General features: G+C 42.4%; 1 protein-coding gene across 1 annotated transcript; it reads right to left on the bottom strand.

The window, feature by feature from the left end:
• Positions 1-71,380: 71,380 nt before the first annotated feature.
• On the bottom strand, positions 71,381-117,068 carry RHCG (Rh family C glycoprotein). The gene is made up of 10 exons (XM_075273286.1): positions 116,838-117,068; positions 103,940-104,126; positions 86,356-86,506; positions 82,528-82,675; positions 81,101-81,267; positions 77,177-77,314; positions 75,397-75,533; positions 74,664-74,788; positions 72,909-72,982; positions 71,381-71,503 (listed from the first exon to the last, which is right to left on the bottom strand). The coding sequence occupies exons 1-10, from the start codon at positions 117,022-117,024 to the stop codon at positions 71,414-71,416; spliced, it is 1,404 nt and encodes a 467-aa protein (XP_075129387.1). The 5' UTR covers positions 117,025-117,068; the 3' UTR covers positions 71,381-71,413.
• Positions 117,069-144,179: the final 27,111 nt, after the last annotated feature.

Raw genomic sequence — 144,179 nt, 5'->3', positions numbered from 1 at the left:
CTCAGATTTTCAGATTTCTTTTACCATATTCAGCATGTAGTACTCACTTGATACATATTTATTAAAGTTTTATAGAAAATGTATATTTTACATTTTTGAAAATATAGTTTACAGCATGAACATTGTAGATGTTTAGTGATATATCGCCCCCCTTCAAAAAAGTGATGCATTACACAAAGCTACAATACTGATATGATATACTAATATACTACTAATACTTTTATGGACCGCAGATTTAATCATACTGTCTTACATATTGGAGACTAGACACTGGCGTATGCTCTATGCCAAATACATCACATCCTTTAATGCGCCGTATTCACATAACAGTTATTTTGACCGTCCATTGTCCGTTTTCATACATTGTGTGCAGAATTATTAGGCAAATTAGTATTTTTATCGCATCATCCTTTTTATACATGTTATCCTACTCCAAGCTGTATAGGATTGAAAGTCAACTACCAATTAAGTAAATCAGGTGATTTGCATCTCTGTAATGAGGAGGGGTGTGGTCTAATGACATCAACACCCCATATAAGGTGTGCTTAATTATTAGGCAACTTCCTTTCCTTTGGCAAAATGGGTCAGAAGAGAGATTTGACGGACTCTGAAAAGTCAAACATTGTGAGATGTCTTGCAGAGGGATGCAGCAGTCTTGAAATTGCAAAACTTTTGAAACATGATCATCGAACAATCAAGTGTTTCATGGCAAATAGCCAACAGGGTTGCAAGAAGTGTGTTGTTAAAAAAAAGGCACACAGGGGTCACACGGTGGCTCAGTGGTTAGCACTGCAGCCTTGCAGCGCTGGTGTCCTGGTGTTCAAATCCCGCCAAGGGCAAAAAGCCATCTGCCAGGAGTTTGCATGCTCTCCCCGTGTTTGCATGGATTTCCATCCCATATTCCAAAAAAGACATACTGATAGGGGAAAAATGTACATTGTGAGCTCTATGTGGGGCTCACAATCTACATTAAAAAAAAAAAAAGGCCCAAAATAACTGTCCATGAATTGAGGTAAGTCAAGCATCAAGATGCCATTTGCCACCAGTTTTGCCATATTTAAGAGCTGCAACGTTACTGGAGTATCAAAAAGCACAAGGTGTGCCAAGAAATATCTTAAGACTGATTTTTCTAAGATTTTATGGACTGATGAAATGAGAGCGATTCTTAATGGGCCAGATGGATGGGCCCGAAGCTGGATCAGTAAAGGGCAGAGAGATCCGCTCCGACTCAGACGCCAGCAAGGTGGAGGTGGGGTACTGGTATGGGCTGGTATCATCAAAGATGAACTTCTGGGACCTTTTCGGGTTGAGGATGGAGTGAAGCTCAACTCCCAGACCTACTGCCAGTTTCTGGAAGACGCCTTCTCCAAGCAGTGGTACAGGAAGAAGTTGGTATCGTTCAAGAAAAACATGATTTTCATGCAGGACAATGCTCCATCACATGCATCCAAATACTCCACAGCGTGGCTGGCCAGCAAAGGTCTAAAAGAAGAAAAGATAATGACATGGCCCCCTTGTTCTCCTGATCTGAACCCCATAGAGAACCTGTGGTCCCTCATAAAATGTGAGATCTACAGGGAGGGAAATCAGTGTCTGGGAGGCTGTGGTGGCGGCTGCACGCAATGGTGATCGTAAACAGATCAAGCAACTGACAGAATCTGTGGATGGAAGGCTTTTGAGTGTCATCGTAAAGAAAGGTGGCTATATTGGTCACTGATTTTTTTCGTTTGTTTATGAATGTCAGAAATGTTTATTTCTAAATTCTGTATTGTTATATTGGTTTACCTGGTGAAAATAAACAAGTGAGATGGGGAGAGATTTGGTTTTTATTAAGTTGCCTAATAATTCTGCATAGTAATAGTTACCTGCAGAAACAGTTATCCTTCTAAGATAGTCAAATCTAAAAATACCCCACTCCAACTTCCAAAAATATTAAGCTTTGATATTTATGAGTCTTTTGGGTTGATTGAGAACATAGTTCTTGAACAATAATAAAAAGAAAGCTCTCAAATACAACTTGCCTAATAATTCTGCACACATTGTAGATCCTTTCATACACTGGATCGTGAAAATGGATGTCCTTCAGGAACAAGATGGCTGTGAAAAATGGATGTTTTTCATAGCCATTTGACACCTTGTTAGTGTGAATGTAACCTTACCCTATAGTCACATAAATGACAGAATTCTAAAGTTTATTGATTTGAATAAACTATTCAGAAGGTTGATATTTTGACAGTCGGTCAAATGTATGAAGGATCTATGAAAATAGGCAAAATGGCCGTGAAAAATGTTTTCTTTGAACAATGTTTATGTGAATATAGTCATGGTTATTTTAAGGGGGTTGTCCAGGCAAAAATGGACAACTCTTACAATGTTTAAATAAGCTGGAGGTCGTGAAATTAAAAAAAAAAAAAAAGTATACTCACCTGTACCTGTTTCTCTGGTGTACTCCCGCACCTCCTGGTTCATCGGCTTCAGCACAACTCCAGAAGACATCTGCTGGAGCAGATGAACTGGGAGGCACAGGAGGACACCGGAGCATGGGGGGATAGGTGAGTATACTTTTTTTCCCACATTCCCCAGCTTATTTAAACATTAAAAGGGTTGTCCATTTTTACCTGGACAACCTCTTTAACCCCTTCCCAACATCCGCCGTAATAGTACGGCCGGCTGTATGGTGCGCACACAGAAACTGTGTGTGCATCATGCCCTGTGGGTGTTAGCCGTAACATACGGCTGGCACTGCCCTATAACATCCACGGTTGGAACCAGGTCAGATCGTGGGTGTTAACCCCTGAGATGTTATGTTTGACCCCTGGCATGTCAGGGGTTTCGGTATGTTATGCATCCGATCGGCACCCCCCGCAAAGGTCCGGAGGGTGCCGATGTTGCTAATGGGCAGCCCGGGGTCTGATCAGTGACCCCAGGTCTGCCCCATGTCGTCCCCTCCACGTACCTGGTTGATCCTGCCAGGAATGGAGGCTGTCAGCTTGTGTGTCTGCACGAGCTGAGAGCTTCCCGTACACTGCAATACACGTGTATTGCAGCATACATGTAGATAAGCAGTGATCAGCAGATCACTGCTTCAATCCCCCATGGGGACAGAAAAAAAAAAGATAAAAAAGTTTAAATAAGTTTAAAATAAATTAAAAATAAATAAAGCCCCAAAAATCCCTTTTTTCCCATATAAAATGTTTTATTATGTAAAATAAAATAAAATAGAACCTATTGAACAATTGCTAATATTTTGCAAGTGATTCCCAGTTGCATGTAACATGCATTGACTCATTGGCTGAAAACGTTGCTTGCAGTTGTGAACAATCATGTTTTTCATCATGCACTAGGTGAAGGCTACACAGGATGGGTCTGCTGTGGGATGTCCAGCTGAAATAAGTCATCAACATCAGATCTTGGGTGTATGACACCTTGCACCCCAACCATACAGCTGGACCAGTGGACCAGTGGAACTGGAATGAACACAGAGAACAGAGTCGTACTTTTTACATGGTCACTACAGAAAGAACAGAGCTGTACTGCCTCCAGAATTGTCCATGTGTGGGGTGCCAGGTCACTTATCTGATATTGATGACCTAAGGATGTCATCTATCTCTCTAACTTGGAAAACCCGTTCAAGGATGAGTTGGCAAAGTAAAGGAAGAATAAAGTATGATTATTGATCCTAATAGCAATTGTGTGTAGTAGATAAAGGTCATATATGACTTGGGAGTAATATTAGAGATATTTACTCAATACAAACATAAACTATTGCACAGTGGCAAGTGAAACCTTAAAAAGATTTATATTATTCCATTGTCCCATGAAACCCCATTAATGGTAAAGGAACCTTCTAAAATCGGGTTTCTCAATTTTTATTTTCTCCAGAGGCCCTACTATTCAGAAATGTTGACAACTGAGCCTCATAATAAACCAAAATGAAAAATATCAATCAATTTGTCTTCTATAACCATGTACCAAAGATAATGTTCCAAAAAGAATCAGTTATGTTGCCAAATCAGCATATAACTAGAGATGAGCGAGTACTGTTCGGATCAGCCGATCCGAACAGCACGCACGCATTGAAATGAATGGACGTAGCCGGCATGCGGGGGGGTTAAGCGGCCGGCCGGCGTCAAAGTGCCAGGTGCTTCCATTCATTTCAATGCGTGCGTGCTGTTCGGATCGGCTGATCCGAACAGTACTCGCTCTTCTCTACATATAACCATTGTGCTTCCCCAGCTGTGCCTCACCAAAGATAGGGACCATCTCACAGATTGAGATGCAATGATCTAAATTATTCTACAATCAAAAGGATAAATTATATGGTCTGGACTTTTACCAAGAAATATATGCTTTCTTCTGTAGGTGCTGCTTTGGCACAGTTAGAATGTTTCCTCCTTCCCCCACCATTCCTGAGTAATCGGTGTTGTTAGTTCTAGCACTCAATATGCTATTTAGGCTTTCTACAGTCAGGTTGGTGGTTCTGGGCTGGAGTAGACAGTCAAAAAAAAAATTCCAACTGAGCCGAAATCAGTGAAACGGCATATAAAGGGTCAGATTTATTAAACTGTCTAAAAAAAAAACTGTCTTAGTTGACCATGTAAAAAATTCCAAAAATGCGCAAAAGTGTATATCAATTATATAGATCAGTAAAACAACCATTGAAACGTAGACTTATTTTTGGATGACTTGAAGGGCAGATGTCAATAACGTTTCTTAATTTTTCAGGTTTGCATGAAGGACATTTTGTTTCTCAGATGCTCAGCGATATACGAGGTAAGTATTTATAGCTTTCTTAACCGTCTCAATTTGACTACACAAATGTTACTAGCAAAGCCGCAAATAAAATGTACAAAATGTGCAATGATTTTTAATGTGACAGCTTCTGTATTTTTGGGTTAACAGACACCATTGACATTTCTGCCATTCACTGCTAGTCATGAAATCTCACTTGAGGACAAGTCCTCTGTGTCTTTATATTAGAAATGATAAAATGGGGTTTGATGTAGTTCTTCCATATTTCATGTCTGAACGACTCATAAAATTGAAATGATAGCACTGGGATAACCCTGGCTTTCTGAATCTGTATTCGTAAGCTTTAGGTAGGTGTCTTTATTCTGCCTTAATTGACATTAAACAGATGAAGTCTATAATTCTGCCTCTCTCTAAAGAAAGAAGAAACAATTCTTCATCCCTTTTGTGATTTTTCCCCTCCTTTTTTGAATAGACAAATCTGTGCAGACCCGCGGCCTCCTGATCCGTCATCTTTCAAGGCGGAATGTGACAATGGTCAGCTGAAACAAGAGGTGTTAGCACATTACGAACAGCATCTGCCTGTGTGTAGCTTCTGCCTCCTGCAGCGTTTTATGTTAATTTGTTGGGAAGCCGACTTGCTAAGCATACAGATTAAAGCCTACTTCAGACAAAATTGAGAGTTGTTGTCTGGATCGAGGACAATGGATGGTCCCTTCCCAAACTTTATAAGAATGAGGCTGCCATTTCATTGTGTCTGTCTGACACAAAGGACAAAAGGATGACTAGTCTCAGTAAAGTCGTATCCACATAGCATTCCAGCCAAGTTTAGGAGTAGAGACTAACATAGTGAAATGAATAAAGCATTGGAAAACGATTAATTTTCACTAAATTCTGATATTGTGTCATACCATGCCTGATGAAGAGTCTTAGGTCGTCTCGAAGGCTTTCTATTTTTCATCATCTTATTATTTAGACATTAAAAGTTATTAACTTACAAAGACTCAATTTTTAAATACTAAAAACATCCAAAATGATAGAACTTCTTATAGTTATAAAGGTTAAATATACAATAAATATCTGGATACTTGTTACAGTCATATAATGGAGATGTGGATATTCTAAGTCATATGTTAGAATGAGGTGTGAAATCCAAGGAACCCTATATTATTTAGCCTTGCACCCTACACAGAGGTGTGGACTTCAGGAAGAAGTGCAGAAAGATCACCAGATTTTAGATCCCAGAATAGTTACAGATTGTCAGCGGTAGCACAAATGGATTAGTCGTGTATTTAAGAATGAAGCCAAGGGTAAGAGTGGTCGGGATGCAACAAGCTAAGAGGGCACGATCGGGGCACAGTGAGAAACGGAACGCAGAATCAGAGCAGTAAGTATCACTATAGGCACCAAGCAAACACTCCAAAAGGCAAGGGAGGAGCTACATCCAAGAACTATGCCGAGGTAAAGAAAAACTGAAGATAAACAGAAAGAAAATAGCAGCGCATTGCTCCTTGTGTGTTACCGTTTTGGTACAAAAATCGTATAAACGGTTGTTTGCCTTTTGGGGCTGTGAACTGGTCACAACCAACACAGATGCCTGATGGAATATGCTGGAGCTGGGGCCACACGGTAGCTCAGTGGTTAGCACTGCAGCCTTGCAGCGCTGGGGTCCTGGTGTTCAAATCCCACCAAGGGCATAAAACCATCTGCAAGGAGTTTGTATGTTCTCCCCGTGTTTGCATAGATTTCCATCCCATATCCCCCCAAAAAAAAGACATACTGATAGGGAAAAATGTACATTGTGGGCTCTATGTGGGGCTCATAATCTACATTTAAAAAAAAAAAAAAAAAAAAAAAAAAAAAAGAATATGCTGGAGCTGGAGATTAGCAACTGGAACGTCCTCACCAAGACGTCATGAGATAAAATTTAGAGATAAGCGAACACTATTCGAAACTGCCGTTTCGAATAGCACGGTCTCATAGTAATGAATGGACATAGCCGCTTCCATTTATTTCTATGGGAGCGTGCTATTAGAAACGGCTGTTTCGAATAGTGTTCGCTCATCTCTAGATTCTATCTATTGACGTCTTGGTGACGATGATTCAGGTGCTAATCTTCAGCTCCAGCATATTCTATAAGGCATCTGTGGTGGTTGTGACGGCTGTTTTGAATAGTGTTCGCTCATCTCTAGTAGAATCCAATTGCAGGACCAATCCAAGATATGGACGTCTAAAGTTCAGTGGTTAACTGCAGAAGTTTGATGTGTAAAATCTTCTTTTATTGAAGTTAAACAAACACATAAGTAAACAAGAGGGTCAATAAGGAATAAGGGTTTAGGTCAGAATCACAAGGAACAAAACCTACTAGGACAAGAGTGTTTAGGAGCATGGATCATGCCAGACCACGGCAGAGAATAAAAGCCATTGCTAGAGCAGGTGGCAGGTTGTTGGTGTAGTCTTGGTTCCCAGTACAGACCCTCCTCCAGAACCCGGTGAGAAAACAGTCTTTGCAAAATTCTAAAATGTGACATGAAATATTGAACATGTAAGGTAATACACAAAGTCACTATGATTCTACTCTTTGGTGCTTGCCACCATTATTATCATGTATGGGTCTAAGATATAGAAAGCCCGGGATGCTTCTCCATGAAACCAGAGTAATATGAATGTACAGTACAGGGCCATACACATCTGTGGATGCCATAAAACAATTCCATACAACTAGGAATTGAAACTTGTATGACACAGTAATATGGAGCTATGGATGAGAGACTGAAGGGTTAAGGGACTCAATTCTGCAGCATGAGTATAAATAAAGAAATCTTGGCATAGGGATGGTCTTCAACAACTATTTTCATTTGTGATAATTGTTCCCATCACAATTGAAATACTGTGTATATTATAATGTTATTTGTGAGCTAGAACGCTCACTTACGATAAGTTTATGAGAGATTGGAAATTGAAACGAAAGGTTAATCTTATGAGAATTCCAGAAGAATTTTTCTTAGCAAATTCAATTTTAATCATCATTACCTGATGGCTTAGCATAGGAGCCAGTCAATGATATAATGATGGGAAATAATGTATTTGAAGTAGCTAGGAAGAGATCCGGAAATTATGGTCACCTAGGTCTTCTGCTCTTAAAACATACAGAATTCATTCATGCCATGTTAATTCAAAAATACTCATCCCCATTGATCTAAGGATAACAGTATCTTTCCAGCTGCCTTCCTTTGGGACACATGGAGTATAAGTCATTATTCAGCCATTCATAACTTTACACTGCGGAAGTTTTTTTTTCTTCTTAGATTTGATAGATGGATAACAATGTGACTTGTTCTCCCTGCTTTTACCACTTGATCTGCCGAAACAGAATAACCTAAGCGTCATCATCAGACGTCAATGGCGTGCATGTCAAAGTCACCTTTGTTTTTTAATAAAGCGCTAACATTAGTCTGTCTATGAGTCCCTATTCACATGAACGATGGTAACGGCTGTCACATTGGTTGCATTAAAGTCAATTTTAATAGACCGTAAAAAAAAAAAAAAAAAAAAAAAAAAAGGACATATCCTATTTATTCCTATTTTCACAGACGGCTCAATAGATTCAAGTCTATGAGGAATCCGTGAATACGGGTGCTCCTTGGATGTCGTGAAAAATGCCCCGTTTTCACAACTGTCTGAATGGAGTCTAAGGGGGCATTCACACTACCGTTGGATGTCCATTCTGATAGTGTCCATTAAAAAAAAAAAAAAAAAAAAACAGACGCATACCATAATGGATAAATAACGGACACTAGCTGATGTTCATGTGTCCGTTTTTTTTAACTGATTCATTTAACGGATCAGTTAATAAAAACTTACACATTAGCATCAGGTGGCGTCCGTTTTTTGTGTTTTTTTTGTTCCTGCTTTCTGAGCATGCTCAGAAAAAACCCAGACAGTAATATTGGCAGTATAATAGACACCTGTCTATTACACATAGACATTAATATTAAAAACTAACGGACACTTGCCGTCCATCATAAGCCTGGAAATGTGATGGTTTGGTGTAGACAGACACTAACGAACAACAGATCAAATCCATTGAAATCAATAGGATTTCTAATGGATTTATGACGGTTCTGACAGTGTCCGTTGTTAAAATCTTGTAATGGACACCGGCAGTGGATACTGATGGGCACCAGCAATAGTTTTAATGCCCCCTATGGCCTCATTCATACGTTTTTGGTTTTTCTGTTTTTTTTCTATAGCTATACAGATACATTAGATTTATGAAATGTAGACTCTCTCATCTCACTCTCTCTCCACATATACATATATCCTACTATTTGTATAAATGGTGGAGGAATTGCTTTCTTGGATAACAAAAAATCCCACACGTGAATGCTCACAATACACAAATACAGCATCATTTTACCTTTTTTATTTTTATTAATTTTCTTTCCAAAAATCTATGAAGTCATGATAATAAAGAAAATCAGAGACAACGCTATTGATTTACAAACAAATATTACACATTTTACAGTCAAAGAAAAGGAATGAAACATAAATATGAGATATTGTGTAATTTATACTGTGTTTACTGAGATTTTATATGCAGAACAGAGCCCTGACAATAGGAATATTCATGACTTGAAGCTTTCTATTTAATACCCTACACCTATGTTATTATACACCTGTTCTTAAATGCCTTTTCACATGAGTGCCTTTGTACTATAGCAAATGGATACACAATAACATCTGTGGAATATATAGAATTGTAACCATAATACTCTACTTTATCTTTGCTGCATTGGGCGTGATCATAATTATACCTACAAATCCTGACATTGTAGATTTGGAGTAGAGTTCATGTTTATACATAGTTGTCATGTCTGAATAGGTTGAAGCAAATTCAATGTAACAACCAGCAACTTGTACTGTATCTTGTTGCTGTTGTTTACTGGACTAGAAAGTGACATGACAAGTTAATAGAAGGACAGCCATTGCAGGGTGGGACGTTCCGAGTCTTCTTAAGTGTCACCTAAGTAAGTGTGATCGTTATAAGACGTGAAGGGAAATTGAAGAGAACATGGCATGGGTGGGAATAACACAATGGGGCAGAGAAATAAACAGGAAGAGTGTTTTATTTAGTCAATTACTACCTACAATAACCTAAGTATTACTATCTAATCCATCTATAAATAACTGTATAGAATATTCTTTCTTCAGATTTCCCATCTTTCTTGTGAACCGTCACTACCTAAGTACGCAGACATGTAGTAGATCTTGGTCACCTATGATTCACAGGGCACTGATCACACAATATCTCATCCTGGTAACAGCACAGTTGTTAGGGAAACAATTCCCCAGTAGCTGCTGAACCCAGGAGGAAGGAGCACAAGAGACAGTGAGCCCTGGTCTGAAATCCCCCACTGTCCCTTCCTGCTTGCCGGTCCTATCCTAAGTGATAGGCGACAACTTGGAGACGATCCCTTCCTATATACGTGACACAAAAAATGCATACAAGACAAACAACAACAAAGGGAGGTCAGCAAGCCAAGGGTTCGGTAACAGTCAAGCAGTGCAGTGTCAAAATCGATATCCAGAAGAGTAGTCAATAGGGAAAGCCAGAGGTCAAAAATCAGAATACAAGAATAAACAGCAAGAGAAAAAGCCAGCATGCACAAAGCAATAGCAAGCATCAATGTGAATGTGAGCCAAGAATAAATAGGGAGGAAGAAGCCGTCCAGGAGTTGATAGGAAGGCAGGCTGTCAATAACAGGACAAAATAAAACTTAACTCTTAGAGAAGCAGAGGGAAATGAAGGTGAAGGAGACGGGTGTGGTGGAAAATCAATTAACAAGGTGAAGGAATAGGACAGTGTTCAGACAATGCAACCAAAAACACTAAGCAAATTATGAAACTGCACACGCCTCCTGCACCGCAGCATGCGAGCAGAGGGTGGAGCAGAGACCAGAACAGCCAGGGATGTTACAACAGTGATGTAGTCATTATATACGTAACTACCTCTATATCTATACACATTCATTCTTCCATTTTGTATAGATTCTGGATTGTGGGATGCAGTCATATACAGTAGGATGCAAAGATGCTACTATCAGGCTGTAGCCACACACAATGAACATGTCACTGAATTTACCATAGGGAAATTCAGCAGCACATTCTTCTGAAAGCCACTGTGACTGTGAAATCCGTTTTTTTTTTTTTGTTGTTTTTTTTTTGCAGTGGTTCATGTGTAGGACTCACTGCAGATCTTTCACAGTGAAAGACGCAGTAGTAATTGAGATGCTGTGGATTTTAGTTGCAGCTTGTAGATAAACTTATTGGCTATGCTGCTAAAATATATAGCAGCAGGCAGGGGTGTATCTTGAGGATGTGCAGAGGGTGCATTCCTACCCAGGGCCAGGAGCCTTAGGGGGGCCCATAAACACTGGTATCAGTATTAAGGTTGCAGCTTCCATCTGGCCCATAAGCCAAGGAAACCCACAGATTACCCTAGCCACACTAATGATGATTATTTCCAAGGTCATAGCTATAGGGGATGCAGCAGTAGACGCTCTACTGGCCCTGAACCCTGAAGGGCCCCAAAGATCCCTCTGCCATATAAAATATACCACTATTATAAATGGCCCAATGTAGGAATGGGGCCCCATTACACATTTTACACTAGAACCCAGGAGCTTCAGGTTACACCTTTGCTACTGAAACTGTATTCCTTTCAAGTATATGAGGTACCGCTGCAGCACCCGTCTCTATTAAGAGGGGGTAATGGGCCCCAGACAAAAGATTGCACCGGGGCCCACAAGACTTTAGTTACGCCACTGGCCATAGGTTAGTTGCTTGTGGGTTCACCTTTGTGTCCCGTGTAAGATAATAGGTCAGTTAAAGCTTTTATATTTGGCCCCTAAAGCTTCCGGTAACCAATTGGTAATAATATCATATAATACAGAAAAATAACTCAACATTTAATGATTTACATGTTCTCTTGCTAAAAGATTTATTTTATGTATTTTGTTTTATGCTTTCCATAATGTTCAGGTGGAAAACAAGAGGCAATTGAAACAGTTCACAATTGCTGAGACATACTTCTAACCTAAAGCTATTGTATAACATAACTTCAGTACAACACGCTGCTGTAATTTGATTTTCTCATGGATAGCTGTGGCAGGAGAGATTAGCTAATTACAATCTAGTAAGGAATAGCTTTGAATACAGCAAGTCCCCGCTTTCCGCTGTTTCACTTAACTGGAGCCAGCCTCAGGAGCTTATTTAAGACTTTTTATTAGTGACCTTTCTTTAGAATAGGTCATTAATATAAAATCATGGAGAGAGGGCGACACCGGTCTCTGTACTGGTCACTTGTTCTATAAGCGATGTCTGGAGCCAAAAACAGATGGCTCCATATACTGTGCAGTAACCAGGCCTGCAATAGCACAGCCCTGCCACTGCACAGTGCACAGCATTGTCTGCTTCCGGCTCAGTACTCTGTGTGGAATAATATTTGCTGCGATCATGGTTTTCAGTGATTTCAGGTACTGTAGGTGTGATACTAGAGGATATACACTCACCAGCCACTTTATTAGGTACACCTGTCCAACTGCTCGTTAACACTTAATTTCTAATCAGCCAATCACATGGCGGCAACTCAGTGCATTTAGGCATGTAGACATGGTCAAGACAATCTCCTGCAGTTCAAACCGAGCATCAGTATGGGGAAGAAAGGTGATTTGAGTGCCTTTGAACGTGGCATGGTTGTTGGTGCCAGAAGGGCTGGTCTGAGTATTTCAGAAACTGCTGATCTACTGGGATTTTCACGCACAACCATCTCTAGGGTTTACAGAGAATGGTCCGAAAAAGAAAAAACATCCAGTGAGCGGCAGTTCTGTGGGCGGAAATGCGTTGTTGATGCCAGAGGTCAGAGGAGAATGGCCAGACTGGTTCGAGCTGATAGAAAGGTAACAGTGACTCAAATAGCCACCCGTTACAACCAAGGTAGCCAGAAGAGCATCTCTGAACGCACAGTACATCCAACTTTGAGGCAGATGGGCTACAGCAGCAGAAGACCACACCGGGTGCCACTCCTTTCAGCTAAGAACAGGAAACTGAGGCTACAATTTGCACAAGCTCATCGAAATTGGACAATTGAAGATTGGAAAAACGTTGCCTGGTCTGATGAGTCTCGATTTCTGCTGCGACATTCGGATGGTAGGGTCAGAATTTGGCGTCAACAACATGAAAGCATGGATCCATCCTGCCTTGTATCAACGGTTCAGGCTGGTGGTGGTGGTGTCATGGTGTGGGGAATATTTTCTTGGCACTCTTTGGGCCCCTTGGTACCAATTGAGCATCGTTGCAACGCCAAAGCCTACCTGAGTATTGTTGCTGACCATGTCCATCCCTTTATGACCACAATGTACCCAACATCTGATGGCTACTTTCAGCAGGATAATGCAATGCCATGTCATAAAGCTGGAATCATCTCAGACTGGTTTCTTGAACATGACAATGAGTTCACTGTACTCCAATGGCCTCCACAGTCACCAGATCTCAATCCAATAGAGGAGCATCTTTGGGATGTGGTGGAACGGGAGATTCGCATCATGGATGTGCAGCCGACAAATCTGCGACTGCAACTGTGTGATGCCATCATGTCAATATGGACCAAAATCTCTGAGGAATGCTTCCAGCACCTTGTTGAATCTATGCCACGAAGAATTGAGGCAGTTCTGAAGGCAAAAGGGGGTCCAACCCGTTACTAGCATGGTGTACCTAATAAAGTGGCCGGTGAGTGTATACTGTTGAGTCCGATACCATGTCTTATATCATGGACACCTATTGCAACATCCTACTGGAATGCTGCAAAATGTTAATTTTATATATTTCATGTTTGAATAGAAGTTTGTACTGTTTTATATATGTAAGGTTGGATTCACACCTGCGCTCGATGCCCATTTGGGCATTCCGTCCATCATTCTGCTTCAAAAATGTGGAGAGAAAAGTTCTGCAAGCAGGGCTTTTCTCTCCACATTTTTGAAGCAGAAACCGGGCGGATACCTGGCAGACCCCATTATAGCATATGGAGCCCATGGGTTTTTTTGGGTCCTCAAGTGGACCCGAAGAATGGAAACCCGAACACAGGTGTTAACCTAGCGTAACATATATTTATGCTGTTCACTGTGAATGGGAGAGAGTTTGGTACATTGTGGGGAGAAATTTCTAAAAATTAAGAGGAAAAGAGGAGTGTTCTGTGAGTTTAGGAAGATCTGGAGGCTCAGCCTTGCTTGATCTGGAGGCATCTTAGCACTAGGCCACAGCTCTAGTCAGGAAGAGAAGGGCTATCTACTTAGCTGATGCAGAAGAAGAGTGCTATTTTGAGGATAGGAAGGGCATACAGGTAATACCCCGGTGGTACTGTAAATGACAGAAAAGAGAAGAGTGCCAGCTAGTAAAAACAGAGGCTACCTTAGAAAGAAAGCCCAGGCTGCATTTGAGAGTTCAATTTACCAAATCACCCTGAACTCCAAGAACTGTACCTCCATTTGTGGAAGATGTGTTACTGCATTTCGTGTCTCCTGTAACCTTGAGTCTGAGTCTTATTCCTGCACCAACATTATGGGCATTCCAACTACCATCAGACTCATGGTGCATGAACACAACTAGAACATGCCTGTGGGAAATGGTAGACTAACTCCACCATCAGGTGCACAGCAGGACCCGTTTCTACACCAGCCCAAGAGGGGAACAAGAGGAATTCTGTTGAGTGTTATAGCCACTGTGTCGAGTCCAGGCATAAATACCACTTCTCCTAGATTCTTTCAATGGACATTATGGGAATCAAGGATGCAAGGATAGCAATCACATATATGGGAGATCTAGTCTATAGTGTAGAAAATTAGACTGTGTAGTGAAAAGCAGACGGATATGGTAGGATAAAGCAGAGGGGTAGGATCTTCTGACCGTACTATGCAGACCAGCGGACCGAAAATTGGCATTCTAGGGCTCCTTCAGGAATTAGACAGCTGACAATATATTTGCATAATCTTGAAAAAAAAACACAGACCTACTGCGAAGCAATAAAACAAAGTCACAATTCCCGTAAGGAAGTTAATAAATCAAGCTGAATAATTGAAAAATCTATAGAGGAGAGAAACATTAGACTCGGGCCTTCCCTCTCCCTCTCACACGGCGTGAGAATGGCTGAACTGCTCTTTCATTTCAGTCACCTCTGATCCATGACATAGCCGGCTCGCAGCTGATGGCCAGCAGAATGCAGCTCACTGAGTCACACCAGACAAGAGGAAGCTGAGAGATTTCCAGAAGAATTTGGGTTAGCTCTTATGTGCCAATCAGACCTAGAAAATAACAAACCTCCCAAAACAAGATGTCTGCTGTGAATCCACAGATCTCTTCACACTCCAGTACTGTGACAAACTAAAGCCCTGCATGCAATCTGAAGCTTTAATACCTTGCTTAGCAACATGACAAGCCTCAGGACTACCATGAAAAAGAGGCTTTATGCTGGCCTGTGAATAATTCTTCGCTTGTGGCTGCAAATGGCCCCTCCTTCCAGATTAATGCTTGTCAGTGCAAGAATACTCGGCTGATAAGATCACGCATAATCTCATATTCTCTAAAATACCTTTCAACAACTTCACTAGTAGACTCGAGTTTCAGGCAAAGTTTAGAGGAGAATGTTATCATCTTTAAGATTAATGTTCAGAATTTCTTCTAAAATATTTACACATAAATTGTTGATTTTTTTTTTACTTCTTTCAAGATGTTAAAATTTAGTGATGATCAAACTGCTTAGGAAAGAACTGGAATAACCCAAAATTTTCAAACCTTTCAGCTTCCAACGAAACTTATGGTTCAAATGAAGAGGCAAAAACAATACGAGGAGGAAGCTGAGACAGGAGGATCACATAACCTGTAAACCAAGAAAACTTTCCAATAATTCCTTGCATAAATTTCTCAGCCAATCATAAGGAATAGAGATGAGCGAGTAGTATTCGATCGAATACGACTATTCAATCGAATACTCGTATCGGTCGAATACCACGTGGGAAAATTCCATTGAATTCAATGCAAAAACCTCCTCGTGTTCCTCGTCCTGCTACTTCCGGAACTTAGAGGATCCAATGTGTCGGACTTTGGTTTCCATGGAAACCAGAACAACATACCTGTTTTTTCCCATAGACTATAATGTTGTTCGATATTCGATCGAATACTACTCGCTCGTCTCTAATAAGAAACTGTCGGTGCAGAGGCCACTGATGATGTCATAGGCATTATATAAAAGAATAACCAGAATAGTTTTAGCCACAATGGGGGTTTTGAGCATGAACAACCTGTTTAAGCATTTCCATCGGATATGGGTCCAGACTTAGACTAGGCCACTCCAAAATCTTCACTTTGTTTGTTTTAGCCATTCAGAGATGGTCTTGCTGCAGTACATTTGAAGTTAAGGTCACAAACCAATGGCTGAACATTCTCCTTCAGGATTGTGTTATTTTTACCATTGATGTAATGGGATGAACATCCCAAAAAGTTCAACCTTTGTCTAGTTGGTCCAGAGAACATTTTCTCAAAATTTTGAGAGATGTTTTTTTGGCAAATGTGAGACAGGCCTTTTGTTTGTGCAAAAACAAAAGAAATCTGTAAGGGGCAAGTACTTTTTCACAGCACTGAATGCTTTAAACCATCAGATTGGAACAAAACTATTCAGGGGTTGTCTTCTAGCTTTTCAACTGCTTTCCAACTGGGGCAAAGTTTGTATTACTGTGCATTCAGGGGTGAGATACATAGGTGACATGGGAGCAGCAATTTTAGTCACTTTTGCTACTCCCCATGGCCCCTGCACACAGTATAATGTCTCATAGTAGCCCCTCCACACAGTATAATTTCATATAGCGGACCCTCCATACAGCATTATGTTTCATAGTGGCCCTTCCACACATTATAATGTTCCATAGCAGCCTCCATACAGTTTAATGTCTCACAATGACCCCTCCACACAGTATTATGTACTATAGTGGCCCCTCCACATAGTATTATGCCCCATAGTTCCAAATTAGAAAATCCAGCATCAATTCCATATATAAAACTTAGCTTTATAAAATACTTTAGAACATTGTACATTCCATATAAAATCCAATATCAATAATCCATGGTGGCAGAGACAGAAAAAAAGAAAGCGTCTGGCTGATGCGTTTCGAAGCGTTAATCCAGCCCCTTACTTATGCCCCATAGTGGCTCCAACGGTGTTCGTTGGAAATATTTTAAAAAATTGTGCTTTAGCAGAATCTTAAATTTTTTTTAGGTAAACCATCCACAAACTTTTATTATACTCTGGGGTCTTTTCAGACTCCAAAGTCTAATGATTGAAGGCACACGGAAGGTAACAAACATAAAAATCAGTGATACTCACCTCTCCTGCACTACAACACAACTGCTGTTTTCGGCCTTCTTCAATGACATCTTAGACACAGGTTATGCTAGCGTCATTAGGTGTTGTGATGCTGGCCTAACGTACATGATGTCTGTGACGTCACCACGGAGGCTGAAGACAGCATGGAGTCACATTGGAAAAATAAGTAACAGTGGTTTTTATGTTCTCTCACTACCCCTGAGTCTCCAATCATTATAGTCAGGGGTCTCTTCAGATAATAATAGCAGTATTTGCTGGGATTCACTCAACAAATACTGTTGCTGTGGGCCTATGGCCTTACTTACCAATCACATTCCTGCTTAAGGCCATCTCCCCTTTTTTCCCTCTAGGGGCCCCCAGTGATATATTATGAGATGGACCTGGCCCACTGGAGGGCAGAAGGGGAAGCAAAGGTGGCCTTGAGCAGGAACGGTGATCGGTAAGTAAATAGGGCTTCAGCAAGTAACACCCTATTTAAAAAATGAAAAAAAAAAAAGCAGAAGGTTACGGTATGGATGCTATGGCGGTATTTACGCAACTTAAAAGCCATAGGTTTATGAAAAAGAAGGAAGAAGCAGATATCGCTAATATCAAATGATGACATTTTCAAGCACCTAGCTCCAATCTGCGGCAAAAGGTGTTCAGAAGTATAGCGATCCATCCTGTGCTGCAAGAGAAGTTGGAAATCACATCCCCAGCCTGGGGTAGCAAAAAGTCTTGACAGAAATGATCATAAGGGGTTTTCACAACATTGGGCTACAAACCACGTCCTGCCACAGGTGTTCCATTGACCTCATACCTCTGCTTTCAACGTCTATCATGGTGCACACCATGGTGGCTATTGAGGTTTGAATGGAGGTCTATCTTCTTCAGCAATGAGTCCTGCTTTTCTCATGAATGCAATGATCGCTGGAGATTGGACTCAAGACCACAAGCACAACACCATGAAGAGGCTTTCACAAAAAAACATCACAATGGCCCCACCTCTGAAATTATGATGTTGGGTGGTATAATATGGCCCGATCCATATAGTCTTCATTTCAGATACACTAACAGCTCGGCATTACATTGACTTGACTCATGGAACCACTGGTAGGGCCATTTCTCCAAAGTGATCCAGGAGCTGTTTTTCAACAGGAAAACGTGTTTTCCTACTAGATGTTGCAATGTCAATGTGGAGGAGTGTGGTATGATTTATATATGATGTAATTTGAGAAGATTCCTCGGAGTGACAGTGAGATACCTGCCTATTCCACCTACCCACAACTTGTCCAGTGTCGGTGTGGGTACACTAAAGACTGTCAATCATCCTATATGGGCGGAGTAATCAGGACTCTCATTGTCTGTCCTAGGAGTCCTCTGATCATTTGCTCACCTTTTTGCTCAGAAATCCTGCTTCAAATCATGTATGGTAAAACATCATCAAACTCAGCTTCATTCTCTCTCTATAATCCCCCTTCTCAGATAGGGCAGCATACATCACCTGACATGTTCAACGTAAATGAAGACTTATAAGTGAATATTTACTGTGTTTTGCTATTTTAGGAGTAAATGAACTCTCTTCTATATTCACTCATGTTGCCAGCTGTAACATCTAGTAAGAAAATGTTTGTGCATTACTTAATAGAATGGAAAGAAATTTGAGATATACAGTAGTCGCTGCTTAGTAATAACAAATTCGGAAATATATTTTATCACTTCCTTAGCCTCGATACAATGCCACTTAACATTTTGTCGTCTCCAGACTGGGAGTGAAGACAATTCAAACTCTATGAAAAGAAAAACAATGTGCAAAAACAAAGAATCAAAGAGACCCGAGAAAACAAAACTAGTCTAGATTTCCATAAACACAGTCTGTATACTTCCTATGTATGACGGTGACAGTGATGGAGTCGCAGTTTACTCAGCGGAGCATATTTTCGTATCATTAGAATTTTTTTACTTTTTGATCTGTCAGATGTCCTAGATGATAAGACACATGAAATGTTGTTTGACCAGAAAGCATAAAATAAAAGCACACAACTGATTCCTGTACATGTGTTCAGAAATACGAGATTACAGTACACGGCTTTGTTTGTGCTGCATTCATTGCTGCAGCTTCACCTTAATTGAAACCTCTCTATGTATAAAATACAAGTGACACCTGACAGTCACAGACGTTCTTTGTTTCCATCTCTTTTAGTGCTTCTGTAGGGACATGAACATTCATAGAAGATGGAATGCTAATGAATATTGCATTAAACTATTTCCAATCAGGAGAAAATGGCTGAAATGTAAGCTCAAGGCCACACATAGCTGTTTTCCTCCGATGTGTGAAAAACATCACTATAAAAAGCAGGTGGTTGTTGACACAACCCACCTGCGGATTTTTCTACAGGCCCTCACAGCTTTCAGTCTATGAAATGCTACACTAAGGCTGTGGCCCCATGGGCTGGAAACGCTGTGATTTGCCCGTAGCAGAAACGCTGCGGGAAAAATCGTGGCATTATAGAGTACATGCAAAGTAGATCCCATGCCCATTCTGTGGTTAAAACCGCAGTGCGGACACACTGTGATTTCCAAAGCCGACATGGTTTTGGAAATCGCAGCATGTCAATTATATCTATGGAAATGCCAGCGGCTTTCCCTTAGGCATAATAGTAACAAAGTCTGCGGAGGAAAACTCTGCCCACCGGGTCTCTGTCTTATTCCCCGGGTCTCCCCTATTCCCTGCATATCCGACTTTGTGTCTGGCCAACAAAAAAACAAATTCCCCACAGAGAGGCTGCAAACGTGCACCAGCGACTTGCTTTTAAAACTGATCCCCATGGTGCTGTACATTATTATATTACTTCTATAGTGCTGTACATTATTAATTTACTTCTATGGTGCTGTATATTGTTATATTACTTCCATGGTGCTGTATATTATATTACTTCTATGGTGCTGTATATTATTATATTACTTCTATGGTGCTGTATATTATTATATTACTTCTATAGTGCTGTACATTATTAATTTACTTCTATGGTGCTGTATATTATATTACTTCCATGGTGCTGTATATTATTATATTAATTTCATGGTTCTGTACATTATTATGTTACTTCCATGGTGCTGTATATTATTATATTACTTCCATGGTGCTGTATATTATTATATTACTTCTATGGTGCTGTACATTATTATATTACTTCTATGGTGCTGTACATTATTATATTACTTCTATGGAGCTGTACATTATTATATTACTTCTATGGTGCTGTATTTTATTATATTACTTCCATGGTGCTGTATATTATTATATTAATTTCATGGTTCTGTACATTATTATGTTACTTCCATGGTGCTGTATATTATTATATTACTTCTATGGTGCTGTACATTATTATATTACTTCTATGGTGCTGTACATTATTATATTACTTCTATGGAGCTGTACATTATTATGTTACTTCTATGGTGCTGTACATTATTATATTCTATGGTGCTGTACATTATTATATTACTTCTATGGTGCTGTACATTTAAGAGTTGACATATAATACACAAAATACACAAAACATGTACAATACTAACAGTGACCACTGCAACAGTGGAATAGAGGGCCTTGTCCACAAGGGGTAGAGACAGTATGTGAAGGAAGAAGCTATTCAGATTGTGGTGTAGAAATGGGTGAACCTCTTAACATTTGTTTCACTCTCATATGGCTTATGACCAAGATTTGTTTTGGGTCGAACAAGTTTGGTACAAACCACAGTTATGTCAAAGTGAAAGTGACATGTACTGTATGTCTATGGAAAAAATGGATGGTAGCAGTGGATACAACTCCAACTTTAACCATACTTTGCACTGACACTCGCTTTTAGGGATTTTAACATTTAACCCCTTCCCGCCGATGGCATTTTTTGATTTTCGTTTTTCGTTTTTGACTCCCCTCCTTCTAAACCCCATAACTTTTTTATTTCTCCGCTCTGAGCCATATGAGGTCTTAATTTTTGCGGGACAAATTTTTCTTCATGATGCTACCATTAATTATTCTATATAATGTACTGGGAAGCAGGAAAAAAAATCAGAATGGGGTGGATTTGAAGAAAAAATGCATTTCTGCGACTTTCTTACGGGCTTTGGTTTTACGGCGTTCACTGTGCAGCCAAAATGACATGTCCCCTATATTCTGTGTTTCGGTACGATTCCAGGGATACGAAATTTATATGGTTTTATTTACATTTTGACCCCTAAAAAAAATTCCAAAACTGTGTTAAAAAATTTTTTTTCTAAAAGTCGCCATATTCCGACGGCCGTAACTTTTTTATACGTAAGTGTACGGGGATACATAGGGCGTTTTTTTTTTTTGCGGGGCCGGGTGTACTTTTTAGTTCTACAATTTTAGGGAAATGTTATTGCTTTGATCACTTTTTATTCAAATTTTTATCAGACTCAAAACAGTGAAAAAACGGCGGTTTGGCACTTTCGACTATTTTTCCCGCTACGGCGTTTACCGAACAGGAAAAATATTTTTATAGATTTCAACCACTTTTGGCCAACAGGCCAACTACCACATAAAAGACAACAAAATTATAAAAAATATATAAATTTATTAGAAAGATACATAAATAAATCATAAATAAATTTTGAGGTAATAAATGCAACCAACATTAGATGCAATGACACACATAGTAATAGGCTTCTGTGAGGCAATATGTTTTCACATTTCAGTCAATACAATATTCAATGAAAAAGTTTTTTAGCTCCATGAAAATGGGTATCATTCCCTATATGTAAATGTTTGAAGGTTATAGAACATTAGTGACTCTTACTAGAGAAACAGTGCATTTACACTTGATATTGTAGACATAAAAGAAGCATGTAAGCTGCAATGAACATTACCTGTATGTGTATCATGCATCAGAACGCGCCCCGACGCGCGTTTCACCACGCAAGTGGCTTCGTCAGGGGCGATTTCGGACGCGGGGATACCTAACATGTATATGTTTCACAGTTTTTAACTACTTTTATATGTGTTCTAGGGAAAGGGGGGTGATTCGAACTTTTAATACTTTTTATATTTTTTTATATTTTTTTTTTACTTTTTTTTTTTGCATTTATTAGACCCCCTAGGGGTGTTTAACCCCAGGGGGTCTGATCGCTAATGCATTGCAATACATTGCAAAAAATCATCCTTTCTTTTGCAGGCTGCATAGACCAGCCTGCAAAAGAGAGGATTTGCAGACAAGCCTGGGAGCCTTTTACAGGCTCCCGGCTGTCATGGCAACGGGACGTCGGCCCTGGAGCATGCTCCAGGAGCCGGCGATCCTGGGCAAAATGGCGGCGCCCATGCGCCGCCGGGAAAATGGCGCCTCCGGCGCCTTTGATCGCGGCGCCGGAGGGGTTAATGCCTCCGATCGGTCCAGGGACCAATTGGAGGCATTAGAGCCGGTTGTCTACTGCTTAAAGCAGTAGACACCCAGCGGCTATGGCGGTACTATTACGCATGTCGGGAAGGGGTTAAAATACCCCAAAAATTACTCTTTTATTACAGAAAGGTGCTTTTTTTAGACACAAAACTAATGGTTTTAAAAATGACCCTCTTTTGATAGCTTGCAATTGCTACAGGCTTATTTGGGAGATAAACTTGTGTCTGAGAGCCTAATTGAAAAGCGATGAAGAATTGCCATTTAAGTTAAAAAACAAAAGCACCAAAAATTCTCAGTGTGGAATAGTGGAATGTGATGAACCCAGGACGTATGATGTATCTATCTGAGTGGTGGCAGTGGTGGTAGGAAGCTGTGGCAACTTTTGTGGCAGGGCCTAATATGATGGACCAGGCTGAAGGACATGTCTACCTGAGTGGTGGCAATGGTGGTAGCTGTTTAGGACCAGCAGCCAGCATCAGCATCAGTACAGTAACAATGGCAGCTTTCCTGTCACTCATCAAAAAGAAAAGGAAGGAAAGGAAGTTTTGGGCTAGGTTAAATATCTCTTTCAGAGATGCCACATGCCTACTAGAGAATGGTATCTTTGCCAGTGAAGATAAAGAAGAAGAAATGGTAGACAGTACAGAAAGACAGCATGGTAAATTACATGTTGAGAAGCAACATACAGAACCCTCACTGCTTTCAAAAATGTCTTTATTCTCAGAAAGTACAACAACCCTGCGGCTACTGGAAGGTCTATCAAGGCTAGAAGTAGAGTTGCTATTTCCATCTACATTCTTATTGTTAGTAGTAGTACTGGTACAACTGTTTCCTCCTGTCCCCTGCCAATATTTTTTCCAGTCCTTTTTTTTGCACAATACTTACTAATTCTGACACTATGTATTATGTTTTTAACAAAATAAATTCAAGAAAAATTGCAAAGATTGGCACAGGTTAGACTGTATATTGGGTGAACAACACACTAAAAATGCTTAAATAATGGAGATTTTCTGTACATTAGTGGAGGCTGCACTACTTTAGAGATGTAAACTCTTGTCCTTATCAAAACATTTTTAAACATATTTAACTAATGTGTATATAGTACAACAAACAGACAAAATTAGATTATTACTAATGAAAGGGTTAACTGTTCTACCTGTGTAAGCAGCAGTACAGATTTCTCCTCACTATGTCTATGAAATTCTCCTATGTTTATTGAATTCTAGCACTAATATGTCTGCATGCATAATTACTTGATCCTCTAAGTTCTCTTAGTTCGTTAAAGGGATCCTATCATTAGAATCCCATTTTTTCTAACTAACATGTAGGAATAGCTTTAAGAAAGGCTATTCTTCTCCTACCTTTAGATGGCTTCTCTGCGCCGCTGTTCGGTAGATATTCAGTTTTCCGTTTTTATGCAAATGAGTTCTCTCGCAACACTGGGGGCGGGTCTCAGTGCTCAAACAGCACTGGGGGCGTTCCCACTGCTGCGAGAGAACGCTCCAGTGCCGCCTCCATCTTCTTCAGGAAGTGCTAGTGCTTCAGCAGCTTTGTTAACACAATACTCATTGCAATGCTACAACCACAAGTCTACTTATAAAACCATAATTAACATCTTCATTGATAAATCAATATTTAAGTTCAACCCCAGGGTCACTCACTTTTGAACAGGACTTACAGGAACCTTACCCCTTTTTTAGGCTAGTGGACGTCGAATTTGCCATAATTGTTAGTGAAAAATTTAAGACAATCCCTCCCTGTTATTTAAATAATTCATAAAATGTACATTAAGGTTTTGACATTGTATCTACTGTTTAGGAACTGATGCCATTTTAGATTATTGACCCATAAGCAATGTGACAGTGGCAAATACATTGGGAAGCTAGCAGCATTTTATAGCATTCCAACAATATTCATTGTTGGAATTCATAGACTTTTGTGAATATGTCATGATTTTCAGAAGCAAATGCTTGTGGCAGACCTGGACTTCTGCTATAGTAACCCCCTTTACTATGGCCCTTCTCACCCCACCCCTCGACTCATTCTTTGGGGCCCATTCAATTCACCAGGACGATTTGGATTACTTTTAATAAGTTGTTTACCCTCTCAAAACTCCTCCATGACTTCCTTATTATACCACCCTCTTCTTCCGGAGAGGATGACAGCTCCTATAGTCTGAAAATGGTCTAGGACGGGACTTTTAAGATTGGCAGACATGGTCGACCGCTCAACCCTGGAACCCAGGCCCTTTGACTACATCACATCTACTTTATATCTCTCAGGAACAGAATGGCTCCACTACTAGCAAATAGTCCACTTTGTTTTCATTACTGCAGCCACTCCGGGTTCTACGTTGCAGGGGCTCCCTCACCTGCCTTGGATCGAGTGGGACAGTCACATATTCCGGGTGCTGTCCCGCTGTTCTGAGTGGCAGGCAGTGATTTCAATTCTATCTGTGTCTTTAGGATACAGATCGAGGTTGAATACAATAGTGGTAGAAAAATGTCAATCTTCAAGTAAAATTCCGCTTTGACCAGGAATGTATCCAAGATAACGTCTAAGTATATAAAATGTAACTTTTATTGATCTTCATAATAAAAAAGTTACAACGTAACTGTGAAGCTCGATGTCATGGTAATGCTACGCGTTTCGGTACATGCTCGTACCTTCCTTATGGCAAATTTTATATACTTGGATGTTATCTTGGATCCTTTCCTGGTCAGAGCGGAATCTTACTTGAAGATTGACATTTTTGTACTGGTTGGAGTCCACACAGTGTTCCTTGTCTCCCAGGATTAAGGACTTAATGCAATTTATATGGTGAGCGAAATTTACCCTTTTTTTGAACAATAGTGGTAGCTCTGTGCTCCATTATCCAGCTTTCAGCTGATAACATCTGTGACAGGAAAAGACAATGAGTGCCGAGCCACAGATATCACTACAGTTGGAGCCATCAGACCGGTGGGACTATGGTTAGGTGAGTATTCATTGTTTGTTTTTTGTGTGGTGGTGGTTGAGGGAAAAGGGGGCCTTTTGAAGGGGCCAGTTATGAAAAAATGTAATTATGAGTGGCTCACATACAATATGTCAACAGGACCACCTAATATATTATATATTTGTCTGTGCTTATCTCCATATTTGGATGTTTAATAAAAAATTTGCCTTAAATATTCCAAGTATCAAGAGGTGTGATGTTGCTGTTAGTCTGTTGCAATAACAGCAATTAAAAGCAAGTACATAAGGTTTCCCCGCAGTCCTCCATTATGATGCCATGTACTTGCTTAGTTGTCTAAGTCCTGCCTATTTGTCTAAGTCCTACCGCTTCATAGTGAAAAAACAAGGTGAGAAAAGCCCTCGAACAATTATCATTTGTGAAATTATCATAGAAGCTTTCAGAAGCATGTACAAAACTTCATCTGCTGGGAATGGAATCATTTTCCCTACATGATTTTGGTAGAAAAACCCCTTAAAAATAGATATCCATTAGCCATCAAAAAATTTTCATCACTAAAGACAAAAATACGTGAAAAATGTTTCATTACAATTAGGTCTAAATCCATAGGCTGATTTCTATAGATGACAGTGATAAATTCACTTTGCAATATTACATCCATGCATACCGGCATTAAAGAATATTCCAGAAGTGACACGTGGAAGCTCGGACAACGTTTTTTAGAGCTCTAGTAAAGCCAAGTTTTCCAAGGCTCCTGTTTGATTTAAGGGTCTTTATTGCCCTCTACTGGTTTAGTCTGTACACATCAACATTAGACACTACTACAATATAAGAGTGGATTTCATCAAGCTTTTACCATTGTAATTGTTAATTGGTTATTTTATAATGAAAAAAAAAATAGAAAGTCCACACCTTCTGTATATTTTAATACCGTGTGAAGTTATTGGAAAACATGATAGAGAATTTGAAGAGTTACAGATTCATCAACCACAGATTTAATAGAGCTGACCAAATGGCATCATAATGGAGGACTGCGGGGAAACCTTATGTATAAACTATGTAGCTCCAATGAGTTAAATAACATGTATTCCAAGCAAGATAACCTTCCAGTGAATATACCTAGAATAGATAAAGATAGGCTATAGATTGTAGAATGTGTAAAAGAAATAAAAGCTTTGAGTGCTATTGATCTAAGAACGTCTGTGATGTTTATTTACTCAAGGGGAATTGTCTTACTGAAGTTCCCGGCCTAGTTCATCATTCCTTCAACTTTTCTATAAATGCGGGAAGGTGCTAGGACAAGTAGGACTAATTTTAATTGGGTCTTCTGAAGCTCGGAATAGCCTTTCTTTGCCTGTCACTCACTCCAGAAGACATAAGCTCTTGTCTCAATCAATAGCCGCAGTATATCCCCCTTTAATCCTGTGGTCTTTTTGTTCGGTTTAAATAAAGGGCTGTCTACCACATTTTCTCATCCCTCTTGTCACCAGCCCTTTCCCCATCCTACTGTGACCTCTGATGACCCAACTGGTGGGTTTGAAATGTAAAGAATTTCCGAGCAGAGTTCTAGCCTACAGACATAATTAAAGGGTACTCCCTGCCCACGCTCCATGTTATATACGGCCAACATCTTCAATAAACTTAATAGCAACACAATTTAAGGTGAAAGGGATAATACAAAACATCAGTAATGTCTGTAGTTCAGCCCTTTCTCTTTATTGGTCTCAAACCAATTGAGTACATTATATAGAGAGTGACAAAAGAGAAGGACTTCAGCAGTCTTTGATCATGTGGAGGGAGTGTATAGTCAGCAGATGAAGCTGCTATATAAAATGACTTGAATGGGAACAGATTTGTACAATTTGTACAAATTGTGAGAGTTGAGATCACATCCATTACACGTCAGAGTCCACCCACCTGTGGTAGCCAATAGTCATTCACTATTGCAATTAAAGCCTAAGTTTTACCTGTAAGAGTGTCCTATGAGTACTGCAGTTGGGTGGATCTTTGGATACATATTGTGGACTTTGTTGGACAACATAAAACAAGTTAAAGCTCACCGGACAAAAAATTAGTCACCCCTAAAGAAATCCTGAAAATTGTTTAATATTGTGTAACTCTGCCTCTGGCCTTGATAACTGAGTGGATTCAGTTAGTGAGTCCACAACATTTTTGCTAGTACGTTACATCCAGTTTAATCCACTCGCTGAGAAGTTGACCGCACAAATCCACCAAATCACAGACCCACCTCCGACTTGAACCTGACCTTGCACACATTGAGGATGAAATCCTTCATTTGGCCTTCGGTGCACTTGACGACTTGCATCATTGAAATAAAGGCAAAAACGGGATTGGTCAGACCACATTACAGTTCGCCAGTCAGCTACTGTCCACGTTTGGTGATTTCTAGCCCATTGACGATGTGCAGGTTTATGTGCCTGTGTGAGCAATGGCCTCTTGCGAAGTCAACGACTCTAATTGTTCACTGCATGCAGTTTCGATCACAATGTTCGCTCACTAGCAGGTTGCGAAGGACTTTAATTGATTGAATGCAGCAATTTCTTTCAGATTTGGAAGTGATTTTGATCCACAAGCTGTGAAACTAATCTCCGGGCCCTCTCAGTTAGGATCCTTTTCCGACCACAATTCTGATGTTGTGTTTCGTGACCATATGTATTACACCACTGCTTGTAGGGGATAATCGTACACATCAGGGAGAGTGTGTGCCTACATAGGCAGTACAGAGACTTACAAGTCATTCCTGCTCCGCTAGGGATTCTGGGTAAAAAATATGCAAATCTATTCTCCAGGATGTAATTAGGAGAACAGTGCACTCTGTACGCTGCCCTCTAGAGGGCAGCATCCTTAACATCATATCATGATGCGGATTTAACCCCTTAAGGACCCGGCCATTTTTTGGTTTTGCATTTTCGTTTTTCCCTCCTCACATTTCAAGAGCCATAACTTTTTCATTTTTCAGTTCACAGAGTCACATGATGGCTTATTGTTTGCGGGACAAATTGTACTTTGTAATGGCATCATTCAATATGCTGTGCAATGTACTGGGAAGCTGGAAAAAAATTCAGAATGAGGTGCAATTGGAGAAAAAATGCATTTGCGCCATTTTCTTATGGGTTTAATTTTTACAGCGTTCACTGTTTGGTACAAATGACATGTTACCTGTGTTCTACGTGTCAGTACGAACGCGGTGATACCAAATTTATATAGTATTTGAAATGTTTTGATACTTTTAAAAAAATGATAAACTTTGCAAAATAGAAAAAAAAATTTGTGTCATCATGTTCTAACACCTGTAACTTTTTCATATTTCCATGTATGGAGCTGGTTGTGGTGTCTTTTTATGCGGGACAAGATGACGTTTCTATTGATACCATTTGGGGAAAGATCTGGTGGTTTGATCACTTTTTATTCAATTTTTTATAGGAGGCAAAGTGTTGAAAAAAACGCTTTTTGGCGGTTTTTATTTTTTTTGCCGCTACGCCGTTCGCAGTACGGGATAAATGTTTTAATATTCTAATAGTTCGGGCATCTTGGAGCGTGGGGATACCTAATATGTTTATGTTTAATGTTCTTTAATTACTTTTATAGCTGATCTAGGGAAAGGGGGGTGATTTGAACTTTTATATTTTTTTTATTTTTTTAATACTTTTAAAAACTTTTTTTTTTCTTCTGTTACATTTATGATCAGACCCCTTAGGTACCTTGAAACCTAGGGGGTCTGATCGCTCATACTATTCACTGCAATACTACAGTACTGCAGTGAATAGCAGAATCGCAGCACTTCTATTAGACGATGCCTCTGGCATCGTCTAATAGATCTCGGGCAGAGACAAGCCTGGAAGCCTTCAATAGGCTTCCGGCTGTCATAGCAACCGATCACCGCCCTCATGTGACGTTCAGGAGGGCGGCGATCGGCGAAACATGGCGGCGCCCATGCCGCCGGCGCCGTTTACACACTGCGGTCACATTTGACCGCAGTGTGTAAAGGGTTAACAGCAGCGATCGGCTCGGGCACCGACCGCTGCTGTTATTGGCAGGTCCTGGCTGTATGATACAGCCGGCATCTGCCGTGTATGGAGTGAGCTCAGCGTGTGAGCTCGCTCCATACATCCCCATGAGACCCATGACGTACAGTTACGTCAAGGGTCGCTAAGGGGTTAATGGCCAAATTAGTATTTCTATTTCAAAAGGAACAGATTCCCAGCTATGGACAGCGCTGTTTCGGCCTATTGGGCCTTCTCAGCATAGCATAGGGATACTGATTTGGCAGAGTGAGAAACTATAGACCAGGGTCAGGGGATAATCGTACACATCAGGAAGAGTGTGTGCCTACATAGGCAGTACGGAGACATACAAGTCATTCCTGCTCCGCTAGGGATTCTGGGATTCTGTCCATAGCTGCTTGTAGACACTGTGAACAGTCCACTGCAAAACACCAACAAATCCAGCAACCTCACTCACTGTATGGCGATGGGCACAGCCCAACACAAGTGCCCCTTTTTGCCACTTTATCACATCCTTACATTTACCCATGTTTTTGTACAATTACTGCTTGAAACAAACTGTCTAACTGATCGCTATTGCCTTATGATCACGTTGCGGCATTGCGCGCGCTGTTGAACACGTGACTTGACCGCTGCCCCATCTGTACAAGCTTAACCATTCATCTGTGCTCGCGCATTAGGGTGACTAATTTTTTGTCTGGTGAGGTTAACTTTGTTGGACAACATAAAAAAGTTAAAGAGGGGGCTGTCAGCAGGAGATTTGTTACAAACCTTAGCTTAGTACCTTGTACAGGGGATTCTGCAGTGTTGAAATATTTCTTTGGCATTTAGCTTTGGCGCCCCATTTCCATTTAAATCAACATTTTATTCCTATGCAAATGAGGAAAAGTGCTTTGCCTAGGAATCAAAAGCTGAGACAAAGGTCCAGGTAAACTAAGATACTTTCCCAAAGCACTTTCTCCTCATTTGCATATGAATACAAGTTCGATTTACATATAAATGGATCTCCAAAGCTACAAGGTACTGAAATTAGGTTTATAACAAATTTACTGCTGACAGACTCTCTTTAAGTTATAAATTGAAATAATGGGTCTAAATATTGCAATTTCATATTTGTGGTGGCATACCTGCTGCTTTTTTAATTTGCTCTCAGAATGTCCCACTAATGTGTCCAGTGTTGATGGTCACACATGCTCAGTAGCCGAGTCAGAAAGCCTGAATACGATTGGTGAAATGATTCCTGCTATACTTGTTCACCAATAGGAATTGGTGTACTAGAACTTATTTTTTTTCATCACAACTGGACACAGTCGAACATTTAGAGAGAAAATCAATAGACCACCAGGGGGGCACCAAAACAAATATAGCAATAGCCAGTCACAGGATACTTACGTTTAAGGATTCCAATTAAAATATATTGGAGGAAATTTACTTAGACAATTATTTCATTCACCAGTCTTAAATTAGCATATTTTAGCATAAGATAAGTCCAATTTATTAAGAGGTGCACATCTCTTTAAATATTTGGTCCATTTTTGCCTGTTCATGCACCAGAAATGGAAACAAATGTAGATTTGTACAATAATTTGTGCCAGTTTGTATGGTAAATCTGACATTGGAGGCCCCTTTTTTCTGCTAAACCAACCCACTTGTCTCACCACTATTACAAAGTAACAAGATAAATAAGGCTAAGACCCCACATAGTGGGCCGCAGCAAAAAAAAAAAAAAAAAAAAGCACTGCAATGTGGTTTTTCCATCAGCGCTTTTCACTTTCCGCTTCCATATTCTATAGGGAAACAGCTGGCATTTCCGTAGGCATAATTGACATGCTGCAATATCCAAAAGTGCAACGTTTTTGGAAATCATAGCGTCTCCGCTGCACGTATTTTTCCTCAATGTGTGGATGGGATTCCCTTCAGCCAAAAAGAATAACAAATTATCACACAAATGTGGTGAACATTTCAATGCCGGAATTGTGGTTCGAATTCAATAATGTTTTTCTTTGTCCGCAAACTAGATATATTAATATTTTATATTATGTAAGAGGGTTGAAAATGAGTCCACGACCTCTTACAAATGAAAGAGCTTTGGGTGTGATTTATTGAAACCAGCGTGAGGTAAGACTGGTAATAATTTTGATGCATCTTGTGTGGTTTGAGCATCAGAAGCCAAAATCTACAGCAGCTGGACTTTAGTTAGAATCTTGTGCAACTTGTAATAAATGAGTTGGGCCTTCGAGGCCATGTCCCCACTCCACACACTCCTTATATGAGTTTGGCTAATACTGTGTCCTCATACCCACATGGGCATTACTGAGAACAAGAAATTTACCTCTTCCCCATGGGTCAGTCTGAGCCTGGAGATTAAGTCTGTCACTTTAGAGAGTTGGCATAGTGTTGTACTTTTTATATGAATAAGGTAATTGGCTTTGTGTTAGAGGATCTATCAAATTAATATGTGTGCACAGGAGGCCTGCTAAATAGGATAATCTGCCTGAGGGTCAGTGCACATGGAGTTTTTGGGCGCTGATTTTGACGCTGAATCCACCTCAAAATCATCCTCCAAAAAAAGCCTTGAATTACTTTAAAAAAAATAAAAATAAAGCTAAACTCTGCTATATTGTAAGTGTGCTTTGACTTCTGTGTCAAAGTTTTCGGATTCGGCAATCGAATAAATTTTGCGATCGGAATTCCAATCCCAATTTTTTCCAGCGGGATTGAGGTCAGAGGTTATTTCCCACAATGCTTGGTTACTGGCCAATCATTGTGGGAAAAGCTATGGTATCAGATGAGCAAGTACTACTCGAAACTCCCGTTTCGAATAGCACGCACCCATAGGAATGAATGGAAGCAGCCGGCATGCAAACTTTGCCAGCGTCCGACCGCTTAACCCCCTGCGTGTCGGCTGCGTCCATTCATTCCTATGGATTTACCGCAGCCTGCCACTCTTCTGCTTCTTCCCTGTTTAACCGTATACTCAACTCTGCTACATCTGAGATGTAGCAGAGCCGAGTATATGGCACAGCAGGGAGGAATTGACAAATATATGGTAAAACAGTGACGAAGCAGGGATTGAAACACTTTTTGGACTCCATGCTGTGTAGTGAATAGGATCGATTATTTAAAAAAATCCCATTGACTTGCATTGGGATCGGAATTGGGATCAGGATCAGGTTTGAATGGAAAATAATCGGAAAACGGATTTTAAAAATGATCCTGAAATTTCAAGATTGGCTCAACCCTACTGAAGATGTGTTTGGATACTGTAGGGATGAGTCTGAGTGAAAGGAAAGAGGAGTAAAGTAGTCTAGTAACTGAAGAAGGAAACATATTTCTTGAACAAAATATATTACAAAGTTTCTTATATCCCCCTGCGCTATTAATTTGTGAAAAAAGGTTTGTAATTAAAGGTTCAATTTAACCCCTTAACGACCAATGATGTACTATTACTTCATGGGCGCTAGGTACTTCGCGCACCATGAAGTAATACTACGTCATGGAGCGCTCACCCACTCATTAGCTGAGCGGGCAGAATCAGAAGCGGGTGAGAGCTGTTACCGACAGCTCTCACCCATTTTCATGACCACCACAAACAAAGAGTTCCGCGATCTTCCCCCCCCCCATCCACACATCCACACATGAAATAAAAAAAAAAATGGAAAAAAATAGTGTTTTAAAACAATTATTAAAGTTATAAAGCCCCCAAAATTCCCTTCTTTTTTTAATAAAAAATTAATTATATTAAAAAAACCTAAAAATTAATAAAAACAATGCATATTTGGTATCGCTGCGTGAGTAACAATCTGTACAATAAAAAAACAATATTTCATGTACACGGTGAATGACGGAAAAAGTTACGGAAAAAACCCGGCGGAAGTAGCGATTTTTCGCCATCTCACCTTACAAAATATGCTATAAAAAGTGATCAAAAAGTCATATGTACCCCACAATAGTACCAATAAAAAGCATAAGTTGTCCCGCAAAAAATAAGACCTCAACCAATGCTGTCAACTAAAAAATAAAAATATTACACCTCTCAGAAGATGGCGAAGCAAATAACATTGATTTATGTTCCCAAATGTGTTTTTGTTCTGTAGAACTAGTAACATAAAAAAATCATATAAATGAGGTATCGCTGTAATCGTACCGATCCGCAGAATAAAGGTCACATGCTACTGATACTGTATGCTGCATGGCGAAAAATTTAAAAGGTAAAACACAATGCCAGAATTGATTTTCTTTTTTAATCCAGCAAAAAAGACTTCATAAAATGTATTCAATAAGTTGTAGGCACCCAAAAATGGTGTCAATACAAAATGCATCTCATCCCGCAAACAACAAGCCCTTATATGGCCACGTCACCAGAAGAATAAAGAAAATATAGCACCTAGCAATGTGAAGACAAAAAAAAAACAAAACGCCAAATTATTAGAACACAACTGGCTGCGTCAGGTAGAGAATATATAAGCTGTGCGAGCGGATATCAGGGGACTCCCCAGATTTACAGCTTATGAGCGAAAAGACACGAGAAGTGACCCCCAAAGTGACCCCAGAGTGACTCCCCCAATCATAGGAGTTACTGGGACATAGTAGGGAATTTGGTGTTTGCAATGTTCTCCGCACCGCTTATTTAATCCCTCTTCACCATCCGCTGTGCAGTCACGTCTGGGATACTAATACTCAATACACCTACTGATAAATTCTTTGAGGGGTGCAGTTTTCAAAATGGGGTCACTCCTTTGGGGAATCCACTTTTCTGATACCTTACAGGCTCTACAAATATGACATGGCGTCCAGATACCAAACATCTGAATCTGTACTCCAAAAGCCGCATCGTGCCCCTTCTGTGCCCTGCTATGTGCCCAAACTGTACTTTATGCCACATGTATGACACTGGCGTACCCAGGATAAAGGACGTAATGTTTATATGTGAGTATAAACTGATATTAGGGCATATGCATGACACTGGTGTACCCCGAATAATGTACGTAATGTCATATGTGGGTATAAACTGATATTAGGGCACAGCCGGACACAGAAGGGAAGAAGAGTTATTTGGTTTGTGGAGCACAGACTTAGATGGTTTGGTTTTTGGATACCATGACACTTTTGCAGAAACCCTAAAAATGCCCTTACAAAATGGGGTCACTTCTTGGGGAATTCCAGTTTACTGGCACCTCCAGGGCTCTGAAAAAACAACATGGCGCCCAGAAAGTCCCTCTAACTCTGTACCCCAAAAGCTAAAAAGCGCAATGCTCCTTCCCTTCTGAGCCCTGCTGTGTGCCCAAGCAGCAATTTTTACTCACATATATAATTTTTTGCCCCTCAGGATGGCCCCTTAATAGTTTTAGGAGTGCAGGTCTCTGACAACACAAAGTGGGTGCAACGTATTGGGCACTGAAATGGCATATTTCTTTAAAAATTTAAATTTTCAATTTTTGGGAAGCATTTTTAGTCTCAAAATCATAATACCCCTTGATACATTCCTTGACGGGTGTAGTTTCTAAAATGGCATCACTTTTGAGGGGTTTCTATTGTATTTATACTTTAAGGGCTCAGCAAATGCGACATGGCACCAGAAAACTATTCCAGCAATATCTGCCCTCCAAAAGCCAAATAGCCCTCTTTCCATTCTGAGCCCCACCATGTACCCATATAGCAGATTATGACTACATGTAAAGTGTTGCCGTGTTCAGGAGAAATTGTGTAACAAACTATGAGGAGCTTTTAATTCTTTAACGACTTGCAAAAATTTTAAATATGGCGCTAAATGGACAATTTATTGGAAAAAAAGTAATTTTTCATTATTACGTCCCAATGTTAATAAAATCTGTGAAACAGCTGTGAGGTCAAAATGCTCACTCTAAACCTAGATAAAATCTATGAGGGGTGTAGTTTCCAAAATGGGGTCACTTTTAGGCGGTTTCCATGGTATTGGTACTCTAGGGGCTCTGCAAATTCAAAATGGCACCTGAAAAATCCACCCTCCAAAAGCCAAATGGCGCTCTTTCCATTCTCAGCCCCGCCATGTTCCCATACAGCAGATTATGGCCACATATGGGGTATTGCCGTGTTCAGGAGAAATTGTGTAACAAACTGTGGGGGGCTTTTACTCCTTTAACCCCTTGTGAAAATGAAAACTTTGGAGATAAAGTGATATTTTAGTCATTTTTCATTTACACATTCCAATGTTAGTAAAATCTGTGAAACAGCTGTAGGGTCAAAAAGGTCACTATACCTTGATGAATTCTGTGAGGGGTGTAGTTTCTAAAATGGGGTCACTTTTGGGGGGTTTCCATTGTTTTGGTACTCTAAGGGCACTGCAAATGAGACATGGCGCATTAAAACTATTCCAGTAAACTCTGCTGTTCAAACACCCAGTGTCGCTCTTTCCGTTCCATGAGCTGCCGTGTGCCCAAATATCAGTTTACACCCACATGTGGGGTATTTCTGTGCACGGGAGAAATTGAACGATAAAATGCCAGATGCATTTTCTACTTTAACACTTTGCGAATGTGTTAATTTTAGGTCTAAATGAATGTATTAGTGAAAAAAAGTTAAATATCTAAATTTCACCTCACAAACATCCCAAATGCTGTTTTGCATTATTTGAGGGGTGCAGTTTTGAAAATGGGGTGATTTATGGGGGTTTCTATTATATAAGCCTTTACAATTCCTTTCAGAACTGAAGCAGTCTCTAAAAAATTAGTTTGGGGAATTTTCTTGGAAAATTGCTGTTACACTTGTAAGCCTTGTAACATTCAAAATAATTTAAAAGACAATCAAAAGATGATGCCGATATAAAGCAGAGATATGGGAGATAATATTTATTCATGTATTTGTGTGGTATAACTATCTGCCTGAAAAGCAGAGAATTTCACATTCTGAAAATTGCAATTTTTTCCAAATTTCCATCAAATTTTCTATTTTTTTTATAAACAAATACAAAAATATTGATTAGTGTTTGCCACTAACATGAAATATAATGTGTTATGAGAAAACAATCTCAAAATCACTTGTGTAAGTTAAAGCGTCTCAAAGTTATTGTCATTTAAAGTGACACGTCAGTTTTGAAAAAAGAGGCCTGATCCTTAATGCACTTTTGGGATGTGTCTCTAAGGGGTTAAAGGAGACATATTGTAGTTATTACGTTTAATATGTGTCAGAAAAAGAAATTAATACTCCTTCTGTTATAAAACAGGGTGGACAGCATAACTTTTCTAGGCTGTTACAAGTGAGGGAGGAAGCTGAAAAAAGAGATTGAGCATGACGGAAAGTGTTTGCTGTTGTTCTATCTCTCCATAAAGCCAGGAAAGATAGCGGCAGGGATTCCTCTTTAGTGCTGTGCAAAATTTTAAAGAAAATTATACATCCTCTATTCACAGAAAAGGGGATACATTTCTGATGGTTTGGGCTCCGACAGCTGAGACCCCCACTGATACTGAGATCCCATTCAGAATGTAGTGGTAGATTGAAAATGCGTGGCAAGTGCTATACTTTGACTATTTCTGGCACTCCCATTGAAATGAATGCATCAATGCACCTATTCTGCAGATATAAGTGCTAGTTTCACCATAAACTGTGCTGCCACCTTTTACGCATTTTAACATTTAAAATACTTTTAGAATTAGCCTGCTTTGGGTGAAAGTGCTTGCTTATACACACACACACAGTTATATTGCAAAAAGCAATGGCTTTATATAATAACATGTGCAAAAAGAGAAAAACATGGCCTGCACATCCCAACGTTATACATTGATCTAGTGCTTCTCAGCAAATTTTACAATACCGAACATGCGGTTCTTAGTATACATATTGATCAAGGTGCATAAGCCCACTAGCCACTTCACGACGACCTCTTTATAGTGGGTCTCTACTCTACTGGGCGCGGCGCTGCACAGCGACCGCCACAACCGCAACACAGCGCCCACAGGGTGAGCAACCCAGTGGTCCGGCAACACCCCTGCCACCAGACCAAGCCCCCAGGCTTTGGTCTGCGCCGCCTCATGGGCACAGCGGCACAGAAGCAGCAGACATCACGCAGCACCGCACCGTGTGAACAGATCTGAAGAATTCACCTTACCATATTTATTTATGTCCCCAAATGTGTTTTTGTTCTGTATAGCTAGTAACTAGAGATGAGCGAACAGTGTTCTATCGAACACATGTTCGATCGGATATCAGGGTGTTCGCCATGTTCGAATCGAATCGAACACCACGTGGTAAAGTGCGCCAAAATTCGATTCCCCTCCCACCTTCCCTGGCGCCTTTTTTGCACCAATAACAGCGCAGGGGAGGTGGGACAGGAACTACGACACCGGGGGCATTGAAAAAAATTGGAAAAAGTCATTGGCTGCCGAAATCAGGTGACCTCCATTTTAGACGAATAGTGGATTTCAAATCCGGGTCATATGAGAATGTGAACTTTGTGACTATGAGACAGGGATAGCTGTACAGGCAGGGATAGCTAGGGATAACCTTTATTTAGGGGGGAATGTTATTAAAAATAACTTTTTGGGGCTCTATCGGGTGTGTAATTGTGATTTTTGTGAGATAAACTTTTTCCCATAGGGATGCATTGGCCAGCGCTGATTGGCCGAATTCCGTACTCTGGCCAATCAGTGCTGGCCAATGCATTCTATTAGCTTGATGAAGCAGAGTGTGCACAAGGGTTCAAGCGCACCCTCGGCTCTGATGTAGCAGAGCCGAGGCTGCACAAGGGTTCAAGCGCACCCTCGGCTCTGATGTAGGAGAGCCGAGGGTGCACTTGAACCCTTGTGCACCCTCAGCTCTGCTACATCAGAGCCGAGGGTGCGCTTGAACCCTTGTGCACACTCTGCTTCATCAAGCTAATAGAATGCATTGGCCAGCGCTGATTGGCCAATGTATTCTATTAGCCTGATGAAGTAGAGCTGAATGTGTGTGCTAAGCACACACATTCAGCTCTACTTCATCGGGCTAATAGAATGCATTGGCCAATCAGCGCTGGCCAATGCATTCTATTAGCGTGAACTGAGTTTGCACAGGGGTTCTAGTGCACCCTCGGCTCTGCTACATCAGATTGCTACATCTGATGTAGCAGTGCCGAGTGTGCATCAGATGTGTAGTTGAGCAAAACTGACTCAGCACTGCTAAGTCTGCATTCGCATAGGAATGCATTGGCCAGCCTTCGGCCAATCAGCGCTGGCTCTGCCGGAGGAGGCGGAGTCTAAGGTCGGACCTGAATGGAGACTGGTGTGGAGCGATCTTAGACTCCGCCTCCTCCAGCAGAGCCAGCGCTGATTGGCCGAATTCCGTACTCTGGCCAATCAGCACTGGCTAATGCATTGTATTGGCGTGATGAAGCAGTGCTGAATGTGTGTGCTTAGCACACACATTCAGCTCTACTTCATCGGGCTAATAGAATGCATTGGCCAGCGCTGATTGGCCAGAGTACGGAATTCGGCCAATCAGCGCTGGCTCTGCTGGAGGAGGCGGAGTCTAAGATCGCTCCACACCAGTCTCCATTCAGGTCCGACCTTAGACTCCGCCTCCTCCAGCAGAGCCAGCGCTGATTGGTTGAATTCCGTACTCTGGCCAATCAGCACTGGCTAATGCATTGTATTTGCGTGATGAAGCAGTGCTGAATGTGTGTGCTTAGCACACACATTCAGCTCTACTTCATCGGGCTAATAGAATGCATTGGCCAGCGCTGATTGGCCGAATTCCGTACTCTGGCCAATCAGCACTGGCTAATGCATTGTATTGGCGTGATGAAGCAGTGCTGAATGAGTGTGCTTAGCACACACATTCAGCTCTACTTCATCGGGCTAATAGAATGCATTGGCCAATCAGCGCTGGCCAATGCATTCTATTAGCGTGAACTGAGTTTGCACAGGGGTTCTAGTGCACCCTCGGCTCTGCTACATCAGATTGCTACATCTGATGTAGCAGTGCCGAGTGTGCATCAGATGTGTAGTTGAGCAAAACTGACTCAGCACTGCTAAGTCTGCATTCGCATAGGAATGCATTGGCCAGCCTTCGGCCAATCAGCGCTGGCTCTGCCGGAGGAGGCGGAGTCTAAGGTCGGATCTGAATGGAGACTGGTGTGGAGCTATCTTAGACTCCGCCTCCTCCAGCAGAGCCAGCGCTGATTGGTCGAGTTCCGTACTCTGGCCAATCAGCACTGGCCAATGCATTTCTATGGGGAAAAGTTAGCTTGCGAAAATCGCAAACTGACAGGGATTTCCATGAAATAAAGTGACTTTTATGCCCCCAGACATGCTTCCCCTGCTGTCCCAGTGTCATTCCAGGGTGTTGGTATCATTTCCTGGGGTGTCATAGTGGACTTGGTGACCCTCCAGACACGAATTTGGGTTTCCCCCTTAACGAGTTTATGTTCCCCATAGACTATAATGGGGTTCGAAACCCATTCGAACACTCGAATAGTGAGCGGCTGTTCGAATCGAATTTCGAACCTCGAACATTTTAGTGTTCGCTCATCTCTACTAGTAACACATAAAAAAATAATATAAATGAGGTATCGCCGTAATCATACCGACCCGCAGAATAAAGGTCACATGTTACTGATACTGTATGCTGCATGGCGAAAAATGTAAAAAGTAAAACACAATGCCAGAATTGATTTTCTTTTTTAATCTAGCAAAAAAGACTTAATAAAATGTATTCAATAAGTTGTAGGCACCCAATTAGAATGACCAAAATTATTTATATTTGCCAAATGCCAGAAGAACGAGAGAGAATTTTTTTAAGGCATTTTATTACTTTTTGAGTAAAAGTCAAAAGTTTACATACATTTCATTAGTATTTGGTACTATTCCCCTTCAACTGTATGACTTGGGTCAAAAGTTTAGGATATCCTTCCACAAGCTTCTCACAATAGTTGGCAAGAATTTGGGCCCATTCCTCCAGACAGAACTGGTGTAACTAAGCCATGTTTGTAGGCCTGCCTCTTCTGCTTTGCCCATAAATTTTCAATAGAATTGATATTTTATGGATAGTCACAGATCATAGAGAGTACCAACAGACAGTAAAAGTAATGGGCAATGCAAAATCTAGCACTGCACTACAAAAACACAATTATCAAAATGAGATTATTCGCAATGAAAGGGTGAACTGTCTTGTGTACCTACACCTCTGCCTGTCTGTCTAAAATTGATTAATTTGATTAAATCTTAGTAAACTTTGCTCTAGTCTTTTTATTCTGTAGTTTTATTGTATTCAAGGAAATTAAAACAATATGGGGGTGAAATTTAGATTTTTTTCTATAATACAGTGTTGGCCAAAAGTATTGGCACCCCTGCAATTCTGTCAGATAATACTCATTTTCTTCCAGAATATGATTGCAATCACAAATTCTTTGGTATTATTATCTTCATTTCATTTGCCTTCAATGGAAAAACCACAAAAAGAATTGTCAAAAAGCCAAATTGGATATAATTCCACAGCAAACATAAATTGACGAGAGATTTCAACGGATGGTGCGTTGGTGCGGATGGTGGATAAAGAACCTCGACTAACATCCAAACAAGTTCAAGCTGCCCTGCAGTCCAAGGGTACAACAGTGTCAACCCGTACTATCTGTCGGCGTCTGAATGAAAAGGGACTGTATGGTAGGAGACCCAGGAAGACCCCACTTACCCAAAGACATAAAAAAGCCAGGCTGGAGTTTGCCAAAACCTACCTGAGAAAGCCAAAAACGTTTTGGAAGAATGTTCTCTGGTCAGATGAGACAAAAGTAGAGCTTTTTGGGAAAAGGCATCAACATAGAGTTTACAGGAAATAAAAAGAGGCCTTCAAAGAAAAGAACACGGTCCCTACAGCCAAACATGGTGGAGGTTCCCTGATGTTTTGGGGTTGCTTTGCTGCCTCTGGCACTGGACTGCTTGACCGTGTGCATGGCATTATGAAGTCTGAAAACTACCAACACATTTTGCAGCATAATGTAGGGCCCAGTGTGAGAAAGCTGGGTCTCCCTCAGAGGTCATGGGTCTTCCAGCAGGACAATGACCAAAAACACACTTCAAAAAGCACTAGAAAATGGTTTGAGAGAAAGCACTGGAGACTTCTAAAGTGGCCAGCAATGAGTCCAGACCTGAATCCCATAGAACACCTGTGGAGAGATCTCTTGATGGCAGTTTGGAGAAGGCCCCCTTCACATCTCAGGAACCTGGAGCAGTTTGCCAAAGAAGAATGGTCTAAAATTCCAGCAGAGCATTGTAAGAAACTCATTGGTTACTGGAAGCGGTTGTTCGCAGTTATTTTGTCTAAAGGTTGTGCTACCAAGTATTAGGCTGAGGGTGCCAATACTTTTGTCTGGCCCATTTTTGGAGTTTTGTGTAAAATGATCAATGATTTGACTTTTTTTTTCATTCTCTTTTGTGTTTTTTCATTGCAAGCAAAATAAATGAAGATATTACCAAAGAGTTTGTGCTTGCAATCATTTTCTGGAAGACAACGAGTATTATCTGACAGAATTGCAGGGGGGCCAATACTTTTGGCCATCATTGTACATTCATTTATCCCTAAAATTAACACAAACGGTTAAAGGAGAAAATGCACATCACAGTTTGTTATAAAATTTCTCCAGCGCACAGAAATATCTCACATGTGGGTGTAAATTGATGTTTTGGCACACGGCAGTGCACAGAGAGGAAGGAGCAACACTGAATGTTTGAAAAGCAGATTTTGGTGCCATGTCTCAATTGCAGAGCCCCTAGAGCAGGGGTCTCAAACTCAACTCAGCATGTGGGCCGCAGAGCAAGATCCCAGCCAGTCGGCGGGCCGCACCGCGGCAAATTTAGCTCCACCCACTTTTATGTTGACTCCGCCCATTCATTTTTCATGTGCCCCCACACTGTATAATCCTCCTACAGTCACCCGTAAACTATATGTCCCCCCTCCATCTTTCCCCCAGTTACATATACACCCTTCATCTGCCCCCAGATTCATGTCCCCCCATCTCTGCCCCCAGATTCATGTCCCTCCATCTCTGCCCCCAGATTCATGTCCCTCCATCTCTGCCCCCAGATTCATGTCCCTCCATCTCTGCCCCCAGATTCATGTCCCCCCATCTCTGCCCCCAGATTCATGTCCCTCCATCTCTGCCCCCAGATTCATGTCCCCCCATCTCTGCCCCCAGATTCATGTCCCTCCATCTCTGCCCCCAAATTCATGTCCCCACATCTCTGCCCCCAGATTCATGTCCCCCCATCTCTGCCCCAGATTCATGTCCCCCATCTCTGCCCCCAGATTCATGTCCCCATCTCTGCCCCAGATTCATGTCCCCACATCTCTGCCCCAGATTCATGTCCCCCCTCCATTTCTACCCCCAGATTCATGTCCCCCCATCTCTGCCCCCAGAATCATGTCCCCCCCATCTCTGCCCCCAGAATCATGTCCCCCATCTCTGCCCCCAGATTCATGTCACCCCATCTCTGTCCCCAGATTCATGTCCCCCATCTCTGTCCCCAGATTCATGTCCCCCATCTCTGCCCCCAGATTCATGTCCCCCCCATCTCTGTCCCCAGATTCATGTCCCCCATCTTTGCCCTCAGATTCATGTCCCCCCCATCTCTGCCCCCAGATTCATGTCCCCCATCTCTGCCCTCAGATTCATGTCCCCCCATCTCTGCCCCCAGATTCATGTCCCCCATCTTGCTGACACACAGTCTGAACCTCCTATCATGCTCACACACAGCCTGCATCCCCTCCTATCATACTCAAACACTGCTTGCATCCACGTCCCACCCCTTGCTTACACTTGCTGTCTCCTCCCTCCATCTTACCTTCCAGTCTCCATTCACTGCAGCCTCCTCTTCCTGTGTAACTCGGCACTGTACTGAGTAGCTCCGCCCACACCAGAGTCCGATCACATGGTCCCGACGTCATCACAGGTCCTTCACTCCACTCGGATCTTCCCTGCTGCAAAGGCAGCGCAGCTTCTCAGCGGCTAAAGCCATCGGAAATATGTATTTTCCGATGGCTTTAGGCGACCCCTGTGCTTTGGTCGTTCGACCCCCGCCGGGGTCGCGACCCACAGGTTGAGAACCGCTGACGTAGGACCTGTCCTAAACTGTATTATGCGTCGTAGGATGCTTCTGCGGGCCGCACAAAACTGTTTGCCGGGCCGCGAGTTTGAGACCCCTGCCCTAGAGTATCAATACAAATGAAACCCCCAAAACTGACCCCATTTTGTAAACTACACCCCTGACAGAATTTATTAAGGGGTATAGTGAGCATTTTGACCCCAGAGCCTTTTCACAGATTTTATTAACATTGGGATGTTTAAATGAAAAATTACTAAAATGTCATTTTATCCCAAAAGTTTTCCTTTTCACAAGGGGTTAAAATATGAGAAAACAATTTCACTTGGGAATTTTTCCTATAACTCCTTTTCCCGTATATGGGAACTGTGGTCTAAATCTAAATATGTTACCTGACATGGGACACCTCCTTGCTCCTATCTAACTATTAATATTACTCATACTGTCAATGTCACGAAGACTTTATGGTTATATACTATTATGCTTTGTTTGACCAGTACCTACCCATTGTTTACCTTTATGTTTTATTTTGACTGTTTACAAAGCTTTTCTATATGCATCTGAACAATCTTTTTATAATGAGCGTATACTATTATTGTGACTCGGATGTACGTTTCTGCATTCATTTACATGCACTGTTTTGTTTGAAAATTCTTAATAAAAATTACTGAAACAAAACAAGGGGTTAAAATGTAAAAATCCCCCCACATTGTGTTACACAATTTCTCCTGAACACAGTAATGTTCCATATGTGGTCATAATCTGCTGTATGGGTATGTGCTCCAAAAAACTAAACTGTTCTCCTTCCATTTTGTGCCCAACTGTGCCCAAACAGCAGTTTATACCACATATGACATTAAGCATGTTGTCCTGGGTACACTAGTGTCATACATGTGGGCATACACTGCAGTTTGGACACACAGCAGGGTGCAGAAGGGAAAGAGCGCTATGTGACTTTTGAATTGTATATGTAGATGTTTGGTATCTGGTTGCCATGTCATGTTTGCAAAGCCTCTAAAGTACCAGTAAAGTGGAAACCCCAAAAGGAGTGACCCCATTTTGAGAACTGCACCCCTTAAAGAATTTATCAGGGGGTGTAGTGAGCATTAGTGTCCCAGGAGTGAATGCACAGCAGATGGTGAATATGTAAGCTGTGCGGAGTACAATGGGAACACCAAATTCCCCACTATATCCTCAGTAGCTCCTATGAATGGAGGGAGGTCACTTTGGGGGCCACTTCTGGTGTCTTTTCCCTTGTGAGCTGTAAATCTGTGGTGTCCACTGATATACGCTTGCACAAATTGTATGTTCCCTTCCTGCTGCAGCCAGTTTTGTTCTAATGATTTGGCTATTTGGTTTTTTTTTTTGTCTTCACCTTTTACAAGCTATATTTTTTTTATTTTTCTGCAGATGTAGCTATATGAGGACTTGTTTTTTTGCATGCATTTTGTAATGACAACATTTCTGGATGCCTAGAATAAATGTTATTAATAGAGATGAGCGAACAGTAAAATGTTCGATATTCGATATTCATTTCGAGTAGCCGCTCAATATTCGTCTACTCGAATCAAATATCAAATCCTATTATAGTCTATGGGGGGAAAATGCTCATTTCAGGGGTAGGCGACATTCGATCAAATTACACTTACCAAGTCCATGAGTGAGGGTCGGGCAGGATCCTCCTAGAAGTCTTCTCCGTGCAGTATCCCTGCGGCATCTTCTGGCTCTGAATTCACTCTGCCAGGCATCAGGCCTAGGCAGAGCCGACTGCGCATGCCCGCACTACAAGAAAATGGCCGCTTACAGTCAAAGCGGCCATTTTCTTGTAGCGTGGGCATGCGCAGTCGGCTCTGCCCAGGCCCGATGCCTGCCAGAGTGAATTCAGAGCCAGAAGACGCCGCGGGGAAGCTGCACAGAGAAGACTTCTAAAGGTAGGAGAAGAACCTAGCATTCGGCCAATCAATGCTGGTTCTGCATCGAACTTTTCCATTCGAATAGCGAGTAGTACTTGATTGAGTACGAGTATTTCGAATACCGTAATATTCGATCGAATACCTACTCGATTGACTACTACTCGCTCATCTCTAGATTCTACTTCCTGGTGCCGCACTGAGTGGCTGCCTCGATACAGAGCTCCAAGCTGGGAGCAACCTTTATCTTTCCTTTTTCACTCTTTTTGTCTGTATCTTCAAGAATCCTCTAACTAAGCAAACTAGCACTATGAATCAGCAACTATAAATCGAATGGAAGACCCTGTGGAGTTTCTATTGATAAAGCATGGACAATGACTCAAGATCTGGAGTTTTCCTGTGTGCACATGTGCCTGTTACCATCCCCCCACGAGCTAAGAACCACATGGTCACCATGACCATGTGAAGATGCCTACAGCTGACTGGTATTTCTTTCTTTTACTGTAGACACATGGGACTCTGTTACAACCTGGGAACCTACCATCACCCACCTACCCCATGTGTTTATGGAAGCTTGTCAAGAGAGCAGCACCCTGTCTACTTGGATGGCTTCTCTGGGCAGTAGAACACAGTGGTAAGAAGAAAGGAGGAGGAGGGCTGTGATGAAGGACATTTGGGGCATTTTTTTGTGGTTAATGGACAATAGTGCTGATGCAAGATACCGAACTATCAGCTGTGAGCATGAGATCTCACCACCTACCAAAGGAACTGCCACATGTTATCATGCTAGCTGCATATGTCCCCCACCTCTGCAAAAAAAAACCATTTTTTTGCCTGTTATATCTACATGCTGTGACCCCCCTCCTCATGTCCTCCAACCACATTTGGCTGTATTACTAACATCACTTCACACAGAGAACTAAATGATCCTGCAGTGTGTCTGTGTTTCTTTCATTTTAGTTGCTATGATTCCTAGGATTTCTCTATCTGCCATGAGCTTGTATGTGTTTCTTTCTTGTGCCTGCCTAGAGTGTGGCTGCATGTGTTTACAGCTGCTGAAACTAAACTGATCTTTCTCTATCCCGTCCTTTTTTGTTCACTTTTTTCTATTACTATAAGGAGTATTAGTATAAGAACTTACCATGGGCTGGAATTTGATGCAGAAACTCTTATAAAGAAATCCTTTTTGAGCCTTTTTGTCTGAAGCATGCCTCCACACAGACAAGGAAGACTGGTTTACACTAAGGAGACACTATTACACCTTAGAAGCATGCTGCAGGGCAAGCTGGACAAGCATACTCTTACCATCCCCCACAAACTAATAAGGAGACTTAGAAAACGCAGAAAACGCGGAAAACGAGCCGGCATACTGAGACGCGAAGGAAGAAAACGCAAAAAGCATGTGATCCCGTCCATCATTATGGGGAATGTGAGATCAATTGTGAATAAGATGGATGAACTGACAGCACTGACCAGACATCAACAGGAGTTTCGTGAGTGCAGTATGATGCTGTTTACAGAGACTTGGCTTACTGAAATCACTCCGGACATACTTGCCTCCCTGGAGGGCTTCAAACTTCTTCGGGCGGACAGAACACTGGAGAGCGGTAAGCGAATAGGCGGAGGAATTGCAATATTTGTCAATGAGAGATGGTGTAATCCAGGACATATTGTGGTTAAGAAACAATTGTGTGGAAAGGATATTGAACTGCTAGCCGTGGGCATGAGACCTTTTTACCTGCCAAGGGAACTATCACATGTTATTGTACTAGCTGCCTATGTCCCCCCCTCTGCTAAAGCTGACGCTGCCTGTGAAGTCCTCCATGCTGTTGTGAGTGAGCTGCAATCATCTCACCCCCATGCCCTGCTCCTAGTGTCTGGAGACTTCAACCATGTCTCAGCATCCACTCTACCAGGCTTCACACAGTATGTAACCTGCCATACAAGAGACAACAAGACGCTGGACTTGCTCTTTGCCAATGTAAGGGATGCATATAACTCATCTGCCCTACCACCCCTAGGCAGATCAGATCACAACCTGGTACATCTGCGACCCACATACATTCCACTGGTGCGCAGAGAACCGGCGGTTACCCGTACCGTGAAGATTTGGTCAGAGGGAAGTGTCGAGTCTCTAAGGGACTGCTTTGATATAACTTTATGGGAAGTGTTTCAAGACTCATTTCCAGAGGACATTGAGGGACTCACACATTGCATAACGGACTACATTAATTTCTGTGTGGACAGCACGGTACCAACTAGGAAGGTGAGGTGTTTCTCCAATAACAAACCATGGATTAACTCTGAGATTAAAACTCTCCTCAAGCAAAAAAAGAGAATTTTTAGGTCTGGGGACAAAGATGGCCTGGGGGCGGTTCAGAAACAGCTAAGACAATTGATCAGGGAAGGGAAAGCCAACTACAGACGGAAGATGGAGCTACAGATGGGGGAGGGTAGAATCTCTGAGGTGTGGGACAGCCTTAAGGCAATTTCAGGACACAAGGAAAAGACAAGGCACCGAACAGTAGGGGACAGGAAGTGGCTTAACGAGCTTAATCTATTCTTCAATAGATTCGACTCCAAGCAAATGCTCCCCCCACCAGCATGTCAGCTAACCGCCCTCCCCTCACACACCAAGACCCAACCCCCACCGACCTGCGGTCAACTGCAATCTGACTATCTGATCCTGCAGGAGTCTCAGGTGTGTAAGGAAATGAAGAACATTAGAGCGAACAAAGCGGGGGGACCTGATGGTATAAGCGCAAGAGTTCTTAAAATGTGCAGTGACCAGCTGTGTGGTATTATAACGCACATGTACAATATGAGCCTGAAGCTGGGGGTGGTACCTCAACTGTGGAAAACATCTTGCGTGGTACCAGTCCCAAAGAAACCCAACCCGATGGGCTACAATGACTACCGACCTGTAGCACTGACATCACACCTAATGAAGGTCCTAGAGAGACTGGTCCTGACACACCTACGCCCCCTAGTGAGCTCCGCTCTGGACCCCCTCCAGTTTGCCTACCGGCCAGGCATTGGGGTAGATGACGCCATCATCCACCTTCTTCACAGAGCTCTCTCTCACCTGGAGAAACCCGGGAACACTGTGAGAATAATGTTCTTTGATTTCTCCAGTGCGTTCAACACCTTTCAGCCAGGGCTACTGAGGGAGAAGCTGAACCTTGGTGGTGTGGACCATCACCTGTCCAACTGGATCCTAGACTACCTGACAAACCGCCCTCAGTATGTGAGAGCCCAGGACTGTGTGTCTGACACTGTGATCTGTAGTACGGGGGCACCACAAGGTACAGTTCTTGCCCCATTCCTCTTCACACTGTACACTGCTGACTTCAGGCACAACTCATCCAGCTGTTACTTACAGAAGTACTCCGATGACTCTGCTATAGTCGGCCTTATCACTGATGGCGATGATAGGGAATACAGAGACTTAAACCGGGATTTTGTTGAATGGTGCCAGCAGAACCAGCTCAGGATTAATGCTGGGAAGACCAAGGAGATGGTGGTGGACTTTAGTAAACGGAGAGGTGCTCCGACCCCGGTGGAGATCCAAGGAACATGTATTGAGATAGTCAGGACCTATAAGTACCTGGGCATGCTCCTCAATAATAAACTAGACTGGGCTGATCACCTGGAGGCGCTGCACAGAAAGGGCCACAGCAGACTCTACCTGCTCAGGAGGCTGAGGGCCTTCGGAGTCCAGGGGACACTTCTTAGGGCCTTCTTCAACTCTGTGGTTGCCTCAGCCATCTTTTTCGGTGTGGCCTGCTGGGGAAGCAGTATATCAACCAGGGACAGAAATAGACTTGACAGGCTGATCAGGAGGGCCAGCTCTGTCCTGGGGAGCCCCTTGGACCCAGTACAGGTGGTGGGTGACAGAAGGATACTGTCTGTGGTGACCTCCATGCGGGGGAACAAATCCCACCCCATGTATGGGACCCTGATGGGACTTGGCAGCACTGTAAGCGACCGTCTGCTTCACCCCAAGTGTGAGAAGGAGCGCTATCGCAGGTCCTTCCTTCCAACCGCGACCAGGCTGTATAATCTACATCAGACCAAACGAAGAGCTCTCCGCACAGAGAACTAATGATTATGAGGATGATCATGAGGTCTTCCTCTTTCTCTTCTGTTTTTCCTTAGCTGCCATGGACTCCTAGTATATCTTCTCTTCTCAGCTTATCTGTGTCTACGTCTGTAACATATTACTCTGTATTATCCTGTATCTGTATTACTATGCTGCTGTAACACGCTGAAATTTCCCCAAGGTGGGACTATTAAAGGATTATCTTATCTTATCTTATCTTATCTTATATACTACTGGACCATCTATGAAAGTGTATCACTGAAATTTCCCCATTGTGGGACTATTAAAGGATTATCTTATCTTATTAACTCTATCTTGGTGGATTCAAAAACCACCAGCAATTATGGTATTGCTTTTTACCTTTAAAAAAAATTTCCGCGCAGGGTATAGTATAAATAACATTTAACTTTTATTCTGTGGGTTGGTATGATTATGATGATACGTCATTGATTTAGATTTTTTATGTATTACTAGTTCTGCAGAACAAAAAAACATTCTGAGATATGTAACATTTTTTTTTTCAGTTGACAGAGTTGGTTGAGGACTTATTTTTTGCAGGATGTTCTGTACCATATATACTCGAGTATAAGCCGACCCAAATATAAGCCAACCCCCCTAATTTTACCACAAAAAACTGGGAAAACTTATTGACTCGAGTATAAGCCGAGGGGGGGAAATGCAGCAGCTACTGGAAAATTTCAAAAATTTAAATGATCGGAGTTTTTGGGTGCTGTAGATGTTGTATGCTGAGGAAGGGGAGGGGTGTTTTGGTTGTCTGTCTGCCCCTTCCCTGAGCTTGAGGACTGTTTTTTCTTCCCTCACTTGGAATTCAGTCTGGCTGACTATAGGGTATCTGCAGTGTTCCTATTAACCCCTTCCCAACGGAACAGGAGCACTGCAGATACCCTATATTCAGTAGACCGGGCACTTTCAGACACAGGGATTCCCAATGTGTTTGTGTTTCACAGTAATTTTCTACTTTTATATGTATTCCAGGGAAAATGAGTGATTTAGAACTTTTATTTTTTTTCAAATCTTTTTTTTTTTTTTTTTTTTTTGCACTATTTTATGGGAGATTCTATACATTAATATTGTGGCTGGTCATAGACCCCCCCTCCTAAAAAAAAAAAAAAAATAAAAAAAAAAAAAAAAATTCTTCTCGAGTATAAGCCGAGGGGGGCTTTTTCAGCACAAAAACTGGGCTGAAAAATTCGGCTTATACTCGAGTATATACGGTACTTTTTATTGGTATTGTTTTGGGGTACATGTGACTTTTTGATCAATTTTTATAGCATTTTTTTTAAGGCGAGATGGCAAAAAACTATTACTTATTTGTGTGATTTATTTATTTATTCCTATACTTCACTTCACTTTTTTTTTTTTCAACTTTTTTTAAATACTTTTTATTGCTATCCCACTAAGGTACCTGAACCAGCGATCTACTCGATCACTGGTTTAACATAAGTGTATTGCAGTCTATAGAGGAAGTCAGCCTATGTAGAGCTGATGCTGAAGATACTTTCGGTTTCATTTAGAAACCCTACGATACCATGGTCGCTATTGACAGTGGGATTTTAAGGGTTAATCAGTGAGGATCGGCGTTATCACCATCCCGACTGTTGCAACAGGAGCCTGGCTGTCAGATATAGCTGGGCTCCCACAGTGATATCACAGGTTCTGCTTCTACACCCGCTTGATCACCATCACGTACATGCATGTGGGAATAAGGTAACTAACCACAGTCTCTGATGTACATGCATGTGAAATAGGGATTAAAGTAATTTATTTCCAGCATAAATACATATGAATAAATATATCAATGGACAGTACAAAGATCTTTCCAATGGTCTCTGTACACCTGTAACCATGACAAGGGACATCCTCTATGTCTAGATCAGTGATTCCTAAACTTTCTGAAGGCAAGACAACCCCCTATTTAGCAGCATTTGAAAATGAAATGCCCCTACCTGTGTCCTGCCTCTTATTCTATTGTATCTTTATCATATTCTTCCCCCAGGAAGTTTGGGGTCCCATACCGGCAAAGTCTGTGAGACTCACTCCTCCCCAATGTATCTTACAGTTTCCTTCCCTGTGTACCCCACACAACATATATAATGTTCACCAGTGCTCCCCATACCGTATAATGCCCCACATGGTATAAAATGATCCACACAGTATAATGATCCACAGTATAAAATGCTCCAAAGAGCCCCTCACAGTATAAAATACTCCAAATTGCTCCTCCCCCACAATAAAATGCACCACAGTATCTCTATACCATACAATGGTCCACGGTGGCCCCACACAGTATAGTTCTCCATAATATCTACCACAGTATTATGCTCCAAAGAAGTCCCATACAGTATAAGGGTGCATTCACACTGAGTAAACGCTAGCTTATTTTGTAGAGTAAAATTACACTTGTAAATTTTGCTATCCCATTGACTTCAATGACATTTTACAGGCGTATTTTTACAGGCGTATTTTTTACAGGCGTATTTTTTACAGGCGTATTTTTACACTTGTAAAAAAATATCATTGAAGTCAATGGGATAGCTAAATTTACAAGTGTAATTTTACTCTACAAAATAAGCTAGCGTTTACTCAGTGTGAATGCACCCTAAGGGTGCATTCAGACTACGTAACGCCGGGCGTGTATGAGAGCCGTACACGCCGGCATTACGGCAGACTGCCGAACACTTCCCATTCACTTCAATGGGAGCGCTCGTAAACGCCGCTGTTACGAGCGCTCCCATTGAAGTGAATGGGAAGTGTTCGGCAGTCTGCCGTAATGCCGGCGTGTACGGCTCTCATACACGCCCGGCGTTACGTAGTCTGAATGCACCCTAATAATGCTCCAGAATAGCCCCATACTGTATAATGCGCCACAGTAGCTGCACACAGTATAAAATGCTCAATATAAAAGAGCCTCACGTAGTATAATGCTCTACAGTGGCCTCATATCCCCTAGAGCAGTGATGGCGAACCTTTTAGAGTCCGAGTGCCCAAATTGTAATCCAAAACCAACTGAATTATTGCAAAGTGCCAACATGGCAATTTAAGCTTAATACTGTGTGGGTCCACAATTGTGGATAGTTACGGACCTGCAAAATAAAATTGTGTAAATGGTGCTTTACAGAGCTTTCAATGATACAAACAACTTCGTACTGAAATGTAAAGGTCTCGGCATTTGGTAATTTTGAACAATTAATGTTCACTATTTACATCGCACAGGATCTGTTTTATAGTGACTGTGCAATGTTATTACAGCCTGTACTAATATCACATCTGCTATAAAATAGATATCATGTGATATAAATAGTGAAAGAGACCCCACATAGTATTATATGCTCCACAGTGGCCCCCACTCAGTATTATATGCTCAACAGTGGCCTCCACACAGTATTATATGCTCCATAGTAGACCACCCACATTGTATTATATGCTCCACAGTGTGCTCCCACACAGTATTATATGCTCCCAAGTAGACCCCCCCCCCACAGAATTATATGCTCCACAATAGGCACCTGCACAGTATTATATACTCCATAGTAGGCCCTTACGCAGTATTATATTCTACTTACCCAGTATGCAGTCCCACAAAGAGCGCCCTCCTTCTTCTTCTGACTGCAGACGCTGATGACTTACGTTATCATGCCTGTGTTGGGGCAGAGGTCACACTCCGAAGTCAGTGAAAACCCGCAGTCTCATGGACCCTTGGCCTACACTGATAGCTTTCAGCTGTATGCTCTGGGCCCACCACTGAAGGCTTTGTATTTGTCTGTTACCAATTGGGCTGCTGAACATCATCAGTAGCCATATCTGGACAGTAGCGCTGCACAGCATAATTACTACTGATCGTTTGGAACCTTCCGGGAGTCTTCACATAATTCCCCCAGGGAACCCCTGGTCTAGAGGAAAAGAGATTTTCGATGGGGCTTCTTTACAGTAAGAGTGTGATAACTATGGAACTCACTGCCACATGTTGTGGTGATATATCATAACTTATACATGTTCAAGAGGAGCCTGGATGTCTTTCTTGAAAGTAAGAATATCACAAGTTATAGAAACTAAAATTTGGGGGTGGGGGGGATAAGATTTTGATCCAGGAACTAAGTCCTTATGCCATATTTGGAGTTAGGAAGTGAATTACCGTTCATGGGGCAATTCACTTCAGCCTCACTGTGTATTTTTGATGAACTAGGTAGATTTATAGGTTGTGCTAGATGGACTGTCTTTAATCACCCTTATCAACTATATTTCTATATCACCATGTTACTATGATTTGCCCATTTATAACTCACTATGATGCAGTGAGTTCCATAGACACAGTCATGTCAGTCCGTGAAATACTACCTGCATACAGACCATGTTTCCCAGCCCGGACACAGGTGTATACTTGAAGCTCTCATATCACCAGGTGGATATACAGGTAGTATACACTTTCAACAGCAGATGGCACCCTGCTACATAAATGACAACTCTTTGCAGAATCATTTTTTTCAGAAACCTATCATTGGCAAACAAAATTGCAGCACAACTAGATATCAGTTTCCTCATGAGGCAGATGTTAGGCAAATGTTATAAAGTCCTGTCTGTTTACTGTTTATTATTAGAGATGAGCGAACACTAAAATGTTCGAGGTTCGAAATTCGAATCAAACAGCCGCTCACTGTTCGTGTGTTCGAACGGGTTTCGAACCCCATTATAGTCTATGGGGAACATATACTCGTTAAGGGGGAAACCCAAATCCGTGTCTGGAGGGTCACCAAGTCCACTATGACACCACAGGAAATGATGCCAACACCTCTGGAATGACACTGGGACAGCAGGGGAAGCATGTCTGGGGGCATCTAACACACCAAAGACCCTCTATTACCCCAACATCACAGCCTAACAACTACACACTTTACACACTCAATACCACCTCTCTGACAGTAGGAAAACACCTTGAAACATGTGTATTTGGCACTTGCAGTGAGGAGAGCTTGTCACCAGCAGTGAATTTGGCCCTTGTAGTAAGTTGAGGTTGGCACCAACATTTGTTTTGAAAATCAGGGTGGATTGAGCCTCTAACCAGCAGAGTTTGGGCAAATTCATGGTGGAGGGAGCCTCTAAAAACCCCAGTTTGGACCAATTCATGGTGGAGGGAGCCTCTAAAAACCCCAGTTTGGACCAATTCATGGTGGAGGGAGCCTCTAAAAACCCCAGTTTGGACCAATTCATGGTGGAGGGAGCCTCTAAACAGCCCAGTTTGGACCAATTCATGGTGGAGGGAGCCTCTAAACAGCCCAGTTTGGGCAAATTCATGGTGGAGGGAGCCTCTAACCAGCCCAGTTTGGACCAATTCATGGTGGAGGGAGCCTCTAAAAACCCCAGTTTGGACCAATTCATGGTGGAGGGAGCCTCTAAAAACCCCAGTTTGGACCAATTCATGGTGGAGGGAGCCTCTAAAAACCCCAGTTTGGACCAATTCATGCTGGAGGGAGCCTCTAAACAGCCCAGTTTGGGCAAATTCATGGTGGAGGGAGCCTCTAAAAACCCCAGTTTGGACCAATTCATGGTGGAGGGAGCCTCTAAAAACCCCAATTTGGACCAATTCATGGTGGAGGGAGCCTCTAAACAGCCCAGTTTGGGCAAATTCATGGTGGAGGGAGCCTCTAAAAACCCCAGTTTGGACCAATTCATGGTGGAGGGAGCCTCTAAAAACCCCAGTTTGGACCAATTCATGGTGGAGGGAGCCTCTAAAAAACCCAGTTTGGACCAAGTCATGGTGGAGGGAGCCTCTAAACAGCCCAGTTTGGGCAAATTCATGGTGGAGGGAGCCTCTAAAAACCCCAGTTTGGACCAATTCATGGCGGAGGGAGCCTCTAAAAACCCCAGTTTGGACCAATTCATGGTGGAGGGAGCCTCTAAAAACCCCAGTTTGGACCAATTCATGGTGGAGGGAGCCTCTAAAAAACCCAGTTTGGACCAATTCATGGTGGAGGGAGCCTCTAACCAGCCCAGTTTGGACCAATTCATGGTGGAGGGAGCCTCTAAAAACCCCAGTTTGGACCAATTCATGGTGGAGGGAGCCTCTAAACAGCCCAGTTTGGACCAATTCATGGTGGAGGGAGCCTCTAAAAACCCCAATTTGGACCAATTCATGGTGGAGGGAGCCTCTAACCAGCCCAGTTTGGACCAATTCATGGTGGAGGGAGCCTCTAACCAGCCCAGTTTGGGCAAATTCATGGTGGAGGGAGCCTCTAAAAACCCCAATTTGGACCAATTCATGGTGGAGGGAGCCTCTAAACAGCCCAGTTTGGGCAAATTCATGGTGGAGGGAGCCTCTAAAAACCCCAGTTTGGACCAATTCATGGTGGAGGGAGCCTCTAAAAAACCCAGTTTGGACCAATTCATGGTGGAGGGAGCCTCTAACCAGCCCAGTTTGGACCAATTCATGGTGGAGGGAGCCTCTAAAAACCCCAGTTTGGACCAATTCATGGTGGAGGGAGCCTCTAAACAGCCCAGTTTGGACCAATTCATGGTGGAGGGAGCCTCTAAAAACCCCAATTTGGACCAATTCATGGTGGAGGGAGCCTCTAACCAGCCCAGTTTGGACCAATTCATGGTGGAGGGAGCCTCTAACCAGCCCAGTTTGGACCAATTCATGGTGGAGGGAGCCTCTAAAAACCCCAGTTTGGACCAATTCATGGTGGAGGGAGCCTCTAAACAGCCCAGTTTGGACCAATTCATGGTGGAGGGAGCCTCTAAAAACCCCAATTTGGACCAATTCATGGTGGAGGGAGCCTCTAACCAGCCCAGTTTGGACCAATTCATGGTGGAGGGAGCCTCTAACCAGCCCAGTTTGGGCAAATTCATGGTGGAGGGAGCCTCTAAAAACCCCAATTTGGACCAATTCATGGTGGAGGGAGCCTCTAAACAGCCCAGTTTTGGCAAATTCATGGTGGAGGGAGCCTCTAAAAACCCCAGTTTGGACCAATTCATGGTGGAGGGAGCCTCTAACCAGCCCAGTTTGGGCAAATTCATGGTGGAGGGAGCCTCTAACCAGCAGAGTTGTGGGAAAGCAGGGTGGAGGGAGCCTCTAACCAGCAGAGTTGGTGGAAATCAGGGTGGAGGGAGCCTCTAACCAGCAGAGTTGGGGGAAATCATGTTGGAGGGAGCCTAGTATTAGCAGAATTGTGCAACGCTTATGGTGGATGAGTATGAGGATGCGGAGGAATTGGAGAGGTTGAGTACAGACATGGAGTTTCATGTTGGGGTGCTTTACACAGGTGGGCACAAAAATGAAGGCTCTATCCAGTGGTGGTTCATTTTTATCAAAGTGAGCCGGTCGGCACTCTCAGCTGACAGACGGGTGCGCTTGTCAGTGATGATGCCACCGGCTGCACTGAACACCCTCTCAGATAGGACGCTGGCGGCAGGACAGGACAGCACCTCCAAGGCATATAGGGCAAGTTCAAGCCACAGGTCCAACTTCGACACCCAATACGTGTAGGGCGCAGAGGGGTCGGAGAGGACAGGGCTGTGGTCGGAAAGGTATTCCCGCAACATGCGCCTATACTTCTCACGCCTGGTGACACTAGGACCCTCTGTGGCGGCACTTTGGCGAGGGGGTGCCATCAAGGTGTCCCAGACCTTAGACAGTGTGCCCCTCGTTTGTGTGGACCGGTGAGAACTTGGTCGCCTACTGGAGGAACTGTCCTCCCTGCCGCCAACGTCACATGCTGGAAACATCTCCATCATATTCTGCACCAATTGCCTGTGGCAAGCATTGATGCGATTGGCCCTCCCCTCTACCGGAATAAAAGACGAGATGTTGTTTTTATACCGGGGGTCAAGGATAGCAAAGATCCAGTACTGGTTGTCCTCCATGATTTTGACAATACGCTTGTCGGTTGTAAAGCACCCCAACATGAACTCAGCCATGTCTGCCACAGTGTTAGTTGGCATGACTCCTCTGGCCCCACCGGAAAGTTCAATCTCCATTTCCTCCTCATCCTCCATGTCTACCCATCCGCGCTGCAACAATGGGACGATTCGAAGTTGCCCGGAAGCCTCCTGTATCACCATCACATCATCGGACAACTCTTCTTCCTCCTCCTCCTCCTCCTCCTCCATTAAACGCGATGAAGCGGACAGATGTGTGGACCTACTCTCCAGCTGTGACGGATCGGATGCTATCCCTAACTCCTCTGTGTGATCTGAGTTATCCCTGATGTCAATCAGGGATTCTCTCAGAACACACAAGAGCGGGATTGTAAGGCTCACCATCGCATCCTCAGAGCTCACCCTCCTTGTGGACTCCTCAAACACCCGTAGGATGTCACAAAGGTCTCTCATCCATGGCCACTCATGGATGAGAAACTGAGGCAGCTGACTTTGTGGCACCCTAGGGTTTTGTAGCTGGTATTCCATCAAAGGTCTCTGCTGCTCAACCACTCTATTCAACATCTGAAACGTTGAGTTCCAGCGTGTGGGGACGTCGCACAAAAGCCGGTGTTGTGGCACATGCAGGCGTTGCTGGAGAGATTTTAAGCTAGCAGCGGCTACTGTCGACTTGCGAAAGTGGGCGCACATGCGCCGCACTTTCACCAGTAGCTCTGGAACATTGGGGTAGCTCTTTAGGAAACGTTGCACCACTAGGTTGAAGACGTGGGCCAGGCATGGAACATGTTGGAGTCCGGCAAGCTCCAGAGCTGCTACCAGGTTCCGGCCGTTATCACAAACGACCATGCCTGGGCCCAGGTGCAGCGGCTCAAACCATATTGCCGTCTCATCGAGGAGGGCATCCCTCACCTCGGAGGCAGTGTGCTGTCTGTCCCCCAAGCTGATCAGCTTCAGCACAGCCTGCTGACGTCTACCAACGCCAGTGCTGCAACGTTTCCAACTCGTAGCTGGGGTCAATCTAACAGCGGAGGAGGAGGCGGTGGCGGAGGAGGAGGCGGTGGCGGAGGAGGAGGCGGTAGAGGAGGAGGAGGAGGGGGGTGTTCTTCTCGTGTCCCTGCCAGGAATGTTAGGCGGGGAGACGAGGTACACCGGGCCAGTTTGGGAAGCAGTCCCAGCCTCAACTACATTCACCCAGTGTGCCGTCAGTGAAATGTAGCGTCCCTGTCCGCATGCACTTGTCCACGCGTCGGTGGTCAAGTGGACCTTTGTGCAAAGCGCGGAACTAAGGGCCCGCCTGATGTTGAGTGACACGTGCTGGTGCAAGGCGGGGACGGCACACCGGGAGAAGTAGTGACGGCTAGGGACGGCATAGCGAGGTGCCGCAGTTGCCATCAGGTCCAGGAAGGCGGGAGTTTCAACAAGCCGGAACGCCAACATCTCCTGGGCCAGCAGTTTAGCGATGTTGGCGTTCAAGGCTTGCGCGTGTGGGTGGTTAGCAGTGTATTTCTGCCGCCGCTCCAATGTCTGAGAGATGGTGGGTTGTTGTAAAGAAGCGCCTGATGGTGCCTTTGATGGTGCAGGAGAAGGAGATAAGACAGGAACAGGGGAGGATGAGGGAGAAGTCAACAAAGTGGCGGAGGCAGATGAAGTGGTGTCCTGGCTCGTCCTCTGGAGTGCATCGCCAGCACAGTCAGCAGTGGCAGTGGCAGAGGCAGAGGCAGTGGCAGAGGCAGTGGCAGTGGCGTGAACGGCAGGCGGCCTTTGTCCTGCCGTTGCTGCCTGCCACTGATTCCAGTGCTTGGATTCCAAATGACGGCGCATTGAAGTGGTGGACAGGTTGCTCTTCTCAGAGCCCCTAATCAATTTCGAGAGGCAAATTGTGCAGACAACACTATATCTGTCCTCGGCGCATTCCTTGAAAAAACTCCACACCTTCGAGAAACGTGCCCTCGAGGTGGGAGTTTTTCGGGGCTGGGTACGAACTGGAACATCTTGGGAGATTCCGGGTGTGGCCTGGCTTCGCCTAAGCTGCTGACCTCTGCCTCTGCCTCTAGCTACCCTTTTTGGTGCTGCACTTGCCTCAACATCCACACTACTTTCCCCGCTTGACATCCCCCCTGTCCAGGTCGGGTCAGTGTCCTCATCATCCACCACTTCCTCTTCCAACTCCTGTCTCATCTCCTCCTCCCGCACAATGCGCCGGTCAACTGGATGCCCTGACGGCAACTGCGTCACATCATCGTCGATGAGGGTGGGTTGCTGGTCATCCACCACCAAATCGAACGGAGATGGAGGAGACTCTAGTGTTTGAGCATCTGGACACAGATGCTCCTCTGTTAGGTTCGTGGAATCGTGACGTGGAGAGGCAGGTTGAGGGACAATGAAAGGAGCGGAGAACAGCTCTGGGGAGCAGGAACAGTTGGGGTTATTGTTCTGTGAAGCTTGGGAATTTTGGGAGGAAGGAGGACAAGACTGTTGGGTAATAGGAGGAGAGGAGGCAGAGTCTGACTGGCTGCTGGACAATGTGCTGTAAGCGTTCTCTGACAGCCATTGCAAGACCTGTTCCTGGTTCTCGGGCCTACTAAGGTTTGTACCCTGCAGTTTAGTTAATGTGGCAAGCAACCCTGGCACTGTGGAGTGGCGCAATGCTTGCTGCCCCACAGGAGTAGGCACGGGACGCCCTGTGGCTTCACTGCTACCTTGCTCCCCAGAACCATTCCCCCGACCTCGCCCACGGCCTCGTCCACGTCCCTTTCCGGGAGCCTTGCGCATTTTGAATTCCCAGTTAGAAATTGGCACTATATACCAGTAGTAAAAATTGTGGGTGCACGTAACCCCAATATATTCTTTGAATTCCCAGTCAGACAATGGCACTATATACCAGTAGCAAGAAATGAGGGTATTTATAACCCCAATATATTCTTTGAATTCCCAGTCAGAAACTGGCACTATATGGCAGTAGCAAGAAATGAGGGTATTTATAACCCCAATATATTCTTTGAATTCCCAGTCAGACAATGGCACTGTATACCAGTAGTAAAAATTGTGGGTGCACGTAACCCCAATATATTCTTTGAATTCCCAGTCAGAAACTGGCACTATATGGCAGTAGCAAGAAATGAGGGTATTTATAACCCCAATATATTCTTTGAATTCCCAGTCAGACAATGGCACTGTATACCAGTAGTAAAAATTGTGGGTGCACGTAACCCCAATATATTCTTTGAATTCCCAGTCAGAAACTGGCACTGTATACCAGTAGTAAAAATTGTGGGTGCACGTAACCCCAATATATTCTTTGAATTACCAGTCAGAAACTGGCACTATATGTAAGTAGCAAGAAATGAGGGTATTTGTAACCCCAATATATTCTTTGAATTCCCAGTCAGAAACTGGCACTGTATACCAGTAGTAAAAATTGTGGGTGCACGTAACCCCAATATATTCTTTGAATTCCCAGTCAGAAACTGGCACTATATGGCAGTAGCAAGAAATGAGGGTATTTATAACCCCAATATATTCTTTGAATTCCCAGTCAGACAATGGCACTGTATACCAGTAGTAAAAATTGTGGGTGCACGTAACCCCAATATATTCTTTGAATTACCAGTCAGAAACTGGCACTATATGGCAGTAGCAAGAAATGAGGGTATTTGTAACCCCAATATATTCTTTGAATTCCCAGTCAGAAACTGGCACTGTATACCAGTAGTAAAAATTGTGGGTGCACGTAACCCCAATATATTCTTTGAATTACCAGTCAGAAACTGGCACTATATGGCAGTAGCAAGAAATGAGGGTATTTGTAACCCCAATATATTCTTTGAATTCCCAGTCAGAAACTGGCACTGTATACCAGTAGTAAAAATTGTGGGTGCACGTAACCCCAATATATTCTTTGAATTCCCAGTCAGACAATGGCACTATATACCAGTAGCAAGAAATGAGGGTATTTATAACCCCAATATATTCTTTGAATTCCCAGTCAGAAACTGGCACTGTATACCAGTAGTAAAAATTGTGGGTGCACGTAACCCCAATATATTCTTTGAATTCCCAGTCAGACAATGGCACTATATACCAGTAGCAAGAAATGAGGGTATTTATAACCCCAATATATTCTTTGAATTCCCAGTCAGACAATGGCACTGTATACCAGTAGTAAAAATTGTGGGTGCACGTAACCCCAATATATTCTTTGAATTACCAGTCAGAAACTGGCACTATATGGCAGTAGCAAGAAATGAGGGTATTTGTAACCCCAATATATTCTTTGAATTCCCAGTCAGAAACTGGCACTGTATACCAGTAGTAAAAATTGTGGGTGCACGTAACCCCAATATATTCTTTGAATTCCCAGTCAGACAATGGCACTATATGGCAGTAGCAAAAATAGTGGGTGTATATAGCCCCAATTCTATTGCTAGGGGACTTGCAGGGTATTTCTGGGGTGAAGGTGGGGGGGCACACCGTTGGAACGGGTATCGGGGGTATATATCGGGTATACGGGAATACACTGACAGTGTATTCCATTCAGGATCCTGGGAAAGCTGGGTTGCGGCGATTGAGCCCGTCAGTGCCACGTTACACTGACAAGCTTCTCCCTGGAATTTAGCTCTTACAAGAGCTGTTGTGGTTGTCTTCTCCTTCCTATCCTAGCCTGTCCCTGCCTACCCAGAATCTAAGCCCTAGCTAGCTGGACGGAAACCTCCGTCCTCGGTGAATTGCAAGCTCAGAATGACGCGAACCTGGGCGGCGCTGTTCTTTTAAATTAGAGGTCACATGTTTTCGGCAGCCAATGGGTTTTGCCTACTTTTCTCAACGTCACCGGTGTCGTAGTTCCTGTCCCACCTACCCTGCGCTGTTATTGGAGCAAAAAAGGCGCCAGGGAAGGTGGGAGGGGAATCGAGTAATGGCGCACTTTACCACGCGGTGTTCGATTCGATTCGAACATGCCGAACAGCCTAATATCCGATCGAACATGAGTTCGATAGAACACTGTTCGCTCATCTCTATTTATTATCTGTTTAATGTAAATGCAACTTTTTTTTTTAAACCAAAAACAGATATACATTTTACATTTGCTCTAATCTTAAAAAACAAGTAAGTTGCAGATTTTTTTTTTTTTTTTTTTTGGAGGACACGAGTATGGTGTAAGGGGGTGTCCCTAACAATTCCAGCATTGCTTATATGGTCAGACTGTTGTTTTATAAGTAAAAGTATTTCACAGTGTTCCATGTGTTGAGCTTTTTGCTAGTTTCCCAAATCTTAAACACTTGGGACAGAGATTGCTAGTAGCTTCAAACACACAGAGAGGGGCAAAAACAGGAGCGCGGGAGAAGAGACAGGCTTGACTGAAAACAGAGGGCAGAGCCATAAAAGGCATCAGAGAACCACAAATGTCTGCCATTGAAGGCAGTATATACCGGCTCCATTTTTAGCAATTCTTCTCCTTTTGAACTTTACAGTATCCATTTCCACCATTCCAATCTTGAATAAAGACCTGACTTCTAATACTACATAGTTAAAGGAGTTGTCCATTTTTCGACCAATGTTAAAGGGATTCTACCACTGGACTAACATTTTTTCTAATTAACACTTAGGAATAGCCTTAAGAAAGGCTATTCGTCTCGTACCTTTAGACGTGGTCTCCGCAGCGCCGTTCCTTAGAAATACCGGTTTTAACTGGTATGCAAATGAGTTCTCCGCAGCAATGAGGGCGTGCCCCAGCGCTCAAACGGTGATGAGCGCATCCCCATTGCTGCCCGAGAGCTCTTTCCAGCGCCGCCTCCATCTTCAGCTGCAACCCCGCCTCTTCTGTCTTCCGACGCGGTCCAACTTCCGATGCTTGTGCAGTAGGCTCCTGTATTGAACTACAAGAGCAAAAGCCGGCGGCCATTTTTTGGTGGCTGCTCTTGTAGTTCAATATAGGAGCTTACTGTGGCCGGCGGCCATTTTTGGGAGGCCGCTGTACGGTCCTGTATTGAACTACAAGAGCAAGAGCGGCCACCCAAATATGGCCGCCGGCCGGTCGGGAGCCATGCTGCACACCCGCGATACAATGTGCATCACTGCACTAACTAAACCCACTGCTACACACTGTATGGAAAGTGAACAGCATGACTCCTAGAAATGTTACCATCACCTGTAGCCACGCTGTCCTGGAAGAGCTGATCTGCAGAGGTCCTGGCTGTTGTGTCATCACAGACGCCATATTGATGGTCTATCCTAAGCACAGACCATCAATATTACAAAGATGGATAAATTCTTTAAAGATTTGTCCAGGAATTTGAGCAACCCATGTGCCGGGAGGGAGGTGTAAAATAAAAAATAAATAAATAAAAAGCGCTGCCAGTGTCCATTTAGTTTCGTGCTGCTGCCTCCTTGCTGGGAGTCCTGCACCTCATGTGATCACTGCGACTAATTAGGTACAGGATTTCCAAAAATGAGGCCAACAGACACAGGCGGGGACAATGGGGGGGCTGGGAACAAAAGCTCAATGAAAAACACTGGAAAAAATACATTGAGATTCAATGCTATTTTTTTTCCACAGTGTTTTTTTTTAGCTGCGTCTAGCTGTTGCGCCTAATCCTTAAAGAGGACCTTTCACCTCCTGGGGCACATGCGGTGTAGTACTCTGCTAGAAAGCCAACAGTGCGCTGAATTCGGCTTTCCCGTTCTGTGCCCCCAGTGAAGAGCTATCAGTGCCGATACTGTAGCTCTTCACTGTCAGAAGGGCGTTTCTGAGCGGTGAGGAACGCCCCCCAGTACTCACCTATGGGACAAGCACTGTCATGAGGGAAGTGTTCCTCACCGCTCTCACTGTACAGCGCAATAGACATTACTGTGAGGAAGGGCGTTCCTGACTGACTGTCAGAAACGTCCTTCTGACGGAGAAGAGCTACGGTACCGGAACTGATAGCTCTTCACCGGGGGCACAGATCGGGAAAGCCAATAGTGCGCTGAATTTAGCGGTGTATAAAACTGTAATTTATAGCGGTGTATAAAACCACATGTGCCCCAGATGGTGAAAGCTCCTCTTTAACATCACAATATACTGTACATCACACTATAAAAATAAGGCCTAACACAGCATCCCGCGGCAAAAAAGCGCTGCGGGAAAACCCCCGGCGGCAACACATCAGATACAGTTACCTACACATTCATACATATACATTTATATATACTCACACATGTATATATAATAGCATATATACATTCATATACCATATATAAGTCAAATATATACTTATATGAATGTATGAATACTATACTGTATATCCTACTAATATTATAAATGTGAAAGTTTATAAGTTTGGATGTTTGTGTGTTTGGATGTTTGGTCCTCAATAACGGCAAAACAGCTGCACGGATTTGGCTGACAATTCACGCATACCTTGCTGGTCACCTGGAATGAAACATAGGCTACTTCATATGCCGCTAAGTGCCAGCAATTCCCGACCGCTACCGCTAACATATGCTCCAGCCAGGCTTGAGGACCTGAGATGACATCATCACAGGACCTTCAGCCGTTTCCGGATTGGATGGCGCTATTGTGTTGTGTGGATCTATATTGGCTGAAACCGGGCACAGTGCGCGCTGAAGAAAATGGCGTCACATGGACGGTCGTCGGTGGAGCGAACAAGCAGCCGCGCTCCTGAGGCACGCAAACAGCATCGGGTGTGCTGCCTCGATTAGTACGATGGGGGATTTCAGAGTGTAAGGGGGGGGGGGAGGGAATGTCGGCGACCAACATGTGCAGCCCATTTCTTTGCGTCCACCAACACTAGCGGGTCTCCAAGTTCGGTGTGTGCAGCGGGGAAATGTGCGATGCCGCCTCTGCTGGTGGGGGAATCAGTGGGCACGTGGGGGGTTTTGGGGTTTCCAGGGGGTCGGGGCACACCTAGGTATACTGCCCATATACAGAGATGGAACAGCTCCGACAACAACTCACGGACGAAGTCGCGGGCAGAAGCTAGTACTAATATATAGCCATACACTCACACATATACATTGTTATAGCACATATACATTAACATAGATTTATATACCCTATATAAGCCATATATATACTTATATGAATGTATGAATACTATTTACTGTATATTCACATATATACATACACACATTATTATAGCATACTGTATATACACACACATACCTGTATACAAACAAACAGTCCTCACACAGTATACAAGAGACATACTTTAACCCTTAAGTACTATCATGGTGTCTACCATAATGATATGTGTATGGTAGTGGTGTATGATAGACACCATGATAGTACTTAAGGGTTAAACAAATGTGCACAAATACATATTAAACATAACATTTTACCAAAAAAAAAAGAAAAGAATATACTTACATTTATGAAGCAGAAAGTGGATCATCGCAGCAGCAGACTCCTCTCTGTCCCCACACAGTACAATGTTAGCGATGACTCACTGTGAGAAGGAGGGATAGGGGGGGGAAATCTGGGCAGAGAGTTCTTCATAGGATGGTAGCGACAGCTACTGCAGCTGCTGTCCCTGGTGTCCTCAGTCCTCCCGATGTATACTCTCCCTATATTAATAGGGAAAGTATACCTCTGGCAGGAGGCCTCTGTAAGTGTCAGAGCCCTGGGAAACTGCCAGCAGCTGGCCATCTTTAGTCATTACATCGCTGCCGCTGCATCGCAGCCTGGGGTCCCCGACCACTATCAGTGCTCATTTTGTCAATGCAAATGCATTGCTCAGGGGCCCGACCCAGCCCTGAAAATCCCAATCGGGCCCCTGAACAATGCATCTGCATTGGGAAAATGAGCACTGATAGTCAAAGCTCGGGGCCCACTGGGGGATTCACCGTTTTCCCGGTGGGCCAGTCCGACCCTGTATATACAGATGGTGTATATACAATCTTCTAGCAGTGGTAGATCTAAGTTTAGCTCTTATAAGAGCTGTTAGTGTAAGATTCCTCCCTAAATAATGCTAATTACCAGCAGAATTACTGGCAGAACGTCTCTCCCTGTCTAATTCACAGTCGCATCGGAACCAAATCTGACACCCACTATTCTTATAAAGTGGAGGTCACCTGATTTAGCCAGCCAAAATGACTTTTTCCTTTTTTTTCGATGCCTACGTTTTCCTACTTCTTATCCCACCTCTCCTGCATAGTTATTGGTGTAAAAAAAAGCGCCAGGGAAGGTGGGAGGGGAATCGCATTTTTACTGTGTTTACCCCGTGGTATTCAACCGAGTATGAATATTGCGAAAACTGTAATATTCAATCGAATACCTAATTGATCGAATACTACTCACTCATCTCTACTCAATGGCTGATGAGATATCATGGCACAGAAATGTATCACCCTACATCTGTGTATATATATATATATATATATATATATATATATATATATATATATCAGCATTCCCTTTCCCCTACCCTTATCAGCTAATACCTGCTAATGCACATTTACACAGAAGTTTATACGTCTTAAAGGAGCTATCATGTTTTTACCAAAGCTGTTGACTGTGCATTGTCGTGTCCAGCAATAGAATGGTTAAACGCAGTAAAGAAGAGAGCTGAGTTATCCTTTGATGGTAACACAACCCCTACAGTGCATTCATAGTATGAAGTGATAAAAGAGTTAATTAAACCCCTGTTTTGTATTGTTTTCCAGCCATACTCTGCTGGTTTAAGTCAGGGAACCATTTCCTTCCCACATTATCACATGAATAGGGACAGGGCTGTGCTACTCTGAACTAGTCAAACTGTCCACTCAAGCAAACAATTTGGCAAGCAAATTGACATAATTATAAGGAACAGAAAGGCGGGGGAAAGTGCCCTCCCTTCTCCTCTTCCCCTAGAGGTCCAATTTGTCTACTGAGGCTTGTTCCAACCCCTGCCGAGTTATTTAGCCCTTTTGTGAACTTCAATGCCAGGTACTGATTGGAGACCTTATGCCCTTTTCAAGGGCTGTAAGTGATTGGCTTCCTTAATCTGATTAGAATGTACAGAGGCGCGTTGGTAAGGAGCTTTCACACATACACATGCACACACACACGCACATGCAAACTTTGCTTGCTCTCTTGCACTTAGACAGTGAAGCTCTTGTTTTAACCAAAGAGCAAGTGATCTGAGTAGGTCTTCTCAGTTTAAGTAGCTCTGTGGTAGGCCTTTCAATGGATGGAGTATGATCTAAGCCCACCTGCCTGCTTATTAACCACGGGATTAGAGCCCTTGCCTCCCCCTCTCATCCTCTTACAGCTCAGTATGGAGGCCATCTTTTACATGTGAATTTGTCAACCTCTTTTCTGCTTCTTGCCTTGTATCACTAGGGATTATAAATAAGGCCAAGCCCAATGACTACTTAAACGTAGACAGCTTGAGCCATTCCTTACATGGGAATCTGCCTTCTACTGGGAATGGTCAATTGCTAAGTCTCCTCCTATCCAATTTATTCATCTTAATCCTTTAGTGCATTTCACCTCCAGCCTGATTCTTTTTATTTCCCACATTTCCTCCCTAACCTGCAAGTGGCCAAAACCTTGATATTCTATACAGGAAACGCCAGGTGGTTTTTTTTTTGTTTTTTTTTTAAATATAATTCATGACCACATCCCAAGAGGAAACGGATCAGGAAACTCCTCAAAAAACGCCTCAAAAAATGCTTCAGGAAATGCTTCAAATGGAAAAAAACGCCTCAGGAAACCTCTCACACGTTTTCCGGTCCGGTTTTGACAATGACAAAACCCTGACCAAAAAACTCTGTGTGAACGTACCCTCACTGGACAGAACAATTTTGCAGACAATTATCCTGTAGATAGGATATCAGTATGACATATACAATTGGGGCTGGACAACCTCTATAACTTATGTTTGGATAACTCTATTTTCAGAATTCTAAGTTTACTGGTGTAGGGGAGGGACAATATACATTTCTAATAATCTTATGATCATTGGTTCCAATGTAATTGTTTTCAGAGATGTAGAAACACAACTTGCAGATAACACAGTCAAGTAATATCAAATACATTTATTTCTGCTCATTTAACACAGACAAAACCATCATGTCATGTTGAGCGGAATTGTTAATGTGAAGACAGATGTCACACAGTGGCTGCTTTGTGATAACGTAAGGGTGAACAGTATTATTCATGGGTAGGGGGCAGCATTGAGTACAAGATCTATCACTCAGGTACTAGGAAATTCTGCATCTATGTGAACATTAAGATGAGTCTACTTGAGTGCGGACATTTCAGTATAACAGACAGTATACCAGATGCATTATAGTTCTTCTTAGTCTTCAGTACATACAGTATCTCTTTATGTACATGTAGCTTTGTGTCACAGTTTGAGGCAAACACAGGAGTGGATACAAAAGAGAAAAAGATCAGCCTTCTTATTAGTTTTGGAGTATTGGGCTGTATAATGGCAACATATACAAACATTGTCACCACTCACTGTCCCAAGTAGAGTTCCTAATCTAAATTCCCTACCAAGGGCATAATAGGAAGCTCCTGGCCCCAATGCAATATTTGTTACAAGGCCACTCTCTACCATGGACCACTCAAAATAGAGGTGCATTTTATTGCAAAGAGACCTTTTTGGTCCAGGCACCTGTACAACTGTAACTTTGACTGCCCAAATAAGATGGACGATGCCATAACGGTGAGAGGATCAACACTCACTGTATTGGGTGGCACAGGCAGGAGATAGGGGTCAAAGAATTAAAAGCAATACTCGCAGGGAACTGAAAGCCCCCCTAGTGCAACAGCTAGCTCATTCGCACAATATTCCAAATCTACAAAGGTATGTTGATAAACAGTGTAATGGCTCTGTATGATGGCATTGGCAGCAAGATTCATGGTATGTTTGTTCAACTGAAGGCAAATCTGAGAGATAGTAGACACCAAGCTATCACAGAATGGCATTCTGCAGCTTGCAGGGTATTGTAATACAAACACTGCAAAGACCACCCATCAGAAAAATGCCTTTTATCCCATGATATGTGCAACTTAAAGGATCAAAAGGTATCCAAAACTGTTAACATTATAATTTAGCTCTGCAACATGTAGCTCTAAACTTGTGTTATCTATTCAATAAGTAAGTGACAGAAAACCTTGCACTGCCAATAAAATGTTGTATTCCTCTGTACAAAATAGAGCAAGTCAGTAAAAGTAGGGGGCTTTTTCACATTGTCCATGAAGAATAGATGTGACTTTGATTTTATTGAAGGTGGGGGTGCTTGAGAAGATCATTGCGAATCACAATAAATGCTGGTAATGAGATCATATCAGTATATTGAGCTATAGATATACATTGTGTGTGTCTATATATATATATATATATATATATATATATATATATATATATATATATATATATATAAAAATAAAAATTGATTTTTGAGTAAACTGCCCAGAAAATGACTAAGAAAAATTTAATTCAGCAACTTTATTATGGATGTTACTTCATATACCACCCTGCCACTTTTCTCACATCCAAAAAGATGTCTGAACTCTATATCATCTTTCAATGTAATCTCGTAGCTCAATGAAGGATGTGCCCAATTTATGAGGAGGCATGCACTTTGTCAAAAATCAGATAAGTCCTCTGGGGACAGAGGGATTTTCATGACTGGCATACATTACCCCCGATGTAGAGGGTCTTTTTTTTAAATAGGCGGAGTTACTCCAGCAGGTGGGGGCCCTATTTACTTAATGATCCCCGATCCCGCCCTTGGTTTCCTCTGCTTCCCCTGCATCCCTTTGCATCCCATATATCACATCACTGATGCTGAACAGTGTCAGGACATCTCTGACAGGGATGTGATATGGCCTGCACAGGGGCCCTCAGTAGAACTGAAAGGGAAGTGGAGGCAGCCATGGGCAGGAGCGGGCAATAGTAAGTAGGACCGCAGTACTTGGTATTTGTTAGGGAAACCTTGTGAAGTTCACCTGGCTGTTTGGGTCGGACTGAACACATTATTATAACACTCTGGGGACTCTTCAGACCCCAGATTATAATGATCGGACGCTTAGGGGTTATAATTAAACATGAAAACCAGTGTTACCCTCCGCTCCAGGGCTCTGAAGTGGGTCTTCAGACCTCTTCAATGATATCATAGACGTCACGTGGGTCAGGCGGCATCATAATGCATAATGACTCCTGCTTAAAGGGGTTGTCCCATCACAAGGATCCTATCTATCCTGCTTGTTAATGTGAATTTAAGACTTTTCCTAAATACATTGCTTCAGCAAAACTGCTTTGTTTGTCCACTATCTTACTTTATTCAATTCTTTGTGGCCACAGCCCTGACTTAGCTGCTCATGAGTCAAGTGATGTATCTGCTGCTGTCAGGGGGGAGGGAGGAGGGGCTAAGTGCACGGGAGCCAGCCTGTGTTTCTAGCTATTCCTGTGTCTACATCACGTGACCTAGCTCCCTGCTCTCAGATAGGGGAGAGGAGCTGCTTTCATTTCTTCTGTTCTCCCAGTTATCAGGTTGGCTAATTCAATTGTATTCATTATGGCAGAGATAGGCAGTCTCTTTATGTAACACAGAATGGAGTTGCTGCTGCCTGTACTTCATAGTCCAATATGGGTGGGCGGAGCGAAACGACAGGTTGCATATGAAACCCCGCCCACCAAATGATGCAAGAAACCAGGAAGAAAGAAGATTTTACAGCAGTAAAGACTGATGAGTATGTGAGGTGGGAATACCCCTTTAACCCACATCTGTGACAGCATTAAGGGGCCCAAAGACCTATGTCAGAGGCCAGAAGAGGTGAGTAACACTGGTTTTTGTGTTCAATTATCTCCCCTGGGCCTCCGCTTATTATACTCTGGGGTCTGAGGACTATCTAAAACTTAAACAGTATTAGTAAATGTCAAACAGTTCAAATATTCCATAACACTCCTTGTGAATCAGTTTTTATCAACTTCCTTTGGCTGGTCAGGTATGTGAGTGATATAATGGTTGACAGGTTCTGCATCCTCTTTTTCCTCTGTAGGAAGCTATGGGGATAGAAGAACAATAAAAATAATAAATCTTTACATTAAAATAGACCAACAAAACATAATACTACATTTTTATATATTTATATGTTATTATAGATTATATAGTATCTAAAGTCAATGACAATGTTGAAGTGATTGACCCACAAATAAATATTAACCTACTCCATTAGATCATTAGTATTATTACTATTATTATTTCTTTATATAGCTGCATTAATTCCATGGTGCTTTACATTTGAGGGTTTACATACAGTACACAAAATATACAAACAGTTATAATACTAGCAATAACCGACCGGAACAGTGGGATAGAGGGCCCTGCCCGAGGAGGCTTACAATCTATGAGAAGATCATGAGAAGTGGAAATAATTTGTAATGGAAGGGATTTTAAAAACACTTCTTTGTCTAGATATTGCTGATCTTATTTATTCCCTCTAAGAACGTCCACCTAATGTGTCAGGTATTGGTGGTCACACATACTCAGTAGCTCTGTCCCAAATACCTGGTTTCTCTAAAATATATGTAGTTGGGGCCCCTCTATTGTGCAGGCCAGTCAATAAGAATCAGCACATTAGAAATGGCTTCTTACTACAACTGGACATTCAAGGAGAAGTTCTGAGATGGGACCAGAATGACAGCAGCATTTGCCATAACAAGAGTGCAAACAAGATCTAGACACATTTTTAGATTAATCCAATTAAACCTTGTTACATTTTGACTAATCTAATGGAATAAATTGATATTTCATTGTTGTACAACCCTTTCAGTAATTTAGCCACAAAGGTGACCATCAATGATCATTGTTATGTCTATAGCTCTAAAACACATGGTTTTGAAGAGAGACGTAACCCAGACCATGGACATCATTGCAGAAAATTCTGATCCCTTGTATTTGGCAGAGGGACCTTTAGGACCCCATAACCTTTGTTTCCCCTATAGTTACACCTCTATTATCCACATTTGAACCTAGTAGTTATATGAATTGCTGTACTACATGTGTATTAATGTATATATGATATCTTTGTCCTATTATAAACATGCCCATTATTAAGGAGTTAGTATAGTAAAGAAAAAAGGTAAATTGTCTATGGTCAGTTTATTTGACTCTGCAACTTATTTCCATCAGTTATACATATGCATTTATTTCCATAAAGAGGACAGCTAAACTGTTTCTTTAGTTGCACCTATAGGTAGGTACTTTGGCCAAGTGATGTTATAAGGATCTATCATGGGTTGGACAGTAACTTAAAATCTATTCTATTTCTTTTCACAAATAGGAAAAGGTAACAATATTGATCTGACCCCTGTAGGACTTTCAAACTCATTCAACCAATAAGGTTCATTCAATAAGTCTTTCACAGTAGTTAGTGCACATGATACAATAACCTTACAGCACCCTTACCTCCCAGTACACAGCATCATCAAAGCAGTTCTCATCTGAGGGATCCCCCCAAAATGGCAACTTCAGGAACAGTCCTAAAGGAGTTGAGTAAAAAAAGAATAATCAGTTAAACACCTCGTAAACTTGTATCACAGAAATAGAGACATTATTCACAATAAAACATCACAAGGGGTTGTCAGTATTGGAAACACATGGCTGGTTCCAGTTCTAATCCTGTGCCTTTTTCCACACTTTACCTACATGTCTAAGTTTTCATGTTCGTTCGGCAGAAACCAAGATGAGAAGGAGCTTGCCTCCCAGAAGGAATGTTCCGTGCCCAGAAGATTCGGACAGGAAGACAGGTAAGTATGATGGGGTGTGGGGAGGGGGCTAGTATTGGTGACACTTTGTTTTTGGAAACAGGGAAACAGAACATCACCGGAAAATCGGAAAATGTGCACGACCTGCCTCAAAGCTTTAATACTGTTTCTCTCCAAAAATGACATACAGGACAAAGTTATGTTGTTTATTCCTGTAATATGTTCTGTAATGCAGAAGTCACAGTGGTTTAAAAAGTAATAGTCACCTTTCCAAAACAGCGCTGCTCTCCTTTCAACACTTTGGGGTGCAGAGCTAGTACTGGCTTCCAGAAATGATGTCCCAAAACAGACATAAAACTGCTGCATCCAATCACTGGCCATTTGGGTGTGGGTGTGTGTGGGGGGGGGGCTTCAATCATAGACATTACTCTAAGTTAAACACACTGAATACCTCAACTTATACATTGTTGTGGTGTAAACCAATGGTTCTATACCTGGCTGAGAACCAGTCCTCTGAAAGTGGCAGATTTAGTGAGTGCTCAGGTTTTGAGGTTCCTTGGGGGACTAATGCCACCAAAACCACCCACCATCTTCCACTACTTAAGCACAGTGGCAGCTAAGCAGAGACAGGCATCAGAAGATGTTGGAAAATGAATAGGGAGGGACACAGAGCGCCAATATAGTGTAGTAAGTGGTAGACATCCAAGGAGTTAGATGGTTAATAATTAACCTCTTACCTTCTGTGGTTGTGAAAATGTCACAACACCACAGTAGCACATATAGTTGTAATTCACGGTAAACGGCAGTAGCCTTTCCCCTTTTGCTACAGATAGTGTGGAGTACTAAGAAGAGATTTCTTTAAGGAGGACCAAACAGGAAGGTAGGGGTCAGAGGTGGGCGCGCACAACCAATCACTTCCAGAGATTTATCAGTTCTGACTACTGCTCAGTTTATATTGCTCTTGAAAAAGGGCAGTGCCCGAAACACGTCGTGCGTAATAAAACTGTTAAAAGGAATCTCTGGAAGTGATTGGCTGTGCGCGCCCATCCCTGACCCCTCCTTTCCTGTTTAGTCCGCCTTAAGGAAATCTCTTCTTGGAAGATGTTGGGTCAGGGTTAAGGGCACAGGTTTCCTCTCCAGCAGCAGGTAGCCTGTGCTGAATAGACTGACGGATACTGATCTATGATCTTTGAGTAACCAGGTTGGAAAATAAAATACCTTCAGAACTTTTAGTTTGTGCCTGCCCATACGCAAAGAGACTTGCTTGGTGCACTAGGCACACCAGTTTTCTTCCCCACTTTAGATAGAGACCAGGATCTGTCACATGACACCAGTGTCCATTGAGGACACTCATCTTTTTTGCCAAAGGGGTACTTGGCTTGAAAAGGTTGAGAAATGCTGGTCTAAACAAACTGACTTATGTAAATGATATGGATGTGCTGTATGCTGTCCTTACCTACTAGAGTCCCTCCCACAAAGGCAAACGCCAGGGACACGAAAATACCGGCTGCCTGATATCCTCCTTGTATGCTGGGAGTTCGGTCTTCATATTCCCCATCAAAACCGAACATATTTTTCAATCTAGAGAAATGAATAAAAGATACCATTAGATTGTGACCCCCACCTATCAATAGTGGCATACTCTAATGACACATTCACAAGCATTCTAAGGCGCAGTTTGTTATTGTCCAAGACTTTTTAGACATCCCTGTTTTTTTTTCCAGAAACAGCTCCACCCTTGTACATCTATACATGGACAGGTATTGCATTCCATACTTATTCATGAGACTGACTGCAATAGAAGATTCATCCCATGGACAACAGTGGCATTGTTTTTGGAGAAGAGCCGATTTTTTTTTTTCAGATTAAATTTTGCATTCTCATTGCATTCCTCAAATTTGACACTAGATGGTGCAATTCCATTACAACGCAGAAGGCATCATTGCATAAAACGACACTAAGTGTTTGGTTTTTGTTCACATTTTGAGATTCTGTAAGAAAAACTGATACTGACTGGACAGGAGTACTAAATACTAACCAGTATTTAGTAAAATACCATCAAATTTAGCAAAATTGTCCAATAGAAAAAAAACCCTGAACATATTAAAGTAACCAGTCAAACCTCATCTTTGTTTTATGCAGCACAGGAAATGAAAGCTGAAGTCTCAAAGAATATGCTGTATACTCACCCTTCCGCTGTGTATACGTCAACAGTAGCACAAGCTGCCGTTACCGCTCCTACAATCCCTCCAATTATTCCCGGCATCCCATGGAGATTGTGGATACCACAGGTGTCTTGCAGGTTAATTTTGGATGCTAAAAAGGGCTGGAAAAAAACCCAAAATGATTCAAATGTTCAAAACCAAACATTACTTTGTTTTATCAATAAAAATACATGTTACTGCATTCGAATTCAAGGGGTTGTTCAGTGGGATGTATTAATTTTTTATTTTAAATAAGGCTAAACAAGTAAAAAATAAAATTAACATTTGCTCAGTGGCGTAATTAATAATTGCTCAGTGACTTAACTAGGAATGGTTGGGCCCCAAGGTGAACATTTGACATGTTCTCCGTCCCATTCCTCGACCCCTTGCAGTATACTATTATGGCACTGGGGGGGGGGAGGGCAGGCAAAGGATTAATTAATTAATTAATTAATTAATTAATTAATTAATTGTTACAGTATGGCCATATTATGCAGCTGTATAACAGATCCTTAATACAGTCAAGTGCTGAACAATGCTGTGCTGAACAAAGCTGAATTCAAGCCCATCCAAAATGCAGCCCATATAATCAGCAGTGTTTCCTTGCCAGAGCCTCGTCTAGTCACTTGGACACCAAGCATCATAGTCATCCATGATGCTAGGACTCCTTGCCTTCCCATGGGATAACTATCTTGTGCAATGTTTCTGTTATTCACATTTTCCATCTTATGCCTAGATCCCTCATGCCCAGTTCTCTCATGCCCAGCTCTCTCATCCCTAGCCATTATGCCCAGCTCTCTGATGCCTAGCTATCTCATGCCTAGGTCTTGTGCCTTGCTCTCTCATGCCTAACGCTCTGATGCCTAGCTATCTCATGCCTAGTTCTCTCATGCCCAGCTCTCTTATGCCTAGCTCTTATGCCCAGCTCTCTGATGCCTAGCTCTCTCATGCCTTGCTCTCTCATGCCTAACTCTCTCACGCCTAGCTGTCTCATGCCTAGTTCTCTCATGCCCAGCTCTCTCATGCCTAGCTCTCTCATGCCTAGCTCTCTCATGCCTAGCTCTTATGCCCAGCTCTCTGTTGCCTAGCTATCTCATGCCTAGCTATCTCATGCCTAGTTCTCTCATGCCCAGCTCTCTCATGCCTAGCTCTCTTATGCCCAGCTCTCTCATGCCTAGCTGTCTCATACCTAGTTCTCTCATGCCCAGCTCTCTCATGCCTAGCTGTCTCATACCTAGTTCTCTCATGCCCAGCTCTCTCATACCTAGCTGTCTCATACCTAGTTCTCTCATGCCCAGCTCTCTCATACCTAGCTGTCTCATACCTAGTTCTCTCATGCCCAGCTCTCTCATGCCTAGCTGTTATGCCCAGATCTCTGTTGCCTAGCTATCTCATGCCTACCACTCTCATGCCCATCTCTCTCATGCCTAGTTCTCTCATGCCTTGCTCTTATGCCCAGCTCTCTCATGCCTAGCTATCTCATGTCTAGCACTCTCATGCCCAGTTCGTTTATGCCTAGCTCTCTCATGCCTAGCTCTCTCAGGTGTTTTTTGGAGTACTTGTAAATAAAAGTAATATTTTATTAGTTCCCATGGGATATGGATTTGATTTAGGAAGCTTTTGAGTGTTCTGTGATGTTTCCCATTATATATCTGGTGTAGATTTCAGTTATGAATTATTCCAAAAAATGACAAATTATGATAAGGCTTAATAAATCTGCCACATTGTTGAGTCCATAATGAAGATACCTAACCTTATAACTTACCATAAGGTAGACGTATCCAAGGGTGGAAACTATTCCACAAATAAATCCAACTATCAGAGATCCATATGTTGTCAGAACCATTTCTGCTGCTGTCCCAACTGCGACCCCTCCAGCCAAGGTTGCATTCTGAATATGCACCTGCATAAGGAAAGCATTTTATAAATGAGCCTGGCTTTTGCTATAAAGTAATATATAGATATAAGTGATACTGGGAGGCATGGCGCACAGTCCCATGGAACTGCATTAATAGTGTACATTATCAGCTGTAACATTTACTATCAAGCTTTAAGCCACGTCTAGAGCTAGAAGAAATGGCACACCTTCTATAGAGCTCCTGCTCTCAGACATAGTTCCTTCATTGAGTTAAAGGGGTTTCCCAACTCCTTTATATTGATAACCCATCTTCAGAACAGGTCATCATCAGTAGGCGATCAGTAAGGGTCTGATAACAAAGACCCCTGCTGATCAGCTGTTTGGAGTGGTCCACTATGAAACAAAATGTGTGCAATGAAAACAGCGAAGGGCTCATGAAGTTTCTAAGAGCACAACAGCCCTTTCCAACAGCTGATCAGTGGGGGTCACAATCCAAGTGTTGGACCCCCATGACCTCCTATTGATGACCTATCGTGAGTATAGGTCATCATAAAAAGGAGTTGGGTCACACATTTCATTGTTGCTGTAAACATCCATTTGCCTTAGATTCCCTTAGAGGTGGATACAAAGGCCAAGTTTTCAGCATGTAGTATGTAAAGAGCAGCAGAGGATTTGTAGCTGTATACGGTAGATATATCACTGGTATATACTGTATACATAGAAAAATAAGGTGCTCAATCCCAACACCTTATATATACATCACCATTTATTAATAAAGACAAGTGTTGGAAAACAATGCCAGGTGTAACCAGGTCAGGGTATGGGCCCTATTGATATATTTGTTGTAGGCCCTACAGAGTAGAGTTGCTGAGCATGGTCTGTGCTGGCCCACACAGCGTCTCAGTATTAATAGAGGTTTAATGCAATGGTAAAATACTACTAATTTGTTGGTAGTCTCAGTGGGTCCCATTCTTTGTTTTGTCACTGTATCCTATGATTTCTGCGTATGCCTCGTCTGTGTGCAACATAAGTATCCGACCATTGGGCACTCCACACATTGGGTTTCTGCCACCATGCACTAAAGTGATGTGAATCCCAATCCCACTGAGCTCTGAGGAGAATCAAAATTCATAATTTCACAAGAGCATGGTGTCAAGTCATGTATAACAAGTGGTTCCTCAATTTATAATATTAGTTCCTTTAGGGACCACCATTGTAAGTTGAAACCATCGTAACGTATAACTCTATGAAAAACTAGCAATTGGTTCTGAAGACTTCAAAGTATCACCAAAAATGTCTAAAAATCAAGATTAAAAAAGAAAAATCTGCAGATTATATAGCTGATATAGATATAGTGATCTCTTACACATAAAAGCTGCTGGAAGCTGTAAATCACTTTTTATGATAGTGACAGCTGCTTTTTCAAGGTTCTGGAATAGTATGTACAGTATACTCAAAAATAACATGGAGCTGATCCTGGTTCAGGTAAAGAGAAATACAGAAGATGTACTGCGCCATACTATAGGAAGGCACTACTAGTCACCCAGTCAGTGCATGCCTTTCACTAACATAGAGTGGATATATAATGTGGAGTCTGGTTTCAAGATAAAGTGCTCCAGAAAAGACCATTGTATATAGAAAATACTGTATTCTGAGGGACCACTTTTACACTGTGTTATAATGAAGTTATAATAATAATCAGTTACCCAATATTTTAGGTTTCATAGAAAGGTTATTCGTTTACTTCCCGAGTCATGTTAAGGTTATGAGTGATCCCAGTGAACTTGATCAAATTGTATCATAATATGCTTGTGGCATGTCAGCACAATATAATTATGTACACTAAGGTTAGGTGCGGCACAGAGGAACATCAGAAATATTATTATCAAAGCCTCTGTCCCGCCTTACCTATTAGCTATTTCCTAAGTTCACGTCTGACTTCATTACTTGTTTTTGGGGATTTTTTTAATCTAAGTAATAAAATGATTCTTTCCTTCACGCTTTTTCCATCCCCTTCACACATGGCTGCCTTCCTCCATTCAGAGCTCCATATAGAGGCCATGCAACCTTGCTACATGGCTGTTATATCCAATTGATCCATACTGGGAAGTGGGCAAACCATATAAAGGCTAAGTTATTAGGGTGCATGCACACTACGTAACGCCGGGCGTGTATGAGAGCCGTACACGCCGGCGTTACAGCAGACTGCCGAACACTTCCCATTCACTTCAATGGGAGCGCTCGTAACAGCGGCGTTTACGAGCGCTCCCATTGAAGTGAATGGGAAGTGCTCGGCAGCCCTGCTGTAACGCCGGCGTGTACGGCTCTCATACACGCCCGGCGTTACGTAGTGTGCATGCACCCTTAGAGTCAGGTCAGTGATGGTGATGAAACAGCACTCACGTCTCCACTGAAATATTAGGCATAATACTGTATTCTCAAGATGCGGAGTCCCCACTGAATTTAAGCATGTGTAACTGATAGTTCATAAATGTTTGTCACTGGGAGACCCCTTAATTGGTCACTAACTTACTCTAATTTAATAAATAGATCATGTAATTATGGGCCAAAATGTAAAAATGTTGCTGTTTTCTACATGAAAATCGCTCTAAGGTTCGTGTCACTATATGTCTCCTTTTTTTAGATAATTTGCTGTTCACTCTGTGCTACTAGGGAAGTCCCCTCCATAGATACCATTAAAAAGCAAGACAAATTCACAGTGAGTTGAGAGAGGAGGGACGGGTCTCTTAATACAGTGCAGAGGGGATGGGCTGTTTTCCTCATAGTCTCCACACAAATCTGCAAACTGCTTCTTCTAGGGTCACACCTACCTTTGGGTTTCCGTTCTTCAGGTCTGCTTGGGGACCTGAAAAACGGAAACCCGATCCTCTTAAAAAGCAGTTACCAATAGAAACTGCAGACCCAATAGACTATAATGGGTTTTTGAGAGAAATGTCCTGCTTGCATTTACTATGCCTACTATATACTTGTATCTACTTTTGGCTGTTTAGGGCTAACACTCCATAAGCAATAAGAGACAGCAAGGAGCTTATTGTGCTCAGAATTCACTTTTCCTCTGTCAGGGATCATTTTAGCTGTATCATATCCTGTATTTACAGTCCAGTGTCTCTTGATCTCCTATATCATGTTGTCTTGGTGTTTTCTAATCTATTAATTTGCTATTTTACAGTTACGCCTGGCAGAATTACATCTAAAGAGATAGTAGTATAGGGGAGAGGGGCAGTATCATCCTTATTGTATACGCCCACAGCTTCAGAGACAAATGTAAAATGTGCTGCAGCCATAGGGGATACTAGCAACAGAAAAACTTAGAGAACACCATGTGTGAAGGCTTAGGCCCGGTTCACATCTGCGCTCGGATTTCCGTTCGGGAAGTCTGCTTGGGTTGGAAACCTATACGCATAGAAAAGGGGTTACCTGGGAAAACATGCGGACCCCATAAACTACAATGGGGTCCATGTGGTTTCCGTTCAGTTTCCGTACGAAACATACAAAGAGAAAAGGGCTGCCTGTAGGACTTCATTTACCCCAGCTGCATAACATGATACTGATAGCTTTGTAACTCCAAACCTGGAGACAGGTTCCGTTTGAGATCTTTTGTGCTAAATGAAAGCATTCTCTTTTATATCCAGAAGGTTTTGGCTTTGTCATGACATTACCAGATTTGGGACTCTAAATCCTAGCTGCTTAATACTATATAGTCCCCACAAACATGACAACAGGTTCTCTTTAAAAATTGTGAGTAATAGTTCCACAAGTGTGGGAATATTTTATACATTATTAGGCCTATTGGTAAATGAACAGACTTACCATTTCTAATTTACCCTTTTTATTTACCGCACTGGAAATGGCCACGGTTGTCAGGACAGAGGCAGCCAAGGAACAATAAGTGTTAATGGCAGCCCTGTGCTGGGCATCTCCATGATGTGATATAGCGGAGTTAAAGCTAGGCCAAAACATCCAGAGAAACAGGGTTCCTGCATTAATAGAAAAGATACAAAGTGTCACAAATCACAAGTTTTGGTTGGTTTGTCTTTCATTGATGTGAATATACTGTTCAGTCTTCTATCTCCGATTCGTTTACTCTGTTAGGGAATAGTATTACGTATAATTCTCTAACGTGCTGTCTTTGGATGATGTGATGCAGGAGGGCACTAAACACCATGTTACACTGTATAAACTATATACAATGTATTAGTGAGTTATAGGTTACACATGCATGTTAGCCGCCTTCTACTGTACAACAGTACTAAAAGGACTAGGAAAAATAAATACCGTAAGTATGTAAGGACATTAGGAAACCAAAACTATAACTAGTGTCAAAGTAGTGAAGGTTTACAGCATAAACCAGGGGACACCTGGGACTGACAGGTTATTTACCAGCTTACTATTGTATAGAAGACTCTCTTACTGTTCTTCTTGGCTAAGTTTGCACTTAAATCCTGAAGCGACAGACAATGATCTTAGGAACGGACTGCTACAGTAACCATGGTATATCTCTGCCATTCTATGTATGGATACATAGCTGGATGTATGGATATGTGGTTGAAAAACATTATTATATTTCTTACTTGGCCTGCTTGTTTCTAATATGTAATAATAATATGACCATAGATTTCACATCCAACATCTGAAAGAATTTATAGGGCTCTGATTGGGGACATGTAGAATTGTCTTGCTGATACAAATCGGACACATGCTGATGACAAACATTTTCAACATTATCCCTTTAAGCTGAGGCCCTATGTTGCGGAAACGCATGTTTTTTCGTTGCAGATTTTGTTGCGGTTTTTTGAGCCAAAGCCAAGCATGTTTACAAAAGTAATGGGAAATATATAAAAAGTTCTTACACTGCTGGCTTTGACTCAAAAAACCGCAACAAAATCTGCAACAAAAAAAGCTGCATTTCTGCAACATGGGGCTTCAGTCTTAAAGCGATTCCTCAAACTTATCAATATGTCGTTGGTGCGGATCTGACACCCGGATGCCCACTAATCAGCTGGTTAAAAAGGCCCCAGTATTCAGATGAACACTGAATACCAAGCATAGAGCTGTACATACTGTATCATAGGGGTTGTGCTTGGTATTGCGGATCTGTTTCAATCACTTGAATGGGACTGAGCTGCTGCTGTACCATGTGACCTTTCTAAGGACAGGTCATTAATATATAAGGGACTGGTATAAATACTGTCCTTTTGAAATTATAGTCTCATGTCCTTTGGAACAAAGACACTCACCAATCATAGAAAAAATATCAGATTGATACTGTGATCCTTCCTTGTTGTTAGTTTCGCTAAGACGTGGACGTCTTAAGATCCAAGCGACTGTCAGCCCAAAATACGCCCCAAATGTGTGAATTGTCATGGAGCCTCCGGCATCAATGACCTGTGGGAAGATGGAGAATAACATAGTGTGTTTCATAACTTTTCATTTCATCACAATGTTAAAACCAGTTTGATCATAAAGACTTATTATTGCTCAAGGATAATTAAAAAATGGTGTCACACTGCATAACTTGGTGTGAAGAATTAATTTCATTGTACATGAACAACTCCCAGGCCTCAGAAAATAATTTGCATCCGCAGCATTCCTAGTGACGTCAAAATGGGCACATCTTACCTCCACCTAATTAATACTCTGCAATTTATTGTTGTAATTATTTCTACGGGTTGGTTTGTCCTGCAGCAACTAGAGATGAGCGAACACTGTTCAGATCAGCCGATCCGAACAGCACGCACCCATAGAAATGAATGGAAGCACCTGGCATGTACACTTTACCGGCGGCCGGTCGCCGTGCCAGGTGCTTCCATTCATTTCTATGGGTGCGTGCTGTTCGGATCGGCTGATCCGAACAGTGTTCGCTCATCTCTAGCAGCAACCTTTCAGTGACTGCTTAGGCTCTGTTCACACAGTCTACAGTTTATCATCTGTAGTGACCCTGGGGACAAAGTTTCTTCAGTGTGCGGTATGAGGAAATCTGATCGAAAAAAAATAGATCAGATTAGGATATGCTCCAATTTTTGCAGTATGTAGCCCCATTAACATTAAATGGATCCAAGTTAAATCCAACTGTAATCCAGACAGACTGCACAATGGTCAGCATACTGGAGCAACACTTGGTCTTCTGAACAGGCAATAATGATAGTGATATAAGTTGACCTGCCATGTCAGCTAATGAATACTACTTTTCTACCACTGTGGTGCTGCTTTTGGGATACCCAACATATTATACATGGTTTTACAAATCCAACACATATTTACAACAGGATCTATGGCATATATCCAATTCTGACACTCAGATTTCTGCCACTGATGTATTATGAGCCAAGAAGCATCGTAGAAACTGGGTTTTTGTTTAAAAACTAGGGTTGAGCGATCGGGATTGGAAAAGAACCCCGAATCCCGATCAGCGATTGAACAAATTTCACGATCGGGATCGGCTGGAAAATGATTGGTAATCGGATTTTGAAATCTCAAGATCACTCTACCCTAAAAGTTACTTTTCCCATAGAGAAGCATTGACTAGGGTTGAGCGATCTGGATCAGCAAAGATCGAGCAAATTTCACAATCACGATCGGGATCGGCTGGAAAATGATTGGAAATCGGATTTTAAAATCAATCCTGAAATCTCAAGATCAGCTCAACCCTATTAAAAACATTTGGACTATGGCATCTGAGGTTTGCACATATTAAATACACTTACAATAAAAGGGATGTCAGCTTTATGAGCAAAGAGGGGCTACAGACCTAAACATCAGAGTGCCCACCTGATAGATTTTACTATGTATTTTAAGTCTGGGGTCTCTGCCTTGGATCCTATGTGTTAGATTTATAATGTAATGTACCCCCAATCGATCAGGTATAATCTTGAAATTAAGATTATACTTTAGTAGGGAGATGATATTATCAGGTTATACCATATATGTAATGTCATATGTGCATGCTGCAAAAGCCAAAAATAGTCCAACGTTCTTAAATTTTTTTTTTTACAAAAATGCTTATTAGGCCATAATGCACACAGTTCAATAAAAAAAAATGGCCCAATGGTCTATAGCCTTTAACCCCCCCTCCCACCGCAGGCATTTTTCAATTTTTGTTTTTGACTCTCCACCAGACCCCATAACTTCGTAACTTTTATACTCACAGAGTCATATGAGAGCTTAATATTTGCAGGACAAATTGTATTTTGTATTGGTATCATTTAATATTCCATATAATGTACTGGGAAAAAAATTGTGTTTGTGTGTCATTCTTACAGGCTTTCACGCTGTTCACTGTACAGCCAAAGTAACATGTCACCTGTATTCTATGGTTTTTTGTTTGTTTTTTTTTACATTTTGTCCTGTAAAAAAAATCCAAAACTTTACCAAAAAAATGTAAAATAATATTCTGACAGTCATGTTTTTTTTTTATTTTAGCGTGCAAAAAGCACACTTTTTGCAAGGCCAGGTTTACTTTTTCTTTATACCATTTCTGAGGCATTGGGAGCCAAAACAGTGAAAAAAAACCCAGTTTGACTATTTAGATTTTTTTTTTCCATGCGCTATGGCCTTGCTGTATGAGGAAAATATTTGTATATGTTTGTAGAATGGGCATTTATGGACCTGGAGATTTATGTTTGTTTATGTATTTATCATTATTTCAAATCTAGGGAAAGGAGGGGGATTTGAAATTTTAGGTTTTAATAGTTTTTATGTTTTAAACTTTTCTTTTAAACTATTTTATTATTCCCCCAAGGGAGCTTTAGGGCTAGTTCACACGGGCACTAAGGGGGCAGATTATGGCGCGTAATCCACGTCATAATCCGCGCCCTCACAATAGTGGTCTATGGAGACTGCTAGGCTACTTTTTTTGTGAGCGGCAACATAAAAAGAAGCGGGCTGCCCTTTCTTCAGGCGGATTCCGCGGCTCACTGAGCTGCGGCGTCCGCCTGGTGGCAACAACTTCTGGAGTTGGCCCATTCATTTGAGTCTGCTCCGGAGGGGGAAGCCGCGACCGTTGGAAGCCACGACAGTTGTGGCATTCGGGTTTTGACCCGGGAGTGACGCGGATCCCCACATCACTCTCGGTGCCAAAATTCGCCTTACTGCTCCCCGTGTGAACTAACTTAGCCTACAATCTTCTGATACAACTGCATTGCAGTCTGTGGAACTTTCGCTACATTAATTCATACACCAGCCTCCATAGATATATTCCTATGACAGGCCTGGGAGCTTGGGATTCCCTGTGGCATGGCGGCCGCTATCTTTTAAAGACCCCATGTCCGCGGTAATAGTGTTGGGAAGGGTTAAGGTATGAATCTTCTTGTTAACAACATTTAATTGAATTTCAAGTACCTTTCCTTTTCTTTGACGCTGGGTTCACACCTGCGTTCGGCACTCCGTTTTCAGGTTTCCGTCTTCTGCATGCAGAAGACAGAAACCTGTCATGCCGAGTACGCCCGTGAGCGCCGGTGAGCGTTTTGGGCTCTTCATGGCGAAACAGTTTTTTTTAAACCGGACACAGAGTACTGCATGTCCGACTCTGTGTCTGGTTAAAAAAAAAACGTTTCGCCACGGAGCGCATAAAACGCTCACCGGCGCTCACAGCCGGACACTTTTTAAACCCATTCAAATGAATGGGATACAAACATGCCGGCAGGTTTCCGTCTCCTGCCCTGTTTTGTGCAGGAAACGGAAACCTGCAGAACGGAATCCTGGGTGCAGATGTGAACGAGCCCTTAGGCCGGGGCCCCACGTGGTGTAAACTGTATTGTGGAGGGGATTCTAGAGAGAATTTGATGCATTGCCGATATGGCTTTTCCTGCTGCGCTTTTGCTGTGGGATGATATGTGGGGCTTTAGTCTTACAATGCACTGGTTGAAACCAGCAGAAGACCCACTGTGAGTTCAAAAGGAAAGCTGGCACAAAAACCTATTTGGGGCACTTTTTGTGGATATAAGTTTCAAAATAAACCTTAATTTCAGAGTCATACAAAGTGGATGTCCCCTTTACAGTAAAGGCAAGATTCATATGAAGCAGTTACAAGTTGATATATCTGATAGGAAAGTAGATGTGTGTCTTACATGAAGCTTATCTATAAGAATGAATTCATTCACAGAGAAGAGCGTCACTTGGAAGAGAGTCATTAACAACACTTGCACCGGGCTAACTTTGCCTAGAACTCCTCCAAATGCAATACATACAGATCCCACGCAGAAGTCAGCATTGATCAGACTGAAAGGGAGAGAAAAAAAAGTTTCCAAATTATTAAAACCTCCAAGCATTTAAAAAAATATCTATTACCTGATTTGTTCCCACTGCTACCATGCAAGGTATTTGCTATGTAGACAATCTTCAGATGGCAATACAAGTGCCTGCAGTTTTGCAATATGGGTTTGGTTGCACATCTTGTGCAAGAATCTGGTACAAACATATTGAACATCATTTCAAAACATAATTTATGTATAATTCATGTACAGGTAGCGATGCAGTCCTTACTGAATTGCTTATAATGCAAATAAATATTATTATTCTTTTATATTAGACTATATAAGTGACTGTTCCAGTTTCATTGTAGCCTAAAACTATAATATGCTTTGCCTATATGGTAGCAAAATCCCAGAATAGGGCGGTAACATTTAATCTCTTAATCTTCGAAACACAAACACGTTAAGGCTGGGACTCCACGACGCGAAAGTGCAGCGTTTTGGCTGAAGCGGAAACTCCCTGGCAATACAAAATTGAGATTTACAGTATCTGACTAAGGGTAAATTCATACGGTGGAAACCTTTGCCGCCGTGTGACTTTTCCGTGTGGCTAGCCGCAATGGGATGCCAATCCAGTGTGTCGGCATCCCGCTCCTGATTAGGTCTGCATGAATGGGCCTAATCAGGAGGAAGCCTCAAGCCGCGGAATCCGAGGGAAGATAGGGCATGTCGCTTTTTTTCCCAATAGCTGAAGAAAATCGCTAGTGGGGAAAAAAGCAAGGGATTGCCATTGAAATGAATGGGAGACGTTTTTGCAGGCAGATTATGAGGCAGATTCTACCTCAAAACTCTGTGTGAACATCCCCTAATCCTGTCCACACAATGCAGAAAAAAAATCAGCAGCAAAAAAATCTGCGTTTTAAAAAATTGCCACATGTCAAATATACCTACGGAAACGCTGGTAATTTCCATGTAGACTCAAAAGAGTCCAAAGATAAGGACATTCAACATATACATATAAATATATTTATTAGTAGCAAAAAACATACAGATGTAGACAGTACACACATAGACACTAAAAGTACATACTGTACAAAAAACAGGGCAATCCAAGAGGGAAACCTGTGGCACGGATCAACATATGAGACTTGATAAATAACCAACATCAATGTTCTTAATATATTGTGACAACACAAGTGTGTAAGACAAAGGAATAAACGGTGGACCAGAAAATCCAGTCACAATCCAGAGACAGCTGAGTAGTGAAAGAGAAGGTCTATCTTAAACGTAAGTATGTAAAAATGCGAACCAGGAGATCCAATCTCAGCCATTCAGGCAACTAAATAGTAGGATAGAATATCTATCTAATGTCCTGTCGCAGCCTCAGCTAGAAGTCAGTCTCTAATATGCACATATACTTTTTAGCAATGTACCTTACCCATGTCTGAGTAGTCAAAAGTGCTCACATAGGATCCCGCTGTGTGGATACAGCCTGTACAGTTGATCTGTACAGGCTGTATGTTGATCCGTGCCACAGGTTTCCCTCTTGGATTGTCCTGTTTTTTGTACAGTATGTACTTTTAGTGTCTATGTGTGTACTGTCTACATCTGTATGTTTTTTGCTACTAATAAATATATTTATATGTATATGTTGAATGTCCTTATCTTTGGACTCTTTTGAGTCTGTTTTTGTGTTTGATTCTATGTGTTTTGATCGGGACATGCCTGTCATGATGGGGCTATTTATCTAGAGTCGTGCATGTGCTGTTGAATGATTTCTCTGACTCCTGTGTGCTATGTTTTCATTAATTTCCATGTAGGTATAATAGGGGCAGAAAGTCCGAAGAGGAAAACCTTGCAAAATAGCAATGAAAAGCGCTGTGGAAAAAAACACAATGTATTAGCGTTTTTTTGTTTTTTTTTTTGGGGGGGGGGGTGCTGCGCTTTGCTATTTGGGGCCTTAGTCTAAGGTTGATTCAGTAAGATTGGCACATTAGACATCTGTCTTGATGATGCCTGCAATGGCAATGGATTCACCATATTCATGACTATGCCCAAGCCTCTTCGCTGGACCTCCCATTCCACCCACTTTTTGAAAAGTGGTGACGGCTGCAAAAAAACAGCACTTATGACTATTATAGTAGGAAATGGCTTGTTCACCAGTGGTGCAGATTTCCCCAATTATTCTCTAAAGGGTAGCATAGGAATTATTTTACTGGTTGCATTGTAGAGTTAATAGGGAGTCACAGTGAAACCAGCCTCCAGGTATTCTTATACATCTATCTGTCATGTACATGCCAATACCCAGAATCTCAGATTGTGCAATATGATGCATATTAATCCTGTTCTGTTCCCATTATTCTCCTGGGTCACATAGGACATTTAGTGCAACAACAAATCTATAAATCTTTAAAACCTGATTTTTCAAAACCAGTAATACGTGAAATTTACCTTAGTGTAAAAAATTGGCCCAGCAGGTTGTTACGAGTGACCTGGGGTCAGCTGACATGTTTTACAGAGACAGTGAAGCTGTCAAAAGTCAAGGTTTTCAATATTTGCTGTTGTGCAAATATTGTAAGAATACAAAGTCAAAGAACATCCAGACAGCAAAGCTGGTCCTACTATGTGAGGCACAATCGTATGACAGACACCATTGCAGTACAAAGTCACTGGAAATATCTGGAAGTGCCTTTCCCATCGCCTAGTGATATTTTCATATCTTATATACAGATAAAGAAAAAAGATGGCGGAATTCATTAACCATCCTCCACCTTATAGTATCTTCTGGCATCACTTGTCTATATCACATTAGAACATACACTCACCGGCCACTTTATTAGGTACACCTGTCCAACTGCTCGTTAACACTTAATTTCTAATCAGCCAATCACATGGCGGCAACTCAGTCCATTTAGACATGTAGACATGGTCAAGACAATCTCCTGCAGTTCAAACCGAGCATCAGTATGGGGAAGAAAGGTGATTTGAGTGCCTTTGAACGTGGCATGGTTGTTGGTGCCAGAAGGGCTGGTCTGAGTATTTCAGAAACTGCTGATCTACTGGGATTTTCACGCACAACCATCTCTAGGGTTTACAGAGAATGGTCCGAAAAAGAAAAAACATCCAGTGAGCGGCAGTTCTGTGGGCGGAAATGCGTTGTTGATGCCAGAGGTCAGAGGAGAATGGCCAGACTGGTTCGAGCTGATAGAAAGGCAACAGTGACTCAAATAGCCACCCGTTACAACCAAGGTAGCCAGAAGAGCATCTCTGAATACACAGTACGTCGAACTTTGAGGCAGATGGGCTACAGCAGCAGAAGACCACACCGGGTGCCACTCCTTTCAGCTAAGATCAGGAAACTGAGGCTACAATTTGCACAAGCTCATCGAAATTGGACAATTGAAGATTGGAAAAACGTTGCCTGGTCTGATGAGTCTCGATTTCTGCTGCGACATTCGGATGGTAGGGTCAGAATTTGGCGTCAACAACATGAAAGCATGGATCCATCCTGCCTTGTATCAACGGTTCAGGCTGGTGGTGGTGGTGTCATTGTGTGGGGAATATTTTCTTGGCACTCTTTGGGCCCCTTGGTACCAATTGAGCATCGTTGCAACGCCAAAGCCTACCTGAGTATTGTTGCTGACCATGTCCATCCCTTTATGACCACAATGTACCCAACATCTGATGGCTACTTTCAGCAGGATAATGCGCCATGTCATAAAGCTGGAATCATCTCAGACTGGTTTCTTGAACATGACAATGAGTTCACTGTACTCCAATGGCCTCCACAGTCACCAGATCTCAATCCAATAGAGCATCTTTGGGATGTGGTGGAACGGGAGATTCGCATCATGGATGTGCAGCCGACAAATCTGTGGCAACTGTGTGATGCCATCATGTCAATATGGACCAAAATCTCTGAGGAATGCTTCCAGCACCTTGTTGTATCTATGCCACGAAGAATTGAGGCAGTTCTGAAGGCAAAAGGGGGTCCAACCCGTTACTAGCATGGTGTACCTAATAAAGTGGCCGGTGAGTGTATATGTTCCATTTTGTTATTAGAACCCAGGGAATAGCAATTGGCATCTACAAGGATACTGCTCCTCTCCTGAATGGTAAAGACCCTTTTTAGAGCTAGATGATGTTCTTATTGTGGACTTATTGTAAAACCTCATGAATGTGAACTAGCTGGACTTCATATGGCTTCAGTACACTTATGAAACAATGTCATACATGGTCAGCATGAATGCAATGGGGTTGTCTAAAGTTAAGAATCTCCTTCTATACAGGGCTGCTATAACCATAGGGCCAATAGTGCTCTTGCACCAGGCCCAATTGTAGTGGAGGCCCTTTGGACAGCGGGACAGTATTACATTTGATGCTCCACTCTCCAGAGGACACCGCTGATTTGCAGCCAGTGATGAAGTAGGGAGCAGTCTATCTTATGACAACTTGTTAGAATGTTATATGATAATAAAAGTAGCATCTGTACAAAGTACACATCTGACTGATCCCCGTGTTCTGTATCCAACAATGATGTCCCAACGTGGACTGTTGCCTATCACTGGGCACAGTGCTGAGGTCAAATTTATTTTTTTAATTTTAACAAGGGAAATGCCCATCCAGCATATAAACTGAACATGGTGTATGTATTTATTTGGATTGTACAGTCACCTAACACACTACAAAACAGAATATAATAAATGATAGTATTAAAGAGGACCTTTCACCATTTGGGGCACATGTAGTTTAATACACCGCTAGAAAGCCGTCAGTGCGCTGAATTCAGCGCACTATCAGCTTTCCCTTTCTGTGCCCCCGGTGAAGAGCTATTGGTGCCGGTACCGTAGCTCTTCACTGTCAGATGGGCGTTCCTGACAGTCAGTCAGGAATGCCCTTCCTCACGGTAGCGTCTATAGCGTTGTACTGTGAGAGTGGTGAGGGATGCCCCCTCCCCCCCTGATAGTACTCGTCCATAGATGAGTACTAGGGCAGCGGTCATCACCGCTCAGCGTCATCGCTCACAGTACAGCGCTATAGACACTGCTGTAAGGAATGGCGTTCTTGATTGACTACAGAAACGCCCTTCTGACAGTGAGGAGCTACGGTAACAGCACCGATAGCTCTTCATTGGGGGCACAGAAAGCTGATAGTGTGCTGAATTCAGTGCACTGTTGCCTTTCTAGAGGTGTATTAAATCACATGTGCCCCAAGTGGTGAAAAAGGTCCTCTTTAAAATAATCACGCAATGCAAAGTCCATACCTACACAGAATACAGTTTGGGAGAGTTTTAGCCATTGTTGGTGGAGGTCTTCAAATAAACATCCCTGTTAAAAGAACATTCAGTATAATGTGTGCAGAGCATGCACTTTCACCTTTAGGAGCTGTCCCAAGGTTATGTATTGTTGAAGTTGCATCACACATTTAGGATTTACACACAGAAACTAGTCTGAATCAGCCTGTGCAGCCTTTCTGACTCAATCAGGATTACAGTAGCTGATCGACATCTTTTACAAAGGATTCAGGTCATGCTCACTTGGTTGTTGAATCACGTTTGAAGAAAGGCCATGTGTTTGGAGTAGCAGTAGCTGTAATGGTGGCAAAAATCTCAGACTTTCCAGTGCTACCTATGGCTTATGTAGTGCAGAGGGGGTCTATGGGTGTATGATGGTGATGGTAGTATCTCCCTAATTCTAAACCTACCTGTCAATCATTGTCTTCCTTGCAGGGACAGTCTTCCCATTGAACAATGTGCTTCAAGTCTCACAATCCACATAATGTCTGCAATACATTGGCTGCAGGGTGCAGATCCATATGAGGCTAACAGACAGGATTGTAGCCATGAGGTCCATGTAACAGTTATTCTCATAATCTCTATCTGTACGGAACCTTCACAAACTGCATTTGTGCGACTTTCTTACGGGTTTTGTTGTTATGGTATTTACTGTGCAGCCAAAATAACATGTCAACCTGTATTCTATGAGATGGTACAATTATGGGATTATTGGGGCAACATGGTTGCTCAGTGGTTAGCACTGCAGCCTTGCAGCACTGGAGTCCTGGGTTTGAATCCTACCAGGAACAACATCTGCAAGGAGTTTGTATGTTCTCCCCATGTTCGCGTGGGTTTTCTCCCATTCTACAAAGACATACTGATAAGATAAAAAAAAAAGTACATTGTGATCCCTATGTGGGGCTAACAATCTACATTTGAAAAAAAATGGGATTATCACATTTATAATTTTTTTATGTTTTAAATCCTTAAAAAATCCTAAATTTTGCAAAAAAAAAAAAAGTTCTTGGAGTCACCATATTCTGAGACAAGTGACTTTTTTATATTTCCATGTACGGGGATGCATAATGTGTATCTACTTTTGCAGGGGGCGGTTTTTATTTTTAGTTAACTTTTTTATTTTTTTCAAAACTTTTAAAAAAACTTTTCTATTAGTCCCTCTAGTGGACCTGAACCTGCAATTGCTATAATAAAAGGATAAGCCTGGGAGCCTACTTCAGGCTTCCAGCCAGTGGCGTAACTAGGAATGGCGGGGCCCTGTGGCAAACCTTTGACATGCCCCCCCCCCCGACTGACGCCGAAGACCCCGACCAACCCCCCCCCCCCCCGCATTCCTGCACGCACTATTATGCCCCATAGTTTCCCCTGCACACAGCATTATACCCCATAGTGTCCCCTTCACCCAGTATTATGCCCCATAGTTGCTCCTGCACACAGCATTATACCCCATAGTGGCCCCTTCACTCAGTATTATGCCCCACAGTGGCCCCATCACTCAGTATTACGCTCCATTGTGGACACCCATTAACAATTATTATACTCTGGGGTCTTTTCAGACCCCAGAGTATAATAATCGGAGACCGAGAGGGGATACAAACATAAACACTGTTACTTACCTATCCCTGCGCTCCCCGCTGTCGGCTATCTTCAATGACGTGAGGGACGTCATGTGACCGGGGCCTGCATTGCGACGCATAAGGACACAGGCCCCGGTCATGTGACGTCCTTACTGGGCCAGAAAAGGCTGCAGAGCCTGCTGTTCATGGCAGTTCCATGGGGTGAAAGGATGTGTATGGTTCTGTCCTGCAACCCTGAGTCCGGTGAGACTATATTGCTCCTGTTTTGTTTCTCTGGCTGGAAGTAAACCACACATATACTTAGGTTATCTCTCTGTTTAGGTAACGTTCAGAGGAGCAGGTATTTATTGTGTTTTTTGCCTGAAGTTAAGGCTGTATTTATTTATTGTTTTATTTATTTTGTGCCTGAAGCCAGGGCTTATTTATTTTCCAGTATTTTTTTCTAAACAAACCAGCTTTTGCTGCACGTTTTGTGTCCCTGTCTTGACTGCTTGGGTTGGGTCTGCACCATTACTTCTACCGAGCTAACTCCCCGACAGTAGTTATTAGCTTTATCTTGCATATTTGTGTAATACATTTTATGGAATATTGAGCTAGGAACAGTATATATGTATTCAATGTTGGAAGGTTCTTTTCATAAATTTCTTAAGTTTTTACTTGGCTTGTAAAAATGCCCAGAAAAAGCCAAAAAATATGCAGAAGGTTGTGTTTCGGGTGACTTTGTCTTTGCACCACTGAAAATAATGGTTTGCGTGCTGCACATTGCACTATGTATATCAGACATGGGCTGCTGACAGATGCAAGCTGTGTTGGGATGACTGCATGAAAACAGAGCCAACAAGAGCGTTATGATCAGAATTCAATGCTCCTATAAATGTATTTCACCCATATGTGGTTGCACTTTTTCCTTTCCGTTTGCAGTTTTCCAATTGTATTGAAGTTTTATGACATAGAACATATGATAAAATCAATGTAACTAATTGGTTCTGGAGTGCGTACTCACGTGAAATAATGATCTTACATATCCTTTTTATATGCTAATATCTAGATCAGTTTCAACACAAATTAAACTGGAACACCCTAACCTCACGCCTACCCTTGTGCGAGTGTTTATTCCAAGATCAGGTGTGTGCATGTTTTTCCTTCTGTATTAAACCAGAATTCTCAGTACAATAAGCAGAATGACTGTCATCTATTATGGATACATATGAATGTCTGTTCTTAATAACTGACATGTGTAAACATGCTCCTGTAAAAAATTATATTGTTGTTCACAATTCTTACCATAAGTTTCTTATAAAAATCCGGAAATGTATTGATTTCTTCTTGAGGCTAAGGCCCAGCGGGATGACCTGCAGCTATAAAGCGCTGTGGGAAAAACCTTGGTAGGAATAAATTGCGGTTCTTCCCGCAGTGCGTTAAACAGAAAGTTTGCAGAGTTTTCCTCCACTGACTTTCTGTTCCAGTTATATCTACAAGGAAACTGCCGGCGCTTCCATAGATATAATTGACTTGCTGTGATTTCCAAAACTGCGCTGGTTTTGGAAATTGCAGCGTGTCTGTGCTGTGGTTTTTACTGCAAAGTGGGCATGGATGTCGCAAGAATCCCATCCACTTTTCAGTTACTGTAAAATGCCGTGATTTTTCAGCATTTCAAATCGCAGCATTTCTGGCCTTGGGGCCCTGGCCTAAAGGTAGATACAGGAAAAGTAATAATGGTATCAGCTGTCAATGGTCAGGCTTCTATTAATGAAGTTGTTAAGGCCCCTTCACACGGAGTATACGCTCACTGATTCTGAACGTGTAAACGGTGCGAAACAGCGGCGTTTAAAACAGATCCCATTGCTTTCTATGGGAGCCGGCATACGTGCGCTCCCCATAAAAATGAATGGGCTGCTTTTTTCTGGATCCCATAGAAAGCAATGGGATCTGTTTTAAATGCTGCTGATTCGGAACGTTTACACGTATACTCCGTGTGAAGGGGCCTTTAGAGGTTAGCCCAGCATTGTGTATGCATGTGTGCATTGCCATAAGAGTAACCACTACATATGTATGACAACATGTGGGGCACATGTGTCTGACAATCATTTATACCAATAATATAGGTGTATTTTAGGAACTTAGGTATTCCTCTCAATATACACTCAGTGGCTAAAAGTCATGGGAAGGCGTGTCCTCGGTTGTGTCAGATATGACGCTCAAACAGTGTCACCAGGATATCTGAGCAGTCTGATGCAGACAGGTGTCTCGTGAACATGGCAGCACGTCACAAGTTAAGTGTCTTTTAACGGGGGATGATGATCGGTGTAAGATACATGGGGCATGGAATTTTGGAGATTAACCTGGAATTTGGGTTACTGAGGTCAAGAGTGTCTCGGGTGGACCTGCAATATCGCAGAAACAATGTTGGCAGCCATGTAAACTGGCGCACCTGTCGATAACAAGTGTTCAATGAACGGACGACAGGTCACTTCTGCAGTCGTATGGGGCTCCCAATGGACTAATGTGGGTCAATTTGCCACCGATTTCAATGTGGGGCACCAGGACCCCATTTCCACCAGGACTGTACACTAAGAACTGCACCACATAGGCTTCAACAGTCAACACCAGACCCATGTCCCTTTGCTGATGCCACAACGCAGAACTGGAAGACTCACATGGGCCCACGATCATCATCATTGGACCATGGAACAGTGGCGGTATGTGGCATGGTCTGATGAATCACAGTTCCAGTTGTACAGAGCCGATGGGCATGTGAGAGTATGGCATGGCGTATGCCTCATGAAGCCATGGATCCTGCATGCCAACAGGGAAGTGTCCAGGCGGAATGTGGCTCTGTCATGGTCTAGACTGTGTTCACATGGTCGCAATTGGGCCCCATTGTCCGGGTGCAGGGATCAATGACCAGTGCTCGATACGCGCAACTTATGGCAAACCATCTGCACAACTTTCTGATGTTGGAGTTTCCTGATGGGGATGCTGTGTACCAACAGGATGATGCAACATGTCATCGCTCGTTGGTGGCACAGGACTGGCTTAATGAACACACCAGTGACCTCACAACCCTCGATTGGCCTGCCAGGTCGCCGACTTCAACCCCATAGAAAATTTATGGGATGCTGTGGATACAAGTGTCTGCTCCATGGACCCAGTGCCAACAACACAGGACCAATTATGGGCTGCAGTGCAGACTGCGTGGATCAATATCCTTCCAGAACTCTTCCAACACCTTGTGCAGTCCATGCCTCGTCTTGGTGCAGTTATCAGGGCTCATGGAGGGGCGACCCGCTATTAACGGCGCATCCGGTACCTTCCCATGACTTTTGGCCACTCAGTGTACATGGATAACTATTGTGTGGTATTATGTACTGTATATAGTTAAATATTTTACATGATTTTAAGGGGTTTTCCTATCTCCTGTTTCAGCAACTTTGCCTGCTGTCTCCTCTTCTCACTTCCTGTATCATACCTCTCCCCCAACTTGCTGAACAGGACACTATGAAGTATCACAATACTTATTATGATTACCAGAAATCTAATCTAAATGCGAATGAAATAATATGCACATTTCCTATGGAATACTGCTTATAGAATAAAGAGAGGTTTCTATCAACCAATTCCAAAAGCTAAGGTTACTCAATGAGAATGAAGAAACTGTGGCATTGCAAAACAAGCAATGATCTAAAATATAGTTCAAATCATCCTTGTACTACTTCAAAATTAAAAATTGGTACACATGTATAGACACATCCAAACCCTGGAGGTCAGAAATATTGTAACTAGCGCCTGGCAGGTGGGTTCCACAGATATTGCATTAGGGGCCAGAAAATGTAACTGGAAATGTTCTGCAGGGAGGAATGAGAAAAAAAAAAATAAAAAAAAAATAAAAAAAAAAAAAAAATATATATATATATATATATATATATATATATATATATATATATATATATATATATATATTGGAAGTCAGAAGAATGTTTGAGGGTATGTATCAGTGGAAAGGTTGGCATTAACCAACATGTTCCTTTTTCATAATACAAATGTGATATGATAATGTAGATAAGTTTGAAAGAAGGTTGAAAGAGTTCAAAAATGACTTGTGGACGTGAGGGCATGGCAATGATCATAACTTAGATTTTACTGTCCTAACATGGGGACAAAGATGGGGACTTAATCAGATTGTTCTAATACACGTAGTCCTTATATTTATATATAGATATGAAACAAACTGAAAACACGACTATGTGCCCTAGGGAAAATGACTACGTGTTACACTACGCCTTCAGCCGCAGATAGAAATCAATATCATTAGCAGATAAGAGTTTAATATGAATGGAACTGACTTTTTGCTTCTGCTGTGGGTGAAGAGTTTACATGACCTCAGAATAAGATATAACCTGTAAATTCTGGGTTGCTATAAGCCTGAATATATTCATCTGTTATGCCATTATGAATGTCCAAGTAAAATCACATTCATACTTTGCATATGTGCTTCACAAGCTATGCATGGAAAATCAGATGAAAAATTTATTGTACTAAGGCCAGCTGGAGTGGAGGGATAATCGGTGTCAAAACTAATGGCACTGATATCTCTGGAACCCGGGGGCATAAAAGCAAAGCTGGCAGTAGCGCTTCATACGTTGCAAGTAGTTTGGGCAAGATGTTCCAGCATGCACAGAGCTGCTTCCATAACCCCTACCCTGGTGACTTGTCATTAGAACCATGACCTCTTGTGGCTTTGGCTAAAATAGTGTTGTCTAGAGCATTATATAATTTACCATTATGTACATGTAGGAGTAGGAGTCAGGTCTGAACTTCTGGGCAATGGTATCCTAGTATGGACATGGGTTATGAGGACTGGACATTAGGGAACACCTACAAGCCATTCTGCTCTGGCCAAGGTAGTTAAGTGTAGGGCTAGAACAGCCATGTATCTCTATAATTCAATGGGTACCTTCACTTATTATTATAGTCCGTTCCTCTCATCTGCCATAGGGTGAGAGAAACAGACAACGTTCATTCACGTTTCCAATGGAAAAGAAAGTGGTACATGCAGGACTTATCTTTCTATTAGAAAAGTACACAAACATGATGGCAGTAAGCTTCATCCATCTTTACATTAGAGTGAATGGGTAAGGATTAGAGATGAGCGAACAGTGTTCTATCGAACACATGTTCGATCGGATATCAGGGTGTTCGCCATGTTCGAATCGAATCGAACACCACGTGGTAAAGTGCGCCAAAATTCGATTCCCCTCCCACCTTCCCTGGCGCCTTTTTTGCACCAATAACAGCGCAGGGGAGGTGGGACAGGAACTACGACACCGGGGGCATTGAAAAAAATTGGAAAAAGTCATTGGCTGCCGAAATCAGGTGACCTCCATTTTAGACGAATAGTGGATTTCAAATCCGGGTCATATGAGAATGTGAACTTTGTGACTATGAGACAGGGATAGCTGTACAGGCAGGGATAGCTAGGGATAACCTTTATTTAGGGGGGAATGTTATTAAAAATAACTTTTTGGGGCTCTATCGGGTGTGTAATTGTGATTTTTGTGAGATAAACTTTTTCCCATAGGGATGCATTGGCCAGCGCTGATTGGCCGAATTCCGTACTCTGGCCAATCAGTGCTGGCCAATGCATTCTATTAGCTTGATGAAGCAGAGTGTGCACAAGGGTTCAAGCGCACCCTCGGCTCTGATGTAGCAGAGCCGAGGCTGCACAAGGGTTCAAGCGCACCCTCGGCTCTGATGTAGGAGAGCCGAGGGTGCACTTGAACCCTTGTGCACCCTCAGCTCTGCTACATCAGAGCCGAGGGTGCGCTTGAACCCTTGTGCACACTCTGCTTCATCAAGCTAATAGAATGCATTGGCCAGCGCTGATTGGCCAATGTATTCTATTAGCCTGATGAAGTAGAGCTGAATGTGTGTGCTAAGCACACACATTCAGCTCTACTTCATCGGGCTAATAGAATGCATTGGCCAGCGCTGATTGGCCAGAGTACGGAACTCGACCAATCAGCGCTGGCTCTGCTGGAGGAGGCGGAGTCTAAGATAGCTCCACACCAGTCTCCATTCAGGTCCGACCTTAGACTCCGCCTCCTCCGGCAGAGCCAGCGCTGATTGGCCGAAGGCTGGCCAATGCATTCCTATGCGAATGCAGACTTAGCAGTGCTGAGTCAGTTTTGCTCAACTACACATCTGATGCACACTCGGCACTGCTACATCAGATGTAGCAATCTGATGTAGCAGAGCCGAGGGTGCACTAGAACCCCTGTGCAAACTCAGTTCACGCTAATAGAATGCATTGGCCAGCGCTGATTGGCCAATGCATTCTATTAGCCCGATGAAGTAGAGCTGAATGTGTGTGCTAAGCACACACATTCAGCACTGCTTCATCACGCCAATACAATGCATTAGCCAGTGCTGATTGGCCAGAGTACGGAATTCGGCCAATCAGCGCTGGCTCTGCTGGAGGAGGCGGAGTCTAAGGTCGGACCTGAATGGAGACTGGTGTGGAGCGATCTTAGACTCCGCCTCCTCCAGCAGAGCCAGCGCTGATTGGTCGAGTTCCGTACTCTGGCCAATCAGCGCTGGCCAATGCATTCTATTAGCCCGATGAAGTAGAGCTGAATGTGTGTGCTTAGCACACACATTCAGCTCTACTTCATCAGGCTAATAGAATACATTGGCCAATCAGCGCTGGCCAATGCATTCTATTAGCTTGATGAAGCAGAGTGTGCACAAGGGTTCAAGCGCACCCTCGGCTCTGATGTAGCAGAGCTGAGGGTGCACAAGGGTTCAAGTGCACCCTCGGCTCTCCTACATCAGAGCCGAGGGTGCGCTTGAACCCTTGTGCAGCCTCAGCTCTGCTACATCAGAGCCGAGGGTGCGCTTGAACCCTTGTGCACACTCTGCTTCATCAAGCTAATAGAATGCATTGGCCAGCGCTGATTGGCCAGAGTACGGAATTCGGCCAATCAGCGCTGGCTCTGCTGGAGGAGGCGGAGTCTAAGATCGCTCCACACCAGTCTCCATTCAGGTCCGACCTTAGACTCCGCCTCCTCCAGCAGAGCCAGCGCTGATTGGCCGAATTCCGTACTCTGGCCAATCAGCACTGGCTAATGCATTGTATTGGCGTGATGAAGCAGTGCTGAATGTGTGTGCTTAGCACACACATTCAGCTCTACTTCATCGGGCTAATAGAATGCATTGGCCAATCAGCGCTGGCCAATGCATTCTATTAGCGTGAACTGAGTTTGCACAGGGGTTCTAGTGCACCCTCGGCTCTGCTACATCAGATTGCTACATCTGATGTAGCAGTGCCGAGTGTGCATCAGATGTGTAGTTGAGCAAAACTGACTCAGCACTGCTAAGTCTGCATTCGCATAGGAATGCATTGGCCAGCCTTCGGCCAATCAGCGCTGGCTCTGCCGGAGGAGGCGGAGTCTAAGGTCGGACCTGAATGGAGACTGGTGTGGAGCGATCTTAGACTCCGCCTCCTCCAGCAGAGCCAGCGCTGATTGGCCGAATTCCGTACTCTGGCCAATCAGCACTGGCTAATGCATTGTATTGGCGTGATGAAGCAGTGCTGAATGAGTGTGCTTAGCACACACATTCAGCTCTACTTCATCGGGCTAATAGAATGCATTGGCCAATCAGCGCTGGCCAATGCATTCTATTAGCGTGAACTGAGTTTGCACAGGGGTTCTAGTGCACCCTCGGCTCTGCTACATCAGATTGCTACATCTGATGTAGCAGTGCCGAGTGTGCATCAGATGTGTAGTTGAGCAAAACTGACTCAGCACTGCTAAGTCTGCATTCGCATAGGAATGCATTGGCCAGCCTTCGGCCAATCAGCGCTGGCTCTGCCGGAGGAGGCGGAGTCTAAGGTCGGACCTGAATGGAGACTGGTGTGGAGCTATCTTAGACTCCGCCTCCTCCAGCAGAGCCAGCGCTGATTGGTCGAGTTCCGTACTCTGGCCAATCAGCACTGGCCAATGCATTTCTATGGGGAAAAGTTAGCTTGCGAAAATCGCAAACTGACAGGGATTTCCATGAAATAAAGTGACTTTTATGCCCCCAGACATGCTTCCCCTGCTGTCCCAGTGTCATTCCAGGGTGTTGGTATCATTTCCTGGGGTGTCATAGTGGACTTGGTGACCCTCCAGACACGAATTTGGGTTTCCCCCTTAACGAGTTTATGTTCCCCATAGACTATAATGGGGTTCGAAACCCATTCGAACACTCGAACAGTGAGCGGCTGTTCGAATCGAATTTCGAACCTCGAACATTTTAGTGTTCGCTCATCTCTAGTAAGGATGTAGACAGAGGGGTCTCCATCTACATCATTTACTTTATTGACGTTTAAGTCTGTTGCTCTCATTCTGTGATGGATGTTGCTAATGGTAGTGTGAATGTAGTGCAAGATATACACATATAGTGTCCAATGACCTTATGATGCAACCTTCACACTAGCATTCAGGGACTCCAACTTTTCTCTGCACCGATTTCAGTATAAAATTAACTGGAACCGGGACTGAAACCCCTCAGAAAAACAGAAACCCAAACGCTAGTGCGAAGCTTGCATTAGATATAGTGCTATACTAAGTATACAAAAAAAAATAAAAAATCACATTGTATATACAATAAAACCAACACTCAAAATAAAACCTTGCACATACAGATTGTTTTTCTACAAAACATATCATATACTCCGTTGTTTATTCAGTCTGGTATAAATAAAGTAAATAAGCCTCCCCCCCCATTCTTGTACATTAGACATCGATGCCAATGTCACGTATTATAGTGTAAAATGTTTATATTTCTGTAAAACAAGCAAGGTTACACTAGGAATTCTTGTTAAAGTTATCGATTAATCCAGACAACCCCAGCAAACAGATCTTAATGTTTTTGTATCACACACTAGACAATTACTGCATAGTTAAGCTTTATGGCTGTTTACAGTATTTAGGAAGTAAAATGTGTAGTTAAAACAATGAAAGGAATGGGTTTAGCTTAGTGTAGACAAAAGCACAACGTATCCAGAAATTCCTCCGCTCTAAGTCAGCTTTCTAATAGAAAATATATATGAAGGGTGAATTCTATAACCACAGAAGACCTTTGGCTTTTAAAGAGATCCTTTCAGCTGACTTTGCTGCCCTGAAAACAGGATATTTTAGAGGAAGAGAAGCAGAGCTGGGGGATCCATAGATTTATATGATTTGGAGCTTTCCTTGTATGAGTGTGTACACAGTAAGCTGTCAATCACTATGTGTGGGCGGGGTTATCAGGACTCTCAATGTCTCTCCTAGGAGTCCTGTCAGGATTTACTCAGACTTTTACTTGGAAGTCATCCTTTATATCATAGAAACCTAGCAGGATTTTTCGCTCCATATTTTGCAAGCGGAATGGGGAACGGAAAACCTGAATCGGACGCAGATGTGAACCTGGACTTTCATGTAAATGAGTTTTATTCACATGTGAAAGAGGGAAAAGTGCTTTGGGACATGGCTTAACCGGTTTGGGCTCTAGATTCCCAGACAAAGGGTTTTCTACTCCATTTGTACATGAAAATATATTTAATGGGGCTCTATCAGCAAAATTATGCTGTATGAGCCCCACATATTCCTGAATAGCGTTTTTAAAGGCTATTCAGGCACCGCTCATCTTATTTTAACCCCTCCCCCATTTTAGAATAATACCCTAAAAACAAATATGCAAATGATACTTACCATGCATGATGGGCGGTCGTGCACTGTCCGACGTCATCTTGTTGTCACGCCTTCCTCTTCTTTCTTTGACGTGCTCCTGTCCTGGCTTTTCCCCACCTTGATCTTCTGTTCTTCTGGCGGGTTGTTTTCAAATCCCTCCAGAGCGCTACTGCACACGCGATGGCGCCATTTTTGTTGTAGTTATAAGTATCCCTTAGAACTACGCAAGCATACTGCGCATTCCGAAGAGGAAGTCGTGCCAGAAGATGACGTTGGACCGTGCATCACCGCCCATCGTGCACGATAAGTATAATTTACATATATGTTTTTAGGGTATTATTTTAAAATGGGAGGGAGGTTTAAAATAAGATTACCGATGCCTGAATAGCCTTTTTAAAGGCTATTCATGCATATGTGGGGCTCATACAGCATGATTTTGCTGATAGAGCCCCTTTAAAAATTTTAGAATCACCTCTACAAAGTACTATACAAAGTTCTACAAAGTTTATAACCAAGATTCTGATAGACTCCCTTTAAATTGGATTTCAATAGATAGTATATACATAGTGCTTCCTTAGTAGCTACTATATTGGAGTTCACATGCACTGCAGTGGGATTATATAGAGACAGAGAGCTAAAGTATAAAATTAAATCATTGAAGATGTGACAAACTAGCCATGAAACTCAGTAGATGTCATTCTATGGATAGATAAATCCCTGAAATGGTTTAATGATACTTGAAATGATCTAAAATTATTACATATGAAATCTGAAGAAGCTATTGTAGGCATCAAGAGTCTAAAAATCATCAAGGCTATTCCAGGAAAAAGAATCCAGCTAATATTGGAGGGAAGGATGAGCTCTTCAGGACTTTTTACCTGGTTACGCTGATAATAATCTTGCCACCTTGAAACTTGTTGAGCCATCCCTGCATAAGAATAGCCCATTGTATTCCAAAAGCTGCCAGCAAGAAGTTGAAGCCAACACTGCCAAAGCCATATAACTTTAAAAAAGTCATAAGGAAACCAAAGCCAACAAAGATCATAACATGGACATCCTGGAAACCTACAAAGAAAACAAAACAGTATTATTTTATGACTTTTCCTCTACGTTGGCAGACCTTATTTAAATATATTTATACTGTATATTAGTTCATAAGAGAAATCCCTTTATTCTAAAATCAGATATTGGATAACTAAGGCCCTATTCTCAAGAAAGGATGAATCTGTGTCATCCTAGAAGCAACTGTAAGTTCACATACTACCATGGGCAATAGTTGTGCCATTTCTGATATCTGGTCCTGAGGATGTGAGACTTCGATTTTAATGTAACAATATCTCATTTTAAATATGAGGTGGGTACGCTGATACTGGATAGATACATGTCCCACTGCCATACAGTTAGTGCATGTAGACTTGCAATTTACTCAAGCTACACATTACCTGCAAGGTTAACTGAAGGTGACAACGAACCCTGATGCTTTCTCACTCTAATTTCTGATAATAATCAGGCATATTTGGGTTAAGCACAACATAAGTAGTTAGATATTAAATCATTAAACCCAATTCAATTACACCTATGACCCCGTATACAGAGTAATCGGTCAGTCACAGTTACAAAGTGGCACAAAAGTCAAATGAAGGCAAAAAGGCATAAAAACAAGGAAACATAAAAATAACTTGATTATATATCATTATAAATTATTGGAATCAATGAAGGTGAAGGTCAAGTGAATGGGACAAAGCTGCAAACTCCAGAACAACCTTTACAAAAAGTATATCAATCTGAGCACTAATAAACCAATACTCAATGCAGTTGTATAACAGCTGATGAGTGGGGGTGCCAAGAAGAGAACCCCAAGAGCATCAATTTTAGAAAAGAGATAATTTATACATTTAAAAGGGGATTTCACACTATTAAAATGCAGAGTTCTGGTTTTCAAAGAGTTAAAATTGTAGTACTGCAGTGTATTGGGGTGTGGCGGTGGGAAGGTACGCTTAAATTTAGTGTTATTGGCTTTAGGAGAGGGAGGATTTTAGTAGTCATTAGGCAAGATTTATGAAAACGGTCTCAAGAAAAACATGTATCCAATGTATCCGAGTAGTGAAATACATCCACCCTCAAACCTGCTTTACAGGTTTAATCTTTTGTTTTCTATGATTTGAAGGATTTGATTGTATTTGTAGTATATCTATTTGCACGCAATGGAAAAAGGTGTCAGAACATAGTGCTGTGACAGCTTGCTGGGTATGGGGCTGCATAGCCATAATGTAGACCTGCCAGAGTGCCTTTATTGCCCCCTGTTCATTGCCTAGAATGGACACTTGGGCATCAGAACTACACCATAAAGCAATGGAAGAAGGTGGCTTGTCTACTGGACTCTCTAGATGCAGCAGCCAATGCTGATTATCCCATCACACAATAATGGGGTGCTGATAGATTGCCATTGGTGGTTATGCGGTCAGGTTTTATAGCTAGGCTAAAGTAAGTTTTAAAAAGAGTCAATAAAGTATATAGAAATGAAGCACAAGTAAAAAATGTATAATTTTTTCCCTCTTGTCCAAAATGCTTTATTCCAGACATTTGGTATTGCAACATCCAGTGGCATAACTAGAAATGGTGGGGCCCCGTGGTGAACTTTTGACATTGGGCCCCTCCCTGAGGACCACGAACGACCGACTGACCGAACCCCCCCATTCCTGCACACAGCATTATTCCCCATAGTGGCCCCTGCACACAGTTTTATTCCCCATAGTGGCCCCTGCACACAGTACTATGCCCCATAGTCACTATGGGGAATAATACTGTGTGCAGGGGCCACTATGGGGAATAAAACTGTGTGCAGGGGCCACTATAGGTCATAGTACTGTGTGCATGGATCACTATGGGGAATCATACTGTATGCAGGAGCCACTAAGGGGCATAGTACTATGTGCAGGGGCCACTACAGCATAGTGGTCCCTGCACACAGTATTATTCCCTATAGTGGCCCTTGCACAAAGTATTATGCCCCATTGTGGCCCACCCATGAACAATACTGCACACAGTATTATGCCCATTGTGGCCCACTCATGAACAATTATTATACTCTGCGGTCTTTTCAGACCCCAGAGTATAATAATTGTAGACCCAAGGGAGGATACAAACATAAAAAAAACACTGTTACTTACCTCTCCCTGGCTCCTGTGCACTCCCCAGTAATGTCGGCCATCTTCAATGAGGGACCTGATGTCACGTGAGCCAGGCCTGCGTCGCGACGAATAAGAACGCAGGTCCTGGCCCATGTGAAGTCTCTGACGTCACCAAGTAGGCCTGAAAATCTGCTGGAGCCAGGAGAGCTACGTAACAGTGTTTTTTATGTTCCCTCACCTCTCCTGGGCTTCCCAACATTATACTCGGGGGTCTGAAAAGACCCCCCCTTTTATAATAATAATGTTTGTGGGGTTCGTGGGCCCGCGGCCTTACTTACCGATCCTGTCTCTTCCTCAAAGCCACCTCAGCAGAGGAAGCAGCGCAGGCAGCCGTGACCAAGAGCCAGGATTGGTAATTAAATAGTTACTCCAGTAGGCAACGGACTATTTAAAAAACAATAAAAAATCTACAGCAGCAGCTGCTGTCGCTGGACCCCTTAATGTTCCAGGCCCTGTGGCAGCCACTACTGCTGCTACCTTGTTAGTTACACCCCTGGCCACATCCTCATTAACTCTTTCCTGACAGCCACCACAATTGTATGATGACAGGTATTTAAATATGGCAGCAGCTCGGGACCTGAGCAGCTGCCATAGCCGCTGGATCTCTACTATTTATTAAGAAGCAGGAGTCACTTGATAAGTCAGGCCTTCTTTGCACCTGTCAGGTCCTTTATTAAAGGGGTATTCCCATCTCAAGGATTATATCTATACTGGTAGTTTATGTAAATTGAAGATTTTTCATAAATATATTGCTTTAGAAATGCTGCTTTGTTTTCCTTCTATGTGACCTTATTCCTCCCATTGTTTACACATCGTTTCCATAACGCCAGGCTTGTGTAATAGGACAAATGATATCACTGACTGCTATCAGTGTTATTTACATCTCTTCTGGCAGGACAATCAGTTCAGCTAATTGTACTTTGCTGATAAAGAGTCTGTAATCTCTTTGTGTAAACAGACAGATAACACTCAGCCATGTTCATATTATCTGATCTGCATAAGTATTATGATACTTCATAGTGTCTCATTCAGTTAACTGGGAGGTGGGGGGGAGAAATACAGATAGTGAGAAGAAGAGAGCAGGGAAACTGCTGAAACGCGATGGGAAAACCCCTTAAAGAGGACCTTTCATCACATTGGGCACAGGCAGTTCCATATACTGCTGGAAAACCGACAGTGCGCTGAATTCAGGGCATTTCTGACACTCTGTCAGGAACGTCCTTCTCCACAGCAGCACCTATCATGCTGCACAGTGTGAGCGGGAAGGAACGCCTCCCTCCCCTCCTGATAATACTCGTCTATGGACAAGCTGTGTGAGCAGAGGGAGGGGGAATTCCTCCCCGCTCACACAGCGCGACAGATGCGGCTGTGGAGAAGGACGTGCCTGACTCACTGTCAGGAACACCCTTCTGACTGTAAAGCGCTACGGTACCGGGACCGATAGCGCTTTACCCGGGGCACAGATTGAGAAAGCCGATAGTGTACTGAATTCAGCGCACTGTCAGCTTTCCAGCAGTATATAGAACTGCATGTGCCCGATCTGATGAAAGGTCCTCTTTAACCACTTCCGGACCACGCATAGACTTTATACGTCCAGGAAGTGGTTGCCTTGTTCTGACAGGATGTACCTGTACGTCCAGTCAGAACACAGCAGCTGCACGAAGATCGTGCAGCTGCTTTCAACGGGAGCCAGCTGTAACTTCAGCCGGAGCTCCCAGAGAGAAGAAAGGGAAGATTTATTACCTCCCCCTCAATGAGCACTGTATACACAGCTATGGACGCTGCCATAATTCAGCTGCCCTCTGACCCGGCGGTCACGTGATCCAGGGGGAGCAGAGTCTTGTAAAAGCTGCTGGGTCCTACAGGACCCCAGATCAGCTCAGTAAGCTGTATATACAGCGTGCAGGAGGCTGGATTTCTCCTGCAACTGAGGCTAAATGTACCAGCCCCAGTTATAGGAGAAATCATCCTCAAGTACGAAAAAAAAGTGATCAGATGTCCCCAACGGTCTCTTATCACCTTATGGGGACACAATCTGGGAAAAAAAATTATATATATATATATATATATATATATATATATATATAAATAAAAAAAAGTTTTAAAAAAATGTAAATAAAATAATAATAATAAAAAAAATAATACGCTAATAAAACGCTGTTATTAAAGGTTATAGCTCCACCCTCAACGACACCATACAAAATAAAAATTACCGTAACGGAGAGGAAAAACTATAAAGTTTTTCAGTGACACTGTGTTATTAAATAAAAAAAATAATAATAAATTGAAAACCAGACACAATTTCCCTCCTATTTTGTTTTTATTTTCCTGGATATAAAAAAAATTAAAACACATTTGAAAATTAAAATAACATAAAAATAAAGCCCTATGTGTCCCCGAAAAAAGACGCAAAAATTAGTTGACTGAGACATACGAGAAAAATGTTATAGACCTCAAAACCGCACATACAAAATAAACCTAAAATGTGTCTGGTCCTGGACCACAGATTGGCCCGGTACTGAAGTGGTTAAAGACTGGCATATGACACGCCAGTCTTAATAAAACTGCCCTATTACATGTAACCCATAATGGTACAGTTAACAAATTCCTATCCTACTAAAAATATGCCCTATGGCAAATGGGCATTAGTATAAAAATAAAAGTTATAACTTGTACCTGGCTATGCATATTTAAAGGGTTAATGATATGGATGATCAGTGTATATTAATCTGTGAGGACTGCATTGCATTGACATTTTTCACTTTTCTCACATTGCTCGACTCCTTGTATTGTTTCAGATCATTATTGCTGTCTGGTTCGTTCTTATAAAAGTACTAAGGTTGGGTTCACCTCCTTCCCATGTTTATAGAATACCGGCATGGTGATACATTTGGCATCACTCCAGAGTAATCTGCTTTTCATATGCAAATATAAAGACAGCAGACCCAGCTTGCAACAAGATCTAACGAGACTCTTAAGAATGAATAGAAACTATGATGCTTTCCTTTGATGACTAGACCAATATAGGTTATGTTGGCAGGCATTGTGTATATGACATATATAGGTAATATTAAATCATTCATTCTCCAGGGAACTGGAGATATAACAGCCTGCAGCCTGTATTCTGCTGACTGGTCTGCAATGCAAGGTGTAGGAATCTGGAAGAATACTCTCCTGCATCTAGAAGGGGCATTGACAATATTATTGTATTACATTGTTTGTATGCAGCTCCATAATATTGAAACTGACTAACCAGTTTGCACAAGGAACACATACACCATTACAGTATGACTATAATACATACTGTATGGGAGCCCTATAGTCTAATATTTTTCTGATCTCTTCTCTTATGGTTTCTGTTTTGAAAAGGTAGCATGTCCTCTTTCAACATTGTGCCTTGGGCATCGTGAAGCTTTACCTGGCTCTGACTGTATGTTTTCCACATCTAGACATTACATTACTATGTACTCTTGCTTACGTAACTTAGTACATTAGCCGCTTGCCAGAATTATACAGTACCTGTACATTCAGTACCTATACATTTTAGTATGTAGGTATCTTACAGCTTTGACAAAAATTGTAAAAACCACGTCCAATCAAATGTTTGCTGCTATTAATTTAGTATCACTTCTCTACTGTAATTATAAATTACCCACCTTGCTATTGTTATGGTATTTGCCTGATACCTGTTAACCACATGAGGACCGCCGTACGTAAATTTACGGCCTCATGTGCTGGTACCTAAAGACCGGACTATTGCCGAAATACGTCCGGCCTTTAGGTACCTTTCTGGCAGGGGGAGGGGTGCGGGGGGGACAGGGGTTAGGTGTTACTAACACCTAACCCCTTCCTCCATAACGTCCAGTCGGAACTGAGTCCGACTGGACGTGTTAACCCTTTCGATCGCGCCGTCAAACATCACGGCGCGATCGAAAGGGATCCGCCGATATTTGAAAGTGATCGGCACCCCCCGCGGCGAGATCGGGGGGTGCCGATGTCAGTAGAAGGTAGTCTGGGGTCTGGCCAGTGACCCCAGACTACCGGAGCCCCCACATACCTGGTGATCCTGCCAGGCGGTGGAGGAAGTGAGCGATGTGTCTCACTTCCTCTGCAGCTTACAGGACACAAGCAGGCTCATGTCCTGCTCGTGTCCTGTCTGCTACTGTGCTGAATCAGCTGATGCTTTCATCAAAGCATCAACTGATTCAAGTGTCCTAAAGGGACACATGAAAAAGTAAAAAAAAAAGTTAAAAAAAAAAAAAAAAGTGTATGAAAAAAGTAATAAAGTTCTAAAGTCCAAAAATCCCTTTTTTCTATACAAAATGAATTATATAAAAAAAAGCACTAAAAATTAAAAAAAGCAATGCATATTTGGTATCGCCGCGTCCGTAACAACCTGTACAATAAAACTGAAATAATATTTAATGTACACGGTGAACGTCGGGAAAAAAAAACGGAAAAAACTCGCCGGAAGTAATGATTTTTCGCCATCTCACCATACAAAATATGCTATAAAAAGTGATCAAAAAGTCATATACATCCGACAACAGTACCAATAAAAAGCACAGGTTGTCCCGCAAAAAATAAGTCCTCAACCAACACTGTCAACCGAAAAATAAAAATGTTACGCCTCTTAGAAGATGCGATGCAAAAAACATTGATTTATGTCCCCAAATGTGTTTTTCCTCTGCAGAACTAGTAACACATAAAAAAATAATATAAATGAGGTATCGCCGTAACCGTACCGACCCGCAGAATAAAGGGAACATGTTACTTATACTGTACGCTGCATGGCGCAAAATTAAAAAAGTAAAACTCAATGCCAGGATTGATTTTTTTTTTTTAAATCCAGCAAAAAAGGGTTAATAAAATGTATTCATAAAGATGTAGACACCCAAAAATGGTGTCATTACGAAATGCATCTCATCCCGCAAAGAATAAGCCCTTATATGGCCGTGTCACCAGAAAAATAAAGAAAATATAGCATCTCACAATGTGAAGACAAAAACCCTCAAAAAATCGCCAAATTATTAGAATACAACTGGCGGCGTCAGGAAGGGAATATATAAGCTGTGCAAGCGAATATCAGGGGACACCCCAGATTTACAGCTTATGAGGGAACAGACACCAGAAGTGACCCCCAGAGTGACCCTCCCAATCATAGGAGCTACTGGGACATAGTAGGGAATTTGGTGTTTGCAATGTCCTCCGCAGAGCTTATATATTCCCTCTTCGCCATCCGCTGTGCAGTCACGTCCGGGATACTAATACTCACTACACCCCCTGATAAATTCTTTGAGGGGTGCAGTTTTCAAAATGGGGTCACTCCTGGTACCCCATGGAATCCACTTTTCTGGTACCTTACAGGCTCTACAAACATGACATGGCGTCCAGATACCAAACATCTGAATCTGTACTCCACAAGCCGCATAGCGCTCCTTCCCTTCTGCGCCCTGCTGTACGTCCAAACTGCAGTTTATGACACATGTATGACACATGTATGACACTGGTGTACCCCGGATAATGCACGTAATGTCATATGTGGGTATAAACTGATATTAGGGCACAGCCGGACACAGAAGGGAAGAAGGGTCATTTGGTTTTTGGAGCACAGACGGTTTGGTTTTTGGATGCCATGACACTTTTGTAGAGCTGAAACGCTAGTAAAGTGGAATCCCCTGATATGAGACGTTATTTTGGAAACTACACCCCTGAAGGATTTCTCCAGGGGTACAGAGAGCATTTTTAACCCCCAAGTGTTGCTATAACTTATTATCCATAAATGAATACGAAGCGGATTGTGAGAGGTGAAAATGACCATTTTTCCAGGAATACGTCCTTTCAGTGCGTAATATGTTGTGTCCACCTTGTATCAGAGATGAACGCTCTAAAAGCTGTTGTGCCTGGGATACCCGTTTAACAGTTTTTGGAGTGTCTCTGCTGACATAAGTCGGGCACAACATGTTGCACGCTGAAATGGCAAATCTGTAAAATTTTCATTTTTAACTTCTCTATCAGTTGCGATTTCATTTCTGGAAACTAAATAAATGCAACACTCAAGGGTTAAAAATTCTCGCTACACCACTTGATAAATCCCATCAGTGGGGTAGTGTCCAAAATAGGGTGACATGTCTGCGGATTCCACTTTATTGGCAATTCAGGGGCTTTGCAAAAGTGGCATGACGTCCAAAAACCAAACTGTGCTCCAAAAACCAAAATAGCGCTCCTTCCCTTCTGTCCCCGGCTGTGCCCAAACAGCCGATTCTACCCACATATTGGTATTAAGTCCGTTATCCGGGGTACACCAGTGTCATACATGTGGGCATACACTGCTATTTGGGTACCCAGCAGGGCGCAGATGTGAAGGAGCAATATGTGCTTTTGGAGTGCAGATTTAGATTCTTCGTTTTTGGACACCATGTCACATTTGCAGAGACCCTAAAATTGCCCCTACAAAATGGGGTCACTTCTTGGTGAATTCCAGTTTACTGGCACCTCCAGGGCTCTGCAAAAACAACATGGCACCCAGAAAGTCCCTCTAAATCTGTACCCCAAAAGCTAAAACGCACAGTGGTCCTTATCTTCTGAGCCCTGCTGTGTGCCCAAGCAGCAGTTTACACCCACATATATAATTTGACCCCCGGGATGGCCCCTTAATAGTTTTAGGAGTGCAGGTCTCTGACAACACAAAGTGGGTGCAACGTATTGGGCACCGAAATGGCATATTTTTAAAAATTTCAATTTTCATTTTGTACATTAAATTTTTGGGAAGCATTTTAGGCTCAAAATGATAATACCTCTTGATACATTCCTTGACAGGTGTAGTTTCTAAAATGGGGTCACTTTTGAGGGGTTTCCATTGTATTGATACTTTAGGGGCTCTGCAAATGCGACATGGCCCCTGAAAACTATTCCAGCAACATCTGCCCTCCAAAATCCAAATAGCGCTCTTTCCATTCTGAGCCCCACCATGTACCCATACAGCAGATTATGGCCACATATGGGGTATTGCCGTGTTCAGAAGAAATTGTGTAACAAACTGTGGGGGGCTTTTAATTCTTAAACTATTTGCAAAATTAAAACTATGGCGCTAAATGGACGATTTATTGGGAAAAAAAGTAATTTTTCATTTTCACGTCCCAATGTTAATAAAATCTGTGAAACACCTGTGAGGCCAAAATACTCACTCTACCCCTAGACAAATTCTATGAGGGGTGTAGTTTCCAAAATGGGGTCACTTATAGGGGGTTTCCACTGTATTGGTACTTTAGGGGCTCTGCAAATGCAACATGGGACCTGAAAAATATTCCAGCAAAATCTGCCCTCCAAAAGCCAAATAGCCCTCTTTCCATTCTGAGCCCCGCCATGTTCCCATACAGCAGATTATGACCACATATGGGGCATTTCTGTGTTCAGGAGAATTTGTGTAACGAACTTTAGGGAGCTTTTTCTCCTTTATCCTCTTGTGAAAATTAAAAATTTGGGGCTAAATTGACAGTTTGTTGGAAAAAAAGTAATTTTTCATTTTCATGGCCCAATGTTAATAAAATCTGTGAAACAGCTGTAGGGTCAAAATGCTCACTCTACCCTTTAATATGTTCTGTGGGGGGTGTCGTTTCCCAAATGGGGTCACTTTTAGGGGGTTTCCACTGTATTGGTTCTCTAGGGGCTCTGCTAATGCGACATGGCACCTAAAAATAATTCCAGCAAAATCTGCCATCCAAAAGCAAAATAGCGCTCCTTCCATTCTGAGCCCCGCCATGTTCCCATACAGCAGATTATAGCCACATATGGGGTATTGCCGTGTTCAGGAGAAATTGTTTAACAAACTGTGGGGGGCTTTTACTCCTTTAACCCCTTGTGAAAATGAAAACTTTGGAGATAAAGTGACATTTTAGTAATTTTTCATTTACACATCCCAATGTTAGTAAAATCTGTGAAACAACTGTAGGGTCTAAATGCTGACTATACCCCTTGATGAATTCTGTGAGGGGTGTGGATTCTAAAATGGGGTCACTTTTGGGGGGGTTTCCATTGTTTTGGTACTCTAGGGTCTCTGCAAATAAGGCATGGCGCTGAAAATTATTCCAGCAAAATCTGCTGTTCAAACACCCAGTGTCGCTCCTTCCCTTCCATGCACTGCCGTGTGCCCAAAAATCAGTTTACACCCACATGTGGGGTATTTCTGTGCACAGGAGAAATTGCACAATAAACTGTCAGATGCATTTTCTCCTTTAACCCTTTGTGAATGTGTTAATTTTGGGTCTAAATGAATGTATTAGTGAAAAAAAATGAAATGTCTAAATTTCACTGCCATATTATTTTTATTCTTATGAAATGCTTAAAGGGTTAACAAACATCCCAAATGCTGTTTTGAATAATTTGAGGGGTGCAGTTTTGAAAATGGGGTAATTTATGGGGGTTTCTATTATACAGGCCTTTATAATTACTTTCAGAACTGAAGTGGTCCCTAAAAAATTGGTTTGGAGAATTTTCTTGTAAATCTGGAAAATTGCTGTTACACTTGTAAGCCTTGTGACGTCCAAAATAAATTAAAAGACAATCAAAATATGATGCCAATATAAAGCAGAGATATGGGAGATAATATTTATTCATGTATTTGGATGGTATGACTATCTGCCTGAAAAGCAGATAATTTCACATTTTGAAAATTGCAATTTTTTTCAAATTTCCATCAAATTTCCTAGTTTTTTTATAAATAAATGCAAAAATATTGATTAGTGTTTACCACTAACATGAAGTATAATGTGTTACAAGAAAACAATCTCAAATTCATTTGTGTAAGTTAAAGCGTCTCAAAGTTATTGCCATTTAAAGTGACACATGTCAGTTTTGAAAAAAGAGGCCTGGTCTTTAACATACTTTTGGGCCTGGTCCTTAACCGGTTAAGGATATCTTAAGGCCACTTATCTTCTTAACTGCATTGTGTTGCTTTGTAACACATTGTAGTTGTTGCATACACATTATAGCCTATTGTTCCAGACTAATCTCAGCCTTATGTTAATTCTGATGATATAATATCTGTTATTACTTGTGCTGTGGAAGCCTCAGGCTAGGTTCACATCTGGGCTCAGTAAGTGCTTGGGGATCCCGATCCCCATTCCACCTGAAAAATACGAGGAACTTTTCTCTCCGCATGTTATGTGCGGGAAACAATTGGAAACCACACGGACTCCATTATGATCTATGGGCTCTGCGTATTTTCCCAGGTAACCGCTTATCTATGTGTATAGGTTTGGGGGTGTGCCTTGTGCCACACTGGTCAAATGTTTTAGACAATTTTTAGAAACAATTACGACCTGTACAAAAAGGGGCATGGCTTCAGAAGAAAGATGCAGGGTTTATCGGTAAGGGCTCGTTCACATCTGCGTCGTCGGTCCTTATTGCAGGTTTCCGTTTCCTGCATAAAACAGATGCAGGAGACGGAAGCCTGCAGGAGACTTTCTCACCCATTCATTTGAATGGGTGAGAAAGCTGTCCGGCCGTGCGCGGCAGTGAGCGTTTTGCGCTCTCCGGCGCGAAACCAGGTTTTATAATCCAGACACAGAGTCGGACATGCACTACTCTGTGTCCGGATAAAAAAATCCGGTTTTGCGGCGGAGAGCCTAAAACGCTCACCGCCGCGCACGGCTGGACCCGATCTATGGTTTCCGTCTTCTGCCATGCAGAAGACGGAAACCATAGTACGGAGACCCCAGACGCAGGTGTGAACCCAGCGTCACTGGGCATGGACTATATAGTTTAAGCATAGGCCAGATTTATCACGGAGTATTAAACACCTTGATAAATCTGGTGCAAGCAAAAAAAACCCAAAACAAAACAGAAACTAGTAAAAACCACAACAAAAGCATCACAGGCACCATAATTGGTGAAAGATGAACCATAAGGGAGCACACTGTGAATCCATTACAGATAGGTCCACATTCTCTTGGACCCAGCCCTTGGAACCTTTATTACTTACTTTAAGTGACTAGGAGATTGTCCATCACATAACTAGGACTCAGAGGTGGAGGACTTATTACAGTGACTGTGTCTTGTAACAAGTTATGCAAACAATGAAGTTTCCTATTGAATGACTGCTATCAGAAAAAGAAACCCATTGAAGTCAATGGGAGGCTTCCTCACCATTTTCCTCCGTGTGAATGGACAAGATGGATCATCAAGATGTGATCAGCGAGAGTCTGAAACCTTCGATGCTCACAGATCACCTGATTAAAGCAGAAGCTAAGCACCATTCTGCTTCATGGGCCATGTGATGTTACATTCATCGGTCCCATGGCTTGTTTGCAGTTCAGTTCTATTCAACACCAAACTGCAATATCAAGTACATCCACTGTACATTATACGGCACTGTGCTGGACAAGCAGTGAAGAGGCTGCAACACTCATCAGAATGCTGCGGTCTCTTCCAACAGCTGAATGGTGTGTGTGTGTGTGTGTGTGTGTGTGTGGGTGGGGGGGGCAGGTTTCAGACCCACACCAATCTCATATTAATGAATAATAAAAAAGTTACTGCATTAGTCTACATTGCCTTAAATAAAAATGAAGAAATTAAATATACTTACAGAAGTACCTATAGTAAAAGTCATTTTCAATGTCGCTGGTGATGCCTTTAAGTTGCTTGTATTCTATCCAGTGGGGATCAGAATTAAAATCATAACGTACAAAAACCCCAAACAAAACTATCATAGCAATCTGAAGCAAAAAGCAGAGGATTGGCAGTTTCCATCGCATGCAGGTATTTCTAATCATTGTGGACCTTTGGTGATAAAAAGTCCTCCTATTACAAAATTGGGAAGTTGTATTACAGCTCTCAGTTTTTGTACATCACCCTTCTTTATATATATTGTAATTCTATGGGTGTAACAGCTTTATATTTTATAATCTGGGTTACACACCTTTCAGGGTGGAGAGATGCATACTAGGTTTTCTAAGATATATACAGATGTTTGACAGGACAATTAAGTAGAATAAGGGAGTTGACATTTTGGGCAATGAAGCAAAAGATAATTGTGTTTTATAGGACGTCTTAGAGCTATATTTCTAAATACATAGGCATGAACAGAAAACTCATTTAGCATGAAGCAGGTAGGATAGGAAGGAATTGGAGAATGATGTTGCAGGCTATTACAGGGGCTTTTTGGGCTATGGCATGGCCAGTACACAATATATAAAGTTTTATTCTACTGGGTACAAATACCCTATAATAGACTGTCATGAACATGGTGCCAAATATCCACAATTAAATATTGATGTCCTAGCCTAAGGATGGGTCATCAATAATAAAGCCATTCTGAAAACCAGATTTGTGATGATTAATTGGTATTGGGTCTATCTTCTGAAACCACAAGAGATTAGTTGTCATCTCTGGGGGAAGTTGCATAACTGCAGTGGAAATGTAGGATCTTATGGCACAACACTGCTATATAACCCTGCAAATGATAGAGAGGACCTTTTATATCCCCTGACATTGGCGGAGTTATAAGATGCTAGAAAGCTGACAGTATTCTGAACCTAGTACATTGTCAACTTTGCCTGTATGTGCCCCAGTGATATCAGTGACATTAGTTTCAGCACCATATCCCGGTACATAGAGGATACAGCTCAGTGTCATGGCTGGGTGGTTAAGAACAACCCCTGATAGTACACTTCCAATGACTCTGAACTGTAAAGCTGGCCTTCTGACAGTGCAGGGAGATGAGTGTCAAACTGAACACCACCAATATCACTGCAAGCGGAGCACAAAGTTGACAGTGCGCTGAAGCCTGGGAGCCTTCAATAGGCTCCCGGATGTCATGGCAATTTATCGCTGCCCTCTAATAACGTTCCAGAGGGCAGCGATTGGTAAAAGATGGCAGCACCCATGGTGCCTGCGCACTTTAGATCCCACGGTTGCATTTAACTAATGTTAACAGTTGCAATTGGCGTTGTCACCGATCATGCCTGTTAGCGGCGGGTGCTGGCTGTATTATAAGGCCAGTATCCAATGTCTATGGAGAAAGCTCAGCTTCTGAGCCCTCTGCAAACATCCCCAGGTGACCAAGGACGGAATAGTACATCCAAGGTTGTTAAGGTGTTAAAGAAGTGTATAACTTCTAACATTATCTCATGTTACTCTGTGTGCATGATTTTTATTATTAAACCTTACCATCCTTACTAGTATAGTGAGCATGAAGCTCATCACATTGATTGGTTGTGTGCAGGAGGCCTTAGCCTTAGTATTTTTGTGTCTTTGCCTTATTCTAGGACCACAAATTATGAAGTATGTCCTATTTTTGCCTGCATTTGTTGTAGGAAATCATACAAGTCTTTTTGCGGATCCGAGATTGCAAACGACATGCTGCCATGATTGTGATTGTGGATTGCGATTCAGCATTTCAATACAAATCACTAAGGTCATGTGAAGGAGGCCTAAGTGCTCAGCTTAAGAGGGGCTAGGGAGTACAGTGGGGGTCCGGATGTGTAGAGACCAGAAGGCAAAGTTGGAATAGGGTGACGCGAAACGGGATAATTGATGTATTACTTTTTTTTAAAGCATTCTAAGCCTTTTTTAACTTACTGACTGCACAACACCTTTAAATATGTATTTATATAACTTGTCATAAAAGGATGTACATAGTTGTTAAATAAGGTATTGTACACATTCTGCTTTTTATACTTCTGAGTATGACTGTTTACTTCTACTAGTCCAGGCTACAAATCTGTATATTGTGTATTCAGTAAACATGAGAGGAACATGTATAAAAGCTCAGGTATTTGCTTGACTATGTGCCAGTATAGAATTTTAATTATAAATTGGGTCTTTACTGGTTCCATACAGAATTAACATAATACATGTCCAAAATAAAGACAGTTAAATGGACATAATACTAGAAAAGTGATCATCAAGCATCTCAATAGCGGTATCTTAAATGATCGAAAAATGGCAATCCTAGCAATGAGACTTTCCCTCGATGTCAGTAAAAGAGGTAATATGGACAAGTAGATCTATGCAGAACATTAAGGCTAAGGTCCCACGTTGCGGAAAAGCAGCTTTTTTTTGTGGTGTAGATTTTGTTGCGTTTTTTTGAGCCAAAGTCAAGAATGGCTACAAAAAGAATGGGAAATATATAGGTAGTTCTTATACTTCTACCTCCTGTATGAGAAGGGGGCGATATCGAAGATCCTTCCTCCCAACCTTGGTCAGGCTGTATAATCAACATCAGGCTAAGCGGAGATCACTCCACACAGAGAATTGAATGATCCTGAAGTCTTCTTTTCTTTTTAGTTGTTATGACTCCTAGTATCTTTTCTATCTTCTATGAGTTTGTATGTGTTTTTTCTTGTAATATATTACTGTATTATCCATGCTGCTGTAACACAATGAATTTCCACATGGTGTGACTATTAAAGGATTATCTTATCTTATGCTCAATCCATTCCTGGCTTTGGCTCAAAAAACCTCAGCAAAATATGCAACAAAAAAGATGCATTATATTGACTAATATGTGTCATCTGATGTGATATGAAGGAAGGCCCTTTATGTAGAAGGCAGAGATGCCATATTTTCTCTTGTAAATATGTTGAAAACAGTATGTCCCAGTGAGCTGGAGGCAGCCCAAAGCTTTCGACAGTGCCTGATTTAACTATGTGCCAAATTTGGTGTAAATTGGTACAGTCCTTTGGCTGTATGAAAATGCTGTCATAAAAAGAAATTGCTCAAAAGCTCACTAAGGGTAAGTTCAAACGGGGTTTTTTTGGTCCGGAACCTGAGTTGGAGACCACCTCAGGTTCTGGACCAAAAAACGGGTAGCTGAGACTGGATGCCAGTGCAGGGCACCGCCACCAGTCGCACACTCCGCTCCGGATTAGGCCCAAATGAATGGGTCTAGTCGGGAGGGAGTGTCTTCAGGTGGATGTCGCGAGGCGACTTGGCCTGAAGAATAAGCATCTTACTTCTTTTTCCAGGAGCCGGAACAAACGGCTCCTGGAAAAAAGAACTGAGCGGCTCCCATTGATTTAAATGGGAGCCGTCTTTTTGGTCAGGATTTTGAGGTAGATACGGCCTCAAAATTCTGACCAAAAAACCCTGTGTTTTTGCCATAAACTAAGCCATCTCATAGGAGGTGTAAGATTGAACTAGACATTCTAATAATATGGCAGATTTATTTTCCAGCATTAGATACTTTGATAAATCTGGCACAATTGAAGATTGTCTAGTCTAACTTTGTACTGTCTAGCCTTTAGAAAGTATTAGTAAATCTGCCCCAAGAGTTCTAGATCCTCTAATGATTAATAAAAAGTAGCGCAAGACATTTTCCTTAAATGAATATGTATTCTGTATATAGATAATATGAACTAGTATATGTAAGTATACTCTGGTTGTGCAGAAGAGACGACATAGATTCATTTATATCAGTGGTTCTTAACCTTGTTTGAGGTACCGAACCCACCAGTTTCATATGCACCGAACCCTTCTTTAGTGATAAATCAAATATGATTTTTTTCCAAATTCAAGACATAGGTATATGGGGTTTTTTTACTGGTACACAAAATAAACTGTGCATATGGCCTAGGGTTTGATCGAACACTGGTTAAGAACCACTGATTTATATATTCAAGATAAGTGAAGTGTTTAGGAAATAAAATGTAGAGTTTATGTTGTGTAAGAGCTATCATTGTTGGAAGACATTGTTGGGGTGAGGCATTGGAAAGTATAGTATATATTGAAGAAAAATACTTCATTCCTACTTATTGAACTTCTCTCCTCCCCCTCCTCTGCAGCAAGTCTTTTATCACTAATTGAAACTGTATCTGTAGTCATCCTATCCCCTTTCCATAGACTTCTGAGTCTAAAATCAGGAGAGGGAAAAGCAGCTTGATAAACAGAGAAAGAAGCATTTTTCTTTTAATAAGATATATTGTAAAATTCTTATATCCACTTAGAATGCTGTGTCACATAAGTAGTACATCTACCACCATCATTTGCGGCCGCAAAACTACGGGCGCAAAATAACGCGGCGTATATGCTCGTAACTCCCATTGAAATCAATGGGATCTTTTTGAGCGCGCAAATAGTGAAATGTATCCACTATCTAGTGATTTTAACCCTTTTTTATATTTTACAGTTTTGAGGTTTTTACACAATTCTTACTACTGTACATGTTTTTGTTTATCATATTATTTATTTTAGCATAGAAATGGACAAAGCACTTGATTTGAATGGTAAATGGGGAAGTTGTAGCCAAAAGTTCAATTCTTGGTCTAACTCTGTTGGTATATAAGACTTAATCTATAGTATTATGTTCTTACATATTATGTCCTTATTTCACCTCTGCTAATTACTAATTAAACATACATTGCCATTGCATTGCACAATAGGGTTGGTGTTAAGACAGGTGAAAAATTATTCCCTTAGTGTAATATACTGTAATATACTGTATAAACAGGTGAGGACTATTTGGCATTGATACTGCTAACTCTGACCCCATTGCTCAAATTGCTCAACTCTTTTAGAGATCTTTATTACTGTCTGGCACATTCTTGTTAATATGCTAAGTTGGGTTTCAACTCACATGTTTATAGACTACTAGGAATGATGATTCATTGGCACTACTCCATCCACTTTAATCCACAGTGTAAAGCTCCTTTCAGATGTTTTTTAACAACAGTTTAGAAGACCCATTTAACAGATGTAAAAAAATGGATGCAACACAGGGACGCAAATGAATGGCCACTAGAGATGAGCGAACACTAGTCGGAACAGCCGTTCCGAATAGCACGCTCCCATAGAAATGAATGGAAGCGGCCGACACGCAGACTTTGCTGGCAGCCGGTCGCTTAACACCCCGCGTGTCGGCTACGTCCATTCATTTCTACTGGAGCATGCTATTCGAAACGGCTGTTCCGAATAGTGTTCGCTCATCTCTAATGGCCACCCATTTACAGAAAGATAAATGCTGAAAAAAAAAAATCCTTTTTTAGACGGACACAAATATAATCTGCTATTGCTTCGTGTCCATCCAAAAAATGGAAAGACACAAATTTACCTATTTATTTATTTTTAACGTTGGTCTCTGTAAAAGGATTGCCAACCATTTGCATCTTTTTTTTTGCATCCGTCAAATGGATCTGCTAAATGGATGTGAAAAACGTGAACTGAATGGAGTCTAAGGCCCCACATGGTGAACCGCATCCAAAAAACGTGTCGGAAACGTCTATGCATTGCATTTTTTTACAGCATTTTTTTTTTTTTTTTTTTACAGAAAGTCTGCTTCAGAAAGTCAGCTTCTCTTCTGTCCTGTTAACAGCATTTAGTGATATGTTTAACAGTAGTCTCCTGGGCACAAGTAGCAATAGACTCTAGCCAACTCATTGAGGTCTATGGAAGAGTTTTCTAAGCAAGTTCATCATCTATTGTCAGTAGTAAATGTAATGATGAGTCAGTGGTGTTGATGAAATGGCACTAGTATCTGCAGGTTAGAGAGAATAAGTCCTTCTTTTAGGCCGGTTGCAGACGACCATGGCTGAACAGCAGGCTGCAAATTAAAGCACTGGCCATGCTTCTAAAGCCCCTTTTATTAAATGAATAGGAGCCACGGAAACAGGGCTGCAAAACAGGACAGGAATAGGACCTGTTCTATATGCCCACACACATGATCGGGTAGTTCATGGTCGTGTGTACAGACCGATTGAAATGAATGGCTAAGTGTGTTATCTGAGAAAAACACGGATAGCACACTGATCTCAGCCATGGTCATCTGCAAGAGTCCTTATTACAATGCGAAATTACAATTACCCTCTTTGGCCTAATGTCTTGCAGACGCTAACACATTCAATTTAGCTGGTTTAATGTATGCCAGATAGGGCTAATATTACAGAGGAACATATAGGACACTGCAGTGATTGTGTGTTTTTAACTTTGCTCTTTAGTGGTGCAATAAAAGTTACATTGTAATGGATTAGAGAATGGAAACCGAATCTATAATGTGGTGGTATTTCGGTTTCATTGGCCTCTAATAGAGCCTTGTGTTAGCTTGGTTTTAGCATCTTTTATGCACCACCATGCAGTTTTTCTGCAGCACGTTGCACTGTGTAAACACAGATATACTGTGTGTAAGCATATAATGTATGAGAACAAAAAATGTACTCAACCCCATATTGCAGCGATGACTTCTGCTTGGAAATGCAGTAAACAAGACAGTGATGAGGAATGAATGTTCCTAAGAATGTCCATTCCCAATCATTGACCTCTCATCTGTCCTGTAAAGGTATACTATATTATTAATCCTCTTATGTAAGGTAGGTGTCTGACTCCTGCTAAGGATATCCTAAAGCCATCTTACTTCTTAAATGCATTGTGTTGCCTTGTGAAAAATTCAGTCTTTGTTGCACATTATAGGCTATTGTTATACACGGATCTCAGCTTTAGGTTAATTCTGCTAAAACTGTAAGTTATATGTTACTATTTGTGTTGTATAAGCCTCAGGGAATAGAAAAGAGTATCAGATACACTGATCACTTAGAAAAACCTGACATGTACATGGCCCCGTAGGGAAGCATTGATGCTAATCCTATTAGAGTGCACAAAAAAATGCAGAAGGAACTTCGATGATAATCTATCATGTGCACGGACCCCATGTTAGTGCCTGAAGAAGGATATCAGTATAGATTGTTGGTCACTGTTGGACTTGATTGGGCCAATACAGAACTACCATAACACATGTCCAACACAAAGACAAATTTTGGGGGTAAATTTGTTTTTATTGCCTATAGCAACCTATCACAGCACAACGTTCATTTTTTATCTTGCCTTTGAAAAATGAAAAACTTGCTGAGATTATTTGCTACAGGCAACAAAGGTAGTTTTTCTCATAGACATGATAGACGTCGATAGCACATTGCTAGGAAAGCAACTGGCGGGGTCTTAATAATGGTATGGATGGACATATTATTGTAATAAACCATCAGTGCCTGTCCTGAGGCAACCGCTTAAAGCCAATGACGTACAGACAGCTTTTTGGAACATTTACAAAGCACATACTGTCTCATGTTTATAGCGATCCACCCTTATGCTAACTATTGAAAATATAGCTCCCTCTAGTGGTAAACATTATAGACATGGCTAGGTAATAATGGGCAAATATGGCACTAGGCAGAGTAATTGAAGATACTGAAAAGTTTATACACATGTACCATTAATTATATAGTCATATGTGCTACTATGGTAAACAGCACTTGGTCTCACGATGGATCCAAAAAAATGGGTTTTTAGGATCTCTTTTTTTAATAACTACGATATTATTCACACAACAGTGAACAATGTCACTGTGAGGAAGCAGTTTTAAAAACATTGGTGCTATTTATGGAGACTGGCGTGTTGAATGCCAATCTTCATATTCCTGGCGCCAGTCCTTTATAAATGCAGTGGCTCCTTCACCGTGCTGTACATTTGTACTGGGATCTATAGATTTCAGTCATCCTTTCCACCAGTACACTGGCATCAATTACATTACATGTAATGCTTTGAAGAAGTGGCATAAGAGGCAAAAAAACGCCAATTGTGACAATTATTGTAAAAATATTTACAGCATGTAGATAAAATTAGAACAAATATCACTTTGCTTATGTATTACACCCTAAAGACGCACATTTATTGGTGCAATAATTTATAGCTTTCACGTACCTGTAAATATATCATGGCTCTCCTTTCAAGTTTTCTGAAATGACGTTTTTTCACAAAGAAAAAATTTGTCATCAATAACCATTAAAATGTCACTACTTTAAAGAACATTCAGTAATATCTTCATTTCATAAATCACAATGTTAATCTTTACAGTTCATAACCTAGGGGTTCAATGCACTGAATCTTCTAGAAACTATTGTTTTTAGGAAAAAATTTAAAAAGAAAATAAATGCAGTAAATCCTAAAAAACACACTAAGGGGACCCAGAATAGCATAATATTCTTCACTTGCGTTTGTGTTTCACTGTGTGTTTTTACACAGCATTTTGTTTGCAGAGCTTGATGTCATGTACAGGTTATCGTGATTGGAATTAAAGACAATTTTCATTAGAGATGTGCCACCTATTTAAAGGGATTGTACTTAAGGTAGGCCACAACTATCTGATCGGTGGGAGGCTAACAGCCAGCCCCGGCACAGATCAGCTATTCAGGGCTGTTTTTGGCTTTTGTACTATACAGTGCACCGAGTCAGAAGCAGATAACCCTGTGCCCTGTATAGTGATTGGGTTTTCGCTACTTCCATTGCAAAGCCAACTATTCCCAATTGTCACTTATTTTCTAGTCCCTATATATTGTCATACACATTCATCTTCCAGTACAAAAGAAAACACATTTCAAGTGTTAACACAGACTCAATATTTGTAGGTTATTTTATAACGGGTAGAATTGACCTCACACATTAGGTGAATGTTGCCCAATTTTGGTGGCCCTGACATTTATGAGGACAATCCAACTCCACCCTGATAGCAACTACTAGGGAAGAGAAAATTCAGTCATGTTGGATTTTAGCATTCCTGATCCTTTTGTTCTTGTGGACATACCCATGCATGTTCGAACAAGTATAGCAAGTGTGTCTATAGGAAAAAGGGATAGCATTGGGAGAGATAGCTGTTGGCCAAATAAGCATTCGGCCAACAGGTATTACTTGTGAATGACCCTAAAATAGGAAGGATCAGAGATTACAGCAATTTTGATAAGAATATTTCAACTTGCCTCTCAAAAATTCTAGAAAACAGATGGAAACTATATTAAAATTCAATGTTGAACAAAAGGACTTGGTATAGTTTGTCATAAATACCCTTAATGCTAGTGTGAACAGAGCCAAACTGTTTTGAATATTTTTTCCTGTGACGATACAAAGTGTCTTTCTCTATTACAATAAGATGATGCTTATAGGGAAGACAGCTGTCAACCGAACAATCATTTGGACAACAGTTGTCTTATTTATATGGCTGAAGTTAACTAATAAAAGAAAGGAATGAGTCATATACTTCATATTTCTTATTCTTTGGACGAACGACAGCTAAGGAATGACGGCATAGTTCTCATATTTTAATCTGTAAATTTACAATGTGAAACTGGTTGATCCGGTCTTTCTGGCTGCCTCCCTTATCTTCTATACGTATGTTTTGGTATGTTTGGTTCACTAACATTACACCTGACAATCACATGTCATTTACACCTGTAATAAGTGTAAACCATTGGCACCAGTTAACCACCTGCATGCCATAGAAAAATGTGATATAGGCTATATACTTTGTATATCTATTTCCCTACTGTATGGAGCTACTATGTAATATCCTGATCAAAAAGATCTTGATTTCTATGCTAGGTAACAAATATAATTGGAATAATCCCCAAAATGATGGTAATTATGTAACCATATATGCGGCAAGGACAAATTGTAGCCAATATTTTAAGACTGTAGGACCCATATTAATGTAGTACGTATAAATACAATGACATCATGGATCCATGTTCAATGGGTCATTAATATGATGACTATGGACTACTTGTGATGACAATTGTCATATTCCATCACAATCTGTACCAGTAATCACATATCATACAGGACAGCAAGATGTATGGCAAATGCCATATTTGTCAATATCATTCTGTTGTATGAGGTCATCGACACTACAGTCTCCAGCAGCCCAATAGATTTAAATGGAGCTCCAAACATGCAGGCACAAAGCCCTTAACTCATACAGAAGCTTCAGGTGGACTTCCAGTCCCCTGTTTTCCTGATCACTGACACTTATTCCCTATGCTATGCATAAGGGTTAAGTGTGTTAATGGGACAACCCCCTTTAACGTGTCATTTGTCCATATGGCAAGTCAACTGCTGGAAATAGTGGGGGATTTACAGGTAAGAATGGGCTGTCTTCTGATTTTAACTCCTAGGCAGTTGCACGGGACAACTGCTTCAAACATGTAATTGTACTGGCTTTTATCTACAGTGTCTAATACTTCAATACTTTTAATATATTCTAATGATGAATATCAGTAGAAATCCAATTTATGCAATGGTTTTGTAAGTCTAGTACGAAGAGGAAACATTTAAAGCAGGTGTCTAACATTTGCATTTATAGAACAATATCAGACCACTGAAGACTACTGAGATCCAAGGTAAAGCTAATAAATTTGGATAAAATAACCAGCATAACCTACAATGCAAAACGTCGCTGATGTCACATATATGGAAAAGTCAAATGTGAAGTCTTCACGCATTTCTCTGTCATGTATAAAAGATTTAACCATGCACTTGTCTACAGCAGCTAATTCAAATGCATTAATATAAAATACATACAGTAGACTACAAGTTCTAGCGTACAGTACAGTCACATATAGTGCCAACACAGACCTTATTGCAATATGCCATTTATTGATACCCATGTGTATAACCTTTATTAAAAACTCTCATCTATTTAATAACCATTGTTGGCTTCTGGTATCATGATAACAAAGCATTAGAGAATCGATAAGGTCCCTGCTGGGAATATAATCTGGCCCACATAATAGGGTCGCAGGTCTAAGATTATGTTTTTCAGTACCATGGAGAGAGAAGTGATACACTCATAAAGCAAAATCAGAAAAGGAAATGGCAGAGTGAAATATTAACCTGCACATGAATATTATTATCAGGGTTGGGCTGGCACACCAGAGTGCCAGAGGATCCTCTGCTAAACCTGGGATCTGACACATACATAGGCCCCAAAGGTCCAACCATATTTGGAAGTGACTTTGGACCCTATTACATGCTGTTAGGGTCTATTCATTATGGGTTGATGTCAAGATAACCTATTAGACTTTATTGATGAGCTGTAGCCATGTTTTGATATGTAAATGAGACATTATTTGGAGTACCTGCACTTGATCATGTAGAGACCCTGCTGGATCTGGGTCTGGGTATAGTTGCAGCACACTTTACCACTAGGGATTTTTACTTCCTGTGAGGTCCCAGAGGGTTTTTTATTTGCTGCAAGGTGACTTCAGAATCTGTAGCTAATACATTTGGATAAAGCAACATAATCTGAAATGTAAAACTTCCCCTACGTCACATAATCTTGAATGTCTATAAGCCGGGTACATGGTGTATGTGTACTTATATGACCATACTATTGAAAGCATTTACAACCATTTGTGACTGTTTATGTACTGTTTTGTGTTATGCCAAGTAAATATGTCTTTTATGTGATATTTTCAAGGATTGTATGTTATTATGGCTGATAGTACTCTAGTTGCAATATCTGGCCATGCTAACACAGATTGTTCCACTTTGTAGAGTAAAACAGAATTCTAACTACTAGAGATGAGCGAACACTAAAATGTTCGAGGTTCGAAATTCGATTCGAACAGCCGCTCAATGTTCGTGTGTTCGAACGGGTTTCGAACCCCATTATAGTCTATGGGGAACAGATACTCGTTAAGGGGGAAACCCAAATCCGTGTCTGGAGGGTCACCAAGTCCACTATGACACCCCAGGAAATGATGCCAACACCTCTGGAATGACACTGGGACAGCAGGGGAAGCATGCCTGGGGGCATCTAACACACCAAAGACCCTCTATTACCCCAACATCACTGCCTAACAACTACACACTTTCCACATTCAAAAAAACCTCTATCAAAGTGGGAAAATACCTGGAAACCTTCTTTACTCCCCAAATGGATGGACACAAACCCCAATTTAAGCTCAACAAACAGTAACAACCACCCCTTTAAATCACGTTCCCCATGACAACCACAAATGGAATAGGCAATGGGAATTCCAAAAGCCCTCACCCTTAACTGTCATTTTGAGTGTGTGTGTGTGTGTGTGTGTGTGTGTGTGTGTGTGTGTGTGTGTGTGTGATGTGGTAAGACCTTCCAAAATTCACTTTTCTAGCCCTTAACATGAGCCCTTCCAAACAAAGTTACATGACCTTAAGCTGAGCTACCAGCAGAGATTGAGGCCCTTGGCATGAGTAGAGCCTTGCACCAGCAGTGTTTTTGGCACTTAGGGTGAGTTGAGCCTTGTACCAGCGTGTGTCCCTTAACATCAGGCGGGCCCTAAGTTCTGCGCTTTGCACAAAAGTTCCACATTAACTAGGCTGAATGGTACAAAGATTAGTAGGCCCGAGAACCAGGAACAGGTCTTGCAATGGCTGTCGGATAACGCTTAAAGCACATTGTCCACCAGCCAGTCAGCCTCTACCTCCTCTTACCCAACAGTCTTGTCCTCCTTCCACCCAAAATTCCCAATCTTCTCAGAACAATAACCCCAACTGTCCCTGCTCCCCAGAGCTGTTCTCCCTTCCTTTGACTGTACCGCAACCTGCCCCTCCATTTCGCGATTCCACGGACCTAACAGACGAGTATCTGTGTCCAGATGCTCAAACACTAGAGTCTCCTCCATTCCATCTCCGGTCGATTTGGTGGCGGATGACCAGCAACCCACCCTCATCGACGACGATGAGACGCAGTTGCTGTCAGGGCAGCCAGTTGACATGCGCATTGTGCAGGAGGAGGAGGCGAGACAGGAGTTGGAAGAGGAGGTGGTGGACGACGAGGACACCGACCCCACCTGGACAAGGCAGATGTCAAGCTGGGAAAGTAGTGTGGATGTTGAGGCAGGTGCAGCACCAAAAAGGGTAGCTAGAGGCAGAGACATGTCCAGAGGCAGAGGTCAGCTGCTTTGCCGAAGCCAGGCCAGACCCGGAATGTCCGAAGATGTTCCCTTTTGTACCCAGCCCAGAAAAACTCCCCCATCGAGGGCACGTTTCTTGAAGGTGTAGAGTTTTTTCAAGGAATGCGCCGAGGACAGATATAGTGTCGTCTACACAATTTGCCTCTCGAAATCGAGTAGGGGCCCTGAGAAGAGCAACCTGTCCACCACTTCAATGCACCGTCATTTGGAATCCAAGCAATGGAATCAGTGGCAGGCAGCAACGGCAGGACAAACGTCGCCCGCCGTTCATGCCACTGCCTCTGCTCACAGTGCTGGCGATGCACTCCAGAGGACGAGCCAGGACATCACTTCATCTGCCTCCGCCACTTTGTTGACTTCTCCCTCATCCTCCCCTGTTTCTGTCTTATCTCCTTCTCCTGCACCATCAAAGGCACCATCAGGCGCTTCTTTACAACAACCCACCATCTCTCAGACATTGGAGCGCCGGCAGAAATACACCGCTAACCACCCACCCACGCAAGCCTAGAACGCCAACATCGCTAAACTGCTGGCCCAGGAGAGGTTGGCGTTCCGGCTTGTTGAAACTCCCGCCTTCCCGGACCTGATGGCAACTGTGGCACCTCACTATGCCGTCCCTAGCCGTCTCAACTTCTCCCAGTGTGGCGTCCCCGCCTTGCACCAGCACGTGTCACTCAACATCAGGTGGGCCCTTAGTTCCGCGCTTTGCTGCAAGGTCCACTTGACCACCGACACTTGGACAAGCGCCTGTGGTCAGGGATGCTGCAGTGCTTATCTTTAATGACAGGCAGGGTGAATGTGGTGGAGTCTGTTCCCCGGGTGCAAACTGGGGTGGCCTATCTCCTCTCCCAGGCCAAAATTCATGGCAGGAGTAGACTGAAACCCTACGACGCTGCAACCTCCACCACAGCTACTAGCGGCAAACGCTAAAACACTGGTGTGGGGAGACGTCAGCAGGCGGTGCTGAAGCTCATCAGCTTGGGGGACAGACAGCACAGTGCCTCCGAGGTCAGGGATGCCATCCTGGCTGAGATGGCATTTTTTTTTCCCTGCTACACCTGGGGCCTGGCATTTTTACGCCTGTGATAATGGCTGGAACCTGGTAGCGGCTCTGGAGCTTGCCAGCCTCCAACACGTTCCATGTTTGGCCCACGTCTAACCTAGTGGTGCAAAGTTTTTTAAAAACATACCCAAATGTACCGAAGCTACTGTTGAAAATGCGGCGCTTGTGCGCCCACTTTTGCAAGTGCACAGGAGTCGCTGCTAGCCTAAAAACACTCTAGCAAGGCCTACATCTGTCCAAACACAGGCTGTTGTCCGTCATTCACACACGCTGAAACCCTACAATACCATATCTTGAGCAGGGTGTGTGAGCTGCACAGACCTTTGATGGAGTTCCATCTACAAAACCCAAGGGTTCCTCAAAGTCAGCAACCAAAGTTTCTGCACCATGAGTTTCCAGGGGTGGCAGAGTTATGGCTAGGGGAAGAGGCATGGATAGGGATGATGTCTAGGGGCAAAAGCAGTGTGGATGTGGAGGCAAGCTAAGCAGGAAAAACTGGGGGTACAAGCTAAGGCATGGACTGGGGTGATGTCTAGGGGCAAAAGCAGTGTGGATGTGGAGGCAAGCTAAGCAGGAAAAACTGGGGATACAAGCTAAGGCATGGACTGGGGTGATGTCTAGGGGCAAAAGCAGTGTGGATGTGGAGGCAAGCTAAGCAGGAAAAACTGGGGGTACAAGCTAAGGCATGGACTGGGGTGATGTCTAGGGGCAAAAGCAGTGTGGATTTGGAGGCAAGCAAAGCAGGGAAAATGGTGGCTAGAGGCAAAGGGATGTCCATAGGCAGCAAGGGCAAAGATGCAAAACTCTCCCGTTTCAAGAATTTTCCTGACTTGTTTCCCCACAAAACATTCCTGGGAGGAGGGCTGAAACACCACCCTCCTCCTCCTCCGCTGTTAGATTTACCCCAGCTACGAGCTGAAAACGCTGCAACACTGGTGTGGGGAGACGTCAGCAGGCTGGGCTGAAGCTCATCAGCTTGGGAGACGGACAGCACACTGCCTCTGAGGTCAGGGATGCCATCCTGGATGAGATGGCAATTTGTTTATCCCCGCTGCCCCTGGGGCCAGGTTTTTTAGCTTGTTGGAGGGCTCTGGAGCTTGCCAGCCTCCAACACGTTCCATGCCTGGCCCACATGTTCAATGTAGTGGTGCAATGATCTTTAAAAACATACCCCAAATTAGCTGAGCTAAGGGTGAAAGTGCGGCACTTGGACACCCACTTTCCCAAGTCTACAGTACCTGGAGCTAGCCGCAATACACTCCAGCAAGGCCTACATCTGCCTGAAGCACCTACTGTTGTGCGAGGTCACCACACGCTCTAACCCTAGATACCGTATGTTCAGCAGGGTGTGTGAGCAGCAGAGACCTTTGATGGAGTACCAGCTACAAAACCCAAGGGTTCCTCAGAGTCAGCTCCCTCACTTTCTGCACCATGAGTTTCCATGGGTGGCAGACTTATGGCTAGAGGCACAGGCATGGATAGGGGTGATGTGTAGGGGCAAAAGCAGTGTGGATGTGGAGGCAAGCTAAGCAGCAAAAACTGGGGGTACAAGCAGCCGGTGACATCATCACTGACAAGCACAGCTGTCTGTCAGCTGACAGGCTGACTTTCACCAAAATGAACAGACAATGGATAGACTCATCATATACATGTCAGTTACATGACAAATTTAGTGCAATTTGCAAGTCCAAGATGGTTTGGAGATCTGCGGAGAGGAATCTCACCACCTCTTGCGGGTGCCATCATTTGGAAGGCAAGCCCTGGGCTCAGTGGGTGAGAGCAAGCGCAGGATAATCGTCGTTTGGCCTGGCGGCCACTGCCTCTTCCACTGTTGACAGGGCTGGCGCTGCAGTCCAGACCAGGAGCCAGGACACCTCCACATCTGCCTCTGACACTTTGGGGAGTTCACCCTTATCCTCACCTTTTCCTGCCATTTCTCCTTTTGCCCGCGCCATCATGCGCCTCTTCCCAGCAACTCCCCATCTCCCAAGCCTTTCATTTCATGCTAAAGTACAGCGCAACCCACCCACATGCCCAAGGCTTCAACGGCCTCATCTCAAGAAATCTGGCCCAGGAGATGTTGGAATCCCGGCTGGGGGACACTCTGCCCTTTTTGGGCAGAGTGTCTACTGCGCCACCGCACTGTGCCGTCCACACCAGCACTTTCCCCCAAACATGAGGCGGTCCCTAAATTCAGCGCTTAGCCCTAAAGTTCCATGTGACCAGTTACGAATGGACAAGTGCATGCGGACAGGGACGCTACCTTTCAATTTGGGCACAGTGGTTGAATGTAGTTGAGGCGTGGACCGGGTCGCAAAATGTGGTGGCCTGACTTGTCTCCCCACACAACATTCCTGGGAGGAGGGCTGAAACACCACCCTCCTCCGCTGTTAAATTGACCCCAGCTACGAGCTGGAAACGCTGCAACACTGGTGTGGGGAGACGTCAGCGGGCCGTGCTGAAGCTCATCAGCTTGGGGGCCAGACAGCACACTGCCTACAAAGTGAGTCATGCCATCCTCGATGAGACGGCAATGTGGTTTTTGCCACTGCACCTGGGCCCAGGCATGTTGTCATGTGTGATAATGGCCGTAACCTGGGATTGGCTCTGTAGCTTGGCAGCCTGCAACATATTCCATGCCTGGGCCACGTTTTTAACTCATTGCTGCTAATCTTTTGAAAAAGGTACCCCAATGTTCCTGAGCTACTGGTGAAAGTGTGGCGCTTGTGCGGATAGTTTTTAAAGTGTATAGTTGCCGCTGCTAGCCTCTATGCACTCCTACAACGCCTGTACCTGCTGGAACAACGGCTGTTGTGCGACGTCTCCACACTGCTGGCACTAAACATATCATGTGTTGAGCAGAGTGTGTGAGCAGCACAGACCTTTGATGTAGTTCCAACTCCAAAACCCTCGGGTTCGTCAAAGTCAACTCCCTCAGTTGCTCAACCATGAGTGGCCATGGGTGGCAGACTTATGTGAAATCCCATCCCATCCATTGCACTGGACACGAAACATTAGCATGCGCTCAGCACAACTTCGGATATGGCAGATGCGTTAAGCAGGGTGCAGGGTACAACACAGACCAGGCCCGAGCACCAGGAACAGGTGTTAGAAATACTGCAGCATCTGCCATTTCCTTCCAATTTTGGGGTTTTGGACCCGCCACCGACTTGTCTGGACCTAAGTGGGGATCATGAGACACAGTTGCCATCAAGGCAAGCTGTGGTCATGTGCGGTTTGCAGTAAGGGGGCAGTGCGCAATTGGAAGAGGAGTTGGTGGATGACGAGGCCACCGACCCCACATGGACAGGGGTGATGTCTAGGGGCTAAAGCAGTGTAGATGTAGAGGGAAGCTAAATCAACAAAAAACCTGGGTAGAAGCAAAGGCATAAACTGGGGTGATGTTTAGGGGTGAAAGCAGAGTAGATGTGGAGGGAAGCTAAGCAGCAAAAACAGTGGGTAGAAGCAAAGGCATGCAAAACTCTACCCTGTTGGAAGACTTATTCCTAGGTCTGGAACACGTTAATGGCCCCCCTGGACAAATTACTGCCACTCAGGGGCCTAGTGTCACCAGGAGGGACAAGTATAGGTGCATGTTGTGGGAATACCTGGCCGACACCAGCTCTGTCCTCTCCGATCCCTCTGTGCTCTACAGCCTAAACTTATTTTCTCATCTTTTTTTCTGAACTGCACATCTCTTGCCTGCTTCCTTTGGGATCTTAGAAATGGTGGTCCACTTCCACAGATGGTAACTTCAATAGACAGTGTAACGGGAGTAGCTGAGGGATCGCTGTCTTAACCACTTTTTGGCACAAAATTAACTTCCAAAGCCAAATATGGTGCAAGTATATGATGCAAGGACACCTACACACCTATCTCTGACACATTGGGGAGTTCACCCTCATGCGCCCTTTTGGCCTGCACCATCATGCGCCTCTTCCCAGCCACTCCACATTTCCCAAGCTTTTCATTGCAGGCAGAAGTACAATACAACCCACCCCCATGCCCAAGCCTGTAACAGCCTCATCGATAAACTGCTGGCCCTGGAGATGTTGGTGTTTGTTTATGCTTCTGGAGACCCAGGCCTTCCGTCAGCAGATGGCAGCTGGGGCACCTCCCTATGCTGGGCCTAGCCGTTACTACTTCTCTTGGTGTGCTGTCTCTGCCTTGCGCCTGCATGTGTCCCATAACATCAGTCGGGCCCAGAGCTCTGCGCTTTGCTGCAAGGTCCACTTGACCACCGACACATGGACAAGCGCCTGTGGTCAGGGATGCTGCAGTGCTTATCTTTAATGACAGGCAGGGTGAATGTGGTGGAGTCTGTTCCCCGGGTGCAAACTGGGGTGGCCTATCTCCTCTCCCAGGCCAAAATTCATGGCAGGAGTAGACTGAAACCCTACGAAGCTGCAACCTCCACCCCAGCTACTAGCGGAAAACACTGTAACACTGGCATGGGGAGATGTCAGTAGGCCGTGCTGAAACTGATCAGCTTGGGGGACAGACAGCACAGTGCCTCCGAGGTCAGGGATGCCATCCTGGCTGAGATGGCATTTTTTTTTCCCTGCTACACCTGGGGCCTGGCATTTTTGCGCCTGTGATAATGGCTGGAACCTGGTAGCAGATCTGGAGCTTGCCAGACTCAAACACGGTCCACGCATGGCCCACGTTTTCCAACTTGTTGGTGCCATGTTTCTTTGAAACCTACACCATTGTGCCTGATATACAGGTCAAAGTGGGGCCATTTTCGTAAGTGAGAACTAGCCTCTGCTAGGCAGAAAACATTCAGAGCACACTCCTCTCATCTTCGCACCGTTGGCTGGCGGAGGAAGACGAGGGGGTTGGAGTGGCATCTGATGTCCCTATCCCACACGAGGCTAGAGGGTGCACTTCAGTGCATCCCATTGCTTCACCACAAATGGTGTGAAGGGGAGTGGAAAATGGAGGAAATGGAGAGTGACCCTTACAGTTGGGGCCAGCAAAGGCATGCCAAGTAACACACTGGCACACATGGCTGACTTCATCTTGGGTTGCTTTTCAACACATATTTCACATCATGAAGAACAAATAATACTGGATTTTTTCAAGCCTCGAACCCCGGTCTAGGTCTAATGTCTGTTCCTTTCTTATATTAGGGGAGAGGGAAAAAAAATTACTTCAGTGATACGTTTAGCGTACATAGACTGACTATTAATGTGTATCCCACTTAGTGTTGTTAGGGTTACACACCGTCACAACCTGGCTAAAGCTTCTATAGCTGTTAATAAAGTCAACATAACTTTACGGTATCCAAAAAGACAGCTGGTACCGACAGAGAGCAAGACAAATGTCACCCAAAGCTGTGAGCTCTGAACACCCACAGTGACTTTGGCGTCATCATCATTATAAGGGAGTGGGTGGTAATAAATAACTTGGCAGTGCCTAAAACCCAAAAAGCTTATACAACTATATTTACATTAAGATACACAAATGAAACTTTTCAGTAGCATGTCATGAGACAAGCTGATAAGCTCTTCCTTTGTGCAGTGCTATTTGAAAGTTAAACGCTGCCTTTATTTTAATTCTGGAGAAGGTGCAGACATTAGATTTAGAACATGTTGTCTTCATTGTCCAAATCCTCTATATAGGTAACGCGTTTTTCGGGCCGAGCTGTCTGGGAACGAGCTGGTGCAGCACTGACAACCTGGGTGAATATGGCAAGAGCCTGAGATGTAGGGTGAATGAATCCCCAAATTATTTGTGGAATTCCCAGTCAGACAATGGCACTGTATACCAGTAGTAAAAATTGTGGGTGCACGTCACCCCAATATATTCTTTGAATTCCCAGTTAGACAATGGCACTGTATACCAGTAGTAAAAATTGTGGGTGCACATAACCCCCATATATTCTTTGAATTCCCAGTCAGACAATGGCACTGTATACCAGTATTAAAAATTGTGGGTGCACATAACCCCCATATATTCTTTGAATTCCCAGTCAGACAATGGCACTGTATACCAGTATTAAAAATTGTGGGTGCACATAACCCCCATATATTCTTTGAATTCCCAGTCAGACAATGGCACTGTATACCAGTATTAAAAATTGTGGGTGCACATAACCCCCATATATTCTTTGAATTCCCAGTCAGACAATGGCACTGTATAGCAGTATTAAAAATTGTGGGTGCACGTAACCCCCATATATTCTTTGAATTCCCAGTCAGACAATGGCACTATATACCAGTATTAAAAATTGTGGGTGCACATAACCCCCATATATTCTTTGAATTCCCAGTCAGACAATGGCACTGTATACCAGTATTAAAAATTGTGGGTGCACATAACCCCCATATATTCTTTGAATTCCCAGTCAGACAATGGCACTGTATACCAGTATTAAAAATTGTGGGTGCACATAACCCCCATATATTCTTTGAATTCCCAGTCAGACAATGGCACTGTATAGCAGTATTAAAAATTGTGGGTGCACGTAACCCCCATATATTCTTTGAATTCCCAGTCAGACAATGGCACTGTATACCAGTAGTAAAAATTGTGGGTGCACATAACCCCCATATATTCTTTGAATTCCCAGTCAGACAATGGCACTGTATAGCAGTATTAAAAATTGTGGGTGCACGTAACCCCCATATATTCTTTGAATTCCCAGTCAGACAATGGCACTGTATACCAGTATTAAAAATTGTGGGTGCACATAACCCCCATATATTCTTTGAATTCCCAGTGAGACAATGGAACTGTATAGCAGTAGCAAAAATTGTGGGTGCACGTCACCCCAATATATTCTTTGAATTCCCAGTTAGACAATGGCACTGTATACCAGTATTAAAAATTGTGGGTGCACATAACCCCCATATATTCTTTGAATTCCCAGTCAGACAATGGCACTGTATAGCAGTATTAAAAATTGTGGGTGCACGTAACCCCCATATATTCTTTGAATTCCCAGTCAGACAATGGCACTATATACCAGTATTAAAAATTGTGGGTGCACATAACCCCCATATATTCTTTGAATTCCCAGTCAGACAATGGCACTGTATACCAGTATTAAAAATTGTGGGTGCACATAACCCCCATATATTCTTTGAATTCCCAGACAGACAATGGCACTATATACCAGTATTAAAAATTGTGGGTGCACATAACCCCCATATATTCTTTGAATTCCCAGTCAGACAATGGAACTGTATAGCAGTAGCAAAAATTGTGGGTGCACATCACCCCAATATATTCTTTGAATTCCCAGTCAGACAATGGCACTGTATACCAGTAGTAAAAATTGTGGGTGCACATAACCCCCATATATTCTTTGAATTCCCAGTCAGACAATGGCACTGTATAGCAGTATTAAAAATTGTGGGTGCACGTAACCCCCATATATTCTTTGAATTCCCAGTCAGACAATGGCACTGTATACCAGTAGTAAAAATTGTGGGTGCACATAACCCCCATATATTCTTTGAATTCCCAGTCAGACAATGGCACTGTATAGCAGTATTAAAAATTGTGGGTGCACGTAACCCCCATATATTCTTTGAATTCCCAGTCAGACAATGGCACTGTATACCAGTATTAAAAATTGTGGGTGCACATAACCCCCATATATTCTTTGAATTCCCAGTGAGACAATGGAACTGTATAGCAGTAGCAAAAATTGTGGGTGCACGTCACCCCAATATATTCTTTGAATTCCCAGTTAGACAATGGCACTGTATACCAGTAGTAAAAATTGTGGGTGCACATAACCCCCATATATTCTTTGAATTCCCAGTCAGACAATGGCACTGTATACCAGTATTAAAAATTGTGGGTGCACATAACCCCCATATATTCTTTGAATTCCCAGTCAGACAATGGCACTGTATACCAGTATTAAAAATTGTGGGTGCACGTAACCCCCATATATTCTTTGAATTCCCAGTCAGACAATGGCACTATATACCAGTATTAAAAATTGTGGGTGCACATAACCCCCATATATTCTTTGAATTCCCAGTCAGACAATGGCACTGTATACCAGTATTAAAAATTGTGGGTGCACATAACCCCCATATATTCTTTGAATTCCCAGTGAGACAATGGAACTGTATAGCAGTAGCAAAAATTGTGGGTGCACGTCACCCCAATATATTCTTTGAATTCCCAGTTAGACAATGGCACTGTATACCAGTATTAAAAATTGTGGGTGCACATAACCCCCATATATTCTTTGAATTCCCAGTCAGACAATGGCACTGTATAGCAGTATTAAAAATTGTGGGTGCACGTAACCCCCATATATTCTTTGAATTCCCAGTCAGACAATGGCACTATATACCAGTATTAAAAATTGTGGGTGCACATAACCCCCATATATTCTTTGAATTCCCAGTCAGACAATGGCACTGTATACCAGTATTAAAAATTGTGGGTGCACATAACCCCCATATATTCTTTGAATTCCCAGTCAGACAATGGCACTGTATACCAGTATTAAAAATTGTGGGTGCACATAACCCCCATATATTCTTTGAATTCCCAGTCAGACAATGGAACTGTATAGCAGTAGCAAAAATTGTGGGTGCACGTCACCCCAATATATTCTTTGAATTCCCAGTCAGACAATGGCACTGTATACCAGTAGTAAAAATTGTGGGTGCACATAACCCCCATATATTCTTTGAATTCCCAGTCAGACAATGGCACTGTATAGCAGTATTAAAAATTGTGGGTGCACGTAACCCCCATATATTCTTTGAATTCCCAGTCAGACAATGGCACTGTATACCAGTAGTAAAAATTGTGGGTGCACATAACCCCCATATATTCTTTGAATTCCCAGTCAGACAATGGCACTGTATAGCAGTATTAAAAATTGTGGGTGCACGTAACCCCCATATATTCTTTGAATTCCCAGTCAGACAATGGCACTGTATACCAGTATTAAAAATTGTGGGTGCACATAACCCCCATATATTCTTTGAATTCCCAGTGAGACAATGGAACTGTATAGCAGTAGCAAAAATTGTGGGTGCACGTCACCCCAATATATTCTTTGAATTCCCAGTTAGACAATGGCACTGTATACCAGTAGTAAAAATTGTGGGTGCACATAACCCCCATATATTCTTTGAATTCCCAGTCAGACAATGGCACTGTATACCAGTATTAAAAATTGTGGGTGCACATAACCCCCATATATTCTTTGAATTCCCAGTCAGACAATGGCACTGTATACCAGTATTAAAAATTGTGGGTGCACGTAACCCCCATATATTCTTTGAATTCCCAGTCAGACAATGGCACTATATACCAGTATTAAAAATTGTGGGTGCACATAACCCCCATATATTCTTTGAATTCCCAGTCAGACAATGGCACTGTATACCAGTATTAAAAATTGTGGGTGCACATAACCCCCATATATTCTTTGAATTCCCAGTGAGACAATGGAACTGTATAGCAGTAGCAAAAATTGTGGGTGCACGTCACCCCAATATATTCTTTGAATTCCCAGTTAGACAATGGCACTGTATACCAGTATTAAAAATTGTGGGTGCACATAACCCCCATATATTCTTTGAATTCCCAGTCAGACAATGGCACTGTATAGCAGTATTAAAAATTGTGGGTGCACGTAACCCCCATATATTCTTTGAATTCCCAGTCAGACAATGGCACTATATACCAGTATTAAAAATTGTGGGTGCACATAACCCCCATATATTCTTTGAATTCCCAGTCAGACAATGGCACTGTATAGCAGTATTAAAAATTGTGGGTGCACGTAACCCCCATATATTCTTTGAATTCCCAGTCAGACAATGGCACTGTATACCAGTATTAAAAATTGTGGGTGCACATAACCCCCATATATTCTTTGAATTCCCAGTGAGACAATGGAACTGTATAGCAGTAGCAAAAATTGTGGGTGCACGTCACCCCAATATATTCTTTGAATTCCCAGTTAGACAATGGCACTGTATACCAGTAGTAAAAATTGTGGGTGCACATAACCCCCATATATTCTTTGAATTCCCAGTCAGACAATGGCACTGTATACCAGTATTAAAAATTGTGGGTGCACATAACCCCCATATATTCTTTGAATTCCCAGTCAGACAATGGCACTGTATACCAGTATTAAAAATTGTGGGTGCACGTAACCCCCATATATTCTTTGAATTCCCAGTCAGACAATGGCACTATATACCAGTATTAAAAATTGTGGGTGCACATAACCCCCATATATTCTTTGAATTCCCAGTCAGACAATGGCACTGTATACCAGTATTAAAAATTGTGGGTGCACATAACCCCCATATATTCTTTGAATTCCCAGTGAGACAATGGAACTGTATAGCAGTAGCAAAAATTGTGGGTGCACGTCACCCCAATATATTCTTTGAATTCCCAGTTAGACAATGGCACTGTATACCAGTATTAAAAATTGTGGGTGCACATAACCCCCATATATTCTTTGAATTCCCAGTCAGACAATGGCACTGTATAGCAGTATTAAAAATTGTGGGTGCACGTAACCCCCATATATTCTTTGAATTCCCAGTCAGACAATGGCACTATATACCAGTATTAAAAATTGTGGGTGCACATAACCCCCATATATTCTTTGAATTCCCAGTCAGACAATGGCACTATATACCAGTATTAAAAATTGTGGGTGCACGTAACCCCCATATATTCTTTGAATTCCCAGTCAGACAATGGCACTGTATACCAGTATTAAAAATTGTGGGTGCACATAACCCCCATATATTCTTTGAATTCCCAGTGAGACAATGGAACTGTATAGCAGTAGCAAAAATTGTGGGTGCACGTCACCCCAATATATTCTTTGAATTCCCAGTTAGACAATGGCACTGTATACCAGTAGTAAAAATTGTGGGTGCACATAACCCCCATATATTCTTTGAATTCCCAGTCAGACAATGGCACTGTATACCAGTATTAAAAATTGTGGGTGCACATAACCCCCATATATTCTTTGAATTCCCAGTCAGACAATGGCACTGTATACCAGTATTAAAAATTGTGGGTGCACGTAACCCCCATATATTCTTTGAATTCCCAGTCAGACAATGGCACTATATACCAGTATTAAAAATTGTGGGTGCACATAACCCCCATATATTCTTTGAATTCCCAGTCAGACAATGGCACTGTATACCAGTATTAAAAATTGTGGGTGCACATAACCCCCATATATTCTTTGAATTCCCAGTGAGACAATGGAACTGTATAGCAGTAGCAAAAATTGTGGGTGCACGTCACCCCAATATATTCTTTGAATTCCCAGTCAGACAATGGCACTGTATACCAGTAGTAAAAATTGTGGGTGCACATAACCCCCATATATTCTTTGAATTCCCAGTCAGACAATGGCACTGTATAGCAGTATTAAAAATTGTGGGTGCACGTAACCCCCATATATTCTTTGAATTCCCAGTCAGACAATGGCACTATATACCAGTATTAAAAATTGTGGGTGCACATAACCCCCATATATTCTTTGAATTCCCAGTCAGACAATGGCACTGTATAGCAGTATTAAAAATTGTGGGTGCACATAACCCCCATATATTCTTTGAATTCCCAGTCAGACAATGGCACTGTATACCAGTATTAAAAATTGTGGGTGCACGTAACCCCCATATATTCTTTGAATTCCCAGTCAGACAATGGCACTATATACCAGTATTAAAAATTGTGGGTGCACATAACCCCCATATATTCTTTGAATTCCCAGTCAGACAATGGCACTGTATAGCAGTATTAAAAATTGTGGGTGCACATAACCCCCATATATTCTTTGAATTCCCAGTGAGACAATGGCACTGTATACCAGTAGCAAAAATTGTGGGTGTATATAGCCCCAATTCTATTGCTAGGGGACTTGCAGGGTATTTCTGAGGTGAAGGTGGGGGGGCACACCGTTGGAACGGGGATTTGGGGTGTATATATGGGGTATACGGGAATACACTGTCAGTGTGTTCCATTCAGGATCCTGGGAAAGCTGGGTTGCGGCGATTGAGCCCGTCAGTGCCACGTTACACTGACAAGCTTCTCCCTGGAATTGAAGTTATATGTAAGCCCAATATATTCTTTGAATTCCCAGTGAGACAATGGCACTATATGGCAGTAGCAAAAATAGTGGGTGTATATAGCCCCAATTCTATTGCTAGGGGACTTGCAGGGTATTTCTGGGGTGAAGGTGGGGGGGCACACCGTTGGAACGGGTATCGGGGGTATATATCGGGTATACGGGAATACACTGACAGTGTATTCCATTCAGGATCCTGGGAAAGCTGGGTTGCGGCGATTGAGCCCGTCAGTGCCACGTTACACTGACAAGCTTCTCCCTGGAATTTAGCTCTTATAAGAGCTGTTGGTTGTCTTCTCCTTCCTATCCTAGCCTGTCCCTGCCTACCCAGAATCTAACCCCTAGCTAACTGGACGGAAACCTCCGTCCTCGGTGAATTGCAAGCTCAGAATGACGCGAAGCTGGGCGGCGCTGTTCTTTTAAATTAGAGGTCACATGTTTTCGGCAGCCAATGGGTTTTGCCTACTTTTCTCAATGTCACCGGTGTCGTAGTTCCTGTCCCACCTACCCTGCGCTGTTATTGGAGCAAAAAAGGCGCCAGGGAAGGTGGGAGGGGAATCGAGTAATGGCGCACTTTACCACGCGGTGTTCGATTCGATTCGAACATGCCGAACAGCCTAATATCCGATCGAACATGAGTTCGATAGAACACTGTTCGCTCATCTCTACTAACTACCATTATTAATATTAACCACTAACATTATTATATTCCTATATTACCTATATTACATTGGCAATTCAGCTTGGAGTTGGTAATACTGATTATAGATATTAGTTATTAATATTCACATTTTATATTAGCAAGCTAGATAGCAGATATTACTGTAATGGATACATATTACTAAATATTAAAAATATTCTTTTTGAATATGTTCTATAGAATAACATGATAACGCAATAAAAAGTGGACATAATATGCTCTGTTTAAATAAAGTTTGGGCCCAAGGACTCATATTTGACATTGTTGATGATTAAGAAATATAAGTGACGTTAGATCGGTAACTCATTCTTTACCTACATTTCTTAATCTCCTGTAACCTTTTAATTCAC

The sequence above is a fragment of the Leptodactylus fuscus genome, chromosome 5 (genome assembly GCF_031893055.1).
Source record: "Leptodactylus fuscus isolate aLepFus1 chromosome 5, aLepFus1.hap2, whole genome shotgun sequence".
NCBI lineage: Eukaryota > Metazoa > Chordata > Amphibia > Anura > Leptodactylidae > Leptodactylus > Leptodactylus fuscus.
This window is presented reverse-complemented; position numbering and strand designations above follow the sequence as displayed.

Excerpts from the sequence above, each read along its gene's own strand:
- RHCG (XM_075273286.1), bottom strand. The coding sequence starts at position 117,024 with ATGATTAGAAATACCTGCATGCGATGGAAACTGCCAATCCTCTGCTTT. Across the intron at positions 104,127-116,837 it reads CTTTTACTATAGGTACTTCT|GTTTCCAGGATGTCCATGTT; the intron begins GTAAGTATATTT and ends TTTTCTTTGTAG. Across the intron at positions 75,534-77,176 it reads TTGGATACGTCTACCTTATG|CCCTTTTTAGCATCCAAAAT; the intron begins GTAAGTTATAAG and ends GTTTTTTTCCAG.